Genomic DNA, 144,179 nt, shown 5'->3' on the forward strand with positions numbered 1-144,179 from the left:
TTGGGATAGTCAGAGTGTGAAAGGCTTAGAGGGTGCAAAATTCTTAAAGTGCATCCAGGAGAGCTTTTTGAGCCAACATGTAGAAAGTCCTACAAGAGAGGGGGCGGTACTGGACCTAATTCTAGGGAATGTAGCCCGGCAAGTGGTGGAAGTGTCAGTAGGAGAGCATTTTGGCGACAGTGACCATAATTCGGTGAGATTTAAGGTGGTCATGGAAAAAGACAAAGACGGCCCGGAAATAAGGGTTCTAAATTGGGGGAAGGCCGATTTTAATATGATAAGGCAGGATCTGGCAAAAGTGGACTGGGAGCAGATACTTATAGGAAAATCCACATCAAAGCAGTGGGAGACTTTCAGAAGGGAAATAGAGAGAGTACAACGCCAACATGTTCCCGTAAAGGTCAAGGGTGGAACCAACAAGCAAAGGGAACCTTGGATGACAAGGGATATACAAAAATGCATTAGGGAAAAAAGGGGGGCTTTTGGCAGTTACAAAAGACTTAAGATGGAGGAAGCCCTAGAGGAGTATAAAAAGTGCAGGGGCATACTTAAAAAAAAAAAATTAGGAGAGCGAGGAGGGGCCATGAAATAACACTGGCGAGCAAAATAAAGGAAAATCCTAAGATGTTTTATAAGTATATTAAGGGCAAGAGGATAACCAGGGAAAGGGTAGGGCCCATTAGGGACCAAAGTGGCAATCTGTGTGTAGAGCCAGATGATGTAGGCGGGGTTTTAAATGAATTTTTTGCATCTGTGTTCACTATGGAGAAAGACGATGTAGACATAGAAATCGGGCAAGGGGACTGTGATATACTTGAACATATTTGCATCGAGAGGGAAGAGGCACTAGAGGTTTTAGCAGGCCAAAAAGTGGATAAATCCCCAGGCCCGGACGAGATGTATCCCAGGCTGCTGTGTGAGGCAAAGGAGGAGATTGCAGGGGCTCTGACACAAATTTTCAGAACCTCTCTGGCCACAGGGGATGTACCAGAGGACTGGAGAACAGCTAACGTAGTACCATTATTCAAGAAGGGTAGCAGGGATAAACCAGGAAATTACAGGCCAGTGAGCCTAACATCTGTGGTAGAGAAAGTATTGGAAAAGATTCTGAGGGACAAAATTAGTCTCCACTTGGAGAGGCAAGGATTAATCGGGGATAGTCAGCATGGCTTTGTCAAGGGTAAATCATGTCTGACCAATCTGATTGAATTTTTCGAGGGGGTGACTAGGTGTGTGGATGAAGGAAATGCTGTGGATGTGGTATACATGGACTTCAGTAAGGCTTTTGACAAAGTCCCGCATAGGAGACTGGTCAAGAAGGTAAGAGCCCATGGGATCCAGGGTGCCTTGGCACGTTGGATCCTAAACTGGCTGAGTGGCAGGAGGCAGAGGGTGATGGTCGAAGGTTGCTTTTGTGACTGGAAGCCTGTGTCCAGTGGGGTACCTCAGGGATCGGTGCTGGGTCCCTTGCTGTTTGTGATCTACATAAATGATTTGGAGGAGAATGTAAAAGGTATGATCAGTAAGTTCGCAGATGACACAAAAATTGGTGGGGTGGTAAATTGCGAGGAGGAAAGCCTCAGGCTACAGGACGATATAAACGGGTTGGTCGGATGGGCGGAAAAGTGGCAAATGGAATTTAACCCTGAAAAGTGCGAGGTGATGCATTTTGGACGGACAAATAAGGCAAGGGAATACACAATGAGTGGTAGGACCCTAGGAAGTACAGAGGGTCAGAGGGACCTTGGTGTACATGTACATAGATCCCTGAAGGCAGCGGAACAGGTAGATAAGGTGGTTAAAAAGGCACATGGGATACTTGCCTTCATTAGCCGAGGCATAGAGTATAAGAGCAGGGAGGTTATGATGGAGCTGTACAAAACGCTGGTAAAGCCACAGCTGGAGTACTGTGTGCAGTTCTGGTCGCCTCACTATAGGAAGGATGTGATTGCATTGGAGAGGGTGCAGAGGAGATTTACCAGGATGTTACCTGGGCTGGAGCGCCTCAGCTATGAAGAAAGACTGAACAGGCTGGGGTTGTTTTCCTTGGAGCAAAGAAGGCTGAGAGGGGACCTGATTGAGGTGTACAAAATGATGAGGGGCATAGATAGGGTAGATAAAGAGGAACTTTTCCCCATAGTAGGGGGGGTCAATAACAAGGGGGCATAGATTCAAGGTAAGGGGCAGGAGGTTTAGAGGGGATTTGAGGAGGAACTTTTTCACCCAGAGGGTGGTTGGAGTCTGGAACTCACTGCCTGAAAGGGTGGTAGAGGCAGGAACCCTCACAACATTCAAGAAGCATTTGGATGAGCACTTGAAATGCCATTGCATACAAGGCTATGGACCAAATGCTGGAAAATGGGATTAGATTGGACAGGGCTTGATGGACGGCGCAGACACGATAGGCCGAAGGGCCTCTTTCTGTGCTGTATAACTCTACGACTCTATGACTATGACTCAAAGAAGGCCCACCACCACCTTCTCAATGACAACTAGGGATGGGCAATAAATGCTGACCTTGCCAGCAATGCCCATGTTCCGAAGAATTTTTTTTTAAAGACCGATCTTCTTGTGCACGCCTCAGTGGTGAGTGTCAGCAGGTTATTTGACTGTGGGGGAGGCTAGCAGTTGAGTAAAATTTTGTCCTCACCTGATGTCCACTTGCATTCATTTCAGCAGTAGTCCTGGGAATAGCAATCATTGGCTCATTTTATTATTCTCAAATCCTGCTCCGAAGCACTGAAGCCAACTGTAGTACTATACTGCTACCCAGGCTTTGATCATATATTGCCACACAGAGCGGGGGTAAAATCCCAGGCTCCCGGCCCAGACATCGACCAGGCCCAAAAAAGCCCTCGCAACGCCGGGCCCCCCCTAGCTAGTATATATATCTTCTATATATATAAATCGGTACTTCTGTCATTCTGTCTATCTGTCATTCTGTCTGTCATCGCCTGTGCGTCTGTCGGGCTATGCGCTCGAAAGTTACAGGGCGTACCTACGCGCGCGTTACATCCAAAGAAAGCTTACGCTTCCGAGACGGTTTTAAGCGTATTTACTTTTCGGTCGGACGAAAATTGTTCGCGCCTTATGCAAAAAACCTTCAAAATTAAACTCATTATCTGCTAGCATTGATTGACTGACGTCAAGGTTCCACCAATCCTGTTCCGTCACGATTGACCAATCCTACAGTACGGTCCCCTGATGGTTGGCCAATCAGTGTGTGTGTGGGCGGGACTATTCGTTTTCATCTCGGGGATGTGGCAGCCATTGTTTCACTACCAGCTCTGTTCAGCTTCCAGCTCAAATGACTTCAGCTTCCAGCTAAAACTACTTTGAAAGTTAGTATCTCTTTTAAAAATAACATAAGGTTTACCAAAAACGTTTTATAAGTACTTTCACTTTCATTTTTCAAGCTTTTAAAAGGTAGACAGACAGGGACACAGACAGGGCCCTAAAGCCTGGCACTCAATTTAAAATGTTGCCCAGCACCAGATTCACAAAGGGACACAGACAGGGCCCCAAAGCCTGGCACTCGATTTAAACCGCCTGCCCCAAAACAGCCCTGGCAACGCTGGGCTCTCCAGCTAGTATATATATGTATGTGTGGCAAAAAATGTCCATGTCATTTGTATTTTTATTTTGAATCCCCAAACTGTCTGCACTTGTATCATAAATAAATTAAGAATATTTGTGGTCTGATATGTATCACAAGTCTTTATTAACAGTGATTTTTTTTAAAATCAAGCTGGCTGTGGTGCGAGAAACCTTGGAGAACAACCCAGAGCTTCAAAGCCAGTTTGAGGATGTGTGTGAAACACTGCAAAAGTCTGGACAAATCACTACACTCAGTCTCGATGACATGCTTTGCCACACACCAAATGGAAAGAAGCCCCTTAACCCTCTGCTCGATCGAAGGAAAGTTAGCCGACGAACCTTCAAACCTCTGCGGTCAGCCTTACTTTCTGAGTAACTCAACTGGACTGTGTATCATTGGATAGAGTAGAAGAGCTGTATCTGTGCATCTTTCACAAACTATTGGTATCCATCCACTCTGCTGAAAGAACAGTTTTTTAAGATCTGATTTTGCTGTTTCTAACAGACCTAAAGAACACAAAAAGATACAAAGCAATTCTTGAAGAAAGGAAGTGAAAGGTGATAAGCGTGTTTTGAAGATTGCAGTTGTTGCAGTAGTTGGGAAAGGCCTAAGACAAAGCCATGCATTTTTCATATATTAAGAAAAAGGTCCCAGAAGAAAAACCATGTTGTAACTTGGATGCCATCTTTTCTTGCATGTCTTTGGAGGATAGAGGAGGAAAAAAAGTGCTGCTGACTCATCGTTTTTCTCTTGTACATTCAGAGACCCTTCAAATAATTTAGAATACTTCCATCACAATTTAACTTAACATGAGAAGCTATTTATTCATCACACTCTCTGGTTCAATTTAAATCAGAAACCATACATTTGTACACTCGTCCAAAAGCACAAAGAAATTCCTGCAGAAGCAGTTTTAGCAAAAACCTTGCATTCAAGTTTCATTGGTCACTGCCCAGATTCACGTGACTATTGTAAAACCTGTTGATATAGATGTCTTTTCTGTAGCGTTACCAAAACTGAGCCTGTTTTAGCTCAAGAATTAACTTTCATAAATGGCAAAAGAAAAAGTAATAGTAATCTTTCAGGTGAATATCTTTCTATTTTTCCCATCTTTCATCCATTTGGAATTCTGTTTGAATAATTTCCCAAACTTGCTGAATCATCCTCCTTCCGTGCTTTTAGAGAAGTAATTGATGTTTCTTTGTTGCCAGTCGATGGGGTATATTTTTATCCATTCTTAAATGTTCGCGAAAAAGTTGACATGAGTATAAACCAGAGAGACACAACTTATACTCAGGACAACATTAGTGAACAGAGAAAAATATTCCCTTATTTTCCCTTGAATAAAGACTTGTTACCTTAATAAGTTGCAATATTTTGTCCAACTTCATCTTACCACATGCTCAGTTCCTTTTTGCCAAATTGTCAAAATTCAACATATCCAGAAGTTTCTTCAGATACTTTAAAAGCCCTTTACCAAATTGTGTGGTTAACTTACCAAGTCATACAGTATCTTTTTCTGCAGTGTTTGTAAATATTATACAATACAATATTGCAGTATCCTCTGCACATGCAGTCATGCTTTTGTGTTTTGAAGAGCTTGTTGTCAGTCAGCTTTACAAGAAGTGGTGGGCCTATGTAGAATGCATTTTTAAAGGAACCTGGATTTTAAAATCTGTAAATGCACATCGACTAACTTTACTTTTTTTATTTTTCCAAATTTGAAAAGCATTTTCTCTCTTTCAAGTTCCTTTCAAACAATCCACTGAGAATATGATGGATCTGTAAATGTTCTGTATTTGAACACTAAGCTGCCCCCTCAACAATAACTTTTATTTTTTTAAATGTTCAATAGGCTTGATAAGCGGCTCTCTAATCACTGTCCTTTTGAACTGCCAAGTGTCTTTTCTTGTATTACTATTATTACTGACCTAACTTAATAAATTGAAGATTTAAGGTAAACTACTAAGTAACTTCCTTTCATTGGACACTCATTGATTTGTCCTACCACATGACCATCAATGTATTAAGAGTTGCATGGTTAGCAGGGACCAATTCCAACCTTCCTGAGAACAATCTCAATCTTTATCCTCTGTAATGAGCCTCTCGGTTCCTATTCCAAGTGACTCCAGATCTAAATCCATCTCTGTGACTGCTCAACAGCCAGGTGACTGTGGGCTTCATTCCCTTCTAGACTCATATCTTGCTGCTCCCATATTTTCAGTACAACAATAACAGGGCAGTCAGAGAAGAGGTTAAAACCATAATAGATACAAATGGGCTTGAAATTGAGGATGAGCTGAAGATGGTAAATATTCTGAATTACTACTTCCGCCTTTCATAAGAGAAGACAAGGACAATATGCTCTATGCAAAAAGTTGTAATCTAAGTAAAGTCAATGGGCTGGATTTTCATGTAGGAGGCGGGACTACAACTTTTGGGGTTGTAGTCCCGCCTCTTTCAAGTTCTAGCCAACCCACGCGATTTAGACTTGATTGACCTTGTTGAGCCCGCCCAGCAGGCTCAGCAGGTCAATTAAGGGCCAGCCGGCAACAGGTGATGTCACAGATTGCAATTTCATCTGTCGAGACCTTTTGACAGCTGAAATATCAGCGTTTCACAGCTGGTAATCTGTACTCCAGGTTAATTCCTTCCTCTCAGGATGATTTAGAGATCTTCCTGGAACAGAAAGCAGAGGCTGCAGATTTTGACAGATCGCGGCCATTCTGCTTTCTGTGCCGGTGAGATGAGGGACTCCCGAGACCTGAAGGAAGGAAGACTGTAAAGGTATGTAAAATTTCTTTAAACATTTTACACACACCAAACACACTTACCTCTGCACTCATGCACCCATCACTCACCTGAACACCGGCCATCTCGAACCCGCCAAGCCCTTCATCTCGACGGCCCGCCTCGCTAACTTGGCGTGGTTTGGAGCCGTCGGGAATCCCACATTTCAACAATGAAAATAGGGATTAGGCTAAAAACTGCTTGTTAACTACCTGTTAACAAGCAGTTAATTGGCACTAATCCCCTTCCTGCCTCGGGGAGGCGGGTCCCAATGCGGGGCGGGTACCCGCCTCCTTTGAAACTGGCATGGGGGCGGGACCCCCGATTTCGGGATTTTAAACCCCCACACGCCTCCAATCCCGACTCCACGGCCCAGTGAAAATCCAGCCTAATGACTCCAATGAGAAGAAAGCCCTGGTCAGGCTAAAAAAGCTCAAAACAAATAATCACCGGGGTTCGATAGTCTTTATCTCAATGTTGAAAGAGACTAGTGATGAGATTTGTTAGACACTGATAGCCATTATGTGGGTGACACTGAGGAGATTGGAAATGGACTAAAGTGATGTCCATATTCAAAAAGGTGACGAAACAGGTCCTGACATTTAACCACATTAGTCACCCTTCCATCCTGTGTAAAATAATGGAATTAACTCATTGCCTTGGAAAGGGTACAGATGAGATTTACCAGGATGATACCAGGGATGAGATTGGAAAAGCTGGGCTTGTTCTCCTTTAGAACAGAGAAGATTAAAGGGAGACCGAATAGAGGTTTCCAAATTATGAGGGATTTTGATAGAACAAGTAGTGAGAAATTGTTTCCTCTGGCAAGTGGGTCGGTAACCCAAGTTCATAGATTTAAAATAATTGGTGAAAGAACTAGCAGGGAAATGAAGAGAAACTTTTTCACACAGAGTTGTTGTGATCTGGAAAGCACTACCTGAAAGGATGGTGGAAGCAGATTCCTTCGGAATTTTCAAAAGACAATTGGACATGTACTTGAAGATGACTAATTTGCAGTGTTTTAGGAAAAAAGCTGGAGTGTGGGACTAAATTGGACAGCTCCCTCAAAGAGCCAGCACAGGAAGGACAGTCTGAATGGCCTCCTGTGCTGCAACATTCTATGATCCCTAAAGTGCTGACAAAAGCGTAATCACAAAATAGACACTGAGCCAAAGAAGGAGATATGGGGGGCCAGGGAAAGGGGGGGGGGGGGGGAGTTGAAGTCAGTTTCAAGGAAGATCTTAAATGAAATGGAGGGGCAGAAAGGTTTAAGGAAGAAATTCCAGAATAGGACCTACCAGACTGAAGGCATGACAGCAAAATACTGCGGATGCTGGAAATCCAAAATAACAACAGAAAATGCTGGAAAAACTCAGCAGGCCAGGCAACATCCGTGGAGAGAGAAATAGAGTCAACGTTTCAGGTCGAAACCCTTCGTCAGGACTGAGAGAAAACACAGGAAATGAAACAGATTAAAAGGCCAGTTTGGGGGCTGGGAAATAGAAACATAGAAGATAGGAGCAGGAGTAGGCCATTCGGCCCTTCGAGCCTGCGCCGCCATTCAATGAGATCATGGCTGATTATCCAAATTCAGTACCCTGTCCCTGCCATCTCCCCATATCCCTTGATCGCTTTAGCCTTCAGAAATATATCCAACTCCGTCTTGAATATATTTAATGAACTGGCCTCCACCGCCCTCTGTGGCAGAGAATTCCACAGGTTCACCACTCTCTGGATGAAGAAATTCCTCCTCATTTCAGTCCTAAATGGCTTACCCCTTATCCTTAGATTATGACCCCTGGTTCTGAACTACCCGGCCATCAGAAACATCCTTCCTGCATCTAGTCTGTCCAGGCCTGACAGAATTTTATAGGTTTCAATGAGATCCCCTCTCAATCTTCTAAACTCCAATGAGTATAAGCCCAATCGACACAATCTCTCCTCATACGTCATTCCTGCCATCCCAGGTATCAGCCTGGTGAATCTTCGCTGCACTCCTTCCATGGCAAGAACGTCCTTCCTCAGGTAAGGCGACCAAAACTGCACACAATACTCAAGGTGCGGTCTCACCAAGGCCCTGTACAACTGTAGCAAGACATCCTTGTTCCTGTACTCGAACCCTCTTGCTACGAAGGCCAACATACCATTTGCCTTCTTAACTGCCTGCTGCACCTGCATGCTTACCTTCAGCGACTGGTGCACAAGAACACCCAGGTCTCTTTGCACTTCCCCTTCTCCCAATCTATTGCCATTCAAATAATCTGCCTTCCTGTTTTTGCCACCAAAGTGGATAACCTCACATTTATCCACATTATAGTGCATTTGCCATGTTTCTGCCCAATCACCCAACCTGTCCAAATCGTACTGGAGTTTCACGACATCCTCCTCACAGCATACCCTCCCACCCAGCTTTGTGTCTTCTGCAAATTTGGAGATATTACATCCAATTCCCTCGTCCAGATCATTAATATATATTGTGAACAGCTGGGGTCCTAGGACCGATCCTTGCGGTACCCCACTAGTCACTGCCTGCCACTCGGAAAACGACCCGTTTATTCCAACTCTTTGCTTTCTGTCCGCCAACCAGTTCTCTATCCAAGTCAATACCTTGCCCCCAATCCCATGTGCCTTAATTTTGCACGCTAATCTCTTATGTAGGACCTTATCGAAAACCTTCTGAAAGTCCAAATACACCACATCCACTGGTTCTCCCTTATCTATTTTACCAGTTACATCCTCAAAAAATTCCAGTTGATTAGTCAAGCATGATTTACCTTTTGTAAATCCATGTTGACTTTGTCCAATCCTGTCACTGCTTTCCAAGTGCTCTGCTATTACATCTTTTATAATGGACTCTAGCATTTTCCCCACTACCGATGTCAGGCTTACCGGTCTATAATTCCCCGCTTTTTCTCTACCACCTATTTTGAATAGTGGGGTAACATTAGCTACCCTCCAATCCATGGGTACTGTTCCAGAGTCTATCGAGTTCTGAAAGATGACCAGCAATGCATCTACTATTTCTAGGGCCACTTCCTTAAGTACCCTGGGATGTAGATTATCAGTCCCTGGGGATTTATCAGCCTTCAGTCCCATCAATTTTCCTAACACCATTTCCCTACAAATACTGATTTCTTTCAGTTCCACCCTTTCATTAGACCCTATGTTCCCCGGCATCTCTGGGAGGTTATTTGTGTCCTCCTTTGTGAAGACAGAACCAAAATATGTATTTAGTTGGTCTGCCATTTCTTTGTTCCCCATTATAAATTCCCCTGATTCTGACTGCAAGGGACCTACGCTTGACTTCACCAATCTTTTTCTCTTCACATATCTATAAAAGCTTTTACAGTCAGTTTTTATGTTCCATGCAAGCTTACTCTCATATTCTATTTTCCCTTTCTTAATTAATCCCTTTGTCCTCCTTTGTTGAATCCTAAACTGTTCCCAATCCTCAGGATTATTGCTTTTTCTGGCCAATTTATATGTCCTCTCCTTGGATCTTATGCTATCCCTAATTTCCCTTGTTAGCCACGGTTGAGTCACCTTTTTTGTTTTATTTTTATGCCAAACTGGGATGAACAAATTCTGTAGCTCATCCATTCGGTCTTTGAATGTTTGCCATTGCCTATCCACCGTCAACCCTTTGAGTGCCATTCCCCAATCAATCCTACCCAACTCGCTTCGCAGACCATCGTAGTTTCCTTTATTTAAATTGAGAACCCTAGTCTCTGAGTCAACTATTTCATTCTCCATCTTAATGAAGAATTCGATCATATTATGATCGCTCCGACCCAAGGGGCCTCGTACAACAAGATTGCTAATTAATCCTTTCTCGTTACATAATACCCAGTCTAAGATGGCCTGATCTCTGGTTGGTTCCTCGACATATTGGTCCAGGAAACCATCCCGTAAACACTCCAGGAATTCCTCCTCCACAGTATTGTTACTAATTTGGTTGGCCCAATCTATATGTAGATTAAAGTCACCCATGATGACTGCTGTGCCCTTATTGCACGCTTCTTTAATTTCCCTTTTAATGCCATCCCCAACCTCCGCCTTACTGTTTGGAGGTCTATATACCACTCCCACTAACGTTTTTTTCCCCATAGTATTTCTCAATTCTACCCATACAGATTCCACATCATCAGAGCTAATATCCTTCATTACAATTGTGTTAATCCCTTCTTTAACCAGTAATGCTACCCCACCTCTCTTTCCTTTTTGCCTATCCTGAATATCGAATACCCCTGGATGTTGAGTTCCCAGTCTTGGCCATCCTTGAGCCACGTTTCCGTAATCCCAACCAAATCGTATTCGTTTACCTCTATTTGCACAGCCAATTCATCCACCTTATTACAAATGCTCCTCACATTAAGACACAAAGCCTTCAGGCTTGTTTTTTTAACGCTCTTAGACCTATTAGAATTATTATTTACTGTGGCCATGTTTGATTTAAACCGTTGATTTCTCTGACTGCCACTTTTGTTTTTCTCCTTCCTATCTTTTGTTTTTATCCTTGTTTCCCTTTCCTCTGTCTCCCGGCTCAGGTTCCCAACCCCCTGCCATTTTAGTTTAAACCCTCCCCCACAGCGCTAGCAAACACTCCCCCTAGGACACCGGTCCCAGCCCTGCCCAGGTGCAAACCGTCTGGTTTGAACTGGTCCCACCTCCCCCAGAACCGGTTCCAATGTCCCAGGAACTTGAATCCCTCCCCCTGGCACCATTCCTCTAGCCACATATTCATCTGAAGTATCCTTCTATTTCTACTCTGACTAGCACGTGGCACTGGTAGCAATCCTGAGATTACTACCTTTTGAGGTCCTGTTTTTTAATTTATTTCCTAACTCCCTATATTCTGCTTTTAGGATGAAAGAACAAAAGAGAAGTGAAGAGACATTAAGAGGTATTCAAGATGAGATGAGATGGTGATAGGACCAGTAAAGAGACAAAAGACGGCTCTAGATTAGGTGTGAAATGCGCTGGCAGAATGAGAGACAGCTGCCATGTGGGAGAGAAAAAAAGGGGGAAGGGCACAAAACAAAGGTGTGGATAAAAAATATATAAAAATGTGATAGGGGCCGAGGTTATCATCTGAAACTGTTGAACTCGATACTGAGTCCGGAAGGCTGTAAAGTGTCTAATCGGAAGATGAGGTGCTGTTCCTCGGACGTACGCTGGGTTTCCATGGAACAATGCAAGAGCCCGAGTACGGAGAGGTCTGAGTGGGAGTGGAGCGGTTAATTACAATGACAGGCGACCGGAAGCTCAGGGTCACCCTTACGGACTGAACGGAGGTGTTCCGCAAAGTGGTCACCCAATCTGCGTTTGGTCTCCCCAATGTAGAGGAGACCACATCGTGAGCAGCGAATACAGTATACTAGGCTGCAAGAAGTACAAGTAAATCGCTGTTTCACCTGGAAGGGGTGTTTGGGGCCCTGGACAGTGGGAAGCGGGGAGGTATATGGGCAGGTGTTGCATCTCCTGCACTTGCACGGGAAGGTGCCGGGCGAAGGGGAAGGGGTGCTGGGGGTAATAGAGGAGTGGACTAGGGTGTCTCGGAGGGAATGCTGAAAGGGGAGGGGAGGATGCGTTTGGTGGTGGGATCACGTTGGAAGTGGCGGAAATGGCGGAGGATGATCCGTTGAATGTGAAGGCTGATGGGGTGAAAGTTGAGGACAAGGGGAGCCCTATCGTGGTTTCGGGAGGGAGGGGCAGGGTGAGGGCAGAAGTGTGGAAGATAGAATGGACACGGTCGAGGGCCGTGTCAACCACAGTAGAGGGGAATCCTTGGTTGAGGAAAAAGGAAGACACGTCAGAAGCACTGGTTTGGAAGGTGGCATCGTCGGAGCAGATGCGGCAGAGATGGAAAAACTGGGAGAATGGAATAGAGTCCTTACAGGAAGCGGGGTGGGAGGAAGTGTAGCCCAGGTAGCTGTGGGTGTCAGTCGGCTTGTAGTGAATGTTGGTCAATAACCTATCCCCAGAGATAGAGATGGAGATGGAGAAGTCGAGGAAGGGAAGGGAAGAGTCGGAGATGGACCATGTGAAGGTGAGGGAAGGGTGGAAATTGGAGGCAAAGTGAATGAAATTGTCTAGTTCAGGGCGAGAACAGGAAACAGCACCAATACAGTCATCAATGTACCGGAAAAAGAGGTGAGGGAGGGGACCCGAGTAGGACTGGAACAAAAAGTGTTCCACAGATCCCACAAAAAGGCAGGCATAGCTAGGACCCATACGGGCACCCATAGCAACGCCTTTAATTTGGAGGAAATGAGTGGAGTCAAAGGAAAAGTTGTTCAATGTGAGAACAAGTTCAGCCAGGCGGAGGAGGGTGGTGGTGGATGGGGACTGGTTGGGCCTCTGTTCAAGGAAGAAGCGGTGCGCCCTCAGGCCATCCTGGTGGGGGATGGAGGTGTAGAGGGATTGTACGTCCATGGTGAAAAGGAGGCGGTTGGGGCCAGGAAACTGGAAACTGTTAAAGTGGCGGAAAGCGTCAGAAAAGTCGCGGATGTAGGTGGGAAGAGACTGGACAAGGGGAGAAAAGATAGAGTCGAGATAGGAAGAGATAAGTTCTGTGGGGCAAGAACAGGCTGAAACGATGGGTCTACCAGGACAGACCTGTTTGTGGATCTTGGGAAGGAGGTAGAAGCGGGCTGTGCGGGGTTGATTGAAGGCATGGCTGCCAATTGTAGGGGGATGCACAAAAGCAGGTTGGAGTTATAGGAACGGAGAGTTTGGGGTTACCTAAGGAAGGATATACTTGCCTTAGAGGGAGTGCAACGAAGGTTCACTAGATTTGATTCCCGGGATGAGAGGGTTGTCCTCTGAGGAGAGATTGAGTAGAATGGGCCTATATTCTCAGGAGTTTAGAAGAATGAGAGATGATCTCATTGAAATGTATAAAATTCTTAGAGGGCTTGACAAGGTAGATGCTGAGAGGCTGTTTACCCTGGCTGGAGAGTCTAGAACTGAGGATCATAGTCTCAGGATTGGCCATTTAGGACTGATTTGAGAAATTTCTTCACTCAGAGGGCTCTGAATCTTTGGAATTCTCTACCAGAGGTCTGTGGAGGTTCAGTCATTGAGTATATTCAAGACTGAAATCAGTAGATTTTTGGACACTAAGGGAATCAAGGGATATGGGGATAGGGCGGGAAAATAGTTGAGGTAGAAGATCAGCCACAATCTTACTGAATGATTGAGCAGCTCAAGGGGCCGTATGGCCTACTCCTGCACCTAATGTTCTTATATTCTTATGTAAAAAGGGTACTTAGACTGAAATGGACAAGCCCTTTCTGTGGCGAGTTTAGTTTGTACCTACCATGCAAGTACAGGAACTTCACTGTTTAATGCATTTGAATGGTGAGTCAGTCAGCACATTGCCGTCTTTCAGACAGCAACTTCTGGATTTTCACGTTTAACATCGCATCTGCCTTTGCCTGAAGAAGTTGTGCGATTTGTGAATAAATAACGGTGAGCACCGTTAGCCTCACCATTATTTTGAGAGGAAATTCTGGGTTATTATGTTTCTTTTATAGAGTAATCCTTGTCAAGGTTAGGAATCCTGTGCAATTAGGTCCACGGTCATGATCACTGCAGTGGGGAAAGGGTTAAACTGACATCGCTGGGAGTTTCACTGAATAGTGTAAGGAAGACAGGGACTACCATGAAAGACCACATCCATAAAGATGCGGTCAAAGATAGCTGACCTTTGAAGAGATATAAAACAATTAAATGGAGACTGGATGTCCAGCATTTCAACTGCCCGTAAGAACTTTATTACCTAGGTTACATTCCAAGGTATCTTTTAATTAGCATTCAGCAGTTTGAGTGATTGATTGAGGAGGCAGCTTATACATATTTATATTAAGATTCGTAACCAATCCATAAAGGTGCATGTGGGCCAAGATCCAATCAGGTGGCAGGACTGAATTTAACATGAGGTGGCCATGCTTATTAATGTATAAAAATGTAGTGTTTTCTGTAACAATTTGAAAAGGTCTGGCTAAGACAGAGCAAACTGTTTCCCCGGTGCAATAAAGACAACTTGACTATCGATCTAAAACCTTGTGTCGAGTGTTGGTTTAAAATACTCCACAACAATCACTACAATTGGAAATGAGCCAAAAGCCAGCAGACGAACGTTATAATAATATTGATTTCTAGACAGCAGATGCAATTTGTAGATACAGTCAATCATTTTACCAAGTAGCTGTGAAGAATTATCATATTTTAAATTCTAATCCGTGGTGGAGGCTGCCATATTTACTGAGCGGCAATTAAGTGCTCCAGTACAAGCTGGCACCTACCAGGAAACCTTATTTGCATTGGCAGCAAATGTATCAGATAAAACTGGAGCTGGGGCAGTTGGTGAGGAGTGAAGGAGGAAAGAATAACTTCAAAAACTACTCACTGAACGTTAACATGGTTGGTCTGTTGGATATGGATATACCCAAATGTCACATTTTCTATACATTATAGATTAAAATGTTGTCAATTGTTAAATAAGTGTTCTAAAACTAACTAGATTTTCACAATTTTATTGTAAAATGTAAAAATTTTGCAGGTACATGTTCCAAAGCTCTTGTGAGAAATGTACAGGAGTCAGACATGTGTGAGGAGTATATATAATTCTGTATTTGGTGCTTACACTGGAGCCTAGTATTGCAAATGGAAATGTTTGCAGGTTTTCATGGGAAGTGTCCTGCTCCTTCTTTGAAACACTAACAAAGTATATACATCATTTTAGTTTCACAAGTGCTTTTCAATGATGAGGCCATTCTGGGGAATTGTTGCACATGGCAAAAGATACAACTTATCGAGGTAAACTCACTTATTTAGTATCATAGGAATCACAGAATAGTTACAGCACAGGAGGCCACTCGGCTAGTCAAACCTATGCTGGCTCTCTGCAAGAGCACTTCAGCTAGTCCCACTGCACCGCCCTTTCCCTGAAGCCCTGCACATTTTTTTTCCTTCAGGTGCTTATCCAATTCCCTTTTGAAAGCCTCAATTGAATCTGCCTCCACCACTCTTTCAGGCAGTAGCTTTATTTCTGTGTCTCTCACTGTTCAAAAGAAACCACCATTCATTTCAAAGAGTTTTGAAAGGACTTGCATTTATATAGCGCTTTTCACGACCTCAGACCATTCTAGAGTGCTTTACAGCCAATGAAGTGTAGTCACGCGGCAGCCAATTTGCACACAGCAACCTCCCACAAACAGCAATGTGATAATGACCCGATAATCTGTTTTCAGTGATGCTGATTGAGGGATAACTATTGGCCAGGACACCAGGAATAACTCCCCTACTCTTCGAAATAGTATCATGAGATCTTTTAAGTCCACCTCAGAGAGCAGATGGGCCTTGGTTTAACATCTCATCCAAAGGACAGCACCTCTAACAGTGCTGGCATTGGATTCTTGTGCTCAAGTGTGGGACTTGAACCCACAACCTTCCAACTCAGAGGGGAAGGTGCTACTCACTGAGCTACGGCTCCTGAATGGAGATTGTCGTCCTCTCTCCCCACAAATAAAAGCTCAGGATCTAGTTTTGGTAATAATGCCCCGGAGAATACATCCAGTGACTCGCTCTGGCCAGTGGAAGACGCGGGCATTTCTTGTCTGTGGCGGGGCCTCTCGGAGTCGCGCTGTGATTGAGCACGTCAGCGGCCGGCTGCACGCAGCCTGCGTGCTGGGCTCTGCCTGCTCGCACACGGAGCCTCGGTAGAGAGAGAGAGAAAAAGAGAGGGGATGGCGGGGTTATTGAAGATTGTGCCTTGTTCAGTCAGGAGCGGAGCCTGGGGCCTCCCGGCCGTTTGCAGTGTCCAGCGGAGAGACTGTGAGTCAGCTCGAATCTCTCTTAACATAAACTTGCCGTCTTCTGCCTGATAACCCAGAGACTTTAGTCCCACAGTTTGCGACGTGACTGCTTGCGCGTAAAGTTGTGGCTTGAGCAGGGCTGCTGGTTTCATTTGCGCAGCTCATTGAGTTTAGGATCAGATTGAAAGCTGCGAGGCTCCACAAGCCGCGTTTCTGTTGCTTGCACTGGTTTTGGGATCGTGCAAAATGACCGATCTGATTTTCCCTTTTGCCAATTCCATGGTGGGTTACTGAGGACCAAGCAGACTATTCAGTTCACAAAGATACTTTTGCTGATTGTCTTGGAATGATGCCACCAGCAGCAGTAGGGAACGAACCGAGCTTTAGTAACTTGTTTGGTGTAATGGGCCATTATGGTTTATGTAGTTTAATGCAAACCTGAGCCAAAACAGTTTAGATGAAGCATGCATCTGGCTACACCCATATTTTTTTTAATAAATCTTAGTCTATGTGCACTTTCTGCCTGCTCCATTTGACTTCCTATTACGTTTTTGTCAACACTTTTTTGTCAGCTTTTCTCCATTATAAATTCCTATGACTACATTTCTAATACGATTTATTTATGTAAGCTTGTCCTGCTGTAAATACACAATTTGGTGCTTTGTGCACAGTCTGTAAATAGATAGTGGATAGATGTAGATAGTAGATGCATTGATTTTGATCTCCGGAATTCCTTGGATTCCAGAACGGTCCCCGCGGATTGGAAGGTAATGTAACCCCGCTATTCAAGAAAGGAGGGAGAAAGAAAACTGGGAACTATAAACCAGTTAGCCTGACATCAGTCATAGGGAAAATGCTAGAATCTATTATTAGGGACGTGGTAACAGGGCAGTTAGAAAATCATAATATGAGTGGGCTGAGTCAACACGGATTTATGAAAGGGAAATCGTGTTTGACAAATCTAAGAGTTTTTGAGGTTGTAACTAGCAGGGTAGATAAGGGGGAACCGGTGGATGTAGTGTATTTGGATTTTCAAAAAGCATTCGATAAGGTGCCACACAAGAGGTTATTACACAAAATTAGGGCTCATGAGATTGGTGGGTAATAGCATGGATTGAGAATTGGTTAACAGACAGAAAACAGAGTGTAGGAATAAACGGGTCATTTTCGGGTTAGCAGGCTGTAACTAGTGGGGTACTGTAAGGATCAGTGCTTGCGCCTCAGCTATTTACATTCTATATAAATGACTTAGATGAGAGGACCAAGTGTAATGTATCCAACTTTGCTGATGACAAAGTTAGGTGGGAAAGTAAATTGTGAGGAGGATGTAGAGAGTCTGCAAAGGGATATAGACAGGTTAAGTGAATGGGCAAGAACGTGGCAGAGGGAATATATTGGGCCAACATTTGCGATCGGATGCCTCTGACCTGCAAAAATTCTATGAATGTACGTGGTGGTCCGGGAGATACAGAGGCTTGCTGGGCCTTCTTTGGTCCACGCGGGCAGAGGTCCCCGTATCCCAGGGGCGCAGATTGTTCGTAGACACGTGGGCCGGCTCAACCAATAAAAGAAGGGAATCCCCATTCATACTTATGGGGATTCCGTACGTACGGAACTCCAATAAGTATGAATGGGGATCACTTAAAAAATACACAAACTCATGAAATAATTCTTTTTTTAATTTATATATTTAAAATTAATTAAAATGCCATTTAATTAAATATTTTAAACATTTAATTTTTTGAAAAAGAAATTATATGTTTTTACAGGGCTAAAAATAAACGTATTGAAAAATATTTTTAAATTTATAAATGAGTGATAACTTTTTATTTTTCTATTTTTTAAAACTCTTATGCTGGTAAAAGCAGGCCTTATGCTTGCTTTTACCATGTGTAAGAACTTGACAGGCATTCAGCGGGCGGAAGTTGTGCAAATAGCGCAACTCTCCACCCACAGAGGCCCATCTCCTGGGGATGCGGAGGATCAGTCAAGAGAATTCTTGACAGATCGCAAGTGCTGGGTTTCAGCGCATGTGCTTCGCATGCCTAAATCTGGAACTTGCGCGGCCCCTATGGGTGCGTACACACCCGTAGGGGTTGCAAGAGTCTCGGTTAAGGAGATCTTCAAAGTGCTCCTTCCAGTGGGCGCTGACTGCCTCTCTGTCCTTGATGAGTACCTCTCCGTTCTTGGCCCGCAGTGGGGTAGGACCTTGGGTGCTTCGGCTGCCCACAAAAGTTTGTCACCATCCTCCGCCTGCTTCACGACGACATGCAAGCCGTGATCCTGACCAACGGTTCCACCACAGACCAAATTCACGTACGGACCGGGGTCAAGCAAGGCTGTTGCCATCGCACCAACGCTCTTCTTGATCTTCCTTGCTGCAATGCTCCATCTCGCTGGAGTGGAGCTAATTTACAGAACAAATGGGAAACTGTTCAACCTCCGTCGTCTCCAGTCCAGATCTAAGATCGTTCCATCCTCTGTCGTCGAATTACAGTATGCAGACAACGCTTGCGTCTGTGCTCACTCGGAGGTCGAACTCCAAACCATCGTCAACACCTTCACCAAAGCGTATGAGAGCATAGGCCTTACACTAAACATCCGTAAGACAAAGGTCCTCTACCAACCTGCCCCCGCCACACAGCACTGCCCCCCGATTATCAAAATCCATGACAAGGCCTTGGACAACGTGGACCACTTTCCATACCTCTGGAGCCTACTGTCAACAAGGGCAGACATCGATGACTAAGTCCAACACCACCTTCAGTGTGCCAGTGTAGCTTTTGGTCGCCTGAGGAAGAGAGTGTTTGAAGACCAGGACCTCAAACCCGGCACTAAGCTCATGGTCTACAGAGCAGCAGTGATACCCGCCCTGCTGTATGCCTCAGAGACATGGACCATGTACAGCAGGCACCTCAAAGCACTGGAGAGGTACCACCAATGCTGCCTCTGCAAGATCCTGCAAATCCATTGGCAGGATAGGCATACCAACGTCAGTGTTCTTGCTCAGGCCAACATCCCCAGCATCGAAGTTTTGACCATGTTCAATCAGCTCCGAAGGATGGGCCACATCATCCGCATGCCCAATACGAGACTTCCAAAACAAGTGCTCTACTCGGAGCTCTGGCATGGCAAGAGAGCCCCAGGTGGGCAGAGGAAATGCTTCAAGGATACCCTCAAAGCCTCCTTGAAAAAGTGCAACATCCCCACTGACACCTGGGAATCCGTGGCCCAAGACCACACAAAGTGGGAAGTCGCTGAACACCTCGAGTCTCTTCGCCGGGAGCAAGCGAAAGCTAAGCGCACGCAGCACACGTCAACCCAAGCACCCCACCCACCCACCCCTTCAACCACCGTCTGCCCCACCTGTGACAGAGACTGTAGGTCCTGCATTGGACTCAACAGTCACCTGAGAACTCATTTTTAATATGGAAGCAAGTCATCCTCGGTTCCAAGGGACTGCCTAAGAAGAAGGGGTTGCAAAATGTGGAGATGTGTGAAGTTATCCACTTTAGTAGGAAAAATAGAAAAGATTGGGAACTGTTGGTGTTCAGAGGGTCCTGGGTGTCCTTGTACACAAATCTCTGAAAGTTAACATGTAGGTACAGTAAGCAAGTAGGTAAAATTCTTGGCAAGTAAAATCAAGGAAAACTCAAAGATGTTTTATAAATATATTAAGAGTAAGGATAACTAAAGAAAGGGTAGGGCCTATTAGCGATCATGAGGGTAATCTGTGTGTGGAGGCGGGAGACGTCGGTAGGGTTCTTAATGAATACATTGCGTCTGTTTTCACAAAGGAGAGGAGTGAAGCAGACATTGCTATCGGGTAGGGGGAGGAGTGTGAAATATTAGATGAAATAAACATAGTGAGAGAGGAAGTATTAAGGGGTTTAGCGGCTTTAAAAGTGGATAAATCCCCAGGCCCAGATGAAATGTATCCCAAGCTGTTAAGCGAAGCAAAAGAAGAAATAGCAGAGGCCCTGCCCATCATTTTTCAATCATCTCTGGCTTCAGGTGTGGTGCTGGAGGACTGCTAATGTGGTACCCTTGTTTAAAAAGGGAGAAAAGGATAGACCGAGTAATTACAGGCCAGTCAGCCTAACCTCGGTGGTGGGAAAATTATTGGAAAGAATTCTGAAGGACAGGATAAATCTTCATTTAGATGAGGGTAGTGCATTTGATGTAGTGTATATGGACGTTAGCAAGGCTTTTGATAAGGTTCCACATGGTAGACTGGTCACGAAGTTAAAAGCCCATGGGATCCAGGGCAAAGTGTCAAGTTGGATTCAAAACTGGCTCGGAGACAGGAAGCAGAGGGTAATGGTTGATGGGTGTTTTTGTGACTGGAAGGCTGTTTCCAGTGGGGTTCCGCAGGGCTCAGTACTCGGTCCCTTGCTTTTTGTGGTATATATCAATGATCTAGACTTGAATATAGGGGGTATGATTAAGAAGTTTGCAGATGATACAAAAATCGGCTGTGTGGTTGATACTGAAGAAGGAAGCTGTAGACTGCAGGAAGATATCAATAAATTGGTCAGGTGGGCAGAACAGTGGCAAATGGAATTCAATCCGGAGAAGTGTGAGGTAATGTATTTGGGGAGGGCTAACAAGGATGTTGCCGGGAGTAGAGAACCTTCGCTATGAGGAAAGACTGGATAGGCTGGGTCTGTTTTCCTTGGAACAGAGGAGGCTGAGGGGAGACCTTATTGAGTTGTTTAAAATTATGAGGGACATAGATAAAGTGGATAGAAAGGACCTATTTCCCTTAGCAGAGGGGTCAAAAACCAGGGGGCACAGATTTAAAGTAATTGGGGGAAGGTTTGAGGGGATTTGAGGGGAAATTTCTTCACCGAGGGTTGTGGGGGTCTGGAACTCACTTCCTGAAAGGATGGTAGAGGCGGGAACCCTAATCACATTTAAAAAGTACTTGGATGTGCACTTGGGATGCTCTAACCTGCAGGGCTACGGACCAAGAGCTGGGAAGTGGGATTAGGCTGGATAGCTCTTTGTTTGCCGGCGCGGACACGATGGGCCGAAATGGCCTCCTTCCGTGCTGTAACTTTCTATGATTCTCTGAAAGCAAATGGTATGTTAGCCTTTATTACAAAAGGATTGGAGTACCAGAGTAAAGATGTCTTACTGCAGTTATATAGGGCCCTGGTGAGACCACACCTGAAATACTATGTACTGTTTTGGTCTTCTTACTTAAGGAAGGCTATGTTTGCCTTAGAGGGAGTGCAGCAATGGTTCATTAGACTGATTTCTGGATTGAGGGGATTGTCCTATGAGGAGAGATTGAGTAGACTAGGCCTATATTCTCTAGAGTTTAGAAGAATGAGAGGTGATCTCATTGAAACATATAAAATTCTTACAGGGCTTGACAGGGTAGATGCTGGGAGGATGTTTTCCCTGGCTGGGGAGTTTAGAACCAGGGGTCAGTCTCAGAATAAGGGTTCGGCCATTTAGGACTGAGATGAGGAGAAATTTCTTCACTCAGAGGGTGGTGAATCTTTGGAATTCTCTACCCCAGACGGCTGTGGATGCTCAGTCGTTGAGTATATTCAAGACAGAGATCGATAAATTTTTGGATGTTAAGGGAATCAAGGGATTATGGGGATAGTGTGGGAAGGTGGAGTTGAGTTAGAAGATCAGCCAAGATCCTACCTCTGACTGGTAACTGAAAGTTCAGTTACCCTTAATGGAGCTGACCTGACAAAGGAGGAGGCCAATAGGTAAAAGTATCAACAATGCCAATTCCTGTCACAGAGGGGAGTTAACTGGTTAATTGGCCAGAAAATCGGCTTTGTGAAACATGGTGGATGACAGTAAAGATCATCTCAGTGAGGCAACAAAAATCCATTAAAAGAACAAGAGGTTGAAAAGGCATGGAAAATGTGCATGAAAAATAGGGCAGAAGTGCTAATACAAGAAATAAAAATAGAAAATTGCTGGACACATGTAATAGGGTAGCCAGCACCTAAAATAAGAAAAGAGAGGTGAGCATCTTGGATACATAATCCTCCCCTCACCGGAACTGCATTCTGACACAGTTTATGACCAAAATGCCAACCAGCTTCCTTGCCCCAGAGGCTCACGGACCCACCATACATCCCTAGCACCTCATGCTTCCAAGAGAATGAGAGCAATAGCTAAGGTTTGAAGATGCTGACATCTGTGTTCAGAGCAGAGAGCTGCAGAACACCCATGAGAATGATGAACTCATTTTTTCTGAAGCCTGGAACAGTGTCGGAGGCCAAAAACAGAGATCAGAATGGGAGGGGGGATTAAAGAGGTGAGTCACAGGTAGGTAAAAACCACACTTGCAGTCAGAATGGAGGTGTTGAGCAAAGCAGTCATGCAATGCAAGTTTTAAAGCAGTTGTTAAAGTAACTAGCAATGTAATTTGGACAATGTGCATCACAAGACTGATGCAGAGACTCCTAACGCGTGTTCATTTTTCGTGGATCCTCTTGCAAATTTTGATCGTAGCTAACAGGATATAATGTGCATGTGATGACACACTGAATCTGATTCTGTGCCTCAGATTTGTTGTACCCAGTCTGATTCTGTAGTGTGTCTAAGACTGCCATATCGAATCTGATTCTGAATTATAGTGTCCATGTGACAGTCATGCTGAATCTGATTCCAGCTGTAGTGTGTATTTGACTTGTCTTATTCAACCTATTAAAATTTTTCTTTAACAATGCAATGAAGATGAAGCAGTATATATAAATATTAAAGCGGAAGTAAGAGGAAATTGCAGTGAAGCTGGTACTTGGTAAAATTGATGTTGCTCAGAAGCATAACATTCTGCAAATACTCTTGTCAACGAGGCTGAAGAATGAGCCAAAACTCCACCAGAATGTAAGTTGTAAGTAAATTAAGCCAATTTCCACAGTTGAAAGAAGCACTGATAAGGTGGTTTACCCAAAATGAGAAGAACAGGCCTGTCGATTATATTTTTGTTCAGGGAAAAGGCAAGGCAGTTTGCCTAATGGCTTCGGTTTGCTGATGACTGCTTCAGAGGCAGTGCTGGCTGGCTTTACAATTTTAAGAAGTGGCATGTATGTAAACTTATTTTGAGCAATCGCTGAGGAAGCCAGCTTTGAAGATTAGTGCCCTGCTAAACTCCCTGCATTGTTGCACATTTACCATGCAGGGGCTGTTATTGCTGTAGATGAATTCGGCCTGTTTTCTGGTAAGGAAACATAAGAACATAAGACCATAAGAAATAGGAGCAGGAGTAGGCCAGTCGGCCCCTCGAGCCTGCTCCGCCATTCAATAAGATCATGGCTGATCTGATCCTACCCGCCAATCCACTATCACAGAACCATCTCCTGAATCTAACAGAATTAGACACACAAAATAGGAGCAGGATCAGGCTACACGGCCCCTGGGCCCGCTCCGCTACCCACAGGGCCATGACCGATCCGAACCTAGTCTCATGTCCAAATTTCTGCCCGCTCCCCGTAACCCTTAATTCCCTTTACTTCTAGGAAACTGTCTATTTCTGTTTTAAATTTATGTAATGATGTAGCTTCTACAGCTTTTTGGGGCAGCATATTCCATGGACCTACCACCCTCTGAGTGAAGTAGTTCCTCCTCATCTCAGTTTTGAAAGAGCAGCCCCTTATTCTAAGACTATGCCCCCTAGTTCTAGTTTCACCCATCATCGGGAACATCCTCCCTGCATCCACCCGATCCAACCCCTTCACAATCTTATATGTTTCAATAAGATCGCCTCTCATTCTTCTGAACTCCAATGAGTAGAGTCCCAATCTACTCAACCTCTCCTCATATGTCCATCCCCTCATCCCCGGGATTAACCGAGTGAACCTTCTTTGAACTGACTCGAGAGCAAGTATGTCTTTTCTTAAGTATGGACACCAAAACTGTATGCAGTATTCCAGGTGCGGTCTCACCAATACCTTGTACAACTGAAGCAATACCTCCCTATTTTTATATTCTATCCCCCTAGCAATGAAAGCCAACATTCCATTGGCCTTGTTAATCACTTGCTGCACCTGCATACTAACCTTTTGAGTTTCGTGCACCAGGACCCCCAGATCCCTTTGTACTTCAGTACTTTCCAGTTTCTTGCCATTAAGATAATAACTTGCTCTACGATTTTTCCTGCCAAAGTGCATAACCTCACACTTTCCAGTATTGTATTCCATCTGCCAAATCTCTGCCCACTTACTTAGCCTGTCTATGTCCCCATGCAGGTTTTTTATGTCCTCCTCACTCACTACTTTCCCTCCCATCTTAGTATCATCTGCAAACTTTGATATGTTACACTCTGTCCCCTCCTCCAAATCGTTAATATAGATTGTAAAGAGTTGGGGACCCAGCACTGACCCCTGTGGAACACCACTAGTTACTGATTGCCAGTTCGAGAATGAACCATTTATCCCAACTCTCTGCCTTCTGTTAGATAGCCAATCCTCTATCCATGCCAGAATATTACCCCCAATCCCATGATTTTTTATCTTAAGCAATAATCTTTTGTGTGGCACCTTGTCAAATGCCTTTTGGAAGTCTAAATACACTACGTCCACTGGTTCCCCTTTATCCACCCTATACGTTACTTCCTCAAAGAACTCCAGCAAATTTGTCAAACATGACTTCCCCTTCATAAAACCATGCTGACTTTGTCCTATTAAATTATGATTATCCAAATGTCCTGTTACTGTCTCCTTAATAATGGACTCCAATATTTTACCTACCACAGATGTTAGGCTAACCGGTCTATAGTTTCCATCCTTCTGTCTACTGCCCTTTTTAAATAAGGGCATTACATTAGCAGTTTTCCAGTCTGCCGGGACCTTTGCTGAGTCCAGGGAGTTTTGGAAAATTATTACCAATGCATCCACAATCCCTACCGCCACTTCCCTCAAGACCCTAGGATGTAAGCCATCAGGTCCAGGTGATTTATCCGCCTTGAGTCCCATTATTTTACCGAGTACCACTTCCTTAGTGATTTTGATCGTGTTTAGCTCCTCCCCCCCTATAGCCCCCTGTTTGTTCAGTGTTGGGATATTCTTAGTGTCTTCTACTGTAAAGACTGATACAAAATATTCATTCAGTGTTTTTGCCATCTCCATATTTCCCACCATTAATTTCCCGGTCTCATCCCCTAAGGGACCAACATTTACTTTAGCCACCCTTTTTCTTTTTATATAACTATAAAAACTCTTACTATCTGTTTTTATATTTTTTGCTAATTTACTTTCATAATCTATCTTCCCTTAATCAATCTTTTTGTTATTTTTTGCTGTCTTTTAAAGTTTTCCCAATCCTCTATCCTCCCACTAGATTTGGCTACCTTATATGCCCTTGTTTTTAGTCGAATACTATCCTTAATTTCTTTACTTAGCCACGGATGGCTGTCTTTTCTTTTACACCCTTTTCTTCTCAGTGGAATATATATTTTTGGAAGTTGTAAAATAACTCCTTAAATGTACACCACTGATCATGTATCGTCTTATCCTTTAATCTATTTTCCCAATCCACTCTACTCAATTCCGCTCTCATACCTTCATAGTCTCCTTTATTCAAGCTTAGCACGCTTGTTTGAGATCCAACCTTCTCACCCTCTAATTGAATATGGAATTCAACCATGTTATGGTCACTCATTCCAAGGGGAGCCTTTACTAGGACATTTTTAATTAATCCTGTCTCGTTACACAGGACCAGATTTAAGGTTGCTTGCCCCCTGGTCGGTTCAGTTACATACTGCTCAAGAAACCCATCCCTAATACACTCAATGAACTCATCCTCAAGGCAGCCCTGCCCAATTTGATTTGTCCAATTAATATGATAGTTAAAATCCCCCATAATTATAGATGCTCCCTTATTACAAGCCTCAACTATTTCCTGATTGATACTCCGTCCAACAGAGTTGCAACTGTTCGGAGGCCTATAGACTACGCCCACTAGGGTTTTTTTCCCCTTATTATTCCTTACCTCCACCCAAACTGTTTCATTATCCTGATCTTTTGACCCAATATCATTTCTCTGTATTACAGTGATTCCTTCCTTTATTAACATAGCCACCCCACCTCCCCTTCCTTCCTGCCTGTCCTTCCTGATCGTTAAATAACCTGGTATGTTTAATTCCCAGGCATTGTCACCCTGCAGCCATATTTCTGTAATGGCCACAAGATCATACCCATATGTAGTTATTTGTGCCATTAACTCGTCTATTTTGTTACGAATGCTACGTGCATTCAGATAGAGAACTTTCAAATATGTTTTGTGACACTTAGTTCCTGCTTTTGCCCTTTTTATTACTTTACCTTTTACTCCATACCTTCTGCCCCTTCCTGACATGCTCTGGTTTTTAATTTCCCCACTGTTACCTAAGTCTATGACCTTCTCTGTTGTCATTTTTATTATTTGCTCTCTAGGAACCTCCCCCCCACTAGTTAGTTTAAAGCCCTCTCTACAGCCCTAGTTATATGATCCGCCAGGACTCTAGTCCCAGCACTGGCCAAGTGAAGCCCGTCCCAATGGAATAGCTCCCTCCTGCCCCAGTACTGGTGCCAGTGTCCCAGGAAGCAAAACCCATTTCTCCCACACCAGTCTTTGAGCCACTCTCTAATTTTATTTGTCCTAGCCAAATTCGCTCGTGGCTCAGGTAATAATCCAGAGATTAGTACCCTTGTGGTTCTGTTTTTTAATTTGACCCCTAGCTGCTCATACTCCTTTAACAGAACCGGCTTCCTAGTCCTATCTACGTCATTTGTACCAACATGGACCATGACTAGGGTTGCAAAGGGGTGGAAAGTTTCCGGTAAATTTCTGGGAAATTTCCGGAAATTTTCCACAGGAAGTTTAGTTTGGGAATTTTGCCCAAAAAAGCACATGCTAGCATAATATTGTTTTTTTTGTATTTCTTTCTTTTTTTTCCACAGGTCCTCTCTTAAAATTACTAACAGAGATGGAATCTTAATTATTAAGGAATTTCTTAATCAATATATGTTTATCTTCTTACTTGGCTTGTTTTAATAATTACAAGTTTTGTGTGTGACTGTGAACAAATGTGTCCTGATTGGTTGGATGAGTGGATGAGCGATTAGCTCCCTCTATTTGTAATATTTGCATATCGAATTGTGATTGGCCTGCAGGCATCTGTAAGACTGCTATTGTTTTTTTAAGATCCAGGTTAGGGGTCCTGAGGGAAGTCATTTTGTTTTCTGCTGATGTTGTGATGATGCAGCAAGTAAATTAGACTTTATACCAAATAAACCAGTTACTTGTTGAACTCTGTTGTCCTTAAATTTAAAATATACAAAATAATACACTATTGGTGATGTAGCGTCGTGTGTGTACAGGTCATGCTTCGATCACATGGAGCATCAGCAAAAATGTACTCACCCTGTTGCAATCGTGCTGATTGACCGCAGTTCGACACAGAGATGAATGCCCTTTATTTCTCTGCATAGAACAATGCCACGTTTACCGTCGGATGTGTGGAAGCATTTTACCCCAGGCATTAAAGATGGAAAGACTGTGTACATGTGCAAACACTGTAGAAAGCCATATGTAAAGAATGCCGCAAAGATGCAGCAGCATTTATCCAAATGCAACAACTTCACTCAAAGCTCACAGCAGTCAGCCCAGAGTTCCTCTGCTTCCATTCAAGAAGATGATGGTTCTCATTCAGCATCAGGCTCCTTATCATCAGCAACTCCTGGCCCACTTGGAAGGTTCTTTGATACAATGGATAACCATAGCCAGAAGAATGCAGATGAGTGCCTTGCTCGAGCTGTATATGCAACAGGCTCACCCCTCATGCTCACAGCCAATGTGTACTGGAAGAGATTTTTCAATGTTATTCGCCCTGCATACTGTCCTCCCACCAGACATGCTTTGTCTACTTATTTGCTGGAGGCTGAGTATAACAGAGTCCAAGGAAAGCTCAAAGAAACGATAGCGATGGCAGACTGTGTTGCAGTTATCTCAGATGGGTGGTCAAATGTACGAGGGGAGGGCATCATAAACTGCATCGTCTCCACTCCTCTCCCAGTGTTCTTCAAGAGCACAGACATGAAGGACAACAGACACACAGGCACATACATTGCTGATGAGCTGAAAGCGGTCATCAATGATCTTGGATCACAAAAGGTCTTTGCAGTAGTTACTGACAATGCTGCGAATATGAAGGCTGCTTGGGCTCAAGTGGAGGAGGCCTACCCTCATATTACGTCTATTGGGTGCGCAGCTCATGGGCTTAACCTGCTCCTCAAGGACATCATGGGTTTGAGAACCATGGAAGCACTGTACAAGAGAGCCAAGCAAGTTGTTAAGCATGTCAGGGGAAAACAGGTAGTTGCAGCAACCTACGACTCCAAGCAAATGACAAAGAACAAGAACACCACACTGAAGCTGCCCAACAACACTAGATGGGGTGGTGTTGTCATAATGTACAACAGCCTTCTGGAGGGTAAGGAGTCGCTGCAAGAAATGGCAATATCCCAGTCTGGGGATATGGAAACCACCATCAAGAAAATACTGCTGGATGATGTGTTTTGGGAGAGAGTGGTTAGCAGCCTTAAACTACTCTCACCAGTAGCATCTGCAATTGCTCAGATTGAAGGAGATGACGCTGTCTTGTCAGATGTCCTCAGGCTTTTTACTGATTTAAAAGAACAAATCAGCATTGCCCTACCCACATCCCTGCTGCTCAAAGCAGAGGAGAAGGCAATTGTTCAATTCATACAGACGCGTCAAGAATTTTGTGTCAAGCCGATCCATGCTGCAGCATACATTCTGGACCCAAAGCATGTTGGGAGACCAATACTTTCTGGAGAACAGATCAACAGCACTTACAGTGTGATTTCTACCCTCTCACACCATCTCAATCTGGATGTGGGCAAAGTTCTGGGAAGTCTGGCAAAGTTCTCTACCAAGCAAGGTCTTTGGAATGGGGATGGGATATGGGAATCATGCAAGCATATCAGTGCACATACCTGGTGGAAGGGACTTTGTGCATCTGAGGCCCTGTCACCTATTGCATCGGTGATACTCCAAATCCCACCTTCATCAGCGGCCTCTGAACGAAACTGGTCACTTTTTGGGAATACGCATACAAAGGTGGGCAACAGGCTGACTAACGAGAGAGTGGAGAAACTGGTGGCTATCCGGGCGAACCTACAACTTAGAGCCAGATACAGAAGTGTCCACCACACAGCTAGACACTGACACAGAGGAGGAAATGGACACGTCAGAGCCAGAGTCAGAGAATCAGGAGGAGCAATGAGGAGTAGAAGACTCAGAAGACTCATGAGTAGAAGACTCAAAGGGACAAAATAAGGACAAATTACAGGCTAAATAAGCTGACGCTCTTTTTATTTTATTTTAGATGGGTCTTTTTTGTGGGGGTTCAATAAAGTTCAAAATTATAACCGAAATAAAGTTTTGAAAGCCTGTTTTTATTTGTATGGAACAGTATGTCTATTTTGACGACAAAGATAATATAAGGGTCAGAGACAAAAACCATCAGTGTGCAAAAAAACTCAAAATTCCCGAAAATTCCCATGGAAAGTTTCCTCTTTTAAAAATTCCCAGAATTTTGCAACCCTAACCATGACAACTGGATCCACCCCCTCCCACTGCAAGTTTCTTTCCAGCCCAGAGGAGATGTCCTTAACCCTGGCAGCGGGTAGGCAACACAGCCTTCGGGACTCTCGCTCTCGGCTGCAGAGAACTCTATCCCCCTAATAATACTATCCCCTACCACTACGACATTTCTATTTACTCCCCCCTCTTGAATGGCCCCCCATTCCACGGTGCTGTGGCCAGGTTACTCATCCTCCCTGCAGTCCCTGCTCCTGTCCCCACAGGGAGTAAGAACCTCGAACCTGTTTGTCAAGAGCAAGGGCTGCGGCTCCTCCAGCTCTACCTCCTGGATCCCCGTACCTGCCTCACTCGTAGTCACACCGTCCTGTCCCTGACCATGGGCTACATCTGAATTACTTAACTTCATAGGTGTGACCACCTCCTGATACACAGAGCCCAGGTACTTCTCCCCCTCCCTGATGTGTCGCAGTGTCTGAAGCTCAGACTCCAGCTCATCAGCTGGAGTTCCTGTAGCAACAGATACTTGTCACAGACGTAATCACCGTGAGCCTCAATGGGGTTCACCGGCTCCCACATCTCGCAACAGTAACACATCACCTGCTCCATTCTATGTAATTAATTAAATTTTTTATTGTTAGTTATGGACACCCTCTACCCGATTTTAGATGCTAGTATCCCCTTTAATTACTTGGATTTAAATTAAATCAATCCCTCTAGTTACACCAGTTACTTGCCTCAGTGCTCAGCTGAGAAAAACAGTACTTTGTTCCTGGCGTGTGCCAGGATCTGTCATCAGAAAAGGCCTCTGATGTGCATCCACGAATTTGCTAAATCAAGAATGTAAGCATGCTAATAATGATCTGTCCAAGCAACATAAAAGGTTGGATTATTAGTTCAGAGCTAGTCCAAAAATTCAATAGAAATATGGTAAGTTAAAGAAAAATTAACCTAAACTTGTAGACATTTTCCAGGTAGACCTGGTCCTAAATACACTACAAACCACACTCCGCCTATGGATCAAGGTGTGATAACAAATTTGAAGTGTCTACTGAAGCCTCCTTATGAACAATATGAATGCATGCATGGAGAGGGAATCCAACAAGCAACTGTTGCAGACTAATGACTGTGTATGGAATGAGATGTCTGAAGGTACCATAAGATGGTTATGGTTGTCCGAGGCCAATCCATGCAGCTCCTGGACAAAGCCGCTGGAGTTTCTCAGAGCAGTGTCCTTGGGCCATCCATTTTCAGCTGCTTCATTGATGACCTTTCCTCGAGCATAAGGTCAGGAGTGGGGCTGTTTACTGACAATTCCACAGTGTTCAGTTCCATGCCAGCCTATGGTAGGATCTGGACAACATCCAGTCTTGGGCTGGAAGTGGCAGATAACATTCATGCCACATATGTGCCAGGGAATATCTTCTTTTACAAAAACAAAATACTGCGGATGTTGGAAATCTGAAATAAAAACAAAATGCTGAAAATACTCAACAGGTCAACTCTGGAGAGAGAAACAGAGCTAGCGTTTCAGGTCGATGAATCTTCGTCAGAACTGTATCTTTTTTTAATTCATTCTCCAGATGTGGGCATCGCTGCCATTTGTTGCCTGTCCCCTAGTTGCTCTAAGTAGGGCTTTGATGCAGTTGAGTGATTTGCTAGGCCACTTCAGAGGGCAGTTGAGTCAACCACGTTGGTGTGGACTAGAGTCACATAGAGGCCAAACTGGGTAAGACCAGCAGGTTTGCTTCCTTAAAGCCCATTAGTGAACCAGTTTAGTTTTGATGATTTTCCGACAGCTCCATGGTCACTTTTGCTAATACTTTTTATATCCTTTTTTTAAACTGAATTCAAATTCTCAAACTGTCGTGGTGGGGTTTGAACTTGCCTTCCCTGCATTATTAGTCCAAGCCTTTATAACCACTACACTTCTGTACCCAATCTTTTATCCAAGGGTCAGCCGTGGCTCAATTGGTAGCACTCTTGCCTCTGGATCAGAAGCCTCCAGACACTTGAGTACAAAAATCTAGATTGACACTCCAGTGTAGTACTAAGGGAGTGCTGCACTGTTGGAGGTGCCGTCTTTCTGATGAGACAGTAAACCGAGGCCCCGTCTGCTTTCTGAGGTGGATGTAGAAGATCCCATGGCACTATTTTGAAGAAGAGCAGGGGAGCTATCCCCGGTATCCTGACTAATATTTATCCCTCAATCAACATCCCCAAAACATTATCTGGTCATTATCACATTGCTGTTTGTGGGCGCTTGCTGTGTTGCAAATTAGCTGCCTCGTTTCCTACATCACAACAATGACTACACTTCAAAAGTACTTCATTGGTTGTAAAGCGCTTTGGGATGTCCTGAGGTCATGAAAGGCGCTATATAAATGCAAGGTCTTTTTTCAACAAGAAATGGCCCAACTACTTGCCCCTAATCTTCAACAGCACAACCATCAGTGTCCTGCACCATCAACAGCTTGGGGTTCATCATTGACCAGAAGATTAACTGGACCAGCTGTATCAACACCACGGCAGCCAGAGCAGGTCAGATGTTGGCTACTTTGTAACGAGTGCCTCACCTCCTGGCTGCTCAATGCCTCTCCACCATTTACAAGGCTCAAGTTAGGAATGTTCAAGTTAGAATACTCCCCTCAATGGGCGCAGCTGCAAGTATAGAATCCTACAGCACAGAAGGAGGCCATTCGGCCTATCGTGCCTGTGCCAGCTCTTTGAAAGAGCTATCTAATTAGTCCCACTCCCCTGCTCTTTCCCATTGGCCCTGCAAATTTCTACTTTTCAAGCATTAATCCAATTCTCTTGAAAGTTACCATTGAAACTGCTTGTGCCACCCTTTCAAGCAGTGCATTCCCGATCGTAACAACTCGCTGCATATAAAAATTCTCCTAATTTCCCCCTGGACTGTTTGACGATTATCTTCAATCTGTGTCCTCTGATTACCCACCCTCCTGCCAGCGGAAGCAGTTTCTCTACACTAAAGAGGCTCGACAGCATCCAGGACAAAGTCTTTTGTTTGATCAGCATCCCTGCTATTAGACTCGATATCCACCCCGTCCACCACCAGCGCATTGTGGCTGCAGAGTGTACTTACCTACAGGATGCACTGCAGTAACTTGCCAAGCTTCCTTCAACAGCACCTCCCAATGCTGCAAACTCTACCACCAGGAAAGACACTATGAATGCAAGGTTTTTTTTCAACAAGAAAGTCTTGGGAATACCATCACCTCCATGTCACACGCCATCCTGACTTGGACACATACCGCCGTTCCTTAATTGCCACTGGATCAAAATCCATGAATTCCCTGTCTAACCCCATCGTGGAAGCACCAACAGCACAAGGACCACAGTGCTTCAGAGGGAAGACCATCTACCACAACCTGAGGGCAATTAGGGATGAGCCATAAATGTGGTCTTGCCAGCATTGCCGACATCCTGAGAACAAATTATTTCAATAAAACTGTTGTACTGAGGTTTTACGAGTGAAGCATTCTCCAGCAGAGAATGTGAACACTGACGTGACTGCTCTGTGTCCAGACAACGTTGAGGTTGACTTGTACATTGTCTACTTTCAACGATAAATTTATCTGAGCTCACACAAGCGGAAATTATATCTACTGTTTGAAAGTGAGAAAGAAGAGAATGATGAACGTTTTCATGAACACATGGCGAGGCATTGTCAATGGTGAATAAATTGTCCAGATTTTCTTCTATTAAATAACAATGCCAATGTACAAGCATGCTTCAACGGACCACAAATTGTGCAAACAGTCATTGAACAAGAACGAATGAGTGCCAGAAGGGAAGCAAAGATAATTGACGTTTTTGATTACCTAGAATAATAAAATATATTGTGAGTATTTAAACCTATTTAAACCAATTTAGATAAAGCAGTTACTGTTTGTTTACTGCACAACACTGAATATTACTATATTGTACACTTAAATAAAGCAGTTTATTTTGTTAAAATCTCACTTTTCTGGTTATATTACAAAATACAGTATCTAGCTTTTTGTAACATGAAGGTATGCATACGATACAGGAACAATACTCCAATAAAAGTCTCCAAGGTTTAAAAAATCTAAATTGAAAGTTTTTGATATGTCAATGATTTAATGTAGTGACAGTTTTCCCTCAGTCCCTTCAAATTTGTTATATGGAAACTGGACTGCATCTACCCTGGTGTTCTCTGCACTGAACAACCATCAGTGGTATCAGAAGCATGCTGCAGAGACAGAATGTTGGAGCTCACATCAGCAACTTGTTCTTTCGATCACACAGACCTTGTTGCATTTCTTCCTAGTGAGGATTCCTAAACTCTGTGCAATGACAGTTGAGGCCTCCTCACTAGGCTGCAGCACCATCAGAAAGTGCCATTGATCCATTTCATATGAACATTCTGAATGTTGACAGTCTGAGAACCTACCTTCCAACACAGATACTGCTATCAGAAAGGGAGCACTAAAGGGCACCATCATGGATATATGCTTATAGGAGAAGTACATGGTTTGTACAGGAGGAGGCCACCACATGTACACAATAGAAGCATATCTCACTCATGGGGCGCGATCTTGCCAGTCCTGGGGAGGCGGGACTGCCGGGAAAATGGCAGAATCTGGGGGCGGGTGCCCATCCCGCCCCAACCCGCCCCCGTGCCATCTTCCCAGGAGGCGGTTAGCCGACCCGTGCCGGGTCCCGTCTCCTGGAGGCGGGAAGGGGATTACAGCCACTTAACTGCCTGTAAGCAGGCAGTTAAGAGGATTATCCCCATTTTTCCAACAGAGGCGCGGGCTTCCCAACGTCGGGAAATCCCACCAGGGTCACCAGAGGCAAGCAGTGGGTCTGCGGGGGTCGGAGGGGTGCAAAAGTGCGCTGTGAAGGTAAGTAAGGGGTGCACCTTGCACATCAGGACTGAGTGCTGGGGTAGGGCAGCTAAACAAAACTTCCAAACAGCTGCAATTCAGCTACAGACGAGCCACATGTGATTTGTGAGACACCATTGGCCACCCATGATTTACAGTACCTATAATTGAAATGTCTAAGTCTGTGTAATGTTTCTTATGAGTGCAGGGTTACAATGATGGGATAGAAAGCAAAATACTGCGGATGTTGGAAATCTGAATTAAAAACAGAAAATGCTGGAATCACTCAGCAGGACAGGTAGCATCTGCGGAGAGAGGAAGGTAGAGTTGCCAGTTCAGTTCGATGACCTTTTTGTGAGTATGGTAGTGTAATGATTATGGTACTGGGCTAGCAACCAGGAGGTCATCTGTTCAAGCTCATTTCTTTTCTGGTTCTGACAAAAGGTCATTGAACTAAAACGTTAATACAGGTCTGAATCTTCAGCCAAGCAGATTTCTTTCATCTCCATACACCTAACATTTGTGGGGCAGGCTGGATGGACCAGAGAGTCTTTTTGTGTCCGTCATTGTCATATGTTGGTATGTGCTTCAACTGAGAAACCTCCTGATGCATCCTGGGCATTTCTGCAAATTGCAGATGCACATACTGCATGTTGGGAAATTCTGCAAACTGTGTCTGCTCTGAATACACAGATATAGTTGGCAACTCCCTTCAACCATTCTTGGGCAAAATATATAGTCAAGGACTATGCTTTTAAGACGAGCTGAGGCATTGAAAGAAAAACTTTAATGAAGGTATTAAAAGACACAAAATACAATTCAGTGAATAAATGTAATTATTATTGTGATATGTATTTTTAAAATTTTGTTGACAACTTTATTTTGGACATTAGAAATTTCAGCTATTTAAATAAAATGTCAGATGAACTGTGCTCAAAATGTTTTTTGAGTGATTGGAGTGGTTCACTTTATTACATTTATAAAATATGTTGATTATTGATGTATTCTCTTGACTGGTCACTCAGGATTGCTTAGTTGTAACTCCTGAGTAGGTTCTCATTGGCAATGTTCTAGTTTCTTTCCATGCTTTTGATTTGTACATTCGTTACCTCTTCAGTTCAGATTTGCCGTTTGAGCCAATCAGCAAAAGTGCGACAATAGGAAGTAAGTGTCAACAACAAGTGGTGCATACTAGATACAAAACTTCTAGATTCTACTTGATGCTATTGCACACAGGGCATCAAGGCCAAGTGTAGACTTCAAATGGTGAGATTAGAGGGTGGGGAATAATTGGACTGTGCATGCAGACTTAATTCAGTCCCTATTTTAAAGTCATAAATTCTGTCCTTATTTTTATATATTGTTTGACAAACATGGTCATTTTAGAAGCAGAATTGGTTTTTTGCAGTACAGGCTGATGAGCTGGGGGATGCAAAATTGAACCACCACTGGCTACAGGATATAATTACAATGTGACAAATGTACATAGGTATCTTCTATTGTAAATGTAGATATAGACTTTATAAATTAAACAGTTGACATAGGAAGTTGACAGATGTAATATTTTTAATATATTGCAGATATATGGGATTACAACTGAAATTATACTTTTAATGCAAAATGTGCAATATGAGATGTAGTCATTTAAAAAAAAAAACTGTCCTATAATGTGGCAGTGTAATTGGATTGGGTTGGATTTTCTTGGGAAAGCCTTGTGTCTTAAATCATTACCCTGGCTTGTAAAGTGACTAACCGGGCTGGTGTGACAATTCCTCTTAAGGTGGCAGCCTTGGATTGAAAATCTTGACCAAGATAATTCTAACATTCTGAATGACCAAAAACCTACCTAATTACAGGGCTGTGAAATAAATCTACTATACCATTCATACACATGCCCTTCTTCCTTCCCCGTCCCCACCATATGTGTACACGTGACTTCCTACACGTGCACAAGCCTCGCCAGTCTGCACATATTCACACACGCCAGTTTGCCTTCCTTTGATTTTGAAGATTTCTGTAGATGATTGAAAGATGTCTTTTTTGCCACAGATGTCAAAAAACGAATCCAAGCGGAGAATCCTGTTGTAGAAATGGATGGAGATGAAATGACCAGAGTGATATGGAGCTTCATTAAAGATAAGGTAGTGGTTGTGATGGACTGAATTCAAATGAATGAAAGTCTTTTCTGTGGCATTCTCCTTCTCAATAGATAATGTATTCTCACTTCAAGGGTCATTTAATACGGCATCTGATTATTTCCAGCAGTTTCAAAAATCACTGAGAATAATAAAAGAAAATAGGAATCAGCAGGAGCTCTACTACTAAAAAATATTTGTGCTTTTTCAATACTAATTTCTTTTTAGTGGAGACGATGAGCATTGTGATGAACCAACCCATCCAATCAGTGTCTCTGTTATATTGCCCAGTTATACCAATTGTTGACCATGTAACTGTTCTACCCAGGAATAATGTTGTCAAACATTTGTTGATTTGGTGTCACTTGAATAGTCAAAATGAACTCGAAGTCCTTTTTAAAAGAACACCAAAAGAAAATAAGTTACAATGTCGGAGCATATAAATATTGTGAAATAATGTTTCATTATTTCACAATGTCTATATTAACAAACATGACTCAAAGAGTTCCTGTAATGGCACTAAGTCATACAGACTAGAAGGCTTGGTTTCTGGTCACCCTGAGCTAACTGATCTCAGGCAGGACACCAGTTGTGCACTACAATTTGGCTCATTGTCTCCTAGATTAGGGAGGGGAAAAATCAGCCAAGATTACCAGTGCTGAGTGCTACCCAGTGACGCCTGCTGGAAAGTGTATTGTCTGGACCTGCAGTTCTCCTAGGGAAACCAAGGGATATGGAGATAGGGCGGGCAAGTGGAGTTGAGGCCAGTGATCAGCCATGATCTTATTGAATGGTGGAGCAGGCTCGAGGGGCCATATGGCCTACTCCTGCTCCTAATTCTTATGTTCTACCCCCTCCACCCACCCCAATCACTGGTTAGATAGGTGATTGAAGGAAAGGGGGATAAAGGGATATGGGAATATTGACTAGTTGCATGGCACAGCTTGTTTCTGTGATGTAATTTCTATGTAATTATATATTTTTTAATAATTCCAATGTTTTGCCTCCACTACTTTATCCAGAAGTCCATTCTATATGTTGACCACTCAGTGTGAATAAAAACTTCATGATATCCATCATAAATTTTCATTTTATCTTAAACCTGTCTCCTTTTGTGTTACTCTCCTGATTTAGTCAGAATTAATTTTCTGGATCTGCCTTTTTCATACCATTGTAATCTTATATATACCTCTATTTCATCACTTCTTGGTTGTCATTTTTCAAGGCTGAAAAGCAATAGGCCGCAATTTTATTAATGGAGGCGGGTTGGGTGCGGGTCAGGTGGTTTTCGGCTTCCTGTCCCGCCCACAGACGTGATTTTACGTCGATTGACCTTGTTCAGCCAATTAAGAGGAAGCCGGTCAGATGACGTCATTTGATGATGCGTTATCTGCCGGTTTTCTTAAAGGGACCACGCACAATTTTTTTTTGACAGTTGATTTCTCAGTGTTTGACAGCATTTTTTGAGGACGTAACTGGTAAAATAGATAAGGGAGAACCAGTGGATGTGGTGTATTTGGACTTTCAGAAGGCTTTCGATAAGGTCCCACATAAGAGATTAGCGTGCAAAATTAAGGCACATGGGATTGGGGGCAAGGTATTGACTTGGATAGAGAACTGGTTGGCGGACAGAAGGCAGAGAGTTGGAATAAACGGGTCGTTTTCCGAGTGGCAGGCAGTGACTAGTGGGGTACCGCAAGGATCGGTCCTAGGACCCCAGCTGTTCACAATATATATTAATGATCTGGACGAGGGAATTGGATGTAATATCTCCAAATTTGCAGACGACACAAAGCTGGGTGGGAGGATAAGCTGTGAGGAGGATGTCGAGAAACTCCAGTACGATTTGGACAGATTGGGTGATTGGGCAGAAACATGGCAAATGCACTATAATGTGGATAAATGTGAGGTTATCCACTTTGGTGGCAAAAACAGGAAGGCAGATTATTATTTGAATGGCAATAGATTGGGAAAAGGGGAAGTGCAAAGAGACCTGGGTGTTCTTGTGCACCAGTCGCTGAAGGTAAGCATGCAGGTGCAGCAGGCGGTTAAGAAGGCAAATGGTATGTTGGCCTTCGTAGCAAGAGGGTTCGAGTACAGGAACAAGGATGTCTTGCTGCAGTTGTACAGGGCCTTGGTGAGACCGCACCTTGAGTATTGTGTGCAGTTTTGGTCGCCTTACCTGAGGAAGGACGTTCTTGCCATGGAAGTAGTGCAGTGAAGATTCACCAGGCTGATACCTGGGATGGCAGGAATGACGTATGAGGAGAGATTGTGTTGATTGGGCTTATACTCACTGGAGTTTAGAAGATTGAGAGGGGATCTCATTGAAACCTATAAAATTCTGTCAGGCCTGGACAGACTAGATGCAGGAAGGATGTTTATGGTGGCCGGGGAGTCCAGAACCACGGGTCATAGTCTAAGGATAAGGGGTAAGCCATTTAGGACTGAAATGAGGAGGAATTTCTTCACCCAGAGAGTGGTGAACCTGTGGAATTCTCTGCCACAGAGGGCGGTGGAGGCCAGTTCATTAAATATATTCAAAAAGGTGTTGGATATATTTCTTTAGGCTAAAGGGATCAAGGGATATGGGGAGAAGGCAGGGACAGGGTACTGAATTTGGATGATCAGCCATGATCTCATTGAATGGTGGAGCAGGCTCGAAGGGCCGAATGGCCTACTCCTGCTCCTATCTTCTATGTTTCTATGTCATTGAGGTGCTGCAAACACTGACAATCACTGCACAAAGGTGACCTCTTGCATCCAGGCTCTCCAATGACTCCCTCCATAGGCTGGAATAGATGGCAGCTGCAAGTGAGGTGACAGAGGTTCTCCCAATAAGGTGACACTGGACATGGATTTCAAAACTTGTAACCTAAAGAAATGTGTAAATGTATTAAAAATGCATTTCCCAACATTTTCTTACCTCTAAGACTCACCAGTGCAACATTGGATCCTTCACACCACTTCTGCAGCTGTCATCAATCCAGAAACATTAAAACAGACTCGCAACACGCCACACTTACCTGGAGTGGTGTCCGGATGTCGGGAAACCCGAGGCAGAAGCGGCAAAATTCAAAAATAGCCTGTCAACTACTGGCAACTACCTGTTAATAGGCAGGTAATTGCCTTTAATCCTCTTCCCGCCGCTAGGTGTCAGGTCCATGCGCAAATTGGGGACCCGACACTTGGGAAAATTGTTTGACGGCGGGATCACAACCCACCGTCAATCAAAACGATTTTACCCTTTGACCCGCCTCCAGACCCGCCCTCTGAGCGCTGGCAAAATCACAGCCTAAGTTTCTGCACACTCCACTTATGCTTCAGTCCTCTGATGCTGGGGATTATTCTTGTGACTCTTCTCTGAACTGACTTCAGGGTTTGAATGTGCTCTGATTAAAGTACTATACAGTTGACTAATTATTCAGTAATTTATTGATTGTTGGTCCTCAATGACTGAATATGTTGGGATAAATTATCATCCTGTGCATGTTCACCTGAATTCCTGATATGCCATCATGGAGCACTTGTGTTGCCCTGCATGCAATATTTTGCACTTGTCCATATAACATTTTCATTTGCTATTGTTTTGCCCACTTTATCTAACTCATTTTATCTTTCCTGAGCTGTCTCCTCGGAATCAACTCCCATCTTGGTTTGGTGCCATGCAGATTGGTCAAATATTTGGTTCTGAAACTCAAACTGAAGTCGTTCATTTAAATTAGAGGCAGTATGAGTCCCAACACCAAGCTCTGGCATACTTAGCACTTCCCCATCTTTCTCCACTCTGTCATTAATCCTCTTACAAGTACCCGCTGCTTCCTACTCTTCAGTTCAATTCTATCCATTCCCAAGTTTTACCTTGAATACCTTTGAGCTTTTTTGGTAGCCTTGCAAGTGGAACTTTGTTAAATTATTTTTTGGACATCTAGGTACATCACTTTGTAGAGCTCCCCACTTCTCTTGGAATGATACTTGATTAAAAAAAATAATTGAGGTTGGTCTGACAGGATCTTTCCCTTTTGAATCTTTAATAAAAATCAAAATGCACAGCTGATCAGTCAGCATATGTAAAGAGAAAAGTGTAAACCAGTCATTGGCGCTGATGAAGTGTATATAATCTGAAATGTTAACTTCTCTTTTCAGATGCTGAATGACCTGTGTATTTCCAGTATTTTCAGGGTTTGTTCCTTTTTTATTTCTTCAGTATCTTTGTTTTGCTGCTTTTTTAAAGATTCTTATTATACTTATAGTTCTCAAAGTAGAAAAGGCTTTAGACAGCTTGTATCCAAAATATTATTGGACCAAAAATTGCGGCCCGCGGTGTAACTCCGGTCGGTGTATGCCGTGGACCTGCGAAAATAATATGCACTTTCCTGAGGGGGGCACTCCTTCATAAACTTGCTCTCTGACACTGCGTACTGAAGGGCAGCCTAATGGCCCACGGATCCCGGGGCGCAGCCTGTGCAGAAGCGCACCTGGAATCACGTGGAGCTGGTCCTCCAATCAGGAAACAGAATTAGATTTCAGAAGGGAATCCTGTAATCAAATTTAATTACTTTACAGGATTGGAATTTAACTCCTAATTAGCTTCATTCCACCAACTTCACTACATCTTAGTTCTATTAGTAAAAATTTAATTTTGCTGATCATTATCAACATCATTAAAACTCCAATCTTTGCAGAAACAAGAAAAACTCATTTGATACAATTAAACAATTTGATTTCCGAGATGAAAATGGTTAAACCATGCCTGAGGTATCCCTGTGCCTGTTTGTATCAACTGTAAAATTTTCATAGCAATTGCTGGGCAGTTGGTGGGCAAATAGCCCAACTCTGCGGCAGCAATTGGTTTTTCTTCAGTCATGTGAATGATCTGTCAACGTGTACGTTGACAGATCACAAGTTTGGATTTATCATGAGGAAATTCAGAACTTGCGGTCCATTTCAAAGGTGGTATGACAGCGTACTCTCAGAAACATGATCTTTCAATCTTGGATTCTGAGAGAGTGCACAGAGCGAAGCTGTACTTCTCATTCATTATCATTATTCTATTTTCTTTTTTTTTTCTCCCCCTGTATTATTGTCTGTATGTATGATAGCCATATGGGTTCTCAGAGTATGCCATCATACCCACTGCAAAATCTGGCCCATTAGAGTGATAACAGACTTTACAGGAGGCTTAATTAAACTGTGCCATATTTGTAGTAACTTGGGAACATTTCAATAAGCTTACATACAACAAACATTGTCTTACCTGTAACTCAGTGAAATTGTGTTCTCTGTAAATACTGAGGTTGCGGAACTGCAGTTAGATTGTGTAGATAAGGCAGACATTGGGTGTGTTGCCAATGATGTATTGTAACCTCAAATTGGTGACCTTATCTTTATTTTACAGTCTGAAATACAAAGTACAGAATGAATAGACTGTGAAAGCCTCTCTCTCTCTCTCACACTCGGCAAGTTCCAATTTAAACACAGTAACTGTGACTTGAGCCAGAAACATGATCTTTCAATCTTAGATTCTGAGAGAGCGCGCAGAGAAGCTGTACTTCCCATTCATTTTCATTATTCTATTTTCTTCTGTTTTTTTCTCCCCCTGTGTATTATTTTCTGTATGTATGATAGCCATACAGGTTCTTTTTTGAGTTTTGCATTCTTGCTTTTAGAACATAATTAGATTTTTTTTAATTCATGATCACTTTTTGTTTAGATTGTTTTGCAATTTTTTGTTGCATTGGTGTTTCCCTTTGTCCTCATCTTTTTTCTTTCTATTGTTTATTACATTCCTTTTCTTGTTGTGCTTTCCATAATTTTAATTTTACTCTTATTTTCAAACATTATTGCTGAGTAGATGCCTTAGCAAAGAGTATCTTGATTGGTCTTTATATCTAAGGTAATTATGTCTAGGAGTCTCTTTGAATTTATTTTTACAGTCATTAGTTTCACAGTGGAATTAAGACAAATTAAACGTGATATCAATTTTGAAAATTAAATTTTGTCTGCAATTTAAATTGTCTTATCTGTGAACTATGGTACTTAACTTTCTTAACAGACAGTGACACACAAGCAGGGCAGTGAATCATTGCAGTAATGACTTCTGAGACCCTATTAAAGAAAGAAAAGTATCATTTGTGTTTTTAATTTAAGAGTGTGAAATCCCATTCCTTTCTCCTCTGTCCCCCTTGATCTCTCTAGGGAATGTAAACTCTTGTAACAGGAAGGGAAGGGTAGGGGAGAGGGCCAGCTGCTCCCAGACCTCTATTTTAGACTAGGAATTCCAAACAGTTTCTGATCTTGGTCTAGTTAGCAGAGGGGTTGCACTGAGGTGGTCAACTTGGAATTCTTATGGGCAGTTTTGTTCTGGGCTTTCACATCGCAGAAATGAGTGAATACGGTCAAACTTTCCTTCACTTGGGACTCTTTCGAGGCACCAAGGAGAAACTTTCACCCATCTGTCTGGTCCAAGAAGTCAGCTGAGTTCTGGGTAGGAAAATCGAATTTGGAGATAACAAAAGCATGAATGAGTAAGGTTTGCAACTCAGCTGGGGGTCAAGCCAGACGAAGAGACTGCACACAATCAGGTTGATCTTGAGCATCCAGGATGGATGATGAGATTGGGGGTTAAAGTGTGTTTCTGACAGGGACTGACAGTGTGGCTTTTGTCTTGTCAGTATTGAGCTGTGGAAAGTTCTGGCTTCTCTAAGTTGAGGGCAGACAGCCCAGCAACAGCTGTGGAGTCCAGGGTAGTCATGAAAATGTAAATATGGGTTTCACCAGATACCAGGGCTTAAAGGGTTAAATTACGAGGACAGATTCCATACACCTGGTTTGTATTCCCTTTCGACTTTAGATGGTTGAGGGGTGATCTAATTTGAGGTGTTTAAAATCATAAATATATTCAATAAGGTACAGAGAAACTATGGCCCATATTTTCCGATCGTAGGCCTCCCGTGGGCAGAGGCCTGCGATCTGGAAAAATTTACACCCTTACCTGAGGGCTCCCGGGACGCACAAGCTTCCGCTCCTGGGCCTCTCCAAACTCCCAAGTGCGCAGGGCCCACGTATCCCAGAGGCGCAGGTAGTTTGCAGCGTCCCTGGGATCACGTGGGCCATGGGGAGCCAATCAAAGAAGGGAATCTCCCTTCATACACTTGACAGGAAGACCTGTCAAATATATGAATGGCGATCACCCCAAAGCACATAGTAAAACTTTAAATAATTTTTTTTTAAAAACATCACATTTTTAAAATGACTTGAAATTACAATAAATTAAGTATTTTAAACCAAAATGTCATTTTTTGAAAAAAATAATTAGTTTTTTACAGGCCTAAAAATAAACTTGCATTTTTAAAGTATTTAAAAAAATTTTTTTTTTTTTTACTTCTTTCAACTCTTATCCTGGTACCAGGCGTAAGAATTGTAAGTGTTTTCTGCGGGCGGAGGGTCTCCAAAAAGCGGAACTCTCCGCCCGCAGAGGCCCTGCTCCAGGACAGCCGGAGGATCTGTCAAGAACTTTCTTGACAGATCGGAAATGCCGGTTTACAGTGCATGCCTGAAACTGGCATTTCCGATGTCCCTACAGGTGTGTACACAGCTCGTACCCACCCGTAGGGATCGGAATAGCTAGGCCAATATCTTTTGGTGGGGAGGGGGGGATCCAGAACAAACGGGCATTACCTTAAAATGAGAGCTATGCAATTTAGGAGTGAAATCAGGAAGCACTTTTTCACACAAAGTGTAATGGAAATCTGGAACTCTTCCCCTAAAAGGATGCTGGGTCAATTGAAGTTTTTCAAGACTGATGTCGTTAGATTTTGTTAGGTATTGGTATCTACGGTATAGAGCAAAGGCGGGTAAATGGAGTTGAGGTACAGATCAGCTATGATCTAATACAGGAGTGGGCAAAATACGGCCAGTGGGCAGTATCTGGCCCGCCAGTTCATTCAATCGGCCCGCTGGAACTCAAGCTGCACATTCGTCTGAGTCTTACGAGGGGGTGGGGGCCCCCGACGAGAGCTCGCGAAGGGTTACTGCGGCCTGGGAGTAGCTGCGACATTGAAACGGGGCAATTAAAAAAAAAAAAAATTAAGCTTCCGGGACTGTGCTGCTATATGTCTGATGCAGATCTGGTTCCCTTTTGTGTCTCGGAGCCGGCCTAACGCTCTGGCTCCATGAAACACTTTTCTAAAACCTGCCAAAACCGCTCCTCATCGATGACTGGTGCGGGCGCTGCTGCGTGTGCGCACTAGACGTTCCTCCTCCGTCGAGTCATGGCTGCTCATCTCGACGCCTCTTGGTGTTACCAAAGAAAGAGACCAGCGTTGCGTCTTTCATCGCCCGGAACTCACCCCACATACCCAGCCCTGAACTCACCCCGCACTCCGAGCCCTGAGCTCACCCCACACTCCCAGCCCTGAACTCACCCCGCACTCCGAGCCCTGAACTCACTCCCAGCCCTGAACTCACTCCCAGCCCTGATCTCACCCCACATACCCAGCCCTGAACTCACCCCGCACTCCGAGCCCTGAACTCACCCCACATACCCAGCCCTGAACTCACCCCGCACTCCGAGCCCTGAACTCACCCCGCACTCCCAGCCATGAACTCACTCCCAGCCCTGAACTCACCCCGCACTCCGAGCCCTGAACTCACCCCACATACCCAGCCCTGAACTCACCCCGCACTCCGAGCCCTGAACTCACCCCACATACCCAGCCCTGAACTCACCCCGCACTCCGAGCCCTGAACTCACCCCACATACCCAGCCCTGAACTCACCCCGCACTCCGAGCCCTGAACTCACCCCACACTGCGAGCCCTGAACTCACCCCGCACTCCGAACCCTGAACTCACCCCGCACTCCCAGCCATGAACTCACTCCCAGCCCTGAACTCACCCCGCACTCCGAGCCCTGAACTCACCCCACACTCCCAGCCCTGAACTCAGCCCGCACTCCCAGCCATGAACTCACTCCCAGCCCTGAACTCATTCCCAGCCCTGAACTCACTCCACATTCCCAGCCCTGAACTCACTCCACATTCCCAGCCCTGAACTCACCCCACACTCCCAGCTCTGAACTCACTCCACATTCCCAGCCCTGAACTCACCCTGAACTCACCCCGCACTCCCAACCCTGAACTCACCCCGCACTCCCAGCCCTGAACTCACCCCGCACTCCCAACCCTGAACTCACCCCGCACTCCCAGCCCTGAACTCACCCCACACTGCGAGCCCTGAACTCACCCCACACTCACCCAGAGACCAGGTAAGGCCTCACAGCGTCGGCGGGAAACTCGAGCGGCAGAGCGGGGCTATAAAAGGCCCCAGAGACCAGGTAAGGCCTCAGAGCGTCGGCGGGAAACTCGAGCGGCAGAGCGGGGCTATAAAAGGCCCCAGAGACCAGGAAAGGCCTCAGAGCGTCGGCGGGAAACTCGAGCGGCAGAGCGGGGCTATAAAAGGCCCCAGAGACCAGGTAAGGCCTCAGAGCGTCGGCGGGAAACTCGAGCGGCAGAGCGGGGCTATAAAAGGCCCCAGAGACCAGGTAAGGCCTCAGAGCGTCGGCGGGAAACTCGAGCGGCAGAGCGGGGCTATAAAAGGCCCCAGAGACCAGGAAAGGCCTCAGAGCGTCGGCGGGAAACTCGAGCGGCAGAGCGGGGCTATAAAAGGCCCCAGAGACCAGGTAAGGCCTCACAGCATCGGCGGGAATCTCGAGCGGCAGAGCGGGGCTATAAAAGGCCCCAGAGACCAGGTAAGGCCTCAGTGCGTCGGCGGGAACTCAGCGGCAGAGCGGGGCTATAAAAGTCCCAGAGACCAGGTAAGGCCTCAGTGCGTCGGCGGGAATCTCGAGCGGCAGAGCGGGGCTATAAAAGTCCCAGAGACCAGGTAAGGCCTACCAGTCTCGGAACTCGGAGGGAAGGAGAGAGGTAAAAAGTAATCCAAGTGTGACGTCACCAGAAAGCGGGTAAGTGATTGGTTGGTGAGTATTTCTCCCTTTTTAAGCTTAAATCTCTTTGGTTTATAGTTTCTAAGGTGTGATATTCACCATCTAGAATCGGGGCAGAGGGTATTTAAGAATAATATTAATAAATTTAATTAATTACATAGAATGGGAGATCAGGTGATGTGTTGCTGCTGCAATATGTGGGAGCTGGTGGACACCATTGATGATCACGGTGATCACATTTGCAGTAAGTGTTGGCTGCTTGAGGAATTCTGGCTCCGTGTTGAAGAGCTGGAGTCCGAGCTTCAAACACTGAGACACATCAGGGAGGGGGAGAGTTACCTGGACTCTGTATCACGAGGTATTCACACCAATTAGATTAATTAATTCAGATGTAGTCCGTGGCCAGGGTCAGGATGGTGTGACTAGAAGTGAGGCAGGTACGGGGATCCAGGAAGTAGTGTTGGAGGAGCCGCAGCCCTTGCACTTGTCCAACAGGTTCGAGGCTCTTACTCCCTGTGAGGATGGGAACAGGGACTGCGGGGAGGATGAGCAACCTGGCCACAGCACCGTGGAGTGGGGGGCCATTCAAGTGGGGGGAGTTAAAAGAAATGTTGTAAATGTAGTGGTAGGGGATAGTATCGTTAGGGGGATAGATAGAGTTCTTTGCAGCCGAGAGCGAGAGTCCCGAAGGCTGTGTTGCCTGCCCGGTGCCAGGGTTAAGGATATCTCCTCTGGACTGGAGAGAAACTTGGAGTGGGAGGGGGAGGATCCAGTTGTCGTGGTCCATGTTGGTACCAACAACATAGATAGGACAAGGAAGGAGGTTCTGCTGAGGGAGTTTGAGCAGCTAGGGGCCAAATTAAAAAGCAGAACCACAAGGGTAATAATCTCTGGATTATTACCTGAGCCACGAGCGAATTTGGCTAGGACAAATAAAATTAGAGAGTTAAATGCGTGGCTCAAAGACTGGTGTGGGAGAAATGGGTTTTGCTTCCTGGGACACTGGCACCAGTACTGGGGCAGGAGGGAGCTGTTCCGTTGGGATGGGCTTCACTTGGCCAGCGCTAGGACTAGAGTCCTGGCGGATCATATAACTAGGGCTGTAGAGAGGGCTTTAAACTAACTAGTGGGGGGGAGGTTCCTAGAGAGCAAATAATAAAAATGACAACAGAGAAGGTCATAGACTTAGGTAGCAGTGGGGAAATTTAAAACCAGAGCGTGTCAGGAAGGGGCAGAAGGTATGGAGTAAAAGGTAAAGTAATAAAAAGGGCAAAAGCAGGAACTAAGTGTCACAAAACATCTTCGAAAGTTCTCTATCTGAATGCATGTAGCATTCGTAACAAAATAGACGAGTTAATGGCACAAATATCTACATATGGGTATGATCTTGTGGCCATTACAGAAACATGGCTGCAGGGTGACAATGCCTGGGAATTAAACATACCAGGTTATTTAACGATCAGGAAGGACAGGCAGGAAGGAAGGGGAGGTGGGGTGGCTATGTTAATAAAGGAAGGAATCACTGTAATACAGAGAAATGATATTGGGTCAAAAGATCAAGATAATGAAACAGTTTGGGTGGAGGTAAGGAATAATAAGGGGGAAAAAAACACTAGTGGGCGTAGTCTATAGGCTTCCGAACAGTTGCAACTCTGTTGGACGGAGTATCAATCAGGAAATAGTTGAGGCTTGTAATAAGGGAACATCTATAATTATGGGGGATTTTAACTATCATATTAATTGGACAAATCAAATTGGGCAGGGCTGCCTTGAGGATGAGTTCATTGAGTGTATTAGGGATGGGTTTCTTGAGCAGTATGTAACTGAACCGACCAGGGGGCAAGCAACCTTAGATCTGGTCCTGTGTAACGAGACAGGATTAATTAAAAATGTCCTAGTAAAGGATCCCCTTGGAATGAGTGACCATAACATGGTTGAATTCCATATTCAATTAGAGGGTGAGAAGGTTGGATCTCAAACAAGCGTGCTAAGCTTGAATAAAGGAGACTATGAAGGTATGAGAGCGGAATTGAGTAGAGCGAATTGGGAAAATAGATTAAAGCGTAAGACGATACATGATCAGTGGTGTACATTTAAGGAGTTACTTTACAACTTCCAAAAAAAATATATTCCACTGAGAAGGAAAGGGTGTAAAAGAAAAGACAGCCATCCGTGGCTAAGTAAAGAAATTAAGGATAGTGTTCGACTAAAAACAAGGGCATATAAGGTAGCCAAATCTAGCGGGAGGATAGAGGATTGGGAAAACTTTAAAAGACAGCAAAAAATAACAAAAAGATTGATTAAGAAAGGGAAGATAGATTATGAAAGTAAATTAGCAAAAAATATAAAAACAGATAGTAAGAGTTTTTATAGTTATATAAAAAGAAAAAGGGCGGCTAAAGTAAATGTTGGTCCCTTAGAGGATGAGACCGGGAAATTAATGGTGGGAAATATGGAGATGGCAAAAACACTGAATGAATATTTTGTATCAGTCTTTACAGTAGAAGACACTAAGAATATCCCAACACTGGATAAACAGGGGGCTAAAGGAGGGGGGGGAGCTAAACACGATCAAAATCACTAAGGAAGTGGTACTCGGTAAAATAATGGGACTTAAGGCGGATAAATCACCTGGACCTGATGGCTTACATCCTAGGGCCTTGAGGGAAGTGGCAGTAGGGATTGTGGATGCATTGGTAATAATTTTCCAAAACTCCCTGGACTCGGCAAAGGTCCCGGCAGACTGGAAAACTGCTAATGTAACACCCTTATTTAAAAAGGGCAGTAGACAGAAGGCTGGAAACTATAGACCAGTTAGCCTAACATCTGTGGTAGGTAAAATTTTGGAGTCCATTATTAAGGAGACAGTAACAGGACATTTGGATAATCATAATTTAATAGGACAAAGTCAGCATGGTTTTATGAAGGGGAAGTCATGTTTGACAAATTTGCTGGAGTTCTTTGAGGAAGTAACATATAGGGTGGATAAAGGGGAACCAGTGGACGTAGTGTATTTAGACTTCCAAAAGGCATTTGACAAGGTGCCACACAAAAGATTATTGCTTAAGATAAAAAATCATGGGATTGGGGGTAATATTCTGGCATGGATAGAGGATTGGCTATCTAACAGAAGGCAGAGAGTTGGGATAAATGGTTCATTCTCAGACTGGCAAACAGTAACTAGTGGTGTTCCGCAGGGGTCAGTGCTGGGTCCCCAACTCTTTACAATCTATATTAACGATTTGGAGGAGGGGACAGAGTGTAACATATCAAAGTTTGCAGATGATACTAAGATGGGAGGGAAAGTAGTGAGTGAGGAGGACATAAAAAACCTGCAAGGGGACATCGACAGGCTAAGTAAGTGGGCAGAGATTTGGCAGATGGAATACAATACTGTAAAGTGTGAGGTTATGCACTTTGGCAGGAAAAATCGTAGAGCAAGTTATTTTCTTAATGGTAAGAAACTGGAAAGTACTGAAGTACAAAGGGATCTGGGGGTCCTGGTGCACGAAACTCAAAAGGTTAGTATGCAGGTGCAGCAAGTGATTAAGAAGGCCAATGGAATGTTGGCTTTCATTGCTAGGGGGATAGAATATAAAAATAGGGAGGTATTGCTTCAGTTGTACAAGGTATTGGTGAGACCGCACCTGGAATACTGCATACAGTTTTGGTGTCCATACTTAAGAAAGGACATACTTGCTCTCGAGTCAGTACAAAGAAGGTTCACTCGGTTAATCCCGGGGATGAGGGGATGGACATATGAGGAGAGGTTGAGTAGATTGGGACTCTACTCATTGGAGTTCAGAAGAATGAGAGGCGATCTTATTGAAACATATAAGATTGTGAAGGGGGTGGATCGGGTGGATGCGGGGAGGATGTTCCCGATGATGGGTGAAACTAGAACTAGGGGGCATAGTCTTAGAATAAGGGGCTGCTCTTTCAAAACTGAGATGAGGAGGAACTACTTCACTCAGAGGGTGGTAGGTCCATGGAATATGCTGCCCCAAAAAGCTGTTGAAGCTACATCATTACATAAATTTAAAACAGAAATAGACAGTTTCCTAGAAGTAAAGGGAATTAAGGGTTACGGGGAGCGGGCAGGAATTTGGACATGAGTCTAGGTTCGGATCGGTCATGGCCCTGTGGGTAGCGGAGCGGGCCCAGGGGCCGTGCAGCCTGATCCTGCTCCTATTTCGTGTGTCTAATTCTGTTAGATTCAGGAGATGGTTCTATGATAGTGGATTGGCGGTTAGGATCAGATCAGCCATGATCTTATTGAATGGCGGAGCAGGCTCGAGGGGCCGATTGGCCTACTCCTGCTCCTATTTCTTATGTTCTTATGGACACTCCCAGCCCTGAACTCACCCCACACTCAGCCCCGAACTCGCCACACGCCGCCAGCCCCGAACTCGCCCCACGCCGCCAGCCCCGAACTCGCCCCACGCCACCAGCCCCGAACTCGCCCCGCGCCGCCAACCCCGAACTCGCCCCCCGCCGCCAGCCCCGAAGTCGCCCCGCGCCGCCAGCCCCGAACTCGCCCCGCGCCGCCAGCCCCGAACTCGCCCCGCGCCGCCAGCCCCGAAGTCGCCCCGCGCCGCCAGCCCCGAACTCGCCCCGCGCCGCCAGCCCCGAACTCTCCCCGCGCCGCCAGCCCCGAAGTCGCCCCGCGCCGCCAGCCTCGAACTCGCCCCGCGCCGCCAGCCCCGAACTCGCCCCGCGCCGCCAGCCCCGAACTCGCCCCGCGCCGCCAGCCCCGAACTCGCCCCGCGCCGCCAGCCCCGAACTCGCCCCGCGCCGCCAGCCCCGAACTCGCCCCGCGCCGCCAGCCCCGAACTCGCCCCGCGCCGCCAGCCCCGAACTCGCCCGACACTCCCAGCTCTGAACTCACCCCTGTTAAGTCTGTGTGTTATATTGATAATTACTACACAGACCACAAGAGTAAAACTTAACAGGTCTTTACTGGTTGAAGGCCAGCGCGGATCTGCCCAATAAATCATTGCACAGCACTTATATACCGGTGTGGTCACCGCCGGTATTACAGTATACAGCAGCCAAGATAAAGTAGTGCAACCCTTAAAATAGTTCTCTTAAAGGTGGAACGGTTACATACACTGCAATCCTCCCTTTTTAGCTTCAACGTATATATTCCCCATTAAACATAATATCATAACATATATACACGACTTCATGTAAAAACAGTTCACAGATTCAGTCTCTGAGGCGGCGCCTCCTGACTCGGTCCGGATAACGCCTCGGTAGTGTAGTAGTTTCTTGTTGCTGGGGTGACTCATCTAATAGTCCTTCACTGGACTTAACAGCTTGAACTTTCGTAACTGCAGAACCAGCATTGCTGACTTCTAAAGGCTCGAGTACCTTGGGAAGTTTTGCTACTTCCAGCCTGATTTGGCTCAGTTCGGAGGGACCACGTGCGTGACAGCTCAAAGTAGCAGACTGCTTCTCTTCCACTGTAATGTTCGGTAGTTCTTTGACTACCTTTGGCGGAGGCTCTTTAATAGCCAGCCTCGCCTCAGATTTTGATTTCCCTGCAATAAACTGCAGCAAACCGGTCATCTTACAAGTTGTTTGTTTCAGAGTGAGACGATGAATAGTGCCACGATGCTCAATGTCCACCTCTTCAGAAGCATGAAGAATTTCACCATTTAGTATCCATTTTGGAGGCTTCACGTCCGCAACTGAAAGCTCACACTCAAGAATGGCATCACTTGGCTCTGTCACTTCCATATCACATATGGGTTTAATGATGGCAATTGATTGCTCTTCTACATATAACTTTGCTGTGCTTTGGTCATCTATGGCATCGCACATGTAGTTGCCTTCATCTTCAAAAGCGACATTATTAATAACAAGCTTCCTGTACACATCTTCACTCACAATCTCATATTTATTACTGGGATAAATCTCTTTGTCTTGGTAATACCACTTGACAGCAGCATTTGGCCTGGAAACCTTGCATTCGAAAATGACACGATGTTTCACCATGCCAATCTTCTCTCTTAAGGTTTTCACAATTTTAACTGGCAATTCTTTAATTCGAAGCAAAGCTCTGGAAGTAGCGCTTTCAGCAACAAACTTGATCTCTGCAGCATCTTCAGTTTTTGCCTCTGTCACCACTTCCCTGAGTGGCTTTTTACTGCTGACACTGCTCACAAAAGGGTGCTCTTTCTTCTTAGCTTTCAACTGATCGATGAATTTGACATATTCCCTTTCTTGCTCAGCTTTGATTCGTTTGGCCTCATCGCGCAGATGGTTTGTGTGTTCCTGTTCCATTTTCTCAATCAGCTGCTTCTGTTTTTCCAGATTCTCCCACTCTGTGTCAAAGAACTTTTTCTTTGCATTCATCTCTTGCTCAAAACGGCGAATCATTTGTTCTAATTGCTGTTGTAATTTGAAATTGAGTTGAGTTTGAGCCCGGTGTTCCTCAGAAATGTGCATGTCTGTAGACTGGACAGACTCAGAATTCTCTGTCAAACTATGTTGTTGTTGTTCAGTGGAATTCTGTTCTGATACCTTGTTCTCTCCTGAAGCATTTATGCTCTCCTTCGTTTTTCCATCATTAGACTGCAAGTCCATTTTAGACTTGTCTTTTGCACCTGGGCTGATCTTACCATCATCAGTTCCAGAGTCTGAGCTGATCCTGGGTAGTCGGCAACCTTCCTCGCCGTCAAAGAAACTGCACGGCTCGAGTCTTCCCTCGCGATCGGACGTGATGACAGTTCTGGTGAAGTTGTAGTAGTATTCCATATCCTCGTCAGAAGACGTGCTTGGATCATCGGCTCCGTCTACCTGCCCTTGAGTTGACTGCTCTCCTCTTTTCTTCCCTGAAAGATCTCTGTAGAATGGAAAATCCTCTTCACCATATGACTTGTCACCATAAAAGGGAGCCAACCCGAAAAATGTAGTTGAGTGGGCCCGGGCACTGCGTCGGGGGTACCTCTTTTTGTTTGAATCATTATCCTGGGCTTTGTTCCCGTCACCATCCTCCTGTGAAGTCTGGTTTCCGCACTGCAGCACGTGCTTCTGAAACAGGTTTTTCACCCTTTGTTTGTAGACTTTGTTGCACGTTGGACACCTCAGGACTTCCCGCTCATTTTCTGGACTTTCCGTCATTGCTTTTAGGGGGTGCCAGTCCATATTTATTTTCCTGATCCACTCCCGTCCCAGAAGTGGTGGACCTCCCTCAGGTAGTACATATAAGTCCATTCCTTGGTGCTCTTTGCCCTTGTGTCTCACCTTGACTTTTATCCTTCCGATGGGGTATACTCTTTGCCCCGTATATGTCCTTAATACTATCTTCATATTCCGTAGGGGAATATGTGTGAATAACCTTTTGTAATCTTGCTTATTCATGACCGTCAATGCCGATCCGGTGTCCACTTCCATCTTCACCTGGACCCTTGCTATCTGAAGTGTGACCCAGATAGTTTGTCGGTCAGCTTCCTTACTCACATTGTGAATTCTCAGACTACCCAGTTCCTTGCTGTTGGAGTCTGAATCCGAATTCTGTTCATCCGAACTCTTCTCAGCCACCTTGTGTACCTTGCTGCACTTTTCCTGCGGTGACTTTTTGTTGCTGGTCTTCTTTCCTGACCGGCATACTTTAGCTATGTGACCAAGCTTGCCACATTTTCTACATTCCTGGTTTTTAAACCAGCATTGGTTCTGATCGTGTGTTGTCTTCCCACAACGATAACATTTCGTTGTACCCAAAGCCATTTGATCTACGCTGAGTACCGCTGCCTTCAGCTGCATTTCCGCAGTGCCTCTCGCTGCGGCTTCGTGCAATGCTGCAATAGAGACAGCCTTATCAAGTGTAAGATCATTCTCTTCAAGTAGCCGCTTTTGTGTTCCTTCTTTCGACAATCCACACACGAATTTGTCTCTCAGTGCCTCTCTCAGGCTTTCCCCAAACTGACAGTAATTCGCTAGCTTGCGCAGTTCAATTAAATACTCCGCGTTGCTTTCCTCTTTCAGTTGCGTTCTCGCATAAAATTTAAATCGTTCCGCTAACATCAGCGGTGTGGGGTTCAAATGATCCTTCAGGGCAGCAACAATATTAGCGAAAGTCTGATCCGCCGGTTTAGCTGGTGATAGAAGATGCTTCAATAGCCCGTATGTCTTCGCACCCATTGAGTTTAGTAAGGTTAGTGCTTTATCTTCATCCGATATTTTATTTGCCTTACAATATATCTCTATGCGTTCTACATACGTGGCCCAATCTTCAACATCGGGGTCGAAATCGTTGATGTTACCACGCTTAGGCATCCTCGCGATCTTCTTGAGAAACAAAAGAATTATTTTTTTTTTACAAAATGGCGGTTTCCCGCGCTTGTCTTCTTCCCCCGCCTCCGAAAATGGCGGCTTCCCGCGTTTGCCTTTCTCCCCCGCTGGCTGTAATGGCGATTGCCGATTTGCTGCGTTCGCCCTCCCCCAGCGGTTTTCAAATCGTGCCTCCCAGCCCCTCTTGCAGTCCGGCCCTTTCCCCCCGGCTGCGGCTGAGTTCTCCGCGTTTTTTTTTAAATTTTCTCCCGCGCCTTACGCTGACCCGGTCGCTGCGCCTCGCGGCCTCGGTAGTTGCCCGGCCTTTTTTACCGGTCGCGGTCGAGCTCTCTCTCGACGCTGTTGCGTCTCCCAGCCCGCTTGCAGCCCGGTCTTTCGCACCGGCTGCGTTTGCATTCACCGCGGCTTCCGTGCCTTACGCTGCCCCCGTCTCAGCGCCTCTGGCCCCGACTTCTGTCCGGCTCCTTTCCCCGGCCGTGGTCGAGTTCTCTCTCGACGCTGTTGCGTCTCCCAGCCCGCTTGTAGCCCGGTCTCTCACACCGGCTGCGTTCCCGCTTGTCGCCCGGTCTCTCACACCGGCTGCATTCCCGCTTGTATTCACCGCGGCTTCCGTGCCTTACGCTGCCCCCGTCTCAGCGCCTCTGGCCCCAACTTCTGTCCGGCTCCTTTCCCCGGCCGTGGTCGAGTTCTCCACCCTTATATCCTCCGTTTTTTTTTAATTTTCTCCCCTACTCACAGTCAACGTGGCCGACTTGCTTCTCGTCGCTGATCGGCTCACCCACCACCGTGATAGAAGGGACGATCACTGCCTGTTGCTGATGGAAGGCTTCGTGTCAGAATTCTTCCTTCTTCCTTTGCTCTGCAGACCCGAGTCTTTTCTCAGCAGAATGATGAGGGCGGATGCCTCCTCTCGACGCCCGTTAAACTGCCTTGGATGTGTCTCTGCCGCAGGGTAAGATCGAACTCGTCGCCATTGTTAAGTCTGTGTGTTATATTGATAATTACTACACAGACCACAAGAGTAAAACTTAACAGGTCTTTACTGGTTGATGGTCAGGGCGGATCTGCCCAATAAATCATTACACAGCACTTATATACCGGTGTGGTCACCGCCGGTATTTACAGTATACAGCAGCCAAGATAAAGTAGTGCAACCCTTAAAATAGTTTTCTTAAAGGTGGAACGGTTACATACACTACAACCCCACACTCCCAGCCCTGAACCACCCCACACTCCCAGCCCTGAACCACCCCACACTCCCAGCCCTGAACTCACCCCACACTGCCAGCCCTGAACTCACCCCACACTGCCAGCCCTGAACTCACCCCACACTCCCAGCCCTGAACTCAACCCACACTCCCAGCCCTGAACTCACCCCACACTGCCAGCCCTGAACTCAACCCACACTCCCAGCTTTGAACTCACCCCACACTCCCAGCCCTGAACTCACCCCACACTCCCAGCCCTGGAGTCGCCCCACACTCCCAGCCCCGAACTCACCCCACACTCCCAGCCCTGAACTCACCCCACACTGCCAGCCCTGAACTCACCCCACACTCCCAGCCCTGAACTCACCCCACACTGCCAGCCCTGAACTCACCCCACACTCCCAGCCCTGAACTCACCCCACACTCCCAGCCCTGAACTCACCCCACACTGCCAGCCCTGAACTCACCCCACACTCCCAGCTTTGAACTCACCCCACACTCCCAGCCCTGAACTCACCCCACACTGCCAGCCCTGAACTCGCCCCACACTGCCAGCCCTGAACTCACCCCACACTGCCAGCCCTGAACTCACCCCACACTCCCAGCCCTGAACTCACCCCACACTGCCAGCCCTGAACTCAACCCACACTCCCAGCCCTGAACTCACCCCACACTGCCAGCCCTGAACTCACCCCACACTGCCAGCCCTGAACTCACCCCACACTGCCAGCCCTGAACTCACCCCACACTGCCAGCCCTGAACTCAACCCACACTGCCAGCCCTGAACTCACCCCACACTGCCAGCCCTGAACTCACCCCACACTGCCAGCCCTGAACTCACCCCACACTGCCAGCCCTGAACTCATCCCAAATTCCCAGCCCTGAACTCGCCCCACACTCCCAGCCCTGGAGTCGCCCCACACTCCCAGCCCTGAACTCACCCCACACTCCCAGCCCTGAACTCTCCCCACACTCCCAGCCCCGAACTCGCCCCACTCACTTTTGCCCCGAACTCACCTCACACTGTGAGCCCCGATCTCGCCTCACACTCACAGCCCTGGACTCGCCTCACACTCCCAGCCCCGAACTCGCCCCACACGCCCAGCCCTGAACTCGCCCCACACGCCCAGCCCTGAACTCGCCCCACACGCCCAGCCCTGAACTCGCCCCACACGCCCAGCTCTGAACTCACCCCACACTCCCAGCTCTGAACTCACCCCACACTCCCAGCTTTGAACTCACCCCACACTCCCAGCCCTGAACTCACACCACACTCCCAGCCCTGAATTCACCCCACACTCCCAGCCCTGAACACACCCCACACTCCCAGCCCTGAACTCACCCCACACTCCCAGCCCTGAACCCACCCCACACTCCCAGCCCTGAACCCACCCCACACTCCCAGCCCTGAATTCGTCCCACACTCCGAGCCCAGAACTCATCCCAAATTCCCAGCCCTGAACTCGCCCCACACTCCCAGCCCCGAACTCGCCCACACTCCCAGCCCCGAACTCGCCCACACTCTCAGCCCCGAACTCGCCCCACGCTCCCAGCCCCGAACTCGCCCACACTCCCAGCCCCGAACCCACCCCACACTCCCAGCCCCGAACTCGCCCCACACTCCCAGCCCCGAACCCACCCCACACTCCCAGCCCCGAACCCACCCCACACTCCCAGCCCCGAACTCGCCCCACACTGCCAGCCCCGAACTCACCCCACACTCCCAGCCCTGAACTCACCCGACACTCCCAGCCCCGAACTCACCCCACACTCCCAGCCCTGAACTCACCCCACACTCCCAGCCCTGAACTCACCCCACACACCCAGCCCTGAACTCACCCCACACTCCCAGCCCTGAACTCACCCCACACTCCCAGCCCTGAACTCACCCCACACTCCCAGCCCCGAACTCACCCCACACTCCCAGCCCCGAACTCACCCCACACTCCCAGCCCCGAACTCACCCCACACTCCCAGCCCTGAACTCACACCACACTCCCAGCCCTGAACTCACACCACACTCCCAGCCCTGAACTCACCCCACACTCCCAGCCCTGAACTCACCCCACACACCCAGCCCTGAACTCACCCCACACTCCCAGCCCTGAACTCACCCCACACTCCCAGCCCCGAACTCACCCCACACTCCCAGCCCTGAACTCACCCCACACTCCCAGCCCCGATCTCGCCCCACACTCCCAGCCCCGAACTCACCCCACACTCCCAGCCCCGAACTCACCCGACACTCCCAGCCCCGATCTCGCCCCACACTCCCAGCCCCGATCTCACCCCACACTCCCAGCCCCGATCTCGGCCCACACTCCCAGCCCCGAACCCACCCCACACTCCCAGCCCCGAACTCGCCCCACACTGCCAGCCCCGAACTCACCCCACACTCCCAGCCCTGAACTCACCCGACACTCCCAGCCCCGAACTCACCCCACACTCCCAGCCCTGAACTCACCCCACACTCCCAGCCCTGAACTCACCCCACACACCCAGCCCTGAACTCACCCCACACTCCCAGCCCTGAACTCACCCCACACTCCCAGCCCTGAACTCACCCCACACTCCCAGCCCCGAACTCACCCCACACTCCCAGCCCCGAACTCACCCCACACTCCCAGCCCCGAACTCACCCCACACTCCCAGCCCTGAACTCACACCACACTCCCAGCCCTGAACTCACACCACACTCCCAGCCCTGAACTCACCCCACACTCCCAGCCCTGAACTCACCCCACACACCCAGCCCTGAACTCACCCCACACTCCCAGCCCTGAACTCACCCCACACTCCCAGCCCCGAACTCACCCCACACTCCCAGCCCTGAACTCACCCCACACTCCCAGCCCCGATCTCGCCCCACACTCCCAGCCCCGAACTCACCCCACACTCCCAGCCCCGAACTCACCCGACACTCCCAGCCCCGATCTCGCCCCACACTCCCAGCCCCGATCTCACCCCACACTCCCAGCCCCGATCTCGGCCCACACTCCCAGCCCCGATCTCACCCCACACTCCCAGCCCCGATCTCACCCCTCACTTCCAGCCCTGATCTCACCCCACACGCCTGCCCCGAACCCACCCCACACTCCCAGCCTCGAACCCACGCCACACTCCCAGCCTCGAACTCACGCCACACTCCCAGCCCCGAACTCACCCCACACTGCCAGCCCCGAACTCACCCCACACCCCCAGCCCTGAACTCAGCCCACACTCGCAGCCTTGACAACTCTGAGTTTTACCGAAGAAAGAGACCGGCACTGTGTCTTTCCTCTTCAGGTACCCAGAGTATGACGACAGGGGAGTTCTCATCGCCATCTTAGACATGGGAGTGAATCCCAGAGCACAAGGACTCCAGATAACGCGATTGTAGTTCAAGCCTTGCAACGCCTCGGGCTCCCATTCTCAGCACACTAAAAAGAGAACAACTCTCGCGTCGGAGGCCCCGAAGACTTGAGCCACGTAGACTTTCAGTACAATATGTAATCGATCAATCAATCATTTGATTCATTTAATTACAGAAGAATTTCCTATTTTACACTACATTTTGTGTATTTTGATAGTACAGGTAGACTATCCTTTATCCGAAAACCTTGGGACCAGCCGTGTTTCGGATTTCGGAAAATTTCGGATTTCAGAAGGTATTACGGGGCAGCACCCCGTAAGCCACCACATTAATATTTCTGCAGCGAACCTTATGAATACCTGTATTCACACTGAGTGGGATAAATAAAGACTATAAATACTGTAGTATTACAGGGATAAATACTCTAGTACAGTATATTTGTAAGGAAAACATTCAGTAAAACTTCAAACATATACAGGTACAAACTAAGCTAAATACCTGTACATATACATGCAGTAAAGGTACATTACATCTGGCTTGAGGATCTTGGAGAAGAGGGTACATCAGTGTTGTCATCATTGTCATCAGGTTGGAGTCGGACATCTGAAGATGGGCCAGGAACAGGATTCTCAAGTGATGAAGCATGACTACGACAGACGGCCTTTTTAAAGACTTCTTCCAGTGTCATCTGTCTCATTAACATTGGTTTCTGTCTAAGCAGTCTCTCTTTAATTGAGTAAACTTGCATAATCTCTTGCTCACTGATAAATGCACGTTGTTCAAGGCCAGCAATTAACTGATCACACATTGTCACCATATTGTCTATGGGGATTTTTTCACCTGTGTTCACAATGTCATCATCATCATCACTACTGTCCTCATGCTTGTCTTTATTTAACACCATTTCAGCAATTTCCCCATCACTCAACGAATGCACAACAGGTGCATCATTGTCAATGTTCAGCACTTCTTCGATGTCAGCTTCCTCTAACTTAATTACACTTTCGGATGATAAACCTTTGGCGTAAGTGAGGAGGTTTGATATCATCATCTCCTGACTGACAGGAAATCCTTCAAAATCTTCATCTGCAGGTCCATCTTCATGAAACATCGTTGAAGGCCAAAGTCTGTACCAAGCATTTATTAGTGTTGGTTTGTCAACATCGTTCCAAGCATTAGCAACTGTGTAAATGGCATTCTTAACATTGAACTCTTTCAGGAAGCTTTGGATTCCTATGCCTCTGTTGATTGCATCAAGCATAGAGTTCAAAAAAACGTCTTTATACTTGCTCTTCATGGAGCGTAAAATTCCTTGGTCACAAGGCTGTATTAAAGATGTCACATTAGGGGGAAAGTTAATGCCGAAAACATAACTTTTCACAAGAAGTTCAGGAGGGGGATGTGCGGAGCAGTTGTCCAGGACCAATAAAATTTTGCAGTTTTCTTCCAGTCCAACTTGCCTGCAATGACCTCGTGTCGCTGGTACAAAGTGGTTATTGAACCAGTGAGAAAATATTCCTCTGGTTACCCATGCTTTCTTGCTCGCATAATAATGCACAGGTAAATTGCATACACCTTTCAAACATCTCGGATGTTGGCTTTTTCCAATCACTACCAACTTTAACTTGTGTGTGCCTGCAGCATTGGCACACCCAAGAACAGTCAACCTGTCCTTAGCATCCTTAAAACCTGCTGGTGCACTCTCATCAGCCGTTGCTAATGTTTTTCTAGGAACGTAGCGCCAGAACAGAGCTGTTTCATCAGCATTGTAAATTTGTTCAGGACCGAGGTTTTCATCAGATATTATTTTTGCAAATTCATCTATGTAATTTTCAGCTGCTTCATGATCAGCAGAAGCTTTTTCACCACAGATTTTCAGATATTTTATACCATGACGCTTCTTAAATTTATGCAGCCAACCTTCTGAATATTCACACTCAACTTCAATGTTCAGTTCTTCATGGTATATTCTAGCTTGTTTCATGACCATCAAACCAGTCAGTGGCACACGTTCACCTCTTCGTTGTCGAATCCACTCAATCAGCACACGGTCAAGATCTTCATTTTTTGCCCTATGCAATGTTTTCCTACTTTTCATTAGTTTATGGTCATCACTGTCAGTGTAAAACTTCAACAACTTGTCTTTCTGTTTCTTTAAGTCATATACGGTGGTAGTTCCCACACCATATTCTTCAGTAAGACGTCGCACAGACACACCACGATCAAGCTTCTGCAATAACTCCACTTTCTGCGATATCGATAATGAGAGATGCTTCCTTCTCTGCTTCTCACTGTTACCCATAGGGGTATCTGCAGCTCTTTTTAGCATTTTCACAAATCATAAAAAACCAACAAATATCAAAGAGAGCAGCAGGCGCACGTGTGACAGCGCTGAGACACAACTGACACCTCACACCTGCGTGGGTCAAGCATCGGCCGCGTCAGGTCATGTTTTGCGCCACTCGGGTCATGTCGTGCGCACAACTTACGCTCCACGAAAAAACTTGAGGTTTTCGGTTTTCGGAAGTGCGGATAAAGGATAGTCTACCTGTATCTGACTAATATTTGAATTTATGTTCATGCAATGTTTATGCATTGTTTTGTCCAAATTTTTTTGTGTGCGGTCCCTTTAAATTTATGGCGTGGCCATGCATGCGCAGTATCTCTTCCAGCGGCAGGAACTGATGAGCGGCCTGCGCGGGTCCTCGTAATAGGTTCGCGGCTGCACACCTCAGCTAACCAAAGATTGTTAAGTGGCCCTCCAGCCCAAATAATTGCCCACCCCCCTGGTCTAACAGAATGGCAGAACAGGCTGAAGGGGCTGAATTGCTTACTCCTGTTACCCCATATTTACAGCTAGTGACACCGAGGGGGTAGCATTTTGATGAGGAGTAGGAGGACCTAGGATGGAACCATGGGGTGCACTCAAGGTGACTGTGCCGATATGGAAAGAGAAGCCATTGCTGGAGATGTGATGGCTGCATTGGGACCTGTAGGAAAGGAGCCATGTGAACAATGTCACAGAGATGGACCACGTAGCCAAGATGTTTGTGGAGAGAGATGGCGTGGTCGACTCTGTCAGAAGCCACAGAGAGGTTAAAGAGAATGAGGAAGGGTGATGCACCGCAATCACAACGACATTGAATGTTGACCATGTCTCAGTGTTGTGGGAGGGGCAGAAGCCAGACTAAAGGGATTCGAATAGCAAGCTGTGTCAGGTGGGAGCAGTTGTCTAGCATGAAACATGTGTTCAACAGCTGTTTGTGTCTTTTTTTAAAACCTAAAGCCCACCTGGAATCTCTCGTGCTGATGGGGCAGGAGGGGACAACTTGCTCCTTGAGTTCCCCTATTGTGTTTCAGCTAGTCATCAGGATACAGTCTGTGCACCTTGTAGTCTGTGTCCTATGTTTTGAGGTCCATATGATGTATAGCACTAGGCCTTAACTCCTATTTTCTTTTCCACAATATCAAAGTAAGTATTCATTTTTTTGAAAAATGCACTTCAGATTGGATTATAGCAAAATTTAAATGAATGGATAAGTTTTGAGTTCTGCTAAATTATCCTCCCTCCCTGCACTTCTCCAGAGAAATATAACTTCAATTTTTACTCAATAGTAGCAGGACTTGTGAGGTACTGGTCAGGGGGAACACCCCCTCTGATTTTACCTCTGTATGGGGAGACATTGAAATATTTCTGCCCAAGTGGCATAGATCAGGAGCTGAGGGAAATGGGGATGGAACATATTCAGTTCAAACTTTCTTCCAATACTTCTGTCTTGTATTCACGGCAAAAAGAAATCGTTTCCATAAGCAGACAGTCTTCTGTGATTGGAAATCTGTGCTCTTATATGGAATTGCATGTCAAGGATTAACAATAATATACTGGAGATCACATGGGATGCCCGCCAAATTCCCCTGTTTCCTTGAAAATGCAGGCTAATGCATACAGGCTAAAACTAATGGAATTATTTACAGGTTGAATAATATAGAAGCAGCAAGAGTACAGTACATAAACATTCTATAGAATCAGTCCTGAAGTGGTTAAAGTGCCCATTTAGAATGTATTTCCTGTACAATTTAATAGCAATGAGATTTTTGGATGCGGCAGTCCTCTGTGGAGCTTTGTGATGTGATGTTTCATGTGGATGGCATGAATTTCCAGTCCACAAAATTTGGATCTCCAGCCAGAACTGAAGACATGAAAACATTCTCCTTTTCGCTGTTTTTAAGTACAGGCCCTGAAGTCTTGCGTTTGTTTGATCATCATTAATTAAAGACACAATGGTGCAAACTCACGTACAGGATGCTGATGGACAGCTGTTTCCACAATGTCCCAATCTCTCGTGTATGCTAATGATTTGTCCGTGTATAATTTAATTAGGAACCACAGCTCTAGTATCGTGACTAATCTCTAGATCAACCAATCTGGCCTGTTTCTTGTAAACAGGTCTAACTGGTTACATGAATCAATCTCCACTGCCACAGAAATAGTGCAATTCTTTCAGAGATACAGCTGGCAGATACCATTTTTATATAAAATCATTGGACATTACATAAAATATAATACAACATAGGAATTCTTGAGGATAGCAAAATACTGCAGATGCTGGAAATCTTGAGTGCTGGAGTACTGACAGCATTATTTCCATTGAAAATCTGCTCTGTGCATGTTTCCCAAAGGTGTATGTCAAGGCCAGTGTGGCTTCTGAACATGCCTTTGTCACAGTACACTGATGTTGATCTGTTGTTTATTTTATAGCTTATTCTACCCAATGTTAACGTGGAGTTGAAATATTTTGATCTTGGTCTCCCAAATCGAGATAAAACAGCTGACCAGGTGACCACTGAGTCGGCGTTGGCAACAAAGAAATATGGAGTTGCAGTGAAATGTGCCACCATTACACCAGATGAAGCCCGTGTGGAAGGTATATGATTGAGGCAAATTTATTTAAAAATAATTGGTAGCCATTTGGCGACATAATCAGAATTAATAGCCCACCAAAGAGTTTGTTGTCAAAATTCAAAAAGCACATTCAATCTTTCTGCTTTCAATACCATAGATTGTTTTCCCTTTTGTGTGAAATGGATAAATACTGTGGGTGTGTGTGTGGAAATATGTGTCCTTGCCTTTCCAAGCACAAGTGTCCTGTTGTGCATGTTGTTGCCTTGTGAAGTATTCTGTGTGTGTGTGTGTTTGTGCACATGACTGATTTAGTGCCTCGTGAATACAATAATTAGTGATGTAATCAGCCCATTTACTCTTGTGCAATTTTTGCAAATTTTGTGTGCTAATAAAAGGAGTTGGTGTTTACATTCTACACTGAGTTCTGTCTCTCTGAACAGTTGGTGTTTACATTCTACACTGAGTTCTGTCTCTCTGAACAGTTGGTGTTTACATTCTACAGCACTGAGTTCTGTCTCTCTGAACAGTTGGTGTTTACATTCTACAGCACTGAGTTCTGTCTCTCTGAACAGTTGGTGTTTACATTCTACAGCACTGAGTTCTGTCTCTCTGAACAGTTGGTGTTTACATTCTACACTGAGTTCTGTCTCTCTGAACAGTTGGTGTTTACATTCTACAGCACTGAGTTCTGTCTCTCTGAACAGTTGGTGTTTACATTCTACAGCACTGAGTTCTGTCTCTCTGAACAGTTGGTGTTTACATTCTGCAGCACTGAGTTCTGTCTCTCTGAACAGTTGGTGTTTACATTCTGCAGCACTGAGTTCTGTCTCTCTGAACAGTTGGTGTTTACATTCTACAGCACTGAGTTCTGTCTCTCTGAACAGTTGGTGTTTACATTCTGCAGCACTGAGTTCTGTCTCTCTGAACAGTTGGTGTTTACATTCTACAGCACTGAGTTCTGTCTCTCTGAACAGTTGGTGTTTACATTCTACAGCACTGAGTTCTGTCTCTCTGAACAGTTGGTGTTTACATTCTGCAGCACTGAGTTCTGTCTCTCTGAACAGTTGGTGTTTACATTCTACAGCACTGAGTTCTGTCTCTCTGAACAGTTGGTGTTTACATTCTACAGCACTGAGTTCTGTCTCTCTGAACAGTTGGTGTTTACATTCTACAGCACTGAGTTCTGTCTCTCTGAACAGTTGGTGTTTACATTCTACAGCACTGAGTTCTGTCTCTGAACAGTTGGTGTTTACATTCTACAGCACTGAGTTCTGTCTCTCTGAACAGTTGGTGTTTACATTCTACAGCACTGAGTTCTGTCTCTCTGAACAGTTGGTGTTTACATTCTACAGCACTGAGTTCTGTCTCTCTGAACAGTTGGTGTTTACATTCTACAGCACTGAGTTCTGTCTCTCTGAACAGTTGGTGTTTACATTCTACAGCACTGAGTTCTGTCTCTCTGAACAGTTGGTGTTTACATTCTACAGCACTGAGTTCTGTCTCTCTGAACAGTTGGTGTTTACATTCTACAGCACTGAGTTCTGTCTCTCTGAACAGTTGGTGTTTACATTCTACAGCACTGAGTTCTGTCTCTCTGAACAGTTGGTGTTTACATTCTGCAGCACTGAGTTCTGTCTCTCTGAACAGTTGGTGTTTACATTCTACAGCACTGAGTTCTGTCTCTCTGAACAGTTGGTGTTTACATTCTGCAGCACTGAGTTCTGTCTCTCTGAACAGTTGGTGTTTACATTCTACAGCACTGAGTTCTGTCTCTCTGAACAGTTGGTGTTTACATTCTACAGCACTGAGTTCTGTCTCTCTGAACAGTTGGTGTTTACATTCTACAGCACTGAGTTCTGTCTCTGAACAGTTGGTGTTTACATTCTGCAGCACTGAGTTCTGTCTCTCTGAACAGTTGGTGTTTACATTCTACAGCACTGAGTTCTGTCTCTCTGAACAGTTGGTGTTTACATTCTGCAGCACTGAGTTCTGTCTCTCTGAACAGTTGGTGTTTACATTCTACAGCACTGAGTTCTGTCTCTCTGAACAGTTGGTGTTTACATTCTACAGCACTGAGTTCTGTCTCTCTGAACAGTTGGTGTTTACATTCTACAGCACTGAGTTCTGTCTCTCTGAACAGTTGGTGTTTACATTCTACAGCACTGAGTTCTGTCTCTCTGAACAGTTGGTGTTTACATTCTACAGCACTGAGTTCTGTCTCTGAACAGTTGGTGTTTACATTCTACAGCACTGAGTTCTGTCTCTCTGAACAGTTGGTGTTTACATTCTACAGCACTGAGTTCTGTCTCTCTGAACAGTTGGTGTTTACATTCTACAGCACTGAGTTCTGTCTCTCTGAACAGTTGGTGTTTACATTCTACAGCACTGAGTTCTGTCTCTCTGAGCAGTTGGTGTTTACATTCTACAGCACTGAGTTCTGTCTCTCTGAACAGTTGGTGTTTACATTCTACAGCACTGAGTTCTGTCTCTCTGAACAGTTGGTGTTTACATTCTACAGCACTGAGTTCTGTCTCTCTGAACAGTTGGTGTTTACATTCTACAGCACTGAGTTCTGTCTCTCTGAACAGTTGGTGTTTACATTCTGCAGCACTGAGTTCTGTCTCTCTGAACAGTTGGTGTTTACATTCTGCAGCACTGAGTTCTGTCTCTCTGAACAGTTGGTGTTTACATTCTACAGCACTGAGTTCTGTCTCTCTGAACAGTTGGTGTTTACATTCTGCAGCACTGAGTTCTGTCTCTCTGAACAGTTGGTGTTTACATTCTACAGCACTGAGTTCTGTCTCTCTGAACAGTTGGTGTTTACATTCTACAGCACTGAGTTCTGTCTCTCTGAACAGTTGGTGTTTACATTCTACAGCACTGAGTTCTGTCTCTCTGAACAGTTGGTGTTTACATTCTGCAGCACTGAGTTCTGTCTCTCTGAACAGTTGGTGTTTACATTCTACAGCACTGAGTTCTGTCTCTCTGAACAGTTGGTGTTTACATTCTACAGCACTGAGTTCTGTCTCTCTGAACAGTTGGTGTTTACATTCTACAGCACTGAGTTCTGTCTCTCTGAACAGTTGGTGTTTACATTCTACAGCACTGAGTTCTGTCTCTCTGAACAGTTGGTGTTTACATTCTACAGCACTGAGTTCTGTCTCTCTGAACAGTTGGTGTTTACATTCTGCAGCACTGAGTTCTGTCTCTGAACAGTTGGTGTTTACATTCTGCAGCACTGAGTTCTGTCGCTCTGAACAGTTGGTGTTTACATTCTACAGCACTGAGTTCTGTCTCTCTGAACAGTTGGTGTTTACATTCTGCAGCACTGAGTTCTGTCTCTCTGAACAGTTGGTGTTTACATTCTACAGCACTGAGTTCTGTCTCTCTGAACAGTTGGTGTTTACATTCTGCAGCACTGAGTTCTGTCTCTGAACAGTTGGTGTTTACATTCTACAGCACTGAGTTCTGTCTCTCTGAACAGTTGGTGTTTACATTCTGCAGCACTGAGTTCTGTCTCTCTGAACAGTTGGTGTTTACATTCTACAGCACTGAGTTCTGTCTCTCTGAACAGTTGGTGTTTACATTCTGCAGCACTGAGTTCTGTCTCTGAACAGTTGGTGTTTACATTCTACAGCACTGAGTTCTGTCTCTCTGAACAGTTGGTGTTTACATTCTACAGCACTGAGTTCTGTCTCTCTGAACAGTTGGTGTTTACATTCTACAGCACTGAGTTCTGTCTCTCTGAACAGTTGGTGTTTACATTCTGCAGCACTGAGTTCTGTCTCTCTGAACAGTTGGTGTTTACATTCGGCAGCACTGAGTTCTGTCTCTCTGAACAGTTGGTGTTTACATTCTGCAGCACTGAGTTCTGTCTCTCTGAACAGTTGGTGTTTACATTCTACAGCACTGAGTTCTGTCTCTCTGAACAGTTGGTGTTTACATTCTACAGCACTGAGTTCTGTCTCTCTGAACAGTTGGTGTTTACATTCTACAGCACTGAGTTCTGTCTCTCTGAACAGTTGGTGTTTACATTCTGCAGCACTGAGTTCTGTCTCTGAACAGTTGGTGTTTACATTCTACAGCACTGAGTTCTGTCCCTCTGAACAGTTGGTGTTTACATTCTGCAGCACTGAGTTCTGTCTCTCTGAACAGTTGGTGTTTACATTCTACAGCACTGAGTTCTGTCTCTCTGAACAGTTGGTGTTTACATTCTGCAGCACTGAGTTCTGTCTCTGAACAGTTGGTGTTTACATTCTACAGCACTGAGTTCTGTCCCTCTGAACAGTTGGTGTTTACATTCTGCAGCACTGAGTTCTGTCTCTCTGAACAGTTGGTGTTTACATTCTACAGCACTGAGTTCTGTCTCTCTGAACAGTTGGTGTTTACATTCTACAGCACTGAGTTCTGTCTCTCTGAACAGTTGGTGTTTACATTCTGCAGCACTGAGTTCTGTCTCTCTGAACAGTTGGTGTTTACATTCTACAGCACTGAGTTCTGTCTCTCTGAACAGTTGGTGTTTACATTCTACAGCACTGAGTTCTGTCTCTCTGAACAGTTGGTGTTTACATTCTACAGCACTGAGTTCTGTCTCTCTGAACAGTTGGTGTTTACATTCTGCAGCACTGAGTTCTGTCTCTCTGAACAGTTAGTGTTTACATTCTGCAGCACTGAGTTCTGTCTCTCTGAACAGTTGGTGTTTACATTCTGCAGCACTGAGTTCTGTCTCTCTGAACAGTTGGTGTTTACATTCTGCAGCACTGAGTTCTGTCTCTCTGAACAGTTGGTGTTTACATTCTGCAGCACTGAGTTCTGTCTCTCTGAACAGTTGGTGTTTACATTCTACAGCACTGAGTTCTGTCTCTCTGAACAGTTGGTGTTTACATTCTACAGCACTGAGTTCTGTCTCTCTGAACAGTTGGTGTTTACATTCTGCAGCACTGAGTTCTGTCTCTGAACAGTTGGTGTTTACATTCTACAGCACTGAGTTCTGTCCCTCTGAACAGTTGGTGTTTACATTCTGCAGCACTGAGTTCTGTCTCTCTGAACAGTTGGTGTTTACATTCTACAGCACTGAGTTCTGTCTCTCTGAACAGTTGGTGTTTACATTCTACAGCACTGAGTTCTGTCTCTCTGAACAGTTGGTGTTTACATTCTACAGCACTGAGTTCTGTCTCTCTGAACAGTTGGTGTTTACATTCTACAGCACTGAGTTCTGTCTCTCTGAACAGTTGGTGTTTACATTCTGCAGCACTGAGTTCTGTCTCTCTGAACAGTTGGTGTTTACATTCTACAGCACTGAGTTCTGTCTCTCTGAACAGTTGGTGTTTACATTCTGCAGCACTGAGTTCTGTCTCTGAACAGTTGGTGTTTACATTCTGCAGCACTGAGTTCTGTCTCTCTGAACAGTTGGTGTTTACATTCTACAGCACTGAGTTCTGTCTCTCTGAACAGTTGGTGTTTACATTCTACAGCACTGAGTTCTGTCTCTCTGAACAGTTGGTGTTTACATTCTACAGCACTGAGTTCTGTCTCTCTGAACAGTTGGTGTTTACATTCTGCAGCACTGAGTTCTGTCTCTGAACAGTTGGTGTTTACATTCTACAGCACTGAGTTCTGTCTCTCTGAACAGTTGGTGTTTACATTCTGCAGCACTGAGTTCTGTCTCTCTGAACAGTTGGTGTTTACATTCTACAGCACTGAGTTCTGTCTCTGAACAGTTGGTGTTTACATTCTGCAGCACTGAGTTCTGTCTCTCTGAACAGTTGGTGTTTACATTCTACAGCACTGAGTTCTGTCTCTCTGAACAGTTGGTGTTTACATTCTGCAGCACTGAGTTCTGCCTCTCTGAACAGTTGGTGTTTACATTCTACAGCACTGAGTTCTGTCTCTGAACAGTTGGTGTTTACATTCTACAGCACTGAGTTCTGTCTCTCTGAACAGTTGGTGTTTACATTCTGCAGCACACAGTTCTGTCTCTGAACAGTTGGTGTTTACATTCTACAGCACTGAGTTCTGTCTCTCTGAACAGTTGGTGTTTACATTCTGCAGCACTGAGTTCTGCCTCTCTGAACAGTTGGTGTTTACATTCTACAGCACTGAGTTCTGTCTCTCTGAACAGTTGGTGTTTATATTCTGCAGCACTGAGTTCTGTCTCTGAACAGTTGGTGTTTACATTCTACAGCACTGAGTTCTGTCTCTCTGAACAGTTGGTGTTTACATTCTACAGCACTGAGTTCTGTCTCTCTGAACAGTTGGTGTTTACATTCTACAGCACTGAGTTCTGTCTCTCTGAACAGTTGGTGTTTACATTCTACAGCACTGAGTTCTGTCTCTCTGAACAGTTGGTGTTTACATTCTACAGCACTGAGCTCTGTCTCTGAACAGTTGGTGTTTACATTCTGCAGCACTGAGTTCTGTCTCTCTGAACAGTTGGTGTTTACATTCTACAGCACTGAGTTCTGTCTCTCTGAACAGTTGCAGGGCAAGGAGGAGAATTATGCACAATGTGTGCATTTTGTTGTAATCTACTGTAGTTTGAATTGATTTGACAAATGTATTTTTTTTAATGAATGGTTAGTTAGTTATTTTGACCTTAAATGGGAGAGAGACGAAACACTTGCCTTCAATCCACGTTACAAGCAGGTTCTAAATTTGCTTTAAAATGGCAACTGAGGGGCTCCCCGATGGCTCAGTGATCAGTTGTGTCTGAGCCATACAGCCTAGGAAGGTCTTGGTTTTCATTCTCAGTTTAAGCTGAATTAGCTGCTCTTGTTGGGACAGCAATAGGAGCTCTGTGATTCCTGGGTTAGGGAGGTCAAAATGAATCCGGGTATCCACTCCTCACCACTGTCCCATGAGCACTGCTGGGAAGCCCATGTGTGTGTTGGTGAGAAGATCACGCGTGATGTTGACGTCCCTGTGGGGAAATAGCTTGCCGGCACTCACATACATAATGAGCAACAGAAAATGCAGGAAATACTCAGCAGGTCAGGCAGCATCTGTGGAGAGAGAAACAGTTAACATTTCAGGTCGGTGACCTTTCGAACTGATGAAAGGTCACAGAGCTGAAACAGGTAAGTTTGCATTTAAGCTTTTGGACTGGATTTTCTTTATTTTATTGAAGTAGTGGCTTGGTGCAATACATGTTAAAAGGTTTTAGCGATGTCGAATTTCTCGGCCATTGTGATTTTTTTTGGGCTGAAGGCCTTCAAGAGCAATTTAAATAGATGGCAAAATAGAGATTAATACAAGAGAAGACTAATCAGTGGGACAAAAGTAAGGGGCGATGAGAGAGAGAGAATAAAATGTTGCGAGATGTAAAATAAAGCAGGTCAAAGATCTACAGATAACAAATAGACACTAAATGAATTAAGAGCAGCTGACAGATGTGAAGATTCGATATTTAAAAAAATTGGCTCGGTTAATCTGATTGTAATGGGGTTTATCTGTTCTCACAACTCTGCATGAGAATGTAATGTCATTTAGATTAGATATTCTGTCTGTGTGTGATGTTTAAATTTAAACTATCAGTAGAATAAAAGACAACTCTGCATTTCCCACAGTACATGCTGTGATTAGCACGAGAGCAAATGGATTTTTAAAATATTAAGAATCTATTCGTAAATGGTATAATGTGATCGATTTTACTGGGGCACTAAATTATTTTTAATTTGGGATTCAGTTTTTGACTGGACATGATGCTGTGAAGACTGAATAATTATGATCCTATTTACTAATGACTTTTGCTCTCAAACTGGCCAGTGTACAAAGGGAGCACTAGTCAGTTGGTCTTAAATTGGTGGAAACTGCCTGAAATTGACATTGATCATTGGGAAAAGAATGATAGCAGCTTCACAACACTTCTTAAAAATGGTTTTAAAATATCTCCTCTTCCATTTTGTGCTATAAAACTGACCTTCGCTGCATCCACCCACCATAATTGTAATCTTAAATTAACATCACGTTTTACTAAACTGCCAGCTGGTGGTGCTAGTGTGCTTACAGTTAAGTATTGAATGTGCAGCTCTCACTGATCATGGGGTAGAGGATCTGCTTTCTGTGAAAGTTTGAGGCCTAGAAATTCGGTGGGCTGCGCCACCAGTTAGCGCCCAAAGAGGGCACTTAGTGGCTTTAGCGCCACTGGCCACGCCCCCCGCGAAATTTAGCGGGGCGCTAATGGTGGCATTAGCCTGTAGCGCTGCGCCGCCACCGATGATGTCATCGGTGTGCGCAGCGCCCCGCTACCGCCCCGATCGCGGTATTGGGTCACGCCCCCCGCTGTAACGCCGGTCGCAATCTGCGACCGGTTCAGGGGGGCCGACCTGCGGCGGTAGTGGCGCTAATTAAAGGGGAGGTGTGGGGCGGCCATTTTCTTTGCTGGCTGCCTGCCAGCACCTCCTCGCGCCGTCGTCCCCGGCCTCCTGAGCCCCGTCCCCGGGCAGTGCCGGCTGTGTCCCAAGAGCCCGGCACCTCTCCTCGGTGCCGGGCTCTTTTGCCGGCACTTGCGATCTCTGATCGCGTTGGTGCAGGCCCCTCCCCTTTAAGAAGGGGAGGAAGGCCTGCAGTACCGCAGCGCGCCGTGCCGCAGCGTGTGGCGCTGCGGCACGTTGCGCTGTGATATTCAGTTTCAGCGCCCCAAGAGGGATGCGGGGCGCCTCGAGCAGCGCCCCACTTCCGTTTGGGGCGCTGAAACTGAATATCGCGCTGGCGTAATCGGCTCCTTCCGGCGCCCAGGCAAGCTTGGCGCCCATTTCTAGGCCTGAGTATTTCTGACAATGACTGTTCTTACACAATTTTAGCAGAATGTTCGATCTAGTTTCTTGCAATGCTAAAACTGACAAAAGCCCAATTGATAATTTTTCAGAATTTGGACTGAAGAAAATGTGGAAAAGCCCAAATGGAACTATCCGAAATATTTTAGGTGGCACAGTTTTTCGAGATCCAATTATTTGCAAGAACATCCCGCGACTTGTTCCCGGTTGGTTGAAGCCAATCACAATAGGACGACATGCTTATGGAGACCAAGTAAGACTGTTGTTTGATGAAATTTACTGCCTTGTTGTAAAGAAATTGCTTTACTGTTGAAGATCAGCTTATTTGCAATGTGTTCTGCTTTTAGTAAAAGCAGCTCAATGCATTCAGCATTTTGTCTTTGCACTAGTATAGCCACACTGGTTTATAGTGCAGAGCAGTTTTATAAGCAAGAAGGTGAAATAATAGCCATAAAACATGGTTGTCAACAAGCCCAAAGCACTCGTGCAGCTTTCTGTTCCACCAATGTAGTGGTTTTACTGGACTCCGCAGAGGTTGCCTACTCCACACCACTGAGTGCCAGTAAAATGGTTGTACTAATAGTGAGGAGAGGAGAAGGAGGGCTTTGACCAGTAGAGCCAGTTAGGCTTAGTTAGCAGCAATCTTGCCTCTTAGTCAAGCCTCACTACAGAGACTTGAGCTCATAATCAAGGCTGCCACTTCAGTGCAGTACTGAGGGAACTCTGCATTCTTGGAGGTGTTCTCTTTTGGATGAGATATTAAACCAAGGCCCTATCTACCTACTCAGATAGATGTATGGCAGCGGAGAAGAGCAGGGGAGTTCTCTGGTGTCCTGGCCAACATCTATCCCTCAACCAGCTCCACCAAAAGAGATTAACTGCTAATTCATCTCATTTGTTGTCTGCGGGACCTTACTGTGTGCAAATTGGCTGTCATATTTGCCTACAGAACAACATTGACTACACTTCAGAAGTATTACATTGGCTTTGAAGAATTTTGATATGTCCTGAAGATGTGAAATATGCAATATAAATGCAACAAATCTCACCATGGCAGTTTGAGAATTTGAATTCAGTTTAAAAAAAAATAAAAAAATCAGGAAATAAAATGCTGGTATAACTAAAAGTGACCATGAAGCTGTCAGATTGTTGTAAAAATCCAACTGGTTCACTAATAACCTTTAGGGAAGGCAACTTGCCGTCCTTACCCGGTACGGCCTATATCTGCGGGAGACCAGAACTAGGGGCCATAAATATAAGACAGACAATAATAAATCCAATAGGGAATTTAGAAGAAACTTCTTTACCCAGATAAAGGTTAGAATGTGGAACTCATTACCACATGGAGTAGTTGAGGTGAATTGCATAGGTACATTTAAGGGGAAGCTAGATAAACACATGAGGTAGAATGGAATATAAGTATATGTTGATGGGGTTAGATGAAGAGGGGTGGGCGGGGGTGTGGAGCATAAACACCGGCATGGACCAGTTCCAAATGGCCTGCTTCTGTGCTGTAAATACTATTTTTTTCGTTTATTCTAATGCTGGCAACATATTGTTTGGCCACAGGAAATGTTACTTTCACCATTGGCGCTGTTTACAGCGATGGGAAGGTGAAGCCTGAAGCTGTAGCGACAACAACCTGCAGTTATATAGCGCCTTTAATGTAGAAAAATATCCCAAGGTCCTTAACAGAGGCGTAATCAAAAAGAAATGGACCCCAAGGCAAAGAAAGTGATCTTGGGAAGGGTGACTAAAGGCTTGGTCAAAGAGGTGAATTTAAAGAAGGACCTTAAAGGAGGAGAGGGTGGTGAAGAGGGGATTAGGGAGGGAATTGCAGAGCATGGCTTTCTTCCAATTGTGGGGTGAAGAGAACAGGGATTGCTCGAGAGGTCAAAGTCCGAGGAATGGAGAGTTTGTAGATATTGCAGGCAATAACCCTGAAAGCTGCGCTTTGTTCTACGTGACCTGTTTCCTTTCGTCCCTTTAAATTTCCGCGCATGCGCCGTATTTACAATGGAGAAGCCGGTGAGCAGCCTGTGCGGGATCTTTCCCATTACTGGGAACGTCGGTTGTAGGGCTGGAGGGGGCCACAGAGATAGAGGGGCGCAACCTCAATTTTAAATATGAGGTGTTGGGAGACCAGAAGCCACTGGAGTCAGCAAAGGCAGTAGTGATGGATGAGGAAGCTTGGAGTGGGATAGGATACAGGCAGCAGAGTTTTAGTGAACTGACGTTTAGGAGGGTGGAGGATGGGAGGCTGGCCAGGCAAGCATTGAAATAGTCATGTCTGGAGGTGACAAAGCCATGGATAACGGTTTCAGCAGCAGATGGGCTCAGACAGGGGTAGAGGTGGGTAATGCTACTGGTGCAAACATGCGGGGCTGGATTTTGCCAATGGGGAGCTTTTGGAGGTGGGACTCCCACTTGTCGGATTTCAGTCCCGCCTCCATCAACTTCTGGCCAATCCAGGCTATTTTCCCTTGATTGACCTTGTTAAGCCTGCCCAGCGGGCTTAGCAGGCCAATTAAGGGAAAGCTGGTTACAGAGAACGTCAACATATGATGTTTCATCTGTCATTTTGACAGATGAATTGTCATCGTTTGACAGCTCTGTGAAGATGTCAAACACTGACATTCTCTGTAGTTTGATGAGTTCTTGAATACAAGACTCATCGAACCTATTTCTTTAGCAGAAATTAGATGGTTGCTGCATTGGAGAATGCAGCAGCCATCTGTCATCTCTGCCGGTGAGGTGCGAGACTCTCCGCATCGCCAACTCTTGAAGCCTGCAGGAAAAAACAAAGGTAAGTAAACTTTTTCTAACACTTTCCACTTACCTCACATACTCACCTCTCCACACTTGCACCCATCACTTACCTTCACAGCGCACATTTGCACCCCTCTGACCCCTGCGGGGTTCGCAGCCTTCGGGAAGCCTGCACTTGTCTAGGTAAAATAGGGATAATCTTCTTATCTGACTGTTAATTACCTGTTAACAGGCAGATAAGTGCCACTAATCCCCTTCCTGCCTCCAAGGAGACGGGACCCGGCGCGGGTCGGCTACCCGCCTCCTGGCAAGATGGCACGGAGGCGGGTTGGGGCGAGATGGGCACCCGCCCCCAGATTCTGCCATTTTCCCGGCAGTCCCGCCTCCCCAGGATTGGCAAAATCGCATCCGTGGTCTTTGTGACGGAATGGATATGGGATTAGAAGCTTACAACCAAAAAGGTTGGCTTCTGAAAGATCAAAATCACACACGAGCAGACGTTGAAAGTTGGCTTCCACTTTCTAACACCAGATAATATTGATATTGCCAGCATTATTTAATTTAACACCATGTGCTGCTCTATATAAGTTTGAGTAAAGGGGTCTTATATTCTACAAATAACGGGTTTTATAACAAAAATGATCCCACTTTATTCTCATTTAAAAAAGCACACTACACGAGGAGATATACTGGTCGTGTATTTCCCCATTACTATGGGGATTTTCTCTTCAGAAACAAAACTAGTTAATCAGCAGTTTATAAGCAGCTACAGATAATTGCAGAGAACTGCACCAATTAGACATAGCAACAATGAATAGCTGATGAAACCAAGGACTTGACAATGCTATTAAAAAGCAGGAAATTTAATTAATCTGATTTAGGGACAACAGTCACAGCAGACTTGGGAATCGAGTATGGAACATTAAATTGAACGGTCTTTTTAAACTTGGTGTGTTTTTTTATGTGAATCTCAAATCTCTAATCTCTAATAACTTATTTGCATTCCAGTATCGAGCCATAGATTTTGTCATGGACCAACCGGGTAATTTTAAACTTGTCTTCATACCCAAGGATGGGAGCAAATCCCTGGAATGGAATGTGTTTGACTTCCCTGGTGGAGGGGTAGGAATGGGAATGTACAATACAGATGAGGTAAGACACTTCTAGCTGTCTGAATTTAGTTTTACTTAAGTTTGTAAATTCTCCCTAGTCTCTAACAGTAACCTTTGGTTGAGTATTTATCAATATTTGTGAATATTTACCGAACTTGCACACTGTAATTTCTTTCCACATCTTACCGTTCATGTTCAAAGTATTTTCCTTTGATTTGTGTTATTTGTCCTGTGTAATTTTTATCTTTTCTTCTTTGTAATTCATAAATCTAAGATACATATTTTTGCTCTTCAAGGTGATGTCAGCATTGGGAGTGGTAAATCTTATCCTTTTTTTCCGCCAATTTTTTCTGTCAATAACCCCTCCTCTTGTTAGGGTACAGTAGTACAAGTGCCAGTTTCCCTCTGATACTTCACCTTAATTGCCATTATTTCTGAGCCTCAACGATGAATATTGGAAGGATAATCGACTGTGTTCTAGTCTAATCATCTTGTTCTAGCCTAATCGTGTGCTTACCCTACATCAACACATTCATTCGCACACTCCCTTACAGCAGGAGTCACTGGATAGCAATGTAGAATGTGAATCCTGAACAAATTTCCCCTCCCTGACCCAGAGAAAGAAAGAACTTGGCACCTTGGTCACGGCACCTTTCACGACCTTTAGGATGCCCTGAAGCACTTTCCTGTTAATTGACTACTTTTGAAGTGTAGTTACTGTTGCAATGTGGCAGCCAATTTGTGCACAGCAAGGTCCTACAAACAGAAATAGATAAAGACCAGATAATTTGTTTTCAGTGATTTAGGTTGAGGGATAAATATTGGCCAGAACACTGGGGAGAATTCCTCTGCTCTTCTTTGTGTAGAGCCATAGGATCTTTTACATCTACCTGAGATAGCAGATAGGACCTTGGTTTAATGTCTGCTCTGAAAGATGGCACCTCTAGTGTCAGCTTAGATTGTGTGCTCATGTTTCTGGAGTGGGGCTTGAACCCACACTCTTCTGAATTGGAAACAAGAGTGCTACCACTGAGACTGCTATTGAAGTCAATTGTGAATTAGATCAACTAGCTCAGCATAGATCAAGAATCCAACCGCAGAGCTTCCTGTCCTGTAGGGCTCAATTGGACAAACACTGAGCCATTGCGAGAGCCAAACACTTTTTCTACTTTTGACACCTAGGGGGAATTTTAACCTCCAAAAGCGGGTGGGAGTACAAATTATTGATTTTTAGAGCGGAAGCGCAACCCGGCTCCAACAGGCCCATGGGTTTAATGGACGTGCATTTGGATGCCGGCAGGAAAACCACTCACCGAAGTCGGGGAATTCCTAATTGAATGCGGGTGGGTACATAGTGGCGCAGTTAATGTCCTTAGGAACCGTTAATGCGGTATTTTAAAATTGTTTTTAACTTGGCTCCAAATTTTCCTTGAGCAGGACGGGTTTCCCACAGCTCGGGAAACTGACCAGGGAAACGGAGGCGAGCTTGAGCAGCAGTTCAGGTGGGTATTTAAACTTGTCATTGCCCCAGCTGACTAAAACCACTTCTTGCAGCTGCTGTCTCAGTTCCCTCTGGCAAATATTTCGCAGAGAGTGCTTGTGTGGATACAGCTTTTTGCAACCTTTTGAGGATTTCAAATTGGTAAGATCAGGATGGCAGGCGCCTTGGACATGTTTGACAGCACATCAGTAGAGGAAGACCATCACCATCCATGACAGCGACGACGTGCTGTAGTGGGATCAGCACATGTGCAGGAGAGAGGTTTGCAGGTGGAGGAGGATGAAGGGGCTCATCTTCGGATGAGGAGAACATAGAGGAGGAGGAGGAGGATGAAGATGGGGCACCCGTTGCTAGACCAGCCACTTACATTGCTGCCAGGGATGCCGTTATATTCCGATGGTTCGCCTAGTTGGAATTCTAACAAATGAAATCCTGTGGTCTGCTCCCGCCACCAGCACCTACCCCCCCACCCACAGACCCCCCCCCCTTCCCCTGCCCCCTCCCCACTTTGCACTAAACAGTCCTTCAACCACTCACTTCACATCTGCCCAATGGATCCTGGCATGTATTGACACTCATCATGAAACAAGTGAAAGGGCGAGCTGGCCCTCTGGACACAACAATGGGTAAGTCGTGGAAGTGGTGCAATCATTAAATTTTATGTGGTATTATTTAAAAAAAAAGGAAACTTAACGGCATAACGTTTTGTCAAACACTCCTATGCATACCCTTGGTGAAGTACAATTTCTTCAACTTAGGCTCCCTACCGCTTATATGTGGTGCATTCCATGGCACGCCCTTCAGCAGAGGTAGAGGCAGGCTGCTCAGATCCCTGCCCTGTTTTGGCCTGCGCACTCTGGATTTTGGATCCCCTCAGGGCCCCACCAAAGACTGCTCCACCTGTGCAGGGGCAGACTCGGCCATCAGGAGACGAGGCAGCATGCTGGGTACTGGCTAAGGTGAGGGTGGTGGTTGGGGGTGCAACGAGTGATAAGTGGGAGTGCCATGTCCCCTTTTGCCATCATCCCTCTACAGGGCCAGTGCAACATCACTACCACTCTGCTGCTATTGGAGAAGGAGCTTTTTAAAAGGTACACTGTGCTTTAATTTCTATTGTTGACAGTATAATCAACAATATGCACATAGAATACGGATTAAATTATATATATTTTTGATTTTACAGAAATACAAGGCGAGTTGATACAATGGGTTATCCTATATTCTCTCTTTACCTCTGGGACTTGGGCTTGTATCCAGTCCAGTCCAGTCAGATGGGAAGATATTTTTCTCCCTCAACCAGCTGTAGTTTCCATGTGAAATGGGATTTGGGCAGTCTCAACCCAGCTCCTAGTTGGTACAGGACTACCCACAATTTGATGCACATTAGCCAGAAGGTTGGTTGGTGTGGAAAATCGGTATTGGTATATCGGTATAATAGTGGACGCTTCTCTGAGGGATTGCAGAGGGAGCTTTACTTTGTATCTGGGTCATGGGATATGTGACCCAGGAATGCCTGATGCTGATGTGGGATGTCACAGTGAAACTGCATTGACATCCCCATCTGGATGAGCACAAAAAGTCATCTAAAAAACCAAGTAAATGTCCTTTCTACCCTGTATTAGCATCTTGAATGTGAGCAGACTGGACCGGCTCAAACTGGCTTTGTCTCCTAGATAGCACATAACATAGCACTGAACATTGCAACAGGTTCACTGTCATGTCACTCAGACTGGCCTTTTAATACAGTAGGGAGGGGCAAAAATCAGTTGGGTTAGAGTGCAGTTGCACAATTACCCTTCAATTTACTAGTATACCGTACAGTACCCTTCAGTTAGATTTTTTAATGGCATTAAACTTCTACATTCATTATGAGATGGAACTTGATAGTAAAAAAAAAATCAAGTATCAGTTTGAAGCCCATGGGAGACTCAAACACATGGAGCATCGGACCAATATTACTAACCTTATATATTTTTCAAAAGATTTTAACAATCCAACACTGAATAATCTTTGACCTGTTCTATTTTTTTATACCTAGTCTATTGCAGGATTTGCACACAGCTGCTTCCAGTATGCCCTAACTAAGAAATGGCCCCTTTATATGAGTACCAAGAACACCATTATGAAGGCCTATGATGGACGGTTTAAGGACATTTTCCAGGATATTTTTGAGCTGTAAGTTTTCCTCTGTAATCCTGATGAAAGAAATCTTCTCCTGCAATCTAGCTAGTTAAATGCAAGTTGTTGTATGTCTTTTGTTGGATTGTGGTTGTTGGTGCTGGTTGTCATTAGGTGATGGTGATGTTAATGGTTGTCATTAGGTGATGGCGATGTTAATGGTTGTCATTAGGTGATGGTGATGTTAATGGTTGGTTATTACCTTTGTTTAGTCTAACCTTCAAGTACTTTACTTTTTCCCCACCCTCCCTTACCAAAGGAGAATATGATTGATCTCTGCACCACACAATGTAGCTTTCTAGATTTCTATCAAGCTGTACAGACTCCCTAGAGAGCAAGCAGCTTTCCTTTTGTTTAAGGCTCTGATTTTAAAATGAGGTAACTTTCGCATCCATCATGGTAACCGGTGGTATTTTAAAGGGAGCAATCTGTGCTACTGTGCTTACAATCTGCTCAATTATTTCTTTAATGGTTAGAGACATGAAAAGCAACAAGAACTGGCACAAAGCAATATATTTAGTCATTTACAAAAAAGATGGAAGTAAAAGTACTCAACTGGTCTTGCCGATTTAGGATAAGCTTTGTCCTGTCAAAGCTGTGTTTGTTCTGATAAGTCAACATGGTATTTAAAATATCACAACACCTGCTTGCTACTTCTGATTTTAAAGAAAATGGCATACCTTGTATGATTTGCATTTTATTGATGATTTGTCTTTTATAAAACTGATATTTTGCCTTGTGCCAGTTCTCGTATTCATATTACAGGACTATAAGGATGAGGAAAGCTATTCAGCCCGTCTTGATTATCCATCCAAAAATATCTTAAAGCCCCCCCCCCCCCTCACTGTAGCATCCAATTGTTTCTTGCGTGATTGCAGGGATTTCATCTCCATTACTCGATCTGGAATTCTGTTCCACATGTTGATCACTCTGTGTGTAAATTAAAATTTCCTGGTATCAGTCCTAAAATTATGTTTTACTAGTTTGAATCTAGTTCCCTTTGTTCTACTCTCACAATTTAATTTAAAACAATATTCCAAGTTTATTTTCTTCATTCCCTTAAATATTGTATATGCCACTGTACAGTCATCTCTGATGCCTCTTTTCCAGTTTGAAATGCCCATGTTTCTCTAGTCTTTCCTCATAACTCAAAGCTTTGACTCTAGGGATCAGACTTGTGGCTCTTCTCTGCACTGCTTCGAGCACTTGAATGCCTCCATTGTGTCTGGGATGTAGAAACATAGAAAAATAGGAGCAAGAGTAGGTCATTCGGCCCCTTGAGCCCGCTCCGCCATTCAGTATGATCATGGCCGATCCTCTAACTTAATACCATATTCCCGCTCTCTCCCCATACCCCTTGATGCCGCTGAGTCTAGAAATCTATCTATCTCCTTCTTAAATATATTCAGTGACTTGGCCTCCACAGTCTTCTGTGGTAGAGAATTCCACAGGTTCACCACCCTCTGAGTGAAGAAATTTCTCCTCATCTCAGTCCTAAATGTCCTACCCCGTATCCTGAGACTCTGACCTCACATTCTAGACCCCCCAGCCAGGGGAAACATCCTCCCTGCATCCAGTCTGTCTAGCCCTGTCAGAATTTTATACGCTTCAATGAGATCCCCTCTCATTCTTCTAAACTTTAGTGAATATGTCTAAATATTAGAGTAATACAAACCATTTAAATACAGTGGTAAGTATGATTACACTGCAGTTTTTTAAGAAGGGATTTGACAAGTTCCTGAGAGAGAACATTGAGACATATTGAGAGCAGGGTGGGTTAGTTAGGTTCACTTACTGATGCATCATGCCACCTATAGTCTTCTGAAGCTTATTTGATTGCATTTCAGAGTTTTACCTCTAGTTGTCCCTGTTTTTTTTGTCTCTCCCAGTAGTTAGCATTACTAGTTCTTGGGGACCCTGGTGTTTACTATTGCACTGCCTCATAGGCAGGGTGAGCATTGATCAGCCACAAGATCTTTTCTGTGCTGTTCTGCATAACAATAAAATATTGTTGGAGAGTCTGTAGTAAAATGAAGCTTGGTTGTTCTGAGAAAGGGGAGAGGATCCATAGTGGTGATGACTTCCTTATACTGTATTTACAGTCTAAACAGTGTTATCTCCTCTATTTGTAGATGATATTGTAATGTAGCTGTAGGCATGTTACTAAAAGGTCAATTAGCCAATGGTGAGGTTGACATCTGTCCAGTTTAGACAATCTAATTTTTCAGTTAGCTGTTCACAAATTTATAAAATCTAAATTGGAGACCAAAGAACTGGTTAAGAACATAAGAAAAAGTAATGGACAAGAAAAGGCAACTCAGCCATCAATCTCGTCTCTCTAGTATATCAACTCACCCACGCTGACATCCAACTGCATCTTTACCTCCGCTAACATCTTTGATTGCCCTGTCAACTGTATATTTTGTCTTTGAATTTTGGAACCAGCCAGATGGTCTTTTCGGTCTTATAAATTTCTACGTACCTTACCTGCTAGATCTTTCCATGCGTTAATCGTCCTTTGAACAAGAATTTTTTCCAAATTTAAAAAAAAACTGAAGTCAGATTCTAAATACCATGGGATTTGAACTTGGGTTCTCATGGATTATTCGTCCTGTAACAAAACCACTGCACTACCATACTCTTGCCCGAGCCCATGGTTTTGGACCTGGCAAAAGGTGGCACCACAACCAACGGCTGTAAGTCAGTTCAAGGATTTTTTTTTCTGCTTTTCCAAATATATTCATTCTCTCCTTCCCCAATATTTCTTAATTTGCAGCCAGTTCAGTTGATGCAATGAACATTGTTTTGAATTGGATTATTGTACAGTGGTTCTGGTCTCCACATCAGTTAGGTAATGCCCGTTGGCTGTGCTTTAATAAACATGCAGAGGTTACTTTGCAATCACTCGTCCTTCAATGTTGCTCTTTAACTATGTACAGCGTCCTGGTAGTTTACACGAGTGACTTCCAGGCATATCTCAATAGTTCAGATAGCAATTCTAAATTGCTCAAGCTTCATTAGCTGCTTCCTGGCTGTCACCCCTGGACATCTGTTATTCCATTTAATTTCTCTATTAATATTTCAGTTTCTCTCTCTATCTCGCTCTTTTTCTCCTTTTTTTTCTTAGTACAATCTTGATCTCCCCCACCAGCATCTGTCAGAGACACCAAGCCACCACCAGGATTCATTACTGCAAAGACTCCAGACTCTCTCTTGATAGCAGTTTACTCAGCTGGCATGGGAAAAACAGGATGTTCAGAGAAAAGGGAAACAATTTGGAGGATTTGGGAAGATGAATCGCAAATGGCAGTTGCTGTTGATGATTATAAGGTATATATTATTAAAATTGATAAATATGATTGCAGAATGAAGGAGGCATTGTTGTAATTGCTAAAATAATGGGGGGGAATATAAATATGGAGAAATGCTGGAAATACTCAGCAGGTCAGGCAGCATCTGTGGCGGGAGAAATGGAGTTAATGTTTCAGGTCGATGACCTTTCATCAGACTTTTTCCAACAGCTGTAGTATTTTGCTTTTGTACGAATATGGAGAGCTACTTTGGGTAAAACTGGAATTGAAGATCCAGAAGGCATGATTATGAACTTTGCTTAAAGAACAATGGGATATTTTTCCCTCTGTTCACTAATATTAGTGAAAAATTCAGTGCGAGTGTTACAAATTCTTGTCTACCTTGTTACTTGCTCTGGTTTAGTGGGGTCAGTCACCACCGTAAGCAGTCTGAACATCTTACCTTTATGGTAGTTGACTTGCATAGTCCTATATCTACATGTACGACCGGATGTGTAACAATGATACCTCTTGTGACCTGAACCAGATATCCTTCTATTTAGGTATCTGTTACCAATTTCGCTGATGGCAGACCAAGTTAGATAAGGCAAGGCTTAGCTGGAATTGGTAAACTGCTTTAATCCACAGGTTTTATGCACAAAGCTATATTTATAATCAGATTTGTTTAGTTCAATTGACACATCTTTCACTGTATAATAACATAAAAATAACGAACATGCTACACTACTCCATTTTTGTGTTATTGACTGAGAATCATAGAATGATACAGCACAGAAGGAGGCCATTCAGCCCATTGTGCCTGCTCTTTGAAAGAGTTATCCAATTAGTCCCACTCTCCAGCCCTGCAAAATTTTGCTTTTCAAGTATATATCCAATTCCCTTTTGAAAGTTACTATTGAATCTGCTTCCACCACCCCTGTAATGCATTCCAGCTCGCTGCATCAAAAATTTCTCCTCATCTCCCCTCTGGATCTTTAGCCAATTATCTTAAATCTGTGTCCTCTGCTTACTGACCCTTCTGGCAGTGGAAACAGTTTTTCCCTATCTACTCTATACAAACGCCTCATAATTTTGAATACCTCTATTAAATCTCCCCTTTACCTTCTCTCCTCTGAGGAGAACAATCATAACTGCTCTTCCTAGTCTTTCCATATAATGAAGTACCTCATCACTGGTACTATTCTGGTGAAGACCCTGCGCCTCCTCCAGCTGAGACTTAACCAGTGATTTATTAAGGATTAGCTTTTGTACTCTCTGCATCTATTTATAAAGCCACAGATTCCATATGCTTTTTAACAGTCCTGCCACCTTCAAAGATTTTTGTATGTGAACCCCAGGTCTCTCTGTTCCTGCACACACTTTCAAATTGTATCATTTAGTTTTTATGGCCTCTTCTCATTTTTCCTACCAAAATGCATCACTTTACACTTCTCTGCATTAAATTTCATCTGACATGTGTCTGCCCATTTCAACAGTCTGTCTATGTCCTTCTGAAGTCTGTTACTATCACCCTCACTGTTTATTATATTTCCAAGTTTCGTGTCATCTGCAAACTTAGAAATTATGCCCTGTATATCCAAGTCCAGGTCATTAATATATATCAAAAAGAGCAGTGGTCCTAATACTGACCCCTGGGAGATACCATTGTATACTTCCCTCCAGTTTGAAAAACAACTGATCACCAATACTCTGCTTCCTATCTCTTAGCCAATTTCATATCCATGTTGCCACTGCCCCTTTAATCCCATGGGCTTCAATTTTGCTCACAAGTCTATTATGTGCCACTTTAACGCTCTCCGTTATTTCATCAAAGAACTCAATCAAGTTTGTCGGACACAATTTGCCTTTAACAAATCTGTGTTGGTTGTCATTTATTAACCCATACCTTTCTAAGTGACAATTAATTTTGTCCCGAATTATGTTTTTTAGAAGTTTCCCCACCACCACCAACATTAGGCTGACTGGCCTGTAGTTGCCAGGTTTATCCCTCTCCCCTTTTTTAAATAGGGGTTTAACATTTGCAGTCCTCCAGTCCTCTGGCACCACTCTCGTATCCAAGAAGGATTGAAAGATTGTAGCCAGAGCCTCCGCTATTTCTACGCTTACTTCACTTAGCGACCTAGGATGCATCCCATCCAGACTGGTTGACTTTACTACTTTGTGGGCTGCCAACCTTTTAAGTACCTCTTTATTTTTATCCTATCCAATTTCTCTATCCCTTCCCTTTACTGTGGCATTGGCAGCATCATCTTTTGTGAAGACAAATGAAAAGTTCTAATTTAGTACCTCAGCCATGCCCTCTGCCAATACAAGAAGATTTCCTTTTTGGTCCCTAATCAGCCTCACCCTTCCTTTGACAACCCTTTTGTCTCTTTATATGCTTATAAAAGACTTTAGTGTTCCCTTTTATGTTACCTGCTAACTTTTTCTCGTACACTCTTTTTGCCCCTCTTCCTTTTTCAGTTCTCCGCTGCGCTTTATGCATTCTGCTTGACTTAAACAAACTAACTTCTCTGTACGATAGCAAAATACTGCAGATGTTGGAAATCCGAAATAACAACAGAAAATGCTGGAAAAACTCAGCAGGTCAGGCAACATCCGTGGAGAGAAATTTGAGTTGACGTTTCGGGGTCGAACCCTTCTTCAAAACTGGAAAGAAAAGAAAATAGATCGAAGGCAGGGCTGCGATCGGACAAAAGAAGTAAAAGAAACAAAAGAATGTAAAAGAGACAATAAAAGGTATTCGAAGCTAGACGAGATGGTAATAGGCTGAGATTAGGTGTAAAGTGTACTGGCGGGGCAAGAGATAGTTGCCAGGTGTGAGAGAGAAACAAAAGGAAGGGGGGGGGGGAAGGAGTGGAAAAATTACAAGTAAAAATGTAATAGGGGCCGAGGTTATGATCTGAAATTGTTGAACTCGATATTGAGCCCGGAAGGCTGCAGAGTGCCTAATCGGAAGATGAGGTGCTGTTCCTCGAGTTTACGTTGAGCTTCTGTGGAACAATACAAGAGGCCAAGGACGGTGAGGTCCGAGTGGGAATGGAGCGGTGAATTAAAATGACAGGCGACCGGAAGCTCGGGGTCACCCTTACGGACTGAATGGAGGTGTTCCGCAAAGCGGTCACCCAATCTGCGTTTGGTCTCCCCAATGTAGAGGAGACCGCATCGTGAGCAGCGAATACAGTATACAGGTAGACTATCCTTTATCCGAAAACCTCGGGACCAGCCGTGTTTCGGTTTTCGGAAAATTTCGGATTTCGGAAGGTGGGTCAGCGGGGGGCGGGGGTCCGCGGGGGGGTCGGCGTCGGCGGGGGGTCCGCAGTCGTGGCTTGTCCGTCGCTGCTAGCCTGGAATGCAATGAAGTTCCGCATTTCCACCAACAGGTCGTCGTGCTCGGTCGGAACAGGGGCCGGCACCGCCGCGGGCTCAGAGCTCTCGTTGCTTTCGAGCCTTTGGAAGAGAGTCAGGTGGTTCCGCGGGGGGGTCGGCGGGGGGTCGTGCGCACGACTTACGCTGACCCTCTGCTCAGCGTAAGTCGGTGGGGGTCGGGGGGGGGGGGTCCGCGGGGGGTCGTGCGCACGACTTACGCTGACCGAAAAAACCTTCGGTTTTTAGAGGGTTTCGTATTTCGGAAGTTCGGATAAAGGGTAGTCTACCTGTACTAGATTGCGAGAAATACAAGTAAATCACTGTTTCACCTGGAAGGGGTGTTTGGGGCCCTGGACAGCGGGAAGGGGGGAGGTATAGGGGCAGGTGTTACATCTCCGCTTGCACGGGAAGGTGCCAGGCGAAGGGGAAGGGCTGTTTGGGGTGATAGAGGAGTGGACTAGGGTGTCTGTATTCTGATTTCTTGAGCTTGCCTTTTCTTGGGTCTTTTTGCCTCAGTAACTTCTCCCTTGCAAAAGCCACACTGCTTTTTAGGTGTCTGTTACTCTGCTTAATTCCTGACTGCTCAGTCAGAAAGAGATCAGAAACCTTACAACACAATGAAATGTTCCAGTTACAGAGACCAGCTACTGAATTACTCATTATTTAAAGTCCAAGAAGAAATGATATTGAAGCTAGATCATAAGTATCCTAACTAGCTACCATCTCATTAAATTCAGGAAAACAAATGAAAGTGTAAGGCAGCCTAACAGTTGAAAGCAGATTCACTGAGCATAAAGCATAAGTTTAATCTTTTCACCAATTTGCTCCTCTGACAGAGTTGACTTCTTACTGGGGTACGGTTTCACAGGTACTAGTACCTCATCCAAATGTGGCTTTTATTCACGTGAGCCTCGAAAGTAAATGTTGGAAAGTTATCAGATCACGAAGGTGTTGCAACCGAGTGTAATACTATCCTCATCCAAAACCGAAAATGTAGCCGTCCAGCAGCAGTCATTGGAGAGGAGCATTACCCTGACCTAATTTTTTTCTTTGCTCCTTAACCCAAAGATGCTGAAGACAAAAAAAAGGTACCTATCACTTGCTATAACTCTCAATTTCCACATGGCAACTCATCAGAAATTGATAAAGGCTTATAAAGGAGGCAATCTAGACACCCTGAAGGCCTGTTTTGTAATTCCATTCTTTTTCTCTAGCCTTCCAGCGGTGGTCATTTCAGATTTGAAAATGCACAGATTAGTGCTTCTCTGTCTGCCAATCTGAAGAGCATTTGTACCCTGCCGACAGTTTAACTGTGCAGGCACAGGGTCTCCAGCAGTGGTCGTGTGCTAGGCAGCCATGTGTGAAAATCATTACTGTTTCTGAGGGTGACCTATCACAGCAAATAATTTAAGACTAGCTGTCTTAAACTTTTACTATTGAATACCAAATGTAAATTATGCTTTCAGCTGGGCATATGTTGTAATCAGATCCTAAGGTTTAACTACAGAAGCCCCCATTGTTAAAGTGCTCTGATGATGCATATTATATGTGGCTCCCTCAGTGTAGAGAAGCCATATAAATCAACCTTAAAGAACACTTCAATAAAAACAGAAAATGCTGGAAACACTCAGCAGGTCGGTCGGGCAGCATCTGTGGAGAGAGAAACAGAGTTAACGTTTCAGGTCGATGACCCTTCATCAGAACTGGAAAAAGTTGGAGATGGAACCGGTTTTTAAGCAAGTGTAGGGGCAGGGAAAGGGGGGAGGGGAGGAAAAAACAAAAGGGAAGGTCTGTGATAGGGTGGAAGACAGGGGAGATTAAGAGACAAAAGGAATGATGGTGCAAGGCAAAAGGAGATGATAATGGGACAAGTTAAGAAACGAAAGATTACTCTAGATGAACACTCTTCAATATTGGTCCCAAAGGTAGGTATTAAACTGAGCCAGGTTTATTTTACCAGGTCACTACTGTGTGAATTCAGTTCCTTTTTGAGCATAGGCTGATGTACTAGCATTTTACTGAACTGTGGATTCTTCAGACTTTTACTGTAAAGATGGAGGATCTTACTAGAATTTGGCTGTCATTTGTTACATGGGTGGTGAGACTGCAGTTAATAATGGTTGATACCTACATCTCATCTTTTATTGGCTTTTGCCTGGTCTTTTTGCTCCAACAGAAATTACAAAGCAGCGTTTGACAAGCTAGGCATCTGGTATGAGCATCGGTTAATCGATGATATGGTGGCTCAGATGCTGAAGTCCTCCGGAGGTTTTGTTTGGGCTTGTAAGAACTACGACGGAGATGTTCAGTCTGACATCCTGGCACAAGGTAATTCTCATTTAAAGAGAGACAACTGATATTTGGCTCAGCTTCTTTAAAGCGTTTGTCATGTATCTGCTGATCATACTGTAAATGAAGGTGTAGATGCCATAAATGGTCTGAGTATCTTATTTCTATGGGAGCTGTTTCACACTACCCTGCATCTTCTCCCTCTTTCCTCCTTTAAGATGCTCTTTAAAACCTACCTCTTTGACCAAGCTGTCCTAATATCTCCCTATGTGACTCGGTGTCACATTTTGTTTGATACGCTTCTGTGAAGCACCTTGGGATATTTTACTATATTAAATATGCTATATAAATACAAGTTGTTGTCGTATGGTAGGATAATTTGTGGATGTAAAAGAAATTCCCCCTGGTGACCTGAACTAGATTTTCGTGTCTTTTGCACAGTTACTTCTTCAATCATTCTGCAGATGGGCCAAACAAACGCTTGGTGAAACAATGCTTGATGTGCCTTATTTCACAGCACATGAACATACAGTTAAAATCATTTATTCCATTCAGCTTCATTTTGTTTCCAGTACATAAAGAAAATAATGAACTTGACGCACTATTCCTCATAGAAGGACTGTCTTGCTTATATTTTTAGAATTATCTTACTTCTGTACAACTATCATCTATAAGAATCTGAACTGCTGCATTTTTGCCTTAAGCTCAGGGCAGAATCTTCTCTCCTCACAGTCTGCTGTTGTTTCCATGTCAGTTTTCAGTCAAACTGACTACCTCCCCTCCAACACCCAAGAGCAAAAATCACCAACCTAACTTGGCAATGACCCCTTCTGAGTTCAAATAAAGAGAGTTGTCACAGCAGCAATAATTATGAATGTCCAATAGAATATTAAACTTTATTTTGTTGTCTGCAACACATTGGTTCAGGCACCTGCCAGAATTTTTATCCTCGAACTTGAAATAAAAACAGAAAATGGTGGCAATACACAGCTAGTCTGACAGCATCTGAAAAAATGTAAGAAGTCACACAACACCAGGTTATAGTCCAACAGCTTTATTTGAAGTCACAAGCTTTCGGAGCGCTGCTCCTTCGTCAGGTGAAGTGGAGAGATGCATAAAGACACAGCTTATATAGTCAGAGAATAATGTCAGATGTTTACAGGTAATCTTTCTAACTGCCATTTATCACACCTCGGCAGAGAGATAATCACAGCAATCAAAGGTGTGAATGGTGTCCAAACAGGTCAGTCAGGAAAACATTACATCAAAGAACAATGAGGTGGGGTCACAAGGGGTCAGATGTTGCAGATGCTGGGGTCTGTGTGAAGAACAAAAAAACAGACAAAAAACATTTTTTTTGCTGGAAATCACAGCAGGTCCGGCCGCATCTGTGTAGAGAGAACAAGCCAACAACGACTCGAGTCTGGATGACCCTACGTCAGGTGGGGTTACATGTAGCGTGACATGAACCCAAGATCCTGGTTCAGGCCGTCCTCTTCACACAGACCCCAGCATCTGCAACATCTGACCCCTTGTGACCCCACCTCATTGTTCTTTGATGTAATGTTTTCCTGACTGACCTGTTTGGACACCATTCACACCTTTGATTGCTGTGATTATCTCTCTGCCGAGGTGTGATAAATGGCAGTTAGAAAGATTACCTGTAAACATCTGACATTATTCTCTGACTATATAAGCTGTGTCTTTATGCATCTCTCCACTTCACCTGACGAAGGAGCAGCGCTCCGAAAGCTTGTGACTTCAAATAAAGCTGTTGGACTATAACCTGGTGTTGTGTGACTTCTTACATTTGTCCACCCCAGTCCAACTCCGGCATCTCCACACCATAGCATCTGAAAAGGCAGGTAATGTTTCAAGTGGAGACCCTTCATCACAACTTCTGACCAAGGGTTTCTACCTGAAAGATTAACCTGTCTTTTCATTTGTTACATGCTCTGACTTGTGTTATTAGTGTTTCCTGTTGTTTTGCATCTTTCCGCAGTTTGTATTATTAAATTTAGTTAATCGTCATATTGAGTTGTATCAAATTGAATTGTCCCATTTTTTCAAAGTTGCCCTACTTAAAGTCACAAAGGACATCCTCTGTGACTGTGACAGAGGTGCATCATCCTATCCTGTTCAGCTCACTCTTTCCACAGGTTGGTTATGGTGAACCATGTTATTCAACTTGAATGCCTCTCATAATTTTGTCCAGCTTTATGGGTCTTCTCTGGTATAATTCTATTCCTATCTGTCCAAACACAACCAGCGTATCCCTGGCAATGGCCATTCAACCCTTCTCCACACCTTCTGAGCTGTTGAGACCCCCGTGGTGCCCTCCACTTCTTTATCAACATGCTGTCCAACTAGTGACCACATCTGCCGGCACAGGGGGATGATGATACTTAGCTCTAGCTCTCCATCGCTTCTCTCAAACACTCAACTGCCCCCATATGGTCAGACTGCTTATTTGACATTAAGTCCTAGATGAGTTGCAGCTTCCTCCAGCTCAACATCAGGAAGACCAAATTCATCGTCTTCAGCCTCTGCTGCAAGCTCCACTCCATTACCACTGGCTCCGCCCCGTCCAGCCGCGCACTCAAGTTGAACCAGATCATTCGCAGTCATGGCATCCTGTTTGACCTTGATGTGAGCTTTAAACCGCACACCCTATCCATCACCAAGATTGCTTATTTCCACCTCTGCAACATTGTCCTCCTCTGCCCCTACCCCAGCCCCCCCTGCAGCAAAAACTCTTATGAATGCCTTTCTTGGCACCAGACATGACTTTCTAGTGCTCTTCTTCACCCTCCATAAACTACAACTTGCCCAAAACTCTGCTGCACATACCCTGTTCCTTATTAAATTGTGCTTATGTATCACCCTTGATGACCTACACTAACATCTCATTCCCCAATGCATTCAATTCCAAAATCCTTGTACTTGTCCATATCCCTGAATGGCCTAGCCCCGCCACATCTCTACAATCTCCTCCAGCCCTGTAACCTCTCCTGAGCACGCCACTTGTGACACTGGCCTGTGTATCACCTTGACTCACCATTGGTGTCACAGAGTCTTCAGCCACCTCAATCCTGACCCTTTAGAGTCGCTTCCTAAACCTCTTCACCTCTGCACTTCTCACTCCACCTTTCAAAACCTATCGCTTTGATTTAGTTTTGGCCACCCTTTCTGATCACTTCCTTATGGCTCAGTGTCTGTTTTTGTTATGGCTATTTGTGAAGTGCCTTGAGATTTTTGTTTACATTAAAGGCCCTTCTGTAAATGCAAGTTGTTATAGTTAATACTGTATTCATCTTCAAATAGGTTTGAAAGCCTCGTGTAGCTGTTGATGGTTTGAAGTAGCCCACATTTCTGTTAGCCTACTTGTTATTCATCAGCAGGGATGAGCAAGAGGGTTTTCATTCCTTCACGTGAAAGGAAGTCACTTTCATGAAGAAGAAGTGAAAATATTATAAAGATCCCTTAAACGAAAATAGTGTTACTTCTGTATGTGTGGATATCAACAGGAAACATGGTTTTGAGAAGCTGTTGACACTAAATGCACTTGTTTATAATGAGGAATAAGGCCGAGGAGAGGTTCATCCTCCCATTACTCACAACAGTTCTTTATGGAGCTTTGTGGTACTCACTTCTCTGTTTTAATATGAACTTACAAGTTTATGGTCCTGGCTACTATTCTCAGCAAATATGTGTTCCAGTCACCCAAGCCTTGTATTAGGCTCCGAAGATAATGTGAGTGAGTGTGGCAGCCAGTCACTGCTGAGCCTTTATTGCTCAGCTTACTTTCCTAAAATGTATTTGCAGCAGACATTGAAGGGGAGTGGAGGTGGGGGATAGACAAAGAAGAAGTGGAAACTGAAAATTTGTGGAGAATTTATTTTTAGTAGTAAGGACAAACAAAAGTCCATAAGCTGTCAGAACACTGTCAGTAAATGTATTACAATAATATGGAAAGCATGGGCATTTTTCTTTCATTCAATAAGATTAGGGCAACAGAAAATGAAATTATCTAGCAACTGATACTGGACCTTTAGATAAGGTGGGTTAAACACCAGTTTATCACCTTTTGGACCCAGATCCAAATCTAGCTCAGGCTGATTTGGGTGGAAGTATCATCTATCTGACTATAAGCATCCAGTCCCAATCTGATTCCTCGTGGTCATTGAACCATAGTACAAAACTTCCCCTAATTCTGCACTAATTGACTAGCTCCTGAATGCCACAGGATGATTGGTAGGGGAAGTGAAAAAATACAACACAGATAAAATATGAGGTGCTCTTCTTGAGCCTAAGACACATTGCAGGAGCAGAGTAGAGAGAATATTGCATTGTATCCATGCTATATTAGACCAGGAAGTGCTTGATGCTGAGGATAAATTTTGAGGCTCTGCTGGTGGCGCGACGGGCATGGGACATAAAATTGGGTATGTGGCTGATTCACTGCACTACATTCCACAGTGTACAATTTTGGGCGCTGAATGAGGCAGCACTGCAAGCATGTATGCAGTGCTGCCTCCTTTAAATAGCTATTTATTAAAATTAAATCCCGTACTGAATCTCCTGACTTCGAGCAAGGTTTTGGCTGCTGCACACTCCTTGTCCATAGTAAATGGGCACATAGGGGGAGAAATTGGGTTGCTTTGCGCCTCTCGTTCGCGCCCCCAGGGGGGCACTAACGGGACGCAAATGCACTAGCATCCGGGCGCGGCGCCCGAATGCCTCCCGCGAAAATCAGCGGGAGGTTAACGGCGGCGGTAGTCGGTAGCGCCCCACTCTGCTGCACCGGCGATGATGACGTTTGCACCCCGGCTGAAAACTTCCCATGCGCCCCCTGAACTATTGCCGGGCGATGGGAGCGACAGGATCAGGGGGCAGTTTTGCTGTAGCGTGCGGCGGCACTACTTAACAACAACAACAACAACTTGTATTTATATAGCACCTTTAACGTAGTAAAACATCCCAAGGCGCTGCACAGGAGTATTTTAAGACAAAAAATTTGACACCAATCCACATAAGGATAAATTAGGGCAGGTGACCAAAAGCTTGGTCAAAGAGGTAGGTTTTAAGGAGCATCTTAAAGGAGGAAAGAGAGGTGGAGAGGTTTAGGCAGGGAATTCCAGACCTTAGGGCCTAGCCAACAGAAGGCACGGCCACCAAAGTTTGAGCGATTATAATCAGGGATGCTCAAGAGGGCAGAATTAGAGGAGTGCAGATATCTCTGGGCGATTGTGGGGCTGAAGAAGATTACAGAGACAGGGAGGGGCGAGGCCTTGGAGGGATTTGAAAACAAGGATGAGAATTTTGAAATCGAGGCACTGCTTAACCGGGAGCCAATGTAGCTCAGCGAGCACAGGGGTGATGGGCGAACGGGACTTGGTGCGAGTTAGGACACAGGCAGCCGAGTTTTGGTCGACCTCTAGTTTACGTAGGGTGGAATGTGGGAGGCCAGCCAGGAGTGCGTTGGAATAGTCAAGTCTAGAGGTAACAAAGGCATGGATGAGGGTTTCAACAGCAGATGAGCTGAGGCAAGGACGGAGATGGGCGATGTTATGGGGGTGGAAATAGGCGGTCTTAGTTATGCTGTTAAAGGACAGCTGTCGAGCGGCCATTTTTATTTTGACCAACTGCCAGCACCTGTTCACCTTTAACATTTCTGTGCGGGGTGCTGGCCTTGTTCGCTCAGCCCGGCACTCCTCTTGAGTGCCGGGCTGTTCTCACATTGAGTAGTAACGCTCCAAGAAGGAGGTGGAGCACTTTCCAGTAGCACTCCACCTCCTTCTTGGGGCGTTACTACTGAATTTACGGGGCGAGGCGCTAACTTTTTTGGGGCCCGGCGATGGGGCACTACGCAAATTTTCCTCTGTGTTGCTGGTAGAAGTATATGTTTATTTTGAATTTTCATTTACATTTAGCTGTATTTTGCTCTCTGCATTATTTGCTGGGTAGCCTGCCGTTTTTGCATTTTTTTTCAGCCAATACTTCATTATTTGTGGTTTAAATAGCACCATAAAAAGTGGTGAGGATTAGAATTCCTTGGGAGTTCTGTTAACACTCCTTAGTTTAGATGAGGATGCCAAGTTCATGAGGGGCCAACAAATGCAGGTGCAGTAACCACATCTCCGGCTCCTGAAATGGCAGATATACTTTCTCCAGTAGTAATATCCATCGCTTTGAGCATAAAACTGTACAAAAAAAAGAAACTGCCCAGAATTAATACAAATGCTTGAATTGTTGTGTTTTCTTTTAAAGCAAGTGTTTAGCTGAGTGCTGCGTGAAATATATTTTTGAGTTTATTTTATGTTGGCAGTAATGTATCTTGAAGCTGTTTTGGGGAGAGGCCTACTAATACATGGCTGTGTAGACTAATGTTTTGTCTAGTCTTGTCACATTGACATTTTTTGTCTGCAGGTTTTGGTTCTCTTGGGCTGATGACGTCGGTGCTGATTTGTCCAGATGGGAAAACAATCGAAGCTGAGGCAGCTCATGGAACAGTTACTCGCCATTACAGAGAGCACCAGAAGGTCAGTGCCCCTGCATATGAGAGCTAGGACATAATGCAGTATGGGATGTTTTGTCCATTCGTCTTCCCTGACAGCTGCAACTAGGCATCCGATCTAGATATAGTAAAAAGGGGCAAATGATTGAGGTGTTACCACCTCGTAATGTTTGTGTTTTTGTTTCAACTTCTAAATTCTATTCTATTATTTTTAAATTACTCGTATCTTGCTTCAACTTTTACTCAAGGATAAGACCATATGCTAGTTGATTCTTTTAACTGGAGCTAACAGTAATTAAAATAAAAATGCGTATCAGTGGGTATGCAGTGTGTCACAAGTTACTGTTGCAATTATGACATTGAATGATACAAAGCTCTTGACATACCTACAAAGTCATTGAAATCACTTCTGTTTGTTTACATTTTTAAACTTTCTTCATATGGAAGTATTGTAAGTTCTTCCCTCTGTAATATTTTCAACCAGAAAAATTATTATAGTCATTGGATGAACCATAAAATAACAGACCATACACGCCTGAAATCTTGTTGTGACACCTCTGTATTCAAGAAATCAGGCACACAGCCCGCTTTCAGACTGCTGCTGGCACCCCCATAGGTGACCACCCAGAGGCACTTGAGATTCACAGCATTTCATGCCGGGTGTGGCTCAGATCGGGAGTTAAGCAGAGCAGAGCTGTGTCTCTTAACCACTCTACAGCTGTGCCATTGTCCTGCTCCACTTGTGCTACAGTCTTATATACAAACTCCTTCTGTGAAGGACAGCCCTATAAACAGCATTTCTTATGCCAGAATGTGTATATTGTTCTCCAGAATTGCACTTCTAACACAGATGCCCATTATTATACCTGTGGGGTTGCACATTCTTTCAGTTCTCCTATCTCACCCGTACAGACTGTTCAATCTGTCTTTTTACTGCCCTTTTTACATGAGCATATGTTTAAAAAATGTTTTATATGTCTCCAAGAATGTGTGTACAGTCAGAGATTGATTTCAGACGTGTATGGCCTGTTATTTTGCATTTACTCAGAGTTGCACGTTCGTAGCTTATCGGCATGGTTCATCCAGTGACCATTTATAATAATTTTTCTGGGTGAAAATATGTAATTTCATTCACAGCTTGAATACTGGAGTCATTGCAGTGACTTCACATCACAAGAATGATAATGATTTGCACTGCGACTGCATTGTGTGAGAGGAAAAGCAGATTCTGGATTCAGTCTTCCACAGACCTTTATTAAATTGTTTGTTTTGCTCTTGATTGCTGGTACGGGATTCCGCTCCCCACCCCGCCCCCCGCCACCCCTCCATGGTCTATGGGTCTAGTTATTCCAAGGACCTTTCCTTATGCTGCTTCAGTCATCCGAGCGATTTATCTGCCGCCCTTGCTAGGCCGCAGCCTACCCAGTATCTGCTTCCCCGACCCTGCAATCTCATAAGAACATAAGAACATAAGAAATAGGAGCAGGAGTAGGCCAATCGGCCCCTCGAGCCTGCTCCGCCATTCAATAAGATCATGGCTGATCTGATCCTAACCGCCAATCCACTATCACAGAACCATCTCCTGAATCTAACAGAATTAGACACACGAAATAGGAGCAGGATCAGGCTACACGGCCCCTGGGCCCGCTCCGCTACCCACAGGGCCATGACCGATCCGAACCTAGACTCGTGTCCAAATTCCTGCCCACTCCCCGTAACCCTTAATTCCCTTTACTTCTAGGAAACTGTCTATTTCTGTTTTAAATTTATGTAATGATGTAGCTTCTACAGCTTTTTGGGGCAGCATATTCCATGGACCTACCACCCTCTGAGTGAAGTAGTTCCTCCTCATCTCAGTTTTGAAAGAGCAGCCCCTTATTCTAAGACTATGCCCCCTAGTTCTAGTTTCACCCATCATCGGGAACATCTTCCCCGCATCCACCCGATCCAACCCCTTCACAATCTTGTATGTTTCAATAAGATCGCCTCTCATTCTTCTGAACTCCAATGAGTAGAGTCCCAATCTACTCAACCTCTCCTCATATGTCCATTCCCTCATCCCCGGGATTAACCGAGTGAACCTTCTTTGTACTGACTCGAGAGCAAGTATGTCCTTTCTTAAGTATGGACACCAAAACTGTACGCAGTATTCCAGGTGCGGTCTCACCAATACCTTGTACAACTGAAGCAATACCTCCCTATTTTTATATTCTATCCCCCTAGCAATGAAAGCCAACATTCCATTGGCCTTCTTAATCACTTGCTGCACCTGCATACTAACCTTTTGAGTTTCGTGCACCAGGACCCCCAGATCCCTTTGTACTTCAGTACTTTCCAGTTTCTTGCCATTAAGATAATAACTTGCTCTATGATTTTTCCTGCCAAAGTGCATAACCTCACACTTTCCAGTATTGTATTCCATCTGCCAAATCTCTGCCCACTTACTTAGCCTGCCGATGTCCCCTTGCAGGTTTTTTATGTCCTCCTCACTCACTACTTTCCCTCCCATCTTAGTATCATCTGCAAACTTTGATATGTTACACTCGGTCCCCTCCTCCAAATCGTTAATATAGATTGTAAAGAGTTGGGATGAGAGCCCATGGAGTTGAGGTCTCAGTGCCCAGGGAGCTGTACTTCCCTCCCTCGACCCCTTTCTCCTTCCCTCCCGCCATCCCCTGCGCCTGTTTGCATCTGCCATAAAATTTTCGTACGTAGTTGGTGGGCAATTAGCCCAACTCTGCACCAGCAATTGGGATTTCCAAGGCGGAGCGGATGATCTATAAAGCGCTTGTGGAAATCTGAGAGTACGCCGCCATACCCACCGCAAATTCTGGCCCCTTATGTCTGCACGCATCCTGTCGTCTTTTCCATTATAAATTCCAATGAATTATAATGGGAATTTGTCACTCTGTAATTATGCTCTTCTAGTGGGGTTGCTACAGCACCTCCATTGGCAGGAGGGTATAATTACAGCGGGACACATTTGCATACGCAGTATCCATTATAAATGCGGACATAGGCATTTGTAATGGAATATAGAAAAATAAGGATAGCATGTATGATGTTAAGATGGGGCTTGAGTTACATCTGTGCACCCCTGGTCCAATTATCCCCCGCCTTCCAGTTCTGCTTTACTTTGATCTTGTCTCCATGTGCATTGCCATGGGTGATTGGCAAGCATGTGTGTGTTAATGGTGTGGAAACATTTTGTGAATCATAGTTTAGTTTTGATGTACTAACCCAGACTATGCTCAGCACTCCATATTGTGACTTCAAGCTGTTCTTTTTGTCTTGCTCTAACACCAGGGCAAAGCCACGAGCACAAATCCAATCGCCAGTATCTTTGCCTGGACTCGAGGGCTAGAGCACAGAGCAAAACTCGATGGCAGTCAGCAACTTAAACAGTGAGTCTTATCTATTTTTTGAAGGAGACCGAGTTGAGAATGCCCAGCAGTTTATAGCAAGACCATGACTGCACAGAATATTACACTGACAAGACCAGAATGTTTCACCTAGTGAGCAATAGTGGGAAAATCCTGCTCCAGTATTCAACACTGAGGGGGGGCCTTCATCCAGCATGAAATCTCACAGCGCTGGATTTTGTGCTTATGGTAATTCCAAGTGCTGTTACTACTTTTCTTCCAGTTTTATTAATGGATGGAAGTAGAGCCACTGTATTAGGAGTATGATCACTCTGAGCTACGGTTCCAGCTTCTGATCACTCCTGTGATCCCTGCTGGAAAGTGCATGTGTGTGGGTATCGTGTGATGGTGGATTCAGGCTCAGCTGTGGTATCTCCATATTAGTCAAAATCGCTGTCTAGGCTCACACCCATATCGGGTGCCCTGTGCAAATCAAACTACTTTCCTGTCAGAGATCAGTGCCTTCAGGAGAGGAGAAGGAATACAATTGACGCGATGCATTGAAGGATCATGTTGCTATTGTATAGTGATCCAACTGTCTGTCATTTATACTCTGTTACATTCTCCTAGGTTTGCTAATATGCTGGAGCAGGTGTGTGTAGAAACTGTGGAGAGTGGTATCATGACAAAGGATTTGGCAGCTTGCATTCATGGGCTGCAGAAGTAAGTTACTATTTTTTTTAATCAGATAAAATGCAGTCAATGCTGAATCTACAATTCAATTTAAAAGGTGTCTAAAGTAAGGTATGAAATTAGATAAGAAACTGATTTAGAACAGGAATGAGGGAATACCCATGAGAGGTTTATAAGGGTCCATAAGGTCATTGATTGAACCCTTATTGTTTCTAATCTGGGTACTGAAACTAATTGGAATAAAAACAGAAAATGCTGGAAATAATCAGCAGGTCAGTCAGCATCTTTGGAGAGAGAAATGGTGTTAACGTTTCAGGTCCATGACCCTTCATCAGAACTGGAAAAAGATATGAGAGGTTTTAAGCAAGTACAGAGGCAGGGAAAGAGGGATGGGGAGGAACGAACAAAAGGGAAGGTCTGTGATAGGATGAAAGGCAGGAGAGATGAAATAAAAAAAGGTCTGAAATATTTGCCTTAGAAGCAGTGCAATGAATGTTCACTAGATTGATCCCTGTGATGAGAGGGTGGTCCTATGAGGAGAGATTGAGTAGATTGGGCCTATACTCTCTGGAAAAGGAAAGGGAGGTGGGGTAGCATTGCTGGTTAAAGAAGGGATTAGCACAATTGTAAGGAAGGATATTAGCTCTGATGATGTGGAATCTGTATGGGTAGAACTGAGAAATACCAAGGGGCAGAAAATGTTAGTGGGAGTGGTATATAAACCTCCAAACAGTAATGTGGAGGTTGGGGATGACATTAAAAGGGAAATTAGAGAAGCGTGCAATAAGGGCACAGCAGTCATCATGGGTAACTTTAGTCTACATATAGATTGGGCTAACCAAATTAGTAACAATATTGTGGAGGAGGAATTCCTGGAGTGTTTACAGGATAGTGTTTACTTGGACCAATATGTCGAGGAACCAAGCAGAGATCAGGCCATCTTAGACTGGGTATTATGTAACGAGAAAGGATTATTTAGCAATCTTGTTGTAAGAGGCCCCTTGGGTCGGAGTGATCATAATATGATAGAATTCTTCATTAAGATGGAGAATGAAGTAGTTGACTCAGAGACTAGGGTCCTGAATTTAAATAAAGGAAACTACGATGGTCTGAGGCACGAGTTGGGTAGGATTGATTGGGGAATGTCACTCAAAGGGTTGACGGTGGATAGGCAATGGCAAACATTCAAAGACCGCATGGATGAACTGTTCATCCCAGTTTGGCATAAAAATAAAACAAAAAAGGTGACTCAACCGTGGCTAGCAAGAGAAATTAGGGATAGCGTAAGATCCAAGGAGAGGACATATAAATTGGCCAGAAAAAGCAGTAAACCTGAGGATTGGGAGCAGTTTAGGATTCAACAAAGGAGGACAAAGGGATTAATTAAGAAGGGGAAAATAGAATATGAGAGTAAGCTTGCAGGGAACATAAAAACTGACTGTAAAAGCTTCTATAGATATGTGAAGAGAAAAAGATTGGTGAAGTCAAGCGTAGGTCCCTTGCAGTCAGAATCAGGGGAATTTATAATGGGGAACAAAGAAATGGCTGACCAATTACATACATATTTTGGTTCTGTCTTCACAAAGGAGGACACAAATAACCTCCCAGAGATGTCAGGGAACATAGGGTCTGATGAAAGGGAGGAACTGAAAGAAATCAGTATTTGTAGGGAAATAGTGTTAGGAAATTGATGGGATTGAAGGCCGATAAATCCCCAGGGCCTGATAATCTACATCCTAGGGTACTTAAGGAAGTGGCCCTAGAAATAGTAGATGCATTTCTGATCATCTTCCAGCATTCGATGGAATCTGGAACAGTACCCATGGATTGGAGGGTAGCTAATGTTACCCCAATATTCAAAAAAGGTGGTAGAGAGAAAACGGGGAATTACAGATCGGTAAGCCTGACATCGGTAGTGGGGGAAATGCTAGAGTCCATTATAAAGGATGTAATAGCAGAGCACTTGGAAAACAGTGACAGGATCGGACAAAGTCAACATGGATTTACAAAAGGTAAATCGTGCTTGACTAATCTACTGGAATTTTTTGAGGATGTAACTGGTAAAATAGATAAGGGAGAACCAGTGGATGTGGTGTATTTGGACTTTCAGAAGGCTTTCGATAAGGTCCCGCATAAGAGATTAGCGTGTAAAGTTAAGGCACATGGGATTGGGGGCAAGGTATTGACTTGGATAGAGAACTGGTTGGCAGACAGAAAGCAAAGAGTTGGAATAAACGGGTCGTTTTCCGAGTGGCAGGCAGTGACTAGTGGGGTACCGCAGGGATCGGTCCTTGGACCCCAGCTATTCACAATATATATTAATGATCTAGACAAGGGAACTAGATGTAATATCTCCAAATTTGCAGACGACACAAAGCTGGGTGGGCGTGTGTGCTGTGAGGAGGATGCCGAGAAACTCCAGAATGATTTGGACAGGTTGGGTGATTGGGCAAAAGCATGGCAGATGCAATATAACATGGATAAATGTGAGGTTATCCCTGTTTTTGCCACCAAAGTGAAGGCAGATTATTATCTGAATGGCAATAGTTTGGGAGAAGGGGAAGTGCAACGAGACCTGGGTGTCCTTGTGCACCAGTCGCTGAAGGTAAGCATGCAGGTGCAGCAGGCGGTTAAGAAGGCAAATGGTATGTTGGCCTTCGTAGCGAGAGGGTTTGAGTACAGGAACAAGGATGTCTTACTGCAGTTGTACAGGGCCTTGGTGAGACCACATCTTGAGTATTGTGTGCAGTTTTGGTCGCCTTATCTGAGGAAGGATGTTCTTGCCATGGAAGGAGTTCAGCGAAGATTCACCAGGCTGATACCTGGGATGGCAGGAATGACGTATGAGGAGAGATTGGGTCGATTGGGCTTATACTCGCTGGAGTTTAGAAGAATGAGAGGGGATCTCATTGAAACTTATAAAATTCTGACAGGACTGGACAGACTAGATGCAGGAAGGATGTTCCCGATGGTCGGGGAGTCCAGAACCAGGGGCCACAGTCTAAGGATAAGGGGTAGGCCATTTAGGACAGAAATGAGGAGGAATTTCTTTATCCAGAGAGTGGTGAACCTGTGGAATTCTCTACCACAGAAGGCAGTAGAGGCCAATTAATTAAATATATTCAAGACGGAGTTGGATATATTTCTTAAGGCTAAAGGGATCAAGGGGCATGGGGAGAAAGCAGGGACCGGGTACTGAATTTGGATGATCAGCCATGATCGCATTGAATGACGGGGCAGGCTCGAGGGGCCGAATGGCCTACTCCTGCTCCTATCTTCTATGTTTCTCTGGAGTTTAGAAGAATGAGAGATGATCTCATTGAAACATGTAAGATTCTGAAGGGGATTGACAGGGTAGATGCTGAGAGGTTGTTTCCCCTGGCTGGAATGTCTAGAACTAGGTGGCATCAACTCAGGATAAGGGGTCGGCCATTTAAAACAGAGATGAGGAGGAATTTCTTCACTCAGAGGGTTGTGATTCCTTGCAATCCTCTACCCCAAAGGGCTGTGGAGGCTGAATCGTTGAGTATATTCAAGGCTGAGATAGATAGATTTTTGGACTCTAGGGGAATCAAGGGATATGGAGACCGGGCAGGAAAGTGGAGTTGAGGTCGATGCTCAGCCATGATCTTATTGAATGGCAGAGCAGACATGAAGTGCCGTATGGCCTACTCCTGCTCCTAATTCTTATGTTCTTATGGTTGTATAAAGCAAAAGGAGGTGGTAATGGGATAAATAAAGGAACAAAACATGGGTCTAGAAGAGGTGTAAATGGGAATAGCAGAAACTAATACAAAAGCAAAATACTGCGGATGCTGGAAATCTGAAATAAAAACAGAAAATGCTGGAAACACTCAGCAGGTCAGGCAGCATCTGTGGATAGAGAAACAGAGTTAACGTTTCAGGCAGACAAACATAGCAAATGATTAGGGAAAAGGATTTAAATTGATAATGCAATTGGAAAAACACAGAGAAAATTAAATTTCCCCCTGATAAATGAAATTATTATACACAGTGGGACATGGAATGCAATGAACAGAGTTAAATGAGCACAGGTTAAACTGCTCTTACATTGATGTTCAAGGGTTTCAACTGAAAGAAAAGGCAGGCTTTCCCCACTCCATGTCGTGGAGATACTGCCAAGTCTACATGGGGTTGCCTCTGCATGCACAGGACCTGTGTGTCATGAACTGGCAGCAAAAGTACCCCAATAAGGGCAGTGTAACAGCATCTATAGAAAGGAATGGAGTCTGGGAGTAATGGAAGCTACATCACTTTCAATGTCGGGACAATGTGACAAAAACAATTTTTTAGAAAGGTAACGGAATGCTAGGTTATTTCACCTAAAAGTAGAATACAAGACTACAAGTTATGATGTTTTACAATGCATTGGTTAAACCACACTTAAAATAATGGCCCAGAATTTGCAGTGGATAATAACAGCGAACGAACAGCATTCACTGTTATTACCCCTTTGAAACTGACCGCAACTTCAGAATGTAGCGCACGCGCATCATAACGCGGAAATCCTGAAGTTGTGGTGGGTCATTCACTGCTCCGACACTGGCTATGCGGATGTCCACCCAGAAAGAAAATAAGAAAATGTAATTTTTTTTTAGATAGTTTGTTCATTTTTATTTCCGGTTTAACTTTTCCACATGTGAGAACCATAGGGCAGGATTTTCATTGGGCCGTGGAGGCGGGATTGGAGGCGTGTGGGGGGTTAAATCCCGAAATCGGGGGGCACGAACCCAACCCGCCTCCATGCCAGTTTCAAAGGAGGCGGGTACCCGACCCGCACTGGGACCCGCCTCCCCGAGGCGGGAAGGGGATTAGTGCCAATTAACTGTCTATTAACAGGTAGTTAACAGGCAGTTTTTAGCCGAATCCCTATTGTCATTGTTGAAATGTGGGATTCCTGACGGCTCCAAACCACGCCAAGTTAGCGAGGCGGGCCATCGAGATGAAGGGCTTGGAGGGGTCAAGATGTCCGGTGTTCAGGTGAGTGATGGGTGCATGAGTGCAGAGGTAAGTGTGTTTGGTGTGTGTAAAGTGTTTAAAGAAGTTGTACTTACATTTACATACCTTTACAGCCTTCCTTCCTTCAGGCCTCGGGAGTCCCTCATCTCACTGGCACAGAAAGCAGAATGGCTGCGAGCTGTCAAAAGTTCCAGCATTCAGCTTTCTGTTCCGGGGAGATCTCTAAATCATCCTGACAGGAAGGAATTAACTTAGAATACAGATTGTCAGTGTTTGACAGCTTCAAACAGCTGTGAAACGCTGATATTTCATCTGTCAAGACAGATGAAATATCAATCTGTGACGTCACCTGTTGCCGGGTGGCTCTTAATTGGCCTGCTGAGCCCGCTGGGCGGGCTCAACAAGGTCAATCAAGTCTAAATTGCGTGGGTTGGCTAGAACGCGATGGAGGCGGGACTACAACCCCGAAAGTTGTAGTCCCGCCTCCTACCCGACTCCTCAATGAAAATCCAGCCCCTAATCTTTGTTTTACTCTCTATAACATTTTTTAAAAGTTAGAATCAAATGAGCTTACTCACTTCCTGGTTCGCTGCCTGTGAGAATTCTGCATTTTGATTGGCTGCTTTAACAGCTTGTTGACATCACAGCAGCTTGCGTTAGGGATTCTCCATTAACTTACACTGATCTCAACTGCACATTGGAAAAGCCAAACTTCTCGCCACAGAGATCGCGAGGTCTTTGTGGGAAGCTTACTGCGAGGCCAGCGGCAAACGCCTTCACTTCGCCACTCACCGCAAATTAGGGGCCAATGTAATTTTGGGCACTACACTACAAAAAGATAGATTGGCATTACAAAGAGTTCAGAAAAAGGTAAAAGCTACAAGAAATGGAAAGAATCTCATGCCTTATAGATGAGAAAGAAGGCAGCTAATAATGGAATTCATCAAAATATCTTGAGCTATTAAATAGTATATAGATTCGGTAAACACATTATTATCTCAAAGTACATCAATCTTTAGGATCGGGGAACATAAATGGAGATTGTTGAAATGTAAATTTAAATCGGGTATCAGGAAATCTTTTTACTGATAAATGTTTGGGGTAATCTGCTAAGTACGGTAAACGTGAGGGTTGTCTAAAATACAATTTGATGTCATGCTGGGAGATTCCATATACCAGAGGGTTGAGCTTTGTTGCCCTGAATGACCTCTTCCCATTTTCATTTTTTTTATAAAAGCAAAATACTGTGGATGTTGGAAATCTGAAATAAAAACAGAAAATGCTGGAAATACTCAGCAGGCCAGGCAGCATCCGTGGAGAGAGAAACAGAGTTAACGCTTCAGGTCGATGACCCTTCGCCAGAACTGGAAAAAGTTCGAGATCTCTAACAAAGGGTCATCAACCTGAAACGTTAACTCTGTTTCTCTCTCTACAGATGCTGCCTGACCTGCTGAGTATTTCCAGCATTTTCTGTTTTTATTTCAATTTTTTAATGTTCTGTTATTACAAAGTTGTTGAGGACTGTGGGTAAGTTGTAATGCCAACTTCACCTTCTCTGGTGGGATAAATATGTCACATGTGAGTAGCACTCTGAAATTGAAGGCACGTTGTGCTACTGAATGATTTGATATTGGGCAGTGTGGGCATACTCCTAAATGTAAGATGCTGAGACCGCTTACGAGAGTGACTAGCATCACTGTACCCATGAATATATCTATGGCAAGATCAGGAACTTGTACCACCTGTATTTCCATAATCATTTTCCCATATTTTCTGCTGCTTACTCACTTGAGGGAAAATCTGTATAATTAAATGTTTTGCATCTAGCACAAATCCATAGTTTTATACCTTTCAAAGGCAGTGTGGCCTCCCAAGCGGTGCGCTGCAAAACACCACGCATTGGTGCGGCAAGAGATCTTAATTAACTTAAATAACACCAGTTATTAACCAATCAAATATCAATTGCCTAAATGTGAACAAATCAAAAGTAGCAAAAAGTACCAATGAAGAATGAATAACCAACAGAGCAATGAGAAAACTAGGTTACAAAATCCATCTGCATCATTGTGTCAAAGAACTCCAGCATAAACAGCAAAAGAGTTGGACAAAAATCAAGTATTTTTTAAAATGCCACTTACTCCTGTCAACAAGTAGTTTGGCACGCGCTCAAAAATAATGTATCACATGCAGGCCAGCGACAAACTAGAACTATGTGTATATTTTTCTTCTTTTGAGGAATAATCTAAATTAGGCCCAAATGCAATTTACTCCACCCTTTCATTTCAATCTCTTGGTTTAAAATTGCTCAAGTATTCATGCCTGCCACAGGGAGTAGTCTGTTGTAATAGTTATGTTACAGAACAATGAGCACCAGTTCAAACTGGGTATGGTTGTAAAGGTCAGATTCTGTTGTTTGTGCCTGAGTTGAAAAGGAACTGAATGCTCAAAACCTGTTACTGAAAGTTTCCACTAACATGCTGTCATTTCTTCCATGGCTAGTGTAAAACCAGGGCAGCACTACATGTACACTGAAGAATTTCTTGATGTCATCAAGGAAAACTTAGACAAGAAGTTGAGTCATTGAAAAGGACCAAGAACAATGAAGCATCTTCAGGATTCATTCCAGGATGCTTGTTACCCAAGGTTTTTTTGGGATGCAGATTTAAGGCACTTCAGGCTGCCATTAGGTTACTCAGGCAGTGGGATTTGCTTTGGTTTGAGGTGACGTTACATTCATTATTGCTGTTGCATGTTTATTGGAACATGGGGGAGTTTAATTAAAAAATGTTCAGTTTCAACTAATTCCTTCTTTTGCGGCAGCAGTTTTGGTACAAAATAACTAATGGTTTCATGCAGTGTCAGAGCCTGTGAACTGTGACAGTGGAAGTGAGACAATTACAACTTCTCTTTATGCCAATTGAAACTGTTCAGTAACCATTGAAACTTTGTACGCATTGATTTTTTTTTAAGTAAAAGGAGCAGTGTGTTTTCAAAATGAATGTACATGTTTTTTTTTTAAAACTGCTGCTCTAAAACCACTTTAACCCTTCCAGGTTCAGATCAGTTAGACCTACAGTGCAGAATGCCCATGAAAGAAGTGCAAGTGGGTGGGAGCCTGCTGTCTGCTTGTCCCACCTATATTTAAAATGGCAGCCTTGACAGTAAGAATTCTAAAATGCTGGTATTTAATTTTAAATATCATATTGATTCTTCTTGCGTGGGTGGGCAGATTAAAATTAAACTGACTTATGGTAATTATGTTACAATCGTTAATGGAAGATCATTCATTACCTACACAAAACATCCTAATTAACAAAAAAAGAAGTGAAACTTAAAATTGAACGACTCCTAACAATTCCATGTTATTATGGACTATAGAAAATAGTGCATGCAGGGCAGAGATATAAAGGTTGTTAATTTATTTACTCCTACTCTGTTCTTCTTCAATCTGATCTACCTATCTGTCCCTCTAGTCAAATCTATCTCTATAGATGGCAGCATAGTTCTACTCTCAAAGCCAGGAAAAGCTACTGGGCTTATCCTCACCTCCCTTACAATGCAAAACTAGTCTATTCCATATAGCACGGAAAGACTGATTTTACATTGCAGGGAAGTTTTGGGATAACTTTTCCTCCCACTAGCATTCCCTGACTCCAGTTTTGACAAGACCTAAATAAACTTTACAGAGGTATGGCAGAAAGGACAGACAGGCACATCAGGTCAGGAGAATGTGGAAGCACATTGCACCAACCGGTTAAGTAGCAGAGGGACAGACATACACGGCGACTTGCAAGTATTGAACAAGAAAGAGGAATCAGGTGGATAAACTGAATCAAATGGAATTATCACCAGCTTAGGCAGTTAGAAAATGTAAAGCTAAAGAGCTAAGGGGTGAGATGCACAGAGAAAGAGCAGAAGAGCAAGAAAAGAAACAAACCAGTTTAAAATAGGGCTAATAATGGGAAACAGCAAGATTGGGAAATGGCAAGCAATTAGGGAGTAAACAAATTCTAGATATTGTGGTATAGTATTTGATCACAGGAGAGGGAGGGATAAAAACCCATCTGGCAAATTCATTTTAGCTGAATTTAACAAGATTCCTGTTTTGTACTCATGCTGATTTTTTCTCACTAAAATTGTCAGCAAGAGGAATTTCACCACAATGGTTTGGCTTTAACTTAAATACGCACCGTGAAAGCTGTGGAAACACCTTTTTTCTATTTTTTGGTGTAATGACAACAGTGTGTACAGGAAAAAGCCAATAGAAATACAGAAGATTGAAAGGTGTGGTCTGCAGTGATTGATCAAGCTATGGGAGCACTCGCTGAGCCTTGTAATCAGATTAAGACCAGTCTATTATCCATGGGTATCTCTTATTTTCTATTCCATCCATTTGTATTTAAAAAATTGATGTTTGTCTTTGAAAATCAATTACGGTAGAATCACTCATTTCAATTTTGTCAATGATGCTAATTAAGGAATAAATATCCTTCAAATATTTTTGTTATAATTCTGAAAAATGGAGCTGTACCAAATAAACTTGCTTTGGAAAGTAGCAGAATCTTTTCCTGCAGCTATTGCAGTACAGTTAGTCTCAGTGGTACACGATTCCTGAAGATGATAGGGTTCTGCAAACACAAGGTTTATTTTGCCTTTTCATTTTAATTTTTCACTTCATCTTCTACCCTCTCCTGAAGATGCTGCCACTTGCTTGAATACCGTTCTACATGTGCTAACAGCCCTCCTCAATCCCTTGAAATGAGGCTTTTTGAATAGTAATGTATAAATGCTTAATGCGGTTGTGTGGAATCCATTGTTCCCTATTCTAAAGGAGATGCTAATAGGTTAGCACTTTTAAAATGGCAGAGAGAGGAATTTCATACCAATCTGTTGAGCACCTCTAAGCTAATATGCAATGCCTAAATTCTGCGCCTAGGTGGCCTTCTTCATATCTGATCCTAGACCATGAGTGGCAGCAAATTATTCAGTTTTGGAGGCATCACATCTGAGCAAGATCCTGTCCTTGTCCAAGATCCACATGTGACACATCCCAGAATATTTGTTATTGCGCCAATGAATATAGATTTTTAAATATAATGACTGTCTGAATGTTTCTTAATTGATACTATTGTAAATATTTTACCTTAATGCATGATTCTATGCCTATACACGTCCACAAATCTCGTGAGCCGAAAAATCCACGATGGCCATAACCCTGCATCAGTACTGAGATGCATCTGCTCGGGTCTCTGGCACGGACCCCACCAAAGTTGGCAGGGTTATGGGGAGGTCCCTTCATTTCAATAGCTTGGGTGAATGCCTGTGCTACTAAGGGCACATCTAACATGCCTGCCTGTGAAAGGAGGCTGTTACTATGCCAGGTGTTTGTTGGGCCAGGGGTCAAGGACTTCCTTGGAAAGCAAGTTCCAGTGTTTTCTGTTTATTCATTCATGGGGTATGGGCGTCGCTGGCAAGGCCAGCATTTATTGCCCATCTCGAATTGGCCTTAAGAAGGTGGTGGTGAGCCGCCTTCTTGAGCCACTGCAGTCCGTGTGGTGAAAGTACTCCCATAGTGCTGTTAGGAAGGGAGTTCCAGGATTTTGACCCAACGACGATGAAGGATTGGCGATATACTTCCAAGTCAGGATGGTGTGTGACTTGGAGAGGAACTTGGAGGTGGCGGTGTTCCCATGCGCCTGCTGCTCTTGTCCTTCTAGGTGGTAGAGGTCGCGGGTTTTGGAGGTGCTGCCGAAGAAGCCTTGGCGAGTTGCTGCAGTGCATCTTGTAGATGGTACACACTGCAGCCACGATACGCCGGTGGTGGAGGGAGTGAATGTTTAAGGTGGTGGATGGGGTGCCAATCAAGCGGGCTGCTTTGTCCTGGATGGTGTTGAGCTTCTTGAGTGTTGTTGGAGCTGCACTCATCCAGGCAAGTGGAGAGTATTCCATCACACTCCTGACTTGTACCTTGTAGATGGTGGAAAGGCTTTGGGGAGTCAGCAGGTGAGACACTCGCCACAGCATACCCAGTCTCTGACCTGCTCTTGTTGCCACAGTATTTGTGGCTGGTCCAGTTTAGTTTCTAGTCAATGGTGACCCCCCAGGATGTTGATGGTGGGGGATTCAGCGATGATAATGAATGTCAAGGGGCGGTGGTTAGACACTCACTTGTTGGAGATAGTCATTGCCTGGCACTTGTGTGGCGCAAATGTTACCTGCCACTTATCAACCCAAGCCTGAATGCCGTCCAGGTCTTGCTGCATGTGGGCATGGACTGCTTCAGTATCTGAGGAGTTGCGAATGGCACAGAACACTGTGCAGTCATCAGTGAACATCCCCACTTCTGATCTTATGATGTAGGGAAGGTCATTGATGAAGCAGCTGAAGATGGTTCGGCCGAAGACACTGCCCTGAGGAACTCCTGCAGCGATGTCCTGGGGCTGTGATGATTAACCTCCAGCCACCACAACCATCTTCCTTTGTGCTAGGTAGGACTCCAGCCAGTGGAGAATTTCCCCCCGATACCCATTGACTTCAATTTTCCCAGGGCTCCTTGATGCCACACTCGGTCAAATGCTGCCTTGATGTCAAGGGCAGTCACTCACCTCACCTCTGGAATTCAGCTCTTTTGTCCATGTTTGGACCAAGGCTATAATGAGGTCGGGAGCCGAGTGGTCCTGGCGGAATTCAAACTGGGCATCAGTGAGCAGGTTATTGGTGATTAAGTGTCCCCTTGGCCACCTTTGCAAGGAGGCTGAAACCAAAATAATAGCTTTCCCTTCGAGGATCAAGGCCTGAACCCCAAAGTGGTCACCAATTCTGGCATTTGGTGAACTGCTATGCCTGGTCCCACCTGGCGTACCAGCTACCAATGATCTACCAGCCAGATTGAGAGATTGGGATACGGGACTGCCAGCGTTAGTGATGGCCTTATTTGGGCTGGCCAGAGGCTGCTCCCCTCACAAGGCCATCCGGAAACATCCGTGTAATACCTGTGTCGGGTTAAGCCGGAAGGGTTGTGGATTTTCTGCTACACTCTTGGATGTTATTGTGGCATTTAAAAAAATTGTGAACCTGCAGGTGGGTATATACTTGCTTTTGTGATTCATAATGAGATTATCGCCCACTGAGAATAAACAGAAACTGATGTAAGGAAGCGAGTTGTCTTCTGATTACCCACCCAGATCAAGCAAAAGAGTCACTAGCTGGTGCTACTAGAATAATATCAAATCTATATACAGTTCCCTTCAATAACTCGTAACTCTCTTAAAAAGCTCAAATCCATCCAAGATTAGAATACTGTTCTAATAACTGAGGAGTCTTCTAATCCCACTCTCACTAGCCTTTATCCTTTATTTCTGTCACGAGCTTCCTTGTCTGTTATTTTATTGATTACATAATAACAATGCCTAAAGCTCCTCTCAGCTGTACTTCTTAAAGATTCTTTTGAAGCTCTAAATACACTGCCCTCCACCCTGTTTCTCCTCCCTACATCTCATGCGGCAACTTATTCTTTGGCAGGATGTCCTTGTTACAACTCAAACTTGCTCTTGATCCATTTTCTCATGGCCCCAAAATAAGTCTGCTTCCATAGACAAGCCCCTGCTCTCTGTGAACAGAAAGGTGACACACTAAGAAAGCAGAGCGAGCAATGAATACTTTTAACCATTAAGTTATGCACTAGAAAGGGTACAGGTTCTTGCTATATATTCCTGATCTCTCCGACTGACATAATATTCTGATGGACCACATACCTCAGGCTAAAAACTACAAATCAAATGTATTAAGAAATAGGATTAACAGATGCAAGAATAAAGAAAGCAGAGTCATTGTTGAGTTTACAATATCACACTTTTACTCATAAAGGCATATTTTCCAAGTATGCATTGCCAGCAGGGATCCTTGCCCACACATTAGGAAAGCAGCTCATGATTTCCTGATGTGCGTACCGGTGAGAATATACTTAGAAAATCAGCTAAATGGGGCCGATTTACTTTTTCGGTGTTCCCCGGACTAGAGAGCCGAGCGATCACACCTGCTGGATGAAGCTTGCAGGTGGCCCGAGCAGGTTTTGCGGTTGGACCTCATACTTGAATAATATTAGAAGCTGCTGGTGCTGAACGAAGGCGGACAGGCAGCTTTCTAATTGGAAGGTGGAAAATTTGACAGGTTCTCCACCGAGCCCAGCTGTAAGTGGGTCGTTAAAGGTGAAGAGGCGATCCTGCAGTGGGCTCGGCATTAGGTGGGGAGGTGAAGAGGCGATCCTGCAGTGGGCTCGGCATTAGGTGGGGAGGTGAAGAGGCGATTCTGCAGTGGACTCGGCATTAGGTGGGGAGGTGAAGAGGCGATCCTGCAGTGGACTCGGCATTAGGTGGGTAGGTGAAGAGGCGATCCTGCAGTGGGCTCGGCATTAGGTGGGGAGGTGAAGAGGCGATCCTGCAGTGGGCTCGGCATTAGGTGGGGAGGTGAAGAGGCGATCCTGCAGTGGACTCGGCATTAGGTGGGTAGGTGAAGAGGCGATCCTGCAGTGGGCTCGGCATTAGGTGGGTCGGTGAAGAGGCGATCCTGCAGTGGGCTCGGCATTAGGTGGGGAGGTGAAGAGGCGATCCTGCAGTGGGCTTGGCATTAGCTGGGTAGGTGAAGAGGCGATCCTGCAGTGGGCTCGGCATTAGGTGGGTCGGTGAAGAGGCAATCCTGCAGTGGGCTCGGCATTAGGTGGGGAGGTGAAGAGGCGATGCTGCAGTGGGCTTGGCATTAGGTGGGGAGGTGAAGAGGCGATCCTGCAGTGGACTCGGCATTAGGTGGGTAGGTGAAGAGGCGATCCTGCAGTGGGCTCGGCATTAGGTGGGTCGGTGAAGAGGCAATCCTGCAGTGGGCTCGGCATTAGGTGGAAGGTGGAAAATTTGACAGGCTCTCCACCGAGCCCAGCTGTAAGTGGGTCGTTAAAGGTGAAGAGGCGATCCTGCAGTGGGCTCGGCATTAGGTGGAAGGTGGAAAATTTGACGTTCTCCACCGAGCCCAGCTGTAAGTGGGCCGTTAAAGGTGAAGAGGCGATCCTGCAGTGGGCTCGGCATTAGGTGGGGAGGTGAAGAGGCAATCCTGCAGTGGGCTCGACATTAGGTGGGTCGGTTTCTCTGAGACCAAGAGGAGCATTCATTAGAAAAAGCTGTTTAAAAAGGTTTATGGAGCGGCTTGTAGAAGTGCCTTTAAGAACCGCTGGTTTGGCCACTCATTTCCTCTGAGCAACGTGTGTGCTCCGCCAAATGGAAGACCAAAGTGCATCGCGATCCTAAAGAGGGCGGAGGATCCCGATTAAATATTTTAACAAGGCTCCTTCCTGTTTCGGTCAGAACTTGCTGACTGTTTCGACGCCTGCTCGAAAATCGAGTCACAGGCCTCGGGTACCGACCCTCTCGGATTGTCCCAGAATCTCCAGGAATTCAAGATCAATCTCCAGGACATTGCTTCCAGCAAACCTGGAGAAAAATTATTGGGGCTTTAATTTTTTTTTTTTCTTTGCACACTTCTGTTTATTAATTCTAAAAATATTGGAGATAGGAGAATAGGTTCTTTGACTGACAGTCAAGAATCGTCCAATCGGGTAATGGTCAGTCTGTTCACTTTCCAGTTGGTGTGGGAAGACGATATGCCATGAGGATGGTTGTGTCGGTGACCAATGGTGGAGGTGAGGTGGTGGAAGTGGAATTGGCATGTGACGATTCCTCCAGGAATACGTCCAATCAGAGTTGGCAACCCGAGTGAACAGTAGGTGTTTTTGTTGTAATTTTCAGCTGCCTACCGCCCTGTACACGGAGAAAACAGGGTGGTTGGCAGATGCCAATCACTTCCATGGAATCTCTTCCAAAACAGCAAATGTCACAAAGCTCCAGTAATTCCCAATAGTAAGTTTGGATCTCAACCCTGCGTGTGGGAAATTGGCAGGTTCGGGTAGGGCGCCTATTTTACACTGCCTGAATTTGCTCTCCATTGTCTTCGATGGAGAATAAAATTGGGCCGGGTGTAAAGTGGGTGGCCGAACGGAACCCGCCCGTTTCCTGCTGGGTGGGTTAGGTTAAAATGACCCCCTAGATGCCTGCAATGAGTAGTTTTATATAAGGACTAGCTGAAGTGCCCGGCGGTGCCGAGGCTTTTTCGAGGGCATGTTGTTGTTGGAAGAGAGAGACAGAGCGACTGGGGGGAAGAGAGCGAGCGACTGGGGGGAAGAGAGCGAGCGACTGGGGGGAAGAGAGGGCGGGGAGGGAGAGGGAGGGGAGGGGGAGGGGCGGGGGGTAGGGGCGGGGAGGAGGGAGGGGGGGGCGGGGAGGGGAGAGGAGGGGGGGTGAGGAGGGGGGAGAGAGACAGAGAGAAGGAGAGAGAGAGGGCGAGTGGCCCGCGGCCGCAAATGGAGCCAAGCCCCGAGAACAGGCATGAGCCGGCTTGAGGCTGAGAGACGGCCACGCCTGGTTGCCGGGGTAACCCCCCCCTTCCAAGCCCATGTCCTCCCGAGCACCGGCCGCGCCGCCCCGCCCCGCACTCCACTCCCGAGAGCCCCGCTCTCCGAGCCCCGCCCACCCCACAGTCCCGAGAGCCCCGCTCTGAGAGCCCCGCTCTCCGAGCCCCACCCCGCCCCGCACTCCCGAGAGCCCCGCCCGCCCCACCCCGCACTCCCGAGAGCCCCGCTCTCCGAGCCCCGCCCCCCCGGCCGAGCCGGCTTGAAGTCCGCCGATTGCGTCTGTGAGAGACGGCCGGCGGGCCCGGTTGCCGGGGTAACCCTTCCCGCTCACCAAGCCCCAGCCGAGATCCGCACTCCCGAGAGCCCCGCCCCCCCCGCCCGAGCCGAGCGCGGAACAGAGAGAGACGCCGCGTCTCAGCTGCTCCTGCTGCGCGCGCACCCTGACCCTCGTGGCTGACGCCGTTGCCCCGGGTAACGTGACACGGGGGGGGGACGGGGTGAGGAGCTTAGCAGAAGCCGTGGGAGAATTACCTAGGTCGGGCCTGGCTGGGCAAGAAACACCCAGGCTTTCAGGCCTAACAAAAACGGGGAAAGGTAGGAAAAAGAATCTTCAGGTTAGAGAAAATATTTACAAATGAATGAAGTTTTTTTTAAAACAATTTAATAAATTCAATTTTATTTTGCTGGAAATGTATATTTGAAAAGAAAGACGCAGAAAGCAGGAAAAAGAATGGAAGCAAGATGGCGGCTACTCACCTCGGTTCAGAACGATAAGACCTCGAGGTCACTCTGTCGCTAATGAGCAGATAATGGGATGCTAATGAGCGGAATGTTGAAGGTTTTTCGGATACCGTGGGCGCGATTTTTGTCCGGCCGAAACGTAAATATGCTTAACACTGTTTTGGAACGGTAAGCTTTCTTTCGACATAACGCACGCGTAGGTACGTTCTATAACTTTCGAGCGCATACCAGACAGATGCACACGTGATGACAGACAGACAGACAGAAGGACGGACAGACAGACAGAAGGACAGGCAGATCGACCGATTTATATATATATAGACTAGCTGGAGTGCCCGGCGGTGCCGAGGCTTTTTCGAGGGCATGTTGTTGTTGGAAGAGAGAGAGAGCGACTGGGGGGAAGAGAGAACGCGACTTGGGGGGAAGAGAGAGCGACTGGGGGGAAGAGAGAGAGCGACTGGGGGGAAGAGAGAGAGCGACTGGGGGGGAAGAGAGGGCGGGGGAGGGAGGGGGGGGGGCGGGGAGGGGGGGGTGGGAGGAGGGCGGGGAGGAGGGCGGGGAGGGGAGGAGGGGGGGAGAGGAGGGGGTGAGGAGGGGGGAGAGAGACAGAGGGAAGGAGAGAGGGCGAGTGGCCCGCGGCCGCAAATGGAGCCAAGCCCCGAGAACAGGCGTGAGCCGGCTTGAGGCTGAGAGACGGCCACGCCCGGTTGCCGGGGTAACCCTTCCCCCCCTTCCGAGCCCCCGTCCTCCCGAGCACCGGCCGCGTCGCCCCGCCCCGCACTCCACTCCCGAGAGCCCCGCCCGCCCCGCAGTCCCGAGAGCCCCGCTCTCCGAGCCCCGCCCCGCCCCGCCCCGCACTCCCGAGAACCCCGCTCTCCGAGCCCCGCCCCCCCGGCCGAGCCGGCTTGAAGTCCGCCAATTGCGGCTGTGCGAGACGGCCGGCGGGCCCGGTTGCCAGGGTAACCCTTCCCGCTCACCAAGCCCCGGCCGAGATCCGCCCTCCCGAGAGCCCCGCCCCCCCCGCCCGAGCCGAGCGCGGAACAGAGAGAGAGACGCCGCGTCTCAGCTGCTCCTGCTGCGCGCGCACCCTGACCCTTGTGGCTGACGCCGTTGCCCCGGGTAACGTGACACGGGGGTGGGGGGTGAGGAGCTTAGCAGAAGCCGTGGGAGAATTACCTAGGTCGGGCCTGGCTGGGCAAGAAACACCCAGGCTTTCAGGCCTAACAAAAACGGGGAAAGGTAGGAAAAAGAATCTTCAGGTTAGAGAAAATATTTACAAATGAATGAAGTTTTTTTTTAAAACAATTTAATAAATTCAATTTTATTTTGCTGGAAATGTATATTTGAAAAGAAAGACGCAGAAAGCAGGAAAAAGAATGGAAGCAAGATGGCGGCTACTCACCTCGGTTCAGAACGATAAGGCCCGCCCACACACGCACCGATTGGTCAACTGTCAGGTGACCAAAGCGTAGGATTGGTCAATCGTCCCGTCACTCGACCGTAGGAGGGCCCGGCCGCACGTGGCAGCAACCCAGCATACGATTGGTCGACCTCGAGGTCACTCTGTCGCTAATGAGCGGATAATGAGATGCTAATGAGCGGAATGTTGAAGGTTTTTCGGATATCGCGGGCGCGATTTTAGCCCGGCCGAAACGTAAATATGCTTAAGACCGTTTTGGAAAGGTAAGCTTTCTTTCGACGTAACGCACGCGTAGGTACGCCCTGTAACTTTCGAGCGCATAGCCCGACAGACGCACAGGTGAGGACAGACAGAAGGACAGACAGATTGACCGATTTATTTATATAATAATATAGATAGATGAACCTTCAAGGGGTTCTTCATTAACCTCAGCCCAAATACCAATACAGCAAGATGTAGACACTTGTACCAACTTTAAGGCAGCTTCTGGCTACAAAATTATCAAAGTAGACCTTAAAAGGTACCTAGGTGCCTCCTCCCACAGCATCCGTTCCGAAGCATATCTCCATCCATTCACCTGCTTCCAGGAAAAGCCTCATAAAAACAGCTCATCTCTGTGAAGGTTTGGTATAATAGCAAATAAACTAGACTGTAAATTGTAAATATGGGATGATCACAGTTCACTGGACCCTTGAGACTTCTCTCTAACTTGTTGAATAACAGGACAAAAGAACTTCCATTCCACATAGCTGACCCCCAGTCTTGCATATTTCCTCAAATCTAATTAAAGATATCAGAGGAGAAAGGGAACTCACACTATTTACACGTCACTGATGCTGGAGTCCTATAATACGCATTCCATCTAGACCAGCTGCTTCCAACCAGTTTGAAATGGCTGCAGTCGTGGCACAGCTTCAACCCTGCAAGGCCCCCACCCACCCAGAGAAAACACATTGAATTTTGTGATATTAAACAGGACAGACATTTAATCTGTCAATCTTTACCCCTCTTTGTCTTCCCTTCTTCCCATAATTTTTAGGCTTTTAAAACAAAAGTCTGGAGTCATTTAATCACTATTTGATTTACTACATGTTATTTTCTTGATGCTGTGTCACGGACCTTGGCACTTAGCTTTGGTTTCTCAGCAGTAAAATAAAAAGCCCTGGGAGTTATCGAGAGAGGCAATGTATGCAGTGCTCTGCTGCCAGTTGATCTAATTTTCCCTCTGTCCTCTGGCCTGGTCATTTCTCTGCTGGTTGATAACAGGGGGGCTGAGTTTTCTGTCCCTGGCCAAGTCACTGGATAGGCAAAGAAAGACTTTCATTTATATAGCGCCTTTCACGAGCACCGGACGTCTCTTTTGAAGTGGAGTCACTGTTGTGGGAAACGCGGCAGCCAAATTTGCGCACAGCAAGCTCCCACAAACAACAATGTGGTAATGACCAGATAATCTGTTTTTGTTATGTTGGTTGAGGGATAAATATTGGATTTGGAGGAGGGGACCGAGTGTAACATATCAAAGTTTGCAGATGATACTAAGATGGGAGGGAAAGTAGTGAGTGAGGAGGACATAAAAAACCTGCAAGGGGACATAGACAGGCTAAGTAAGTGGGCAGAGATTTGGCAGATGGAATACAATACTGGAAAGTGTGAGGTTATGCACTTTGGCAGGAAAAATCGTAGAGCAAGTTATTATCTTAATGGCAAGAAACTGGAAAGTATTGAAGTACAAAGGGATCTGGGGTCCTGGTGCACGAAACTCAAAAGGTTAGTATGCAGGTGCAGCAAGTGATTAAGAAGGCCAATGGAATGTTGGCTTTCATTGCTAGGGGGATAGAATATAAAAATAGGGAGGTATTGCTTCAGTTGTACAAGGTATTGGTGAGACTGCACCTGGAATACTGCATACAGTTTTGGTGTCCATACTTAAGAAAGGACATACTTGCTCTCGAGTCAGTACAAAGAAGGTTCACTCGGTTAATCCCGGGGATGAGGGGATGGACATATGAGGAGAGGTTGAGTAGATTGGGACTCTACTCATTGGAGTTCAGAAGAATGAGAGGCGATCTTATTGAAACATATAAGATTGTGAAGGGGGTGGATGCGGGGAGGATGTTCCCGATGATGGGTGAAACTAGAACTAGGGGGCATAGTCTTAGAATAAGGGGCTGCTCTTTCAAAACTGAGATGAGGAGGAACTACTTCACTCAGAGGGTGGTAGGTCCATGGAATATGCTGCCCCAAAAAGCTGTAGAAGCTACATCATTACATAAATTTAAAACAGAAATAGACAGTTTCTTGAAGTAAAGGGAATTAAGGGTTACGGGGAGCGGGCAGGAATTTGGACATGAGTCTAGGTTCGGATCGGACATGGCCCTGTGGGTAGCGGAGCGGGCCCAGGGGCCGTGTAGCCTGATCCTGCTCCTATTTCGTGTGTCTAATTCTGTTAGATTCAGGAGATGGTTCTGTGATAGTAGATTGGTGGTTAGGATCAGATCAGCCATGATCTTATTAAATGGCAGAGCAGGCTCGAGGGGCCGATTGGCCTACTCCTGCTCCTATTTCTTATGTTCTAGGACACTGGGTCTAACTCCCCTGCTCCAAGCAATGCAAGAGTGTTTCAGTGAAAGGCACCCTGAGACTCATGTTCACCATCTTTGATTGTCTTACTTAGTTAACAACAATTCATGATTCTCAGTCCATTCTTCTTCAGGCAGTTAACAATTGTAGCTTGATGGGTGGTCTTTCAGAAAGAAAGAAAGTAAAACTTGCCTTTCTATAGCGCCTTCCATGACCACCGGACGGTCCAAGGTGCTTTACAACCAATGCAGTACTATTGAAGTGTAGTCACTGTTGTAATCTAGGAAACACAGCAGCCAATTTGCACACAGCACACCCCCACAAACAGCAATGTGATAATGACCAGATAACATGTTTTTTTAGATGTTGATTGAGGAATAACTATTGGCTAGGACACCGGGGATAACTCTCCTGCTGTTCTCCGAAATAGTGCTATGGGATGTTTTACGTCCACCTGAGAAAGCAGATGGGGCCTCGGTTTAACGTCTCATCCGAAAGACGGCACCTCCGACAATGCAGCACCCCCTCAGCACTGCACTGGAGCGTCAGCCTAGTTTTATGTGCTCAAGCCAACATTCCATTAGCCATTTTGATTATTCTTGTACCTGTGCACTAGTTTTTGTTGTTTTCTATACATGGACACCCAAATCCTTTGCTCCTCCACAGTTCTTATTCTTTCACCATTAAGAAAAGATTCTGATTTGTCTTTCTTGGATCCAAAGTGGATGACCTCACACTTCCCCACATTAAACTCCATCTGCCATAGTTTTGCCCACTCACTTAGTCTATGTTCTTTTGTAACTTCCTGCTTCCATCTGCATAACTTACTGTGCCTCCTAACTTCGTGTCATCTGCAAACTTGGAAATACACCTCTCTATTCCTTCATCCAAGTCATTAATATATATGCTGAATAGCTGAGGTCTCAGAACAAATCCTTGGGAAACACTTGTCACATCTGACCAATTAGAGTACATTCCCTTTATCTCTACTCCCTGTCTCCAACGCCCAACCAATTACCAAAACATCTCACCAGGTTACCTCCAATTCTGTGCACTTTTATTTTTGCTAATATCTTCTGTGGAATCTTATCATGTCTTCTGAAAGTTCATATAGACAATAATCTATAATCTGTGGCTAGTGACTCACCTCCTGACTCCACAAAGCCTTTCCACCATCTAAAAAGCACCAGTCAGGAGTGTGATGGAATACTCTCCATTTGCCTGGATGAGTGCAGCTCCAACAGCACTCAAGATACTCAACACCATCCAGGACAAAGCAGCCCACTTGATTGGCACCCCATCCACCACCTTAAACATTCACTCCCTCCACCACCGGCATACCTTGGCTGCAGTGTGTACCATCTACAAGATGCACTGCAGCAACTCGCCAAGGCTTCTTCAACAGCATCTCCCAAACCCACAACCTCCACCACATAGAAGAACAATAGGTGCATAGGAACACCACCACCTCAAAGTTCCCCTCGAAGTCACACTCGATCCTGACTTGGAAATATATCGCTGTTCCTTCATCGTCGCTGGATCAAAATCCTGGAACTCCCTAACAGCACTGTGGGAGTATCTCCACCACATCGACTGCTGCGATTCAAGAAAGCGGCTCACCACCATCTTCTCAAGGGCAATTAGGGATGGGCGATTAATGCTGGCCTTGCCAGCGATGCCCACATCCTGTGAATGAATAATAATAAAACAATCAGAGACACTTCCCGATCAATGTTGGTGACCACCTCAAAAAATTCTAGCAACGTTATTTTGGCATAGTCTTGGTGCAAGACTTTGGCTTTAGCTGGCTGTTAAACTGTCACACCACAGTGAATTTTAAAGGGGCATGATTTATGTGACATTAGGTATCAGCTTTGCAGTAAGGGAAATGCAAGGGAAGATGTAAGAAGCAGCAGGAGGTGGAATACAAATTCCCAATTAAGGAAAACAAATTAAGAGATGGGATACAAGATTGAGTAGACTAGGCCAATATTCTCTAGAGTTTAGAAGAATGAGAGGTGATCTCATTGAAACATACAAAATTCTTACAGGGCTTGACAGGGTAGATGCAGGGAGGATGTTTCCCCTGGCTGGGGAGTCTAGAACCAGGGGTCACAGTCTCAGAATAAGGGGTCGGCCATTTAGGACTGAGATGAGGAGAAATTTCTTCCCTCAGCGGGTGGGGAGCTTTGGAATTCTCTACCCCAGGGAGCTGTGGAGGCTCAGTCAGTGAGTATATTCAAGACAGAGATCGATAGATTTTTGGATATTAAGGGATATGGGGATAGTGCAGGAAAGTAGAGTTGATATAGAAGATCAGCCATGATCTATTGAGTAGCGGAGCAGGCTCAAGGGGCCGAATGGTCTACTCCTGCTCCTATTTCTTCTATTCTTATGTTATGTTCTATTTGAAGGGAAGAGTGGGCAGTAAAAGAAACATGGAGAGAATTAAGGTACATTAAAAAATGGAAGAAACAAGTTGTTCTTTTGAAAACTCTGCCACCAGAGAAAATCAGCTGGGGTTTGTATTCCTGATTGCTTTCCAGTGTCCTGTGCTAGAGGTGTGTGTGTGTGAGAAGACAGTGGGTGAGGGCAAGATCATTCTCGGCTGGGATGCTTCGCTAAAATTGAGTAGTCTGCTAGCACTCACTGTCTAAGCTCATACATGAAAATGACCGTTCAGACAAAGTACCAGTGTGCAACTGTCATTTTAAAAACAGAAGCCCATTGTGGAGTCAACACCTCCAGGAGGGGAAGAGGAAAGGAAAAAACACATTACTGTAATGGAGCACGCTGGTAAATCTTTTTAATCCTTATTGTTTCTTTATCAACTATATCAATAACTGCAGTTGGTTTTGCCATAGTATAACATCCTTATTAATATTTGAAATGATTGCTGTATAAAAATAGATTTAAAAAAAATTAAAGTGAAATTTAATTCATTTCATTTTCTGACCACATGGGAACAAATACTGTAAATGAATGTGAAAGGGGATGTGCTCCCTGAAACAGTTGTATTAGAGCACATGCACTTAAAGGGGAACTGTTCACAACCCAGAAGAGTTGAGGTGAAACTTTCTATTTGATTAAGAGAGCACCTTACAGGAGACAGCTCATTTACAATAATCTTGTTATGTGCTGTGAGTTTACTTTGCTTGCAGTGTGAGTTCTGAGTCCTCCAGGGCAGGGTGGAGCAACATTCCTTAATACAGTTAAATTGTGCCACCCAAGTTATGCTGCCTGCATGCCCTGGCTACTCCATCTTCCTCTAGAATTCAAAGTACCACCACAACAGGAAGACCAGTATCTGCTGCAGTCAGAAGGTTGTGGCCCATAATGGACTTGAGCATTTAATCTAGGCTGAGACTTCAGTGTAGTACTGAGGGAATGCAGTAATGCCAACCCCACCGTCTCATAAATCATGAGACAATCTCTTAAAAATCATGAGATTTGGTAAATCATGTAAATTTCTGGTTTATAAACCTCATTAGTGGCTTTATTTAAACTTTAAAAGGCCACAGCTCTTTACAAAAATTATATTACTGCATCTGAAAATGCTTTACAAAAAACTTTTTTAAAATCCTACCAGCTATCACAATCCTTCACCTGGTGCCAACACAATCATCGCACAATGCAGTCCATGCAGCTTCTAACCAAAGGTAAATTTTGGGGGCAAAAAATCAAAATACCTTCCCATGGAGGCAGGAGTCGCGATCACCCCCAGTGAACACTGATGTGATTGGTGATGTGAAAACTTTTATCTTCACTTCAGCTGAAAGGTAACCCTACAGGTTCAGTAACATGCCTGTTGAATACTTCACCGCATGACACCTCCCTGCTCTTCCTGGAGTGGGATCAGGCTCGATGGCTCCTGTTGGGAACACTGGCACTGTTTCAGGTGAAACCCTCCACTGCCCGCCTACTCACTGCATAGCTGCTGAGTGTTTCAGGGTCTTTTTCTCCCCCTCTGCTGTTCACTGGCCTGTCTGCAGGATCCCAGTTTGAGAGCCACTGGATTATTCTTCCATTATTATCCAAATACATGGGAGAGCTGCTGTAATATGCAGTTAGCAAATTACAACAAGAGTGTTCTGATTGACCTTGAGCAATGCTACATTACCGGATATTGGCAGATAAAGTCACTGCAGTTAATTGGGCATGTGGGTTTACCTACAGGAATGATTTTTGTCACTGGACTCAAGAAAACACCTGGTGCAGCCTAGTGCGTGGGTTTCCTCCGGGTGCTCCGGTTTCCTCCCACAGTCCAAAGATGTGCGGGTTAGGATGATTGGCTATGATAAAATTGACCCTTAGTGTTAGGGGGATTAAATACGTGGGGTTATGGGGATAGGGTGGGATATGTGTTGGTGTAGGGGTTACGGGGATCGGGTGGGATATGTGTCGGTGCAGGCTCGATGGGCCGAAATGGCCTCTATCTGCACTGTGGGGTTTCTGTGATTTCTGTGAAAAACTTGAACAGCCTCCTCATTGCCCTCCTTTCCTGGCGCCCCATCCATCTATCAGTCTCCTCCTTCCTCCCCCCCCCCCTTTGTCTCTTTCCCTTTTCTTTCACCCTCTTGCCTCTGGTCTTGCTCCCCAACCCCTCTGGTTTCTCTCTTCTGCCCCCTTCTTCCATTCTCTTTCCCTCACATCTCCCCATCAGTCACTGTCTCCTGTCTCTCAGTCTTTTTCCCACTGCCTCTCAGTTTCTTTCTCTCATCTCTGTCTCCCCCTTTCTCTTTTCCTTGTATCTCACTAGCTCTTGCCCTCAGTGTCTACTCTCTCTACCTGCCCGATCTCTCTCTCTTCCTCCCCCAATCTCTCCCACACTCCTCTCCCCCCGGCCGCGTCAATCTCTTCCTTTGGCATCTTCATCTCTCTCTCTACCCCTTCTACTGGTCACGATCTCTTTCCCCCTCCCCTGCATCTCATCCTCTCTCTGTACCCCATCTCTCCCTATCTCACACATCCCTCTCTCTGTCTCCCATTCCTCTCTGTACCCCCACCTCTCTGCATCAATCTTCCCCCACCTCTCTATACCTCCATCTCTGCTGTCACTGTTCCACATTTCTCACTCTGTACTCCCATCTCTCCCTTTCCTCTCTGTACCTCCATTTCTTTCTCCCATTCCTCTCTTTGTACCCCTATCTCTCTCTCTCTGTCACTTTTGGCCATCGCTCTCTCTCTCTATACTTCCATTTCTCTGCCTTTCTCCCCCATCTCCCTCTCTGTGCCTCCATCTATTTCTCCCTCTCACTCTTTCCTAATCTCTCTCTACCTCTATCATTCTCCCACTCCTCTCTCTGTACCCCATCTCTCTGTCACTCACCACCATCTCTCTTTCCCCCCGCCCCCCAAGCCTCACCCTTACCAGATCGTACTCGCTGACTCTGCCAAAATGCTCGAACAATGTCTGGACCTTGCCCAGCCGCACCTCCAGCGGCAACTTCCCCACGAAGAGTTTCACCATTCTCACCGTGCACAGTACCGTCACAATGCAGCTCGGCCCGGGAAGGGAGAAATGCAGAGCCACGGCCTGACTCCAACCACCCCCAATTCACAAAATGGCAGCCGCGGCACCGCCATCCTTGTTCTTCCATTGGCTGCTCTCCGTCACTTCGCTTTATGATTGGTTCCCTCTGCTGTCAATTAATTGCCAGACGTGTGAACAGCTGTCAATCAAAGAATCTTACAGCTGATTGGCTGGACCAAACTGACGTCTCCCAGGGCAGCCAATCATCAGGAGGCATAACAAAGATTAATAAAGTAGGAAAATGACTTTTCACAGTTAAATCACGAGATTGCAAGTTGAGGTAAATTTTCATTAAAAATCATGGCCTAGAAATTGGGTATAGCCCCGCTTGAGGTGCTAGAACTGGCGATGCGCAAAGTTTATAGCCAGACGAAAGTTATCGCCGCCTGGCGCGATATTGGGTTGCATCGCCCCCAAAGGGGATTGAGGCGCTAAATCAGCCGTTGCACGGTGCTCTTAAGGCGCAAAAGGTCAGGCGCTACTCAATATCGACGCGGACGGGTGCAGCGCAGGTGAACTCAATTACGGGAAAGCACGAGACCTCCAGGCGCCGGCCGGCTCTTAAAGGGGTGGGTCAGTCAGCCTGAGCTTCAACACCCAACGCCCTGTAGGCCTCAGATTCGGCGCTCGCCCTTGTCTGGCGGTACAAACTTGTTCATCATGGAGAAGGTTAGGCAGAGAGCAGAGCGCTTCAGCACTGAGGCTCTGGACCACTTGGTGGCTGCAGTTGAACACCGTCGAGAGGTCCTGTATCCGGATAATGGCAAGAGGCCGAATCAGAAGGCTTATCGACGATCTTGGAGGGAGGTTGCTGTGAGGGTCAACTCCAGCAGCATGGCGACCAGGACCCCTGCTCAGTGCAGGAAGAAATTCAACGACCTCACACAGATCGTTAGGGTAAGTGATGGTTTACCAAACTTGTGCTTCCCTCCATCTGCAGCTGACTTCGGGCACCCTGCTGCAATGATGCGCCAATGGCCATCTGTCAGTATGCACCCATGGCCCTTTCTGGGCACACACATGGACAGATGTCTCAAGGCCTCATGTAAGGGCTCTTGCACCATGGGGGGCATGCGATGAGGTCTCAAGGCCTCATGTAAGGGCTCTTGCACCATGGGGGGCATGCAATGAGGTCTCAAGGCCTCATGTAAGGGCTCTTGCACCATGGGGGGCATGCGATGAGGTCTCAAGGCATCGTGTAACAGAACCTCCCCTTCTTTCCCCTGCAGTCCAAGCTGGCGATGATTCAAAAGGAGCAGCGTCGAACCGGTGGCGGACCTGCACAAGTGGTCATTCTCACGGATCTGGAGGAGAGAGTGCACCAGATACTTGGAGGACGTCTGTCTGGTCCTGTGACCACTGCATCTGCCGACCCCATTACCGACAGCGAGGGTAAGACTCTCAGCTTTTCCACCTGTTGCCTTCCACTTGGTCCCCCCGCCAGCATGCATCCTCAGTGTGCAGCCATGTCAGAGCCTTGCTGCAATCTGGCATGCCTTTCAGCAAAGCTGTCCTTTTGCTAAAGCCACTCTTCCACCTCCCACTTTCAGATGAAGCAGCACCAACTCGGGCTCAACGCGCTGAAGCTGCCAGTGCCAGTGCCACCGGAGGCGAGGACCAGGAGGAATCCGGACCAGCCGCTGCAGAATCCGGGGAGCTGAAACATCTGCAGACTGGGGATAGTAGTCCCCTGGAGGGGAGGGGGGGTGGCTCTGAGGATGAACCAGTTGCCAGACCAAGCGGCATGCAGCAACGCACGGGGGATAGGCAAGTTCGGCCACCGTCTCCCCGCAGGGCAAGGCAGGTCGTCATGGCTGCTGCACAGAGTGCAGATGAGGTCCGTCGCCTTGCTGAGATGAGCAAACAGGCCCGGGTCAGACACACGGAGCTGATGGCTGCAGTGGAGAAGATGCCTGAGTCAATAGATTTATTGGCTAGGAGTATGTTGGACTTCGGGGCAACAATGGAGAGGACTCTGCAGGGCTTTGGGGCAACAATGGAGAGGACTATCCAGGGCTTTGGCCCAACAATGGAGAGGACTGTCCACGGCTTTGAGTCGGCAATGGAAAGGACTGTTCAGGGCTTCGGACAATCCCTGGAAAGGTCTGTGCAGGGCTTGTCCGAGGCAGTGGAGCGGTCGGCACCTGCCTTGTCCGAAGCCATGGGAAGAACTGTCCAGGCCTTCTCCGAAGCACTGGCACCTGGCACACAGGTCCTCACTGTTGCCACGCAGTCACTTGCTGGGCTCCTCCACAGCCAGATTGACGCAACGCGATCTCTCACTGCAGCCACCCTCTCTGCATCAGATAGGATCACCCCGGGCCCTTCCACTCCCGTACAAGGCCAGGAATCAGTGGAGCATGCGATTGTGGTGGATGAGCCGAGCCGCTCCCCTCAGATAGCCAGTGTGTCGCCCGACCATGGTGCAGGTGTCCTCTCTCGGCAGGAGAGCATGGCACATGCCAGCGATGGGACGCCTGCATTGCAGCTGCCACCACCTGCAGGCCACACTGCTTCCAGCCATGGTCACAGCAAGCATCCTGCGTCCGCACCCTCCAAGCCCAGAGGTCGACCAGGCCGTCCCTCAGGGGCTTCTGCGCTTCCAGACAGTCAGGAGGCGTCCCCCAGCCTTGAGCCCGCCACTGGGGTCCAATTACGTAGGAGCAGCAGGGAGGGGAGGGGGAGGGCGCAGAAGAGAAGTCGTTCTCCCTCAAGGGGCCAGTTGTAGAGGGAGGTGCTGAGACGTTTGTTTGTCCAAATTCAAGGACACCCTCACCTGCTGTTATATTTGCTGAGGTTTGTTGAGTTTTGCGGCTTGGCCGAACAGTTAACAGTTATTTTGAAAGTTATGGTTTGCGCTCACATTATGTTGTTTAGCTGTAATGAAAGACTTTTGTGTCAATAAACAGAAGTTTCAATGTTGCATGGTGCATGTGACTACTTTCAGTGATGCTGGCATTCAGAGGCCCTCAAACATCCAAAGTGTGCATGAGTTAAGACTCTCATCATTCCGCCACAGGGGTGTCGACACGAGTCCAGTGGAGCCTCTGACGTATGGACCTTCCACTTTCAGCAGCCCTTCCATCTTCCTCCTCCTCCTCCGCCTGCTCTTCCTCCTCCTCCTCATACTTCTCCTCCTCCGCCTGCTTGTGCAGGGTCCGAGGGAAGGTAATGAATTGAAGCGCTCGCCTATAAAGGGCATCTGTCACTTGCCGGATGCAACAGCGGACTGCAGCCTGAGCGACAGTCACATTGTCCCCAATGGCTGACTGAAAGGATCCGTTGCCATAAAAATGGAGGCCATCAGTCAGTTTAGCCATAACGGACAGAGAGGTTCTGCAGCGTTCACGCGGCTGCAGATCCTGACCAAGCAGGTGGCACAGATCAGTAACAATGTCCCTCCAGATTCAGAGCCTTTCCAAACACTGCTCCTCCGACATGTCAAGGCTTGTTACCTGCTGCCTGAAGACCCTCGCAGCATCCCGTCGGATTGGCTGACCTCCATTGCCCCTCCTCCTTCTGGCCAATCCCGGCCCTCTCTCCCACCGTCTCTCTGCCCCTTCACAGTGTTGGGCGATGAGGCCATGGCCCTCCAAACAAGCTCCCATTCCGATGCCAGTTGGTCAAAAGGCTTTTAGGCGTAGTGCTGCAAGTGCTTCAGACAGGGTTGAAGGTCCCAAGTACTGTAAAACTTAATTCCCAGAACTCCGCTCCACATTCGCTCGCCAACTCTCTGTAGCAGCGATCGCAATGAGCAGTCCAAGTGGCAGAAGATTCTGCACTAGAGCTGTCCCCTTTAAATAGCGCCCCCCTACTCCGAGAAGGGCCTGTTAGCCCTCCCTCGAACTGTCACTAATAGCACTGGGCGCTAAGGCTCCGGGCGCCACCCAATATGCGCTCAGGCGCTCCTAAAAGGCGTTGCACACTGAAATGATGTCATGAGTCGCTTGTGCTCGCGGGCGCGCGCAAACACTTTGCGCAGGCGCTAAATGTATAGTCAATATCTGAGTTGGCGCTATCTTCATAGCATCCGCCCCAACATAGGGCTTCGCCCCAATTCTAGGTCTCTTTAGCGCTCAGCGCCGGCGCTACCAACCCAATTTCTAGGCCCATGTGTCTCACGATTAATTAACGAGAGTTGGCATTACTGGGAATGGTGCACTGTCACAAGTGTTGTCTTTCAAATGAGACAATAAGCCAAGGCCCCATCTGCCTGCTTAGATGGATGTAAAGATCCTATGACACTATTCAACGCAGAGAAAGCAGTTCGCCTGTCCTCGCCAACATTCCTTCGAAACCCAGCACCATAGAAACGGATCAACAGGTCATTCATTCATTTGTTGTTTGTAGGACCTTTCTGTGCACAAGCTAACTGTTGGCATATGATTACAGTGACTGACCTTCCAAGGCAATCCATTGGTGGTTGTAAATCATTTTGGGAGATCTTAAGAACATGATAAGGTGCTGTATAAATGCAAGTGTATTCATTTTCTATCAACAAAGAGGTTTTCAACCTTTCCTATATGCGGAAATTGGCACACTCCTGAGGACCTCCTGCAAACATTGACACGCTCCAAGGGACCTCCTGAAAACATTGACACACTCCCAGGGACGCTCTGGGATAACTACCCAAAAATAATTGTCAGTAATGTCCGTGGGGGTTCTCATGATCTCATGCCATAGTTTCAGCAGGAGGTTGGCAAACCCCCGCAGAACTTATACCCTAATGCCTCCTATCTCACCGGCGGCAGCAGCGAGAGCGGCCCTGGGTGGAGACTGAGCGCAGAGACCGAGGATTTAAGGAGCGGGGAGAGAGAGCGGCCCAGAGTCACCAGCGGCAGCAGCGAGAGTGGCCCTGGGTGGAGACTGAGTGCAGAGACCAAGGATTTAAGGAGTGGGGAGAGAAAGAAGTAAAAAGTAATCGAAGTGTGACGTCACCAGAAAGCAGGTAAGTGATTGGTTGTTGAGTATTTCTCTCTCGCTTTTTTCCAAACTTAATTTTTGTGGTTTATAGTTTCTAGGGTCTCTGTTGTGTAGCAGGGAGTGCTAGTAAACAAGGGCCCTTGAGTATATCATTTAATTGTAGTGTAATTAGTGGTATTGATTTGATTTAATTTAATTTGAATTAATTAAAGGGTAAGTCATGGCAGCACAGCTCAGCCCCATGGCATGCGCCACCTGCACTATGTGGGAAATCAGGGACACTTCCTGTGTCCCTGACGACCATGTGTGCTGGAAGTGTATCCAGCTGCAGCTACTGGCAGACCGCATTGCGGCGCTGGATACATACTGGAGCATTTGTGATGCTGAGGACATCGTGGATAGCACGTTTAGGGAGTTGGTCACACCGCAGGTAAAGGCTGCACAGGCAGGAAGGGAATGGGTGACCGCCAGGCAGAATAGTAGGCACAGGCAGGTAGTGCAGGGGTCCCCTGTGGCCATCCCCCTCTCAAACAAATATACCGCTTTGAATATTGTTGGGGGAGATGGCTTATTGGGGGAAGGCAGCAGCAGCCAACTTCCTGGCACAGGACGGGAGATCTATAGTGATAGGGGATTCTATTGTAAGGGGAATAGATAGGCGTTTCTGTGGCCGCAAACGAGACTCCAGGATGGTATGTTGCCTCCCTGGTGCAAGGGTCAAGGATGTCTCGGAGCAGCTGCAGGGCATTCTGGAGGGGGAGGCTGAACAGCCAGCTGTCGTGGTGCATATAGGTATCAATGATATAGGTAAAAAATGGGATGAGGGCCTAAAAGCTGAATATAGGGAGTTAGGAGGTAAATTAAAAAATAGGACCTCAAAGGTAGTAATCTCAGGATTGCTACCAGTGCCACGTGCTAGTCAGAGTAGAAATAGAAGGATATTTCAGATGAATACGTGGCTAGAGGAATGGTGCAAGGGGGAGGGATTCAAATTCCTGGGACATTGGAACCAGTTCTGGGGGAGGTGGGACCAGTACAAACTGGACGGTATGCACCTGGGCAGGACCAGGACCGATGTCCTAGGGGGAGTGTTTGCTAGTGCTGTTGGGGAGGGTTAAAACTAAAATGGCAGGGGGTTGGGAACCTGTGTAGGGAGACAGAGGAAAGGGAAGCAAGGATAGAAGCAGAAGACAGGAAGAAGAAAAGCAAAAGTGGAAGTCAGAGAAATCAAGTGTGTAAATCAAACAGGGCCACAGTAAATAATAATTCTAAAAGGACTAGGAGTGTTAAAAAAAACAAGCCTGAAGGCTTTGTGTCTAAATGCGAGGAGCATTCATAATAAGGTGGATGAATTAGCTGTGCAAATAGATGTAAACGGATATGATATAATTGGGATTACGGAGACATGGCTCCAGGGTGACCAAGGCTGGGAATTCAACATCCAGGGGTATTCAATGTTCAGGAAGGACAGGCAAAAAGGAAAAGGAAGTGGGGTAGCATTGCTGGTTAAGGAGGAGATTAACACAATAGAAAGAAGGATATTATCTCTGATGATCTGGAATCTATATGGGTAGAGCTGAGAAATAGCATGGGGCAGAAAACGTTAGTGGGGGTTGTATACAGAACCCCAAACAGTAATGCTAAGGTTGGGGATGGCATTAAACAGGAAATTAGAGACGCGTGCAATAAGGGCACAGCAGTTATCATGGGTGACTTTAATCTACATATAGATTGGGCTAACCAAATTAGTAACAATATTATGGAGAAGGTTTCCTGGACCAATATGTTGAGGAACCAACTAGAGATCAGGCCATCTTAGACTGGGTATTATGTAATGAGAAAGAATTGATTAGCAATCTTGTTGTGCGAGGCCCCTTGGGGAGGAGCGATCATAATATGATAGAAGTCTTCATTAAGATGGAGAGTGAAGTAGTTGACTCAGAGACAAGGGTCCAGAATTTAAATAACGGAAACTACGATGGTATGAGGCGCGAGTTGGCTAGAATGGATTGGGGAACGTTACTTAAAGGGTTGACGGTGGATAGGCAATGGCAAACATTCAAAGATCGCATGGATGAACTACAGAATTTGTTCATCCCTGTCTGGCATAAAAATAAAACAAAAAAGGTGGCGCAACCGTGGCTAACAAGGGAAATTAGGGATAGCATAAGATCAAAGGAGAGGACATATAAATTGGCCAGAAAAAGAGGATTGAGAGCAGTTTAGGATTCAGCAAAGGAGCACAAAAGGATTAATTAAGAGGAGAAAATAGAGTATGAGAGAAAGCTTGTAGGGAACATAAAAACTGACTGTAAAAGCTTCTATAGATATGTGAAGAGAAAAGATTGGTGACATCAAGCATTGGTCCCTTGCAGTCAGAATCAGGGGAATTTATAATGGGGAACAAAGAAATGGCTGACCAATTAAATATATACTTTGGTTCTGTCTTCACAAAGGAGGACACAAATAACCTCCCAGAGATGTCGGGGAAAATAGGATCTAATGAGAGGGAGGAACTGAATGAAATCAGTATTTGTAGGGAAATGGTGTTAGGGAAATTGATGGGATTGAAGGCCGATAAATCCCCAGGGCCTGATGATCTACATCCTTGGGTACTTAAGGAAGTGGCCCTAGAAATAGTAGATGCATTGCTGGTCATCTTCCAAAATTCTATAGATTCTGGCACAGTTCCCATGGATTGGAGGGTAGCTAATGTTACCCCACTATTTTAAAAAGGTGGTCGAGAGAAAACGGGGAATTATAGACCAGTAAGCCTGACATCGGTAGCGGGGAAAATGCTAGAGTCCATTATAAAAGATGTAATAGCAGAGCACTTGGAAAACAGTGACAGGATCGGACAAAGTCAACATGGATTTACAAAAGGTAAATCGTGCTTGACTAATCTACTGGAATTTTTTGAGGATGTAACTGGCAGAATAGATAAGGGAGAACCAGTGGATGTGGTGTATTTGGGCTTTCGATAAGGTCCCGCATAAGTGATTAGCATGCAAAGTTAAAGCACATGGTATTGGGGATAAGGTACTGACTTGGATAGAGAACTGGTTGGCAGACCGGAAGCAAAGAGTTGGAATAAACAGGTCTTTTTCCAAGTGGCAGGCAGTGACTAGTGGGGTACTGCAGGGATCGGTGCTAAGACCCCAGCTATTCACAATATATATATATGATCTAGACGAGGGAACTAGATGCAATATCTCCAAGTTTGCAGACGACACAAAGCTGGGGGGTGGGGCATGTGTGCTGTGAGGAGGATGCTGAGAAACTCCAATATGATTTGAACAGGTTGGGTGATTGGGTAGATGCATGGCAGATGCAGTATAATGTGGATAAATGCGAGGTTATCCACTTTGGTGGCAAAAACAGGAAGGCAGATTATTATCTGAATGGCAATATATTGGGAGAAGGGGAAGTGCAACGAGACCTGGGTGTCCTTGTGCTGTCACTGAAGGTAAGCATGCAGGTGCAGCAGGTGGTTAAGAAGGCAAATGGTATGTTGGCCTTCATAGCGAGAGGATTCGAGTACAGGAGCAAGGAAGCCTTGCTGCAGTTGTACAGGGCCTTGGTGAGACCACACCTTGAGTATTGTGTGCAGTTTTGGTCACCTTATCTGAGGAAGGATGTTCTTGCCATGGAGGGAGTGCAGTGAAGATTCACCAGACTGATACCTAGGATGGCAGGAATGACGTATGAGGAGAGATTGGGTCGATTGGGCTTATATTCGCTGGAGTTTAGAAGAATGAGAGGGGATCTCATTGAAACTTATAAAATTCTAAGAGGACTAGACAGACTAGATGCAGGACGGATGTTCCCAAGGACGGGGGAGTCCAGAACCAGGGGTCACAGTCTAAAGATAAGGGGTAAGCCATTGAGGACAGAGATGAGGGGGAATTTCTTCACCCAGAGAGTGGTGAACCTGTGGAATTCTCTACCACAAAAGGCAGTTGAGGCCAATTCATTAAATATATTCAAGAAGGAGTTAGATATATTTCTTACGGCTAAAGGGATATGGGGAGAAAGCAGGGACAGGGTGACATGAATCAGTCATTCATGAAAGAAAGACTTATGAAATAATACTGAGCAGCCTATGGGTGGCGCTGTCCAGGGAGAGTATAAATACTCGGGCACGGGCCCAGCTTGCGCAGGACATTCTTAACAGGAACCAGTGAAGGACACAACTAGACCTCCATGTTGTAAAATAGTTGATTAAAGCTTTGTTTAACGCTTAGACCAGGTGCCTAGTAGTTTTCTTACGTCAATTTAATCAACTAAAACTTGCTCCACGCTCTGAGTGATTTTGGGAACAGATGGCTACGATTAATCCGATAGAAGGAAGTCGCCGGACTAACAATCCTTCAGGCGGTAAGAATGACATGAATCAGTCATTCATGAAAGAAAGACTTATGAAATAATACTGAGCGGCCTACGGGTGGCGCTGTCCAAGGAGAGTATAAATACTCAGGCACCGTCCCAGCTTGCGCAGGACATTCTTAACAGGAACTAGTGAAGAGCACAACTAGACCTCCATGTTGTAAAATAGTTGATTAAAGCTTTGTTTAACGCTTAGACCAAGTGCCTAGTAGTTTTCCTACGCCACAGGGTACTGAATTTGGATGATCAGCCATGATCTCATTAAATGGCGGAGTAGGCTCGAGGGGCCGAATGGCCTACTCCTGCTCCTATCTTCTATGTTTATATGTTTCTATCTAAATTATTGCATAAACATTTTCTTATTAGTTTATAGCAGCAAAAATAACTTGCTAGTAAGTCAAAAAAATGCAGAAGTCCACAGCAATCTGATAAGATCATGGCAATCTGATAACCTCACAAACCTACTAAGTTAAAGAAGGGTATTAAGGGATATAGAACCAAGGCGGGCAAATGGAGTCAAGATACAGATCAGCCATGACTTAATTGAATGGCGGAACAGGCTCGAGGGACTGAATGACCTATTCCTGTTGTTATGTTCCTATCCCAAAGATTCCAGTTTGAAAATTAACAGAGGATGCACAAGAAGGTAGTTATGTTATGTACTTAAGAAAAGCAAAAGGCCATGAGGCTGTTTGCTCACTGGACTCATCCCCATATCTCCATCCTTTCTTCCCCTCCCCACCAGCTCTTGGGAGAGGCAAACAAAACAAAGACCTGTAGCCAATCTTGGGCCTAATTCTTCACTGCATAATGTAGCATCATCTGCAAGTTTAATAACCTTAATAAACAAGAGGGGATCCAACACCAACACTGGGAGCACCCCACTAATGACACAACCCCAGCGATAAGCAGCCCCATTTAAAGCCACCCTTTTCCTACAGCCCTTTAGCCATCTTGCGATACCCCCCTTGACACCATGGCACTTCATCTTAGCACAGAGTCTCTCATGTGGCACTGGATAAAAAGTTTTTTTGGAAACCCATGTTGATGATGTTTACCAGATCTTCCCAATTAACCATTCTAGTAATTTCTTCAACAAACTAGATCGATTGTGTCAATCATGAACTTTGAGTAACATCTATCAGCCAAGCATTTCAGATGATCATTAACAACATCTCTAAAGATGCTTTCCTACTATTGAGGTTACATTCATTATCTATGGTTATCAGGTTGTAATTTTAATCCTATTTTAAATAAGGACACTGTAAAGTCCGCGCCTCAATAATACACGGACTTCGGGAGAACCGTTTAACAGGTACTTTACTGAACAAGAGGCAGCTTGAAACTGAAACTACAGAAGCCTGCTAGGGCCTTTTATACAGGGGTGGTCACTGCCGGTACTGCAGTCTAAGACCAGTTATTCCCTTAAAGGTACATACACAACAATTCCTCCCCTTTTAGATAAACAGTACATAACATTCATTTAACAACTAAATAATAACTAATTACAATTACAATTTTCTCAGTAATATATACATCAACTGAAATAGTCATTTATAAGTTCAGTCTTTGAGGAGGCTTCCTGATCCGGACTGGATAGCGCCTTTCTCGAGTATCCTGTTCTGGCGGTGGAGTCAATTCTGGCTCATTCTCATTGGTTGGTTCGTCAGCTTCCAATACCCCTGCTTCTGAGGTAGACGCAATCTGTGCTTCGGGCTCATTACCAGGTGCACATGCTTGTGGTACAGGTTTGGCTTGTTCCTGTGACTCTAGAATTTGGTCAGCATGGCGTCTCACGATGCTCTCTCCAACGTCCACTGTGTACATTAGTGGTCCCTGCTGTGTGCATATCGTGCCTGGCTGCCAATTTTCTGTTCGGTAGTCGCGGGCCAAGACTGGTTGCCCTATCTTGAAGCTCCTGGTTGGCTTCTCATTTATGTGCTGGAACTGCTTATCCTCAACATCTCATCTTATGTTTGGTTTGAGCAAATCCAAGCGACATCTTAGTCTCCGGTTGAAAAACAATACGGCTTGAGTTTGGTTGGTTACTGCATGTGTCGCATTCCGGTAAGCAAACAGGAAGTTATCCACCTTGTGTTGCAGTGGTATATCGTCATTATACATTGCCTTTATGGCTTTTTTAAAGGTCTGAACAAACCTCTCAGCCAATCCATTTGTGGCTGGATGATATGGGGCAGATGTGTAATGTTTCACCCCATTATTCTTCAGGAACCTCCGGAAATCCTCAGACACAAACTGTGGGCCATTGTCGGAACAGATCTGTTCTGGCAACCCATTCCTGGCAAAGATGGTCCTCAGGACTGCAATAGTTTTCTCCGTGGTGGTGGAGGACATTTTAATGACCTCTGGCCATTTCGAATGGGCGTCCACAGCGATTAGAAACATTGAGTCCATAAATGGACCAGCAAAATCAATGTGTACCCGTTGCCATGGAGATGAGGGCCACTCCCATGGATGTAGCGGGGCCTGTGGTGGAGCGTTTTGGACCTTCTGGCATCCTGTGCATCTCTTGGTCATATCCTCGATTTCTTTATCGATTCCCGGCCACCACACAAACGCCCTGGCTAGGCTCTTCATTTTTACCCCTCCCAGATGACCCTCGTGAAGCTCATTGAGTACTCTATGTCTCAACTTGGGTGGAATTACCACTCGGGGTCCACACATCAAGGTTCCCCGGCACACTGACAGCTGTTCCCTCCTTGGCGAGAATGCTGGCAACAGTGAGTCGCCATATGCTGGCCATCCCTTCACCGTCAAATCATAGACCCGAGAGAGTGTCGGGTCATTTCGGGTTTCCTTATCAATACTTGCGTTTGTAACAGGCAAACATTCGACTATGGTCGCATGGAATATCTCCACCGGGCCCACTGCAGGTGCTTCTTCCGCCGTAGGCAACGGTAGGCGCGACAGCCCATCAGCGTTTCCATGTTGTTTTGTACCTTTGTACTCTATGTTATACTAATGTGCCCCTAGAAAAAGTGACCATCTTTGCAGCCGTTGCGCCGTCATTACCGGAACGCCCTTCTTTGGGTTAAAAATTGAGACCAGGGGTTGATGATCAGTCAGTGGGGTGAATTTCTGCCCATGCAGATAGTGATTGAACTTCTTCACCCCCCACACCAGGCTGAGGGCCTCCCTGTCAATCTGGGCGTAGTTTCGCTCGGCTGAGGTTAGCGAGCGCGATGCAAAAGCTATTGGCCTCTCTGAACCGTCACGACAAATTCCAGGACCGCTCCAATGCCATAAGGTGATGCATCACATGCCAACCGAATCGGTAGTGTTGGGTTGTACTGGGCCAATACTTCTTTTGAAGTGATTTGGCATTTACATTCCTGAAATGCACGCTTACACTCATCACTCCATTTCCATGTTACACCAGTTTGAAGGAGGGCGTTCAGTGGGTGCAGAATTGTAGATAAATTTGGCAAGAACTTATGGTAGTAGTTCACCAACCCGAGGAACGACCTCAGTTGCGACACATTTTCTGGTGCTGGAGCCTTGACTACAGCCTCAACCTTGTCCGGCGACTTATGCAACCCTTCCTCATCAATCATGTGCCCACAATACGAGATTTGTCTCCTGAAGAACTCGCATTTGGGACGGTTGCCTCATAGCCCATATTCCTGCAATCTCGGGAGCACCTGTTCCAGGTTGGCAAGGTGTTCATTGTCATTTGCGCCCGTAACCAGGATGTCGTCCAAATAACACTGGGTCCCCGGGATCCCTTGCAGGACTTGTTCCATTGCCCTCTGCCACATAGCCGGGGCCGATGCTACCCCAAATACCAGCCGATTGTACTGGTAAAGGCGTTTGTGAGTGTTTATCGTGAGGTATTTCCAAGATGCTTCTTCCACCTCCATTTGTAGATACGCTTGAGCCAGATCAATCTTTGTAAAACGTTTCCCTTCAGATAGTGAGGAGAAAATATCTTCTATCCGCGGAAGCGGATACTGTACTCTGTGCAGGACTGGGTTCACAGTCACCTTGAAGTCCCCACAGATGCGAACCTTCCTTGGCTCCCCAGGCGTGCTGCTCAATGCTTTCTTCATTACAGGAACGATGGGTGTGGCCCACTCGCTCCAGTCCACCTTAGACAGCACCCCCGAACGCTCCAGACTCTCCAGTTCAGCTTCCACAGCTGGGCGTATCGCGTATGGCACCGGTCTGGCCTTGAAAAATTTTGGGGTTGCGTTATCCTCAATCTTTATGGTTGCCTTTACTCCTTTTAGAGTCACAAGTCCTTGTTGGAACACCTCTTCCGCGTCAGATAGAATTTGTGACAGACGTCCAGGTGCGACGTCATCATCTTTTTTGTCAGTCACAGTTAGTGCCAGGATGGAATGCCAATCCAATTGTAGTCTTCGGATCCATTCACGTCCCAATAATGGTGGTCCTCCATCTCGTAGTATATACATGTATAGTTTCTGTGTTTCCTTTCCGTTATATTCAACTGGCACCCTTATTTTTCCTCTGGGGTAGACCTTTTGCCCCGTGTATGTCTTCAATACAATGGACGTGTCCTTTAAGGGTATGTGTGAGAATAGCCGCTCATAGTCTCGTCGATTCATGACAGTTAGGGCTGATCCTGTGTCCAATTCCATCTTCACTGGGGACCCTGCTATCATGAGGGTGACCCAAATGGTTCGGTGATCTTCTTTTGCGATCACGTTGTGTAACTTTAAACAACTTAGTCGCCTGCTCCCGGAGTCCTTATCACTCTCCTGATCTTCCGAACTACTATCTGTCAGTTTCTTTACTTTCCTGTACTGTTCCTTAGTAGTTCTTGTCGTGTTGGTCTTCTTTCCCGACCTGCAGACTCTTGCTATATGTCCCATTTTCCTGCATTGCCTGCATATTTTGTCTTTAAACCAGCAGTCCTTCTGCTCATGGGTTGTTCTGCCGCAGCGATAGCACTTTTCGGCTCCATACGCCATTTCGTTAGCGCTGTATTCTTGTGGTTTCTGTTGTATTTCCGCAGCTCCCCGTGCTGCTGCTTCGTAGGATACTGCCACGCTGAAAGCCTGTTCTAGCGTCAGGTCCTTTTTTGAAAGTAGTTGTTTCTGAGTTCCTTCACTCTGGAGCCCGCAGACAAACTTATCCCGTAAGGTGTCTGCCAGTCCTGCTCCGAACTGGCAGTGCTTCGATAACTTGCGTAGTTCCGTAAGATAGTCAGCATTGCTCTCATCTTTGTGCTGGTTTCTTTTATGGAACTTGAATCTTTCTGCTATCAGCAGTGGTGTAGGGCTTAGATGTTCCTGTAAGATATGAACAATCTCCTCAAAACTTTTCTCCATTGGTTTAGCTGGGGTAATTAAATTCCGCAATAGGCCGTCCGTACTCGCACCCATCAGATTTAATAATACCGACGCCCTCTTTCCATGAGCCACCTCATTTGCCTTGCAGTACACTTCAATTCTTTCCACATACGTGGTCCAGTCTTCTATCTCGTTGTCGAAAGCAGTGATACTGCCACTTTTTGGCATCTTGGGCGATTTAAAATGGCGCCTCCCGCGCTTTTGCTTCTTCCCCAATGGGATAAAATGGCGCCTCCCGCGCTTTTGCTTCTTCCCCTTACTGCCACGCTGCTCCTAGCGTTCTACGGGGTAATGGCGGCGACCCGCAGCTTCGGCGCGTCTCGCTTTCCTTCCCCCCCGTTTAGTTTCTCTCCGCTGTCCTGTTCTCGAGCACCGACTGCGCCCTGTGCGCTCCACCCTCTCTCTCTTGTTTTCTTTTCCCGGCGACGCTGTGCGGCCCGATTTGTAGAGCCGCTCGATCGAGCTTGAGCCCGCCGCAGTCCGGAAGGGTCAGCGCGCTACCTGCTACCAGCACGATTCGCTGGAACCACAGTCTCTCCCGCAATTCTCTAAACACCGATGGATTCTTCGGGCGGTTGCCCTCGGTCGACGCCCGTTGCTCAGACTACGACCTTCCAGGACCTTCCTTTCAGGCGAGATCCCCGTGAGATGATGCCACACTGCAGGTGAGTTCGAACTTACTCGTCGCCACTGTAAAGTCCGCGCCTCAATAATACACGGACTTCGGGAGAACAGTTTAACAGGTACTTTACTGAACAAGAGGCAGATTGAAACTGAAACTACAGAAGCCTGCTAGGGCCTTTTATACAGGGGTGTTCACTGCCGGTACTGCAGTCTAAGACCAGTTATTCCCTTAAAGGTACATACACAACAGGCACCACATGTGCCTTCCCCAATCATCTGGCACTGCTCCAACTGTCATTGAACTATTGAAAATGATTACTAGAGCATCACCAACAACTTTAGTCATTTCCTTCAGTATCCTAGGATAAATTAAACCTGGGCTTGGTACTTTTTCTACCTTGAGCCTGTAATGTCCATGTGTAATTGAGACACGGACTGCAGAAGTTGGTTATAACAGGTGTTTACTGAATGGAGACAAAACTGGAACTACTATACAAAGTTACTACACAGGCTTATATACAGGGGTGGTCACTACTGGTACTGCAGTATACAGGGGCTGCAGAATATAGTTCCTTCTTCAAGGTACATACACTACAGAGCCCATTTAATCTAGCCCGCACCATTTCCCTTGAGATGTGTAAGCAACCCGTTTTAGATTATTCCACTATCCAAGATGCAGATGTGTTGGTTTCTGTGGTAATGTGTCAACACTGGCTGTTATACTGTATATGATGCCATCGTGAGAACACCAGCTTGGGTAAACCTCACTTTTGCTGGCACATTTGAGAATGGCTCAGGGTCTCCACTTGTTTTAACTGTCACATTGGCTGTTAGAATGGAGTGAATGCAGCATGAAAAATAAGTGAAGAAGAATATAAAACTCAGAGTTTCTCCTATGTTCCAGCTTTAGATACCAGTCAAGTGAAATCCGGTTTGTCTTATTTGTTACATAGTAATAGGTGGGTGAATTACTAATGAGGCTGAATACCATTTGTTGCTAAGAACCTGTCTAGTTTCTTCTTGAAACCCAGTAAGATTTCTTGTTCCACCACCCATGCCAGTAATTGGTTCCACATTCTTACCAAATTTTCAGCTTTTTGCAGAGCTAAGAAATGTACAGTGTTCCAGGTGTTGTTAATAGACCCTAGAGTTGCACAGCTGTTGACTTTAGGATACACTTTACATAACCATTAAAGTAGGATCTCAGATCATTACTGTATACAGGAGATTGCTTTTAAAATGCAATCTTTTGGAGGCTTTTTTAATATACATTTTCTCTACCAATTTTCTCCTCTCTTCTGAAGGTACCGACTCCTTATTTCGGTTCCACTGGAGCTGCATTCCCCTGATACCTCACCCAGATGGTCGTTTTCCATGCGAGAATCTTAGCAATGTTGCCAAGCTGTTTGTCTAAGGGGAGACAGCACAACCAAACCAAATCCTGTCCTCACCCAATGTCCACTGGATGGTGATCAGGAGCAGAAATCATGGCTGATTTTTTTTGCTCCCCTAATTCAAGGGTACTGAGGCCAAATATAACATCCTTACTTGCCAGCCTGGCTGAGATCAGCTAATTGAGTACAGACCAGTGATCGGACATGGGACCTTCCTGCTCTGTGTGGTTTGCTTACTGGCTAAACTCACTGAGCAATCAAAAGAACTACAATCTTTCATGTGTTAAACTAAAAGCATGTTCCTAAGGGATGCAAGGTTTGGATCACAGGTCATACACAGATTACCCAAAGGGTCTTAGGAGTTGTAAGGCTTTTTATTAAAGAGCTACAGTTTAAAGCATTATCAGATATTACGTGTGGTTAAGATAAGTATAATAGACATACAACCCGTTGATGTGCCAAATAACTGCCTGAATCCATGAGGTTAAAGCTTAAAACTAAAGGCTTTTATTAAGTAAGAACATGGCATCAAGTTAACACAGGGCAACCATCATTCGTCACCGACCCAGCCCTTGGTAGAACATTCCAGAAGAGGGGCGGGGCTAGGGAGGAGCATTAGTGGTTACACCGGTGGAACATTCCAGACATTAACAAGTACAACAACAACAACAACAACAATACAAATGCCAGAACACAGTGTAATTTCATCACACCCGTGACAGTAGAGAGCGATCTAATACCCCCGAAGCAGAATACCACAACCGGACGGACGGATGGTTAGATGCCTGATGAGACAGCGTGGAGGTCTTGGGTCAGTGGATCTCTGCAGCCTGCAGTAACAGTCACTTCTGTTAGTTCGCCCCTCGAGCTGTTGGAGGTGTTAGGTTATGAACCAGCATGGATCCTTCTCAGAGGCTAAACTTGATGAAGGTGTTAGGCATAAGCCAGCATTGATTTCCACCTCGAGGAAGCCTTCGCCCCTAGCTGTCTGACTATTTCCTTCTTGGTCCCCTATTTTTATACTTTATTTTGATGAGCTGGTGATTACCTGGTGTCAATCATTTGGCTATTTCTTACAGGGAGTATTTATGCTCATTCTCTATTATTGAAGCAGCATTAAGGTTGTGATTTATTGGAGAGCCTTATAAAGATGGAGAATACTGGAATAAAATGTATAATTTTTCTTTGTTGGAGAATAAAGATGTCTACTTAATCTTAGATTAGTGAGAATAATATTTAACAGAATGAAGTACTGACAATTGTCAGACACAGTAATCTAGAGTGGCACCATGAAGAGGATGTGAGTATTGCACAACATTCTGGTTTCAGTCTCATGTCTCTATCCACACAAAGTGGGAGAAACAGAAAGAAGTTGTGGGAATTGAGAAAAAATTTCTTGACAAGATTTACAGTAATACTGTATAAAAT

The 144,179-nt window shown here is 45.4% G+C and overlaps 2 protein-coding genes across 10 annotated transcripts in view; both read left to right on the top strand.

The window, feature by feature from the left end:
- Positions 1–5,560, top strand: part of ptcd2 (pentatricopeptide repeat domain 2) — a 62,155-nt gene extending 56,595 nt beyond the window's left edge. For all 4 annotated transcript variants that reach the window (XM_085989976.1, XM_085989983.1, XM_085989990.1 and 1 more), the window contains one exon: positions 3,749–5,560. In XM_085989976.1, the coding sequence (XP_085846102.1) occupies positions 3,749–3,973 (225 nt within the window). In that variant the 3' untranslated portion in view covers positions 3,974–5,560. The remainder of the gene's footprint in view (positions 1–3,748) is intronic.
- A 10,214-nt stretch (positions 5,561–15,774) lies between these two features.
- Positions 15,775–109,916, top strand: LOC147124591 (isocitrate dehydrogenase [NADP], mitochondrial-like). Of its 6 annotated transcripts, none has more exons than XM_085990015.1 (13): positions 15,775–16,228; positions 36,714–36,805; positions 64,363–64,528; positions 73,373–73,533; positions 77,058–77,201; positions 77,458–77,478; positions 80,701–80,837; positions 89,697–89,848; positions 91,882–91,968; positions 96,239–96,351; positions 99,633–99,730; positions 100,319–100,411; positions 107,861–109,916. In XM_085990015.1, the coding sequence occupies exons 1-13, from the start codon at positions 16,141–16,143 to the stop codon at positions 107,943–107,945; spliced, it is 1,437 nt and encodes a 478-aa protein (XP_085846141.1). In that variant the 5' UTR covers positions 15,775–16,140; the 3' UTR covers positions 107,946–109,916. The 6 variants fall into 6 exon arrangements, with proteins under 6 accessions (XP_085846141.1, XP_085846158.1, XP_085846148.1 ...); XM_085990048.1 differs by lacking the exon at positions 64,363–64,528 and adding an exon at positions 35,782–35,828 and having other exon boundaries at positions 16,145–16,228; XM_085990032.1 differs by lacking the exon at positions 91,882–91,968 and having other exon boundaries at positions 15,778–16,228.
- Positions 109,917–144,179: the final 34,263 nt, after the last annotated feature.

The sequence above is a fragment of the Somniosus microcephalus genome, chromosome 1 (genome assembly GCF_052327205.1).
Source record: "Somniosus microcephalus isolate GS21.2 chromosome 1, FLI_Smic_1.0, whole genome shotgun sequence".
Classification (NCBI taxonomy): domain Eukaryota; kingdom Metazoa; phylum Chordata; class Chondrichthyes; order Squaliformes; family Somniosidae; genus Somniosus; species Somniosus microcephalus.

Coding starts and splice junctions, on each gene's coding strand:
- LOC147124591 (XM_085990015.1), top strand. CDS start 16,141: ATGGCGGGGTTATTGAAGATTGTGCCTTGTTCAGTCAGGAGCGGAGCC. Junction 64,529..73,372: donor AGATGAAGCCCGTGTGGAAG/GTATATGATTGA, acceptor ATAATTTTTCAG/AATTTGGACTGAAGAAAATG. Junction 91,969..96,238: donor TCAGCTCACTCTTTCCACAG/GTTGGTTATGGT, acceptor TTTTGTCTGCAG/GTTTTGGTTCTCTTGGGCTG.